This window comes from Poeciliopsis prolifica, unplaced genomic scaffold, assembly GCF_027474105.1.
Source record: "Poeciliopsis prolifica strain line A6 unplaced genomic scaffold, Auburn_PproV2 SCAFFOLD008, whole genome shotgun sequence".
NCBI classification, from domain to species: domain Eukaryota; kingdom Metazoa; phylum Chordata; class Actinopteri; order Cyprinodontiformes; family Poeciliidae; genus Poeciliopsis; species Poeciliopsis prolifica.
In genome coordinates this window covers 10,552,731-10,674,641 of record NW_026562383.1, presented here as the reverse complement: position 1 = coordinate 10,674,641, position 121,911 = coordinate 10,552,731, and the positions used below count along the sequence as shown (strand labels likewise).

Sequence of the window (121,911 nt, the reverse complement as noted above, 5' to 3'; positions counted from 1 at the left end):
TGCATTGCAGCAAAAAAAAAAAAAAAAAAAAAAACACACAATCCATGCTTCCAATAGATTAAAAGACTAATTAGAAAAGTTTAGATTGAGCTGAAAACTTACATACCGAATCATAACCTCAAATGACTTCAAAAATTATTTGAAATCAATGTTGAGATCTTATGTGGGAATATCCATACGTTCTATAACAACCTGTTTGTGTTTTATTAATCAAACTGATGTATTATTTGCTAAGGCACTATTACTTCAATCACCTATACCAGGGACTGAAACCTGTTTACGACCTCTGTGTGATCACAGTGACTCCCTATGGTGGCCCAGGTCAGCAGGGGATCCCAGATCAGTAACCCTGAGGGGACATGAATCATTCAAAGAAAAAGAAGTAACTATGAGGTAGGAGAGCTAAATACATAGTTTTGTAATGTGACAAAACAATGGAAGTGCAGATGCCCTCCTGCAGGGTTCTAAATCGTCTCATAACGTTTAAGTTTGTTTAAGGTTATTCATTGGCAGTTAATTACTAATTTAGTGTTTTTGTCACATAATTTTACATTTCCTAAAAATGTGTACAAAAGTAACAATGCAAACTGACTGGGCTCAAAGACTTATGATCAAGCTGATGTCTCCATTGTGCTGATTCCGAGTCACACAGTAGGCATTTATATCCACCCAGTGTTGTTCTAAGTGGAGACAGTGGTCTCCGTACTTAAAATCCATCCCTTTTAGGTCCCTCAAAAGAATTCCTTCTCTTGGTCAGTGAGTAATGCTGCTTAAATGGCACCATGACAAAAGGTTGAGAGGAAAAAAAGAAAGAAGGAAAGGAGGGGTGGCAGACTTCTACTTGGAGTAATATAGGGAACACTGTGTCTGGGGCAAAGGGGCTCATGTCATGGGGACTGTAGGGCTTAAAGTTAAAGATTACTTTGAAATCTGCATCCCCTACCATCAAACTCTCCTGGTACCTCCCCGCCCTTCCTCCTCCCTGCAGCCATCACTTCAGCTCCCAAAAAATAAAAAGCTGTCTCCACAGAAAAGGGGATGAGTGGAGAGTAGATCCTCTTTGATGACAGAGAAGGATCCTTTTGTTCCCTAATCCGCACAGAACCCCCCCTGGCACTCCTTTTTTCTCTCTCTCTGTAAGTCCAATTGGACATTAAGTGGCTTCAGTCAGGGGTTCAAAACATATTTGTTTACCCTTTATACAATAAATGACAAGAAGGAGCAGAATGAATCGCAAACTTTCTACTTTCAATGATTTAAATAATTTATTAGGCAGAACAATTAAAAAATTAAAAAATGAATGGCTCAGGGTGAGTCCCAGGTTACCGACCATTATTTTCTGTGCACAAATGTCAAGAATCGAACGGAGACAGTTGTGGGATACACATCTTCCTGCAACTTGGCTTAAGTGTGTGCAAAGTGTGTCGATGTGTCATTATCAGATTGGACACACATATTTCACAGGGGAGATGAAAGTCTTCCCTATACTTGTAACATCTGCCCTCTGTTGGTGTGCGACTCATCAGAACCTCAAAGACATCGCCCGAGGAAAGCGATTATCACCTCTCTGTACGCACTTTGACTCGTCATGTGATCACACACGTGTGTGTTTGAGTGTGTGTGTCTATGGGGTGTGTATTTTGCAGATGAGGGGATGTGGAGTAGAATGAGTGTGCAGTTGTCAAAATGTCCCTGAAAAGACATGTGGTCTAAAAAGCATGCAAAACCTCCGGAGTCAAGTGACGTGATCTTAATGTTTAAGGTTAAAAGTGTCAAACGAAGCTCATCTTGCAACTTCACTCAACGCCCTAAACATGACAAAGAAGATGTTCTGTCTGTAAAATGTATGGACATGGTCATTTTCCGATTCCAAATTGAAACAAATGGCATGATGAATCATATGAAGTATAAAATCTGGCTCCCTCTTGTGTGTGAAAAAATGTTTGCATGGAAAAAGGGGATTGGAACATTAACAAACTGTTAAAATGACTACAAGTGAATTTCTAAAGTCTTCCAAACAATTAATTTTCAGAAAAAACTTACCTCAAGCTATAGTTTAATGACAAATGATTATTAAAAGCACACCCACTGATTTTGTTGTTTTACTGTCCATATTGCTTGGCAAAACTGGGAACCAAACCCTGAAGAACCCTAATAGAATACAATCTCTGTAGATGGTGTGCATGTTCTACCAACTTAGTCACCCTGTTTCCCAAGGGAGTCTTCTTTTTTTAGTTAAAGATTGTATGTCTACTAACTGCAAATTATGTATAAAAAAAAATATATATATATATATATATATATATATATATATATATATATATATATATATATATATATATATATATATTATATATATATATATATATATATATTATGCATCATTTGTATATATGTTTTTTCTTCTATAAAAATGTTTTAAGTCAGGAAGTAATGTACCTAAGATAGGGCTGGACTGGAACCAATAAATGGGCCAGATATTTTTGCCCATGGTGGCCCACCACCATTTTTTAATATGGTACATGAAAGCACATGACCAACAAGAGAACATATGTGCAAGTTATGTTGTTTCAAAAATTAAAATTAAGTGCAGTCACCTACAAAGGAGAGCATAGACTTTGTAAGTAAAAAACGAAGTTGATACTATGTTTCACTGCTGAGTTTCATCTTGAGAGAGACGGTCAGTCTCACATTTCCTATCTTGAAGTGAAAGTAGATGTGAAAGAAACACCACTAGACATCTATTTTTAGTGCTTTATGGGATATAAAGCACTGAATTAATATACTATAATGTAGTTTATAGAGATACACAATTATGCCCATAGTAAAAACATAGTAGCACCTTAAAAAATAAAAATCTGTTTTATTTCTTTGGTTATCAAAGATAGATAAGTCCTCTATTTCGGTGATAGTAATATTACATGGTAATAACAAGTAAGTACAATAGAAACGCTACATATAATGTATTACTTTTTCTTTATCTTTCTCGCTGTATGAAATAGCTGAAAATATATTGCGCAGTGTTAACATTATATGGATATTTTTTTTACACACATTCTGATAGAATATCAAAATATGGATTAGCCTACCTGGTGAAAAACAGTTTGGAAACCTAAAGAACCGGACCTTGTTCACGAACTAATCGAAATGATCCGAATTCTTGAAAAGAACGGTGAATCCCAGCATTACAGAACTGCCAAGTAGTGACCGTGAGTAACCTCTGTGACGTTGCCGCTGCCCCAAGCACGCGCCACTTCCAAAACACCAATCACTATCGGAGAAACAGTGTGACGTCAAGCTAAAGCTTCCGGGCTGCTAGAGGTGGCCCGGTATTTCATAGATTTTGCTTCTTTATTACAATTTTATATCAAGCTTGCTGATATTTATTGTCGAAAAATCCAATGTTCATAGTTTATGCGAATATTTCTGTCGGAGCTGTCGTTACGAGGATACATATAACGAAGACGGTCCCGGAGCGGCTCGGGCATTGCGGTTGAGAAAAGAGGTGAGAATGTGTTTCGCTCCAAGCGCGTTGCAGATGTTGGGGAAGGACAGGACGATTGTTAGCCCCCGGGCTGCCCGAGAGCTCAATGCATCGCCTGGTTTATGAGATGATAAGTGTAGCTCGTTTGTTCCATTTTAAACAATGAAGCTGGTTTCAGTTCACCAGCAGCGGGCACGGCAGCCGCTCCAGCGTGTAGCAAGCCAGCTAATGAGTAGCTTACCTCGCGAGGAGAGCGAGTGTCCGCTAACTGCTAGTCTTAGTGAATTATAGCTAACCTTGTGGACATTTTGAGAGGCATATGCTGGCTAAAAGTAAAATAAATAAAGAAAACGTGAATTGTAAAATACAGTGCCGCTTGTTTGTATGAATGTATGTATAACAGCTAGCGACCTTTTGAAGGTAACGACACAGACATAAACAGTGGCGAGGCAGATAATTCATGTTAATTAGCAAGTTAAAGAGTGAAAGGCTCTCGTTATTTACTAGGAAAGTCAATAAACAAAAATAAAAATATAACCATTCGCTTATAGGCCTTTCATTTTGATGCGCTCACCTGTGCTGTCAAAAGTGCTGCCTGAACTGTATCGGTGCACTTGTCATATTGAACTCCGTATTACATAATAATCTCAACTATATTGGTGAAATGGCATGCAAGTGTGCACCGAAATACTACTCATTAAAGAGCCACTGATAAGTGGCTGATGTTACATCATACATTATAGTAAACTGTAACATCTGACCTCCTGATTCAGATTTGTTTTTCCCCTAAGTGCTATAACAATTGAAAGGGAAGAGGAAACATCTTCTGCAGCTGACTTTGATTTGTTTATTTCTGATAAATGCAAAAGCATTGAATTTGGAAGTGTACTTGCTGTTTTTCTCTGTACATAGCTGAACTGTACAGATCACTGTCAGATGAATTGGGACATCTATATTTTTCTGTGTAAACCAGAACATCATTTTTGGAGCGTGCCCTAATTTACAGAATGTCCTGTTTTATATCCTAAAAACTGAAACAACGGAGAAGTGAAATAAATCCATTGAATTACTAATGAAATGTTTTCTGTCATGCCATAGCCTGAAGCGTCAAGAAAAGCATCAAAGAAACCAGGACAAAAGTGTCCTCCCAATTGCACTGTATTTCACTATATTGCACATAATAATTCCTTATGTGCAATATTTTGTAGTCTTTTATGCTTACACATAATATTGTTCTTTGACACCAAAATGCTAACGCTCAGGAAGAATTGCGTGATCATTGTGGTGGTGGAAAAGTGGGAGAACAGTGAGGAAAATATTTGATCACAATTAATATCATCATTGCAAAACTCATGGATAATATTGGATTTGTATATGTTTTCACAATAAGTTACATTTATTTATTTAAATACGTGCAATCTCCCTGTACGTCATTGAATGCGTGCAGCACATTTGTTTTTCATTCAAAAAACTTTATTCCTATGTTCTTGCGCGTGACTTTGGATCACATCAAGTAGATTTCCAAAAAGGAACCGTTGTGTCTAAAGCAGAATACCTGATGAGTCACAGTAACCGTCCTTCTCCAAGGAACTGTCTTTATCTGAGAAAGAATGTTCTCTCTTTGTTGATGTGAAGCTAACATGGAAAAGGGTGTGTCTCCTTCCCCACCAACACCCTCAAAGTCAAACGTACAACACTTGCCACACATGTATTGCCAAGTCGAACCAACTGTGTTTAAGATTTTACTGCCTGGCCTGCGGATGCACTTTCACCCTCTTTGATTTTCCAAATCACAGTTGAGTTGTGTCAGTTGGCAGTGTTGCCTGAGATGCTGCAAAACAAGTGAAACATGTTTATCTTGAATGACTTTGAGGAAATAAATAATGTACAACATTAAGAAGTTTTATGCATTCTTTAAGAAACAGAGAACCAACTCTGTGGAAAGAAATAATGTTTTATAGATGTAAAACATTATGTAAAAAATGTAAAAATGCAAAAGATGAATTAATGAGGCACAAAGTTACACTGAAGATATGCTCTTTGCAAGCTCTTTGCAAAGATCAAAGAAGCAGAGAACTCCGCTTCTTTGCAGAAGCAAAGAGCACATCACAGGTACCAGTTTGGTTCTATCGTTCTAAAGGAATTTCAGCTACAGATGGTCGTTGGCCCACATCTTCAACCTGAAGTATTTCTTCATAGCACTGTGACGCTAGCGGACCGCCTGTCCTGACCCTGGTTCCTCTCCCTGTAAGCTGCAGCATGAGTCACCGCAGTCTTTTCTACCACAGCTAGGCCTCTCTAAGCATACACTTCAGATAGCTGAGCTGTGTCTGAGGAGATCCTAAGACTTTTGCTGTGTAGCCAAGGAAATTAGTGCAGTGTATGTTTCAGTAAATTATTCAAGACACTCGGAGAGGCTATTGTAAAGGGAGTCACTGCTTGTTCCAACTATCGTCTTCTGGATCATCTGCTTTTTGTCTGTTTAACCGACAAAGTGTGAAAGCAGGAACTGACTGAAAGATCGGAATTGTTTCTATTTCACATTGTAGTTACATTTTATTGCCTTTTCCATCTGTAAAACAAAGACAATAAATAAATTAATTCACCACTTTAAATGACAGAAAGTTGTTTCTTACTTGACCAATTAATTTGTTCATTAAAATAGTTCGAATCTTTTTGAGCTTGCAGGGAATTTTGGGAATTGCAGCTTCATACTTCTGCTGCAAGATGTTTCACTGTAAGCATTGCCAGACATTGGAGTGAAATAAAAAGTGCTGACTGAGAAGCAGCCTAAGAATAGGCAGACTTGGTTTTCATTCAAGCAGGGATTTACTTACCAGGATGCAGTTACTCATATTTACTGCAATCCAATCTATAAAAATGTGCTAGATTGATTTTTATCTCACAGAACACCTCTAAAATTTCATGTGTACCCTTTGCTTTGCAGGGTGCCTTGCTGCGTGAAGTACCTACCAGCTGGACTGGCAGCACTTCAGAATACTTTGTGCAGACCAGCTCAGTTTGTCATTGGCTAGAAGGGATCGACTTGTCTCCAGGACTGACTTCATTAAAAAAATGAAGTTGAAGGAGGATATAAACCCCCTGCTCCTGCAGGTTTTCCGGTCTGTCGTCTGGGTCTATTCCGTCATAACCTTCCTACCCTGGTACTTCTTTTCCGGGGCCGGAACCAATTTGGAGCGAGCGCGTCGGATTAAGGCCTGCTCTATCAGCGGTCGCCCAGCGGGACCTTATAGGGCCATCAATAGCCGAGAAAAGCTGGTGGCATTGGTGCAGCCGGGAGTCGACACACTGGACAAAATGTTTGAGTTTGCAGCGAGGAGGTTTCCAAACAGGGACTGCCTGGGCACCAGGGAGGTACTGAGTGAGGAGGATGAACTCCAGCCAAATGGGAAAGTGTTTAAAAAGGTGAGAGACTTACCTGCTGTTTTGAATATGACTAGGGAGGAAAGTTTTTCTAATGTATGATAATTTATCAACAGAGAAATTTTCAGAGTCTATCTTTCTAAACCTTTCACAACAACAACAATACAGTTTTTCTTTTTACAGTGAAAAAACACTCTGGAAGCAGTGAGTATGGGATTGCAAACGTAAATGTAGGAGCACACGTCATTGGAGTTTGGCAGCAATCAAAGAATGTTTCAAAACATCAGGGAAGAAATATTAGCTTCTGCTATGAACAAGCGGATTTTTTAAAAGATTTTAAAGTCAGAAGGGAACTAAAGTCTGGAGATCCTTTGGGTGACACAACAAACAAAGGTTTTGTTCTGCAGCACAATCATGATACATGTGCATTTGACAAGCACTTAGTAATGCCCCAACAAGACAAAGTCACCATTTGATTTTTATAAGCTGCCGAATACATGCAGTTAGTCACATTGTTCATTTTCTATATTTTACTTATAGACAAAAATTTATCCCAAGCTCTATTTAAAAAATGTAAAGCTGGTCCTGCATGTGCTAACATCCAGGCTTCATGCATCTGATCTGATACATTTTTACTTTTGCCCATTTTATTACATTTTCCTCCTTAGATAATATTTTATCATAATGAATGCAATCTAAACCAAGCGAACTCACACATAATCTAAACAGTTAATTAATAAAATTCATATATTTTGCATGGAAATGTTTTAGTCTCCATTACCCTTTCATTACCCTTGTGGAGTTGCAGTGAAATTGAAATAGGTCCTGTGCTTTTTTATTTTGATTTTAATAGCGCATTCCACATTCAGGGAATGTTGCTGGATATTGAAAAAAAAAACATTTTACACAAAAAAAATTGGTGCTTTTCTTAATTTATATTAGTTGCGCTGGAGATGTCATGTTAAACATGATTAAATGCCAGATCTGGGTGTCAAAACAAAACCAACTAAAATGCCAAAAATATACCAGTAACAGAAAAATATATTTCTTCATTACAGACAATTTGTTCTACGTTTAAATTAAATAATAGAATGATTATTGACACATTGTCATAAGTGGCTGCCTAAATGTTAGCTTTTGTATGTTAGAATGTGAGTAAAGCAAAAACAGCCAAAGCACAAGTTCTGATATTGAAGCTTCATCTTAGTTGGCAGCTAAATGACAAGAAATGCCCTATAGATGGCGCTAACCGACAGCATATAAGCGTTGAGGTCTGATTTGGATCAACATGCGTCTTTCTCAAATGCTGCTAATATTTAAATACATGATCTTTTTGGGGTTGGTTTTCTTTTGGTGTGTTTCTGGTGTTGAAATCATTAAACATTGCATCTTCACTATACACTTGAACACCAGCTGTTGAAGTGTTTGTTTTCATTCACTGTGCAATCTGCAGATGGTATGGATGCTCTGCATCTCAGTTTGTGTGTACTGTGTAATCCTGGTTGCCGAATGTAATCTTCATGTTTTCTGCAGGTGATTCTGGGGAACTATAACTGGCTCACTTATGAGGAAGCCTACAATGCAGCAAAGTGCTTTGGCAGTGGTCTGGCAGTTCTCAATCAGAAGCCTCACCATAACATCGCTGTTTTCTGTGAGACTAGAGCGGAGTGGGTCATAGCAGCACAGGCCTGCTTCATGTACAATTTCCCACGTAAGTGACTCACAGGCAGACTATGATATCTAGTGAGCAGACAATAAAAATAACCAGACTGAATGTAAATGACTTTCACAGTCGTGACACTGTACGCCACACTCGGGCCCAAAGCCATCGCTCATGGGCTGAATGAGACAGAGGTCACTCACATCATCACAAGCAAGGACTTACTTCAGAGCCGCCTTAAGGTACCATTTTTTCCTCTGTTAAGTAAATGTCATTATGCAATGTAAATATATAAATTTGCATCATTTGGTGTTTGATTCTAAATCGAGCTTTTCTTCCCAGGCCATTTTGTGCGATGTGCCGCGGCTCCAGTATATCATCGTCGTGGACGTTAAACCCACAAGCTGGTCAGACATGCCCAGAGGCATCACAGTCTACAACATGGAGGGTGTGAAGGAGCTGGGATCCAAGCCCGTTCAGAGTGAGTGCCTAGTTTTGATTGAAATGCTTTTAGTTTATCCAGGACACTGAAGCACACAGATGCAGCTCTCAATGCAAAGCCAGCTCCTGATATGTAATTAGAATGATGTGCCAGTGCATAAAAGAGTCATCAAATCACTTCTTACCAAACACTGCCTTGATGACAGTGGAGTAATGGGATAATAATCATAACGGTGCTCTGGCATCACTTCAGCTATATTTGAGAGAAAAATAATATGTATTTAGATGATTGAGGTAGTTTAAAATTTTGAGAACAAATTGGAGCAAAATCAAAGAGTTGTCCAAACATGAATCAGCTTAGTTTTAGCGTTTAGATTTTATTTTACTGTGTAACTTTTGCCTGTGATGTCACAGTGTAGCTAAACATGGGGCAGATTTGAGATTCTCATAATATGATAACCTTGAGTAAGAATGCAACATCACAAATGTTTTTACGAATTTTGATAATGCCTTCAAAAGTATGTGAAGAAAAATATTAGGTTTTGACTATTTCCAACTGTATTCAACCCTGAAGGTATTTTATATTTGTTTTAGGCAATATGTTGGTTCATGTTTGCTTTCTCTTTTTTAAATACCGACAGTATACCTGTCGTTTTTCAAACTGCTGCGATCATTAAGGAGAATGCAGGCTTTGCTTTTAAAAATTGTATTTAAGATTTATTGGAAGTGCTATCGGTTCTTAATTATTTATTTGAAAAGGGAGAACTTCTTTTTCTTTACTTGCAGCAGAATGGGTGGTGGCTATTTTGAATTGGATACATTTTTACCAACTTGCTTGAAGGACTTAAGAAATTACTAAGTGTTAAATTGAACCGATTTTCCATCTGCAACAATGTGCTTTTCTGAATGTACATTGGATAAGATAGCATTTGGTTTCTATTCGTAACAATTACTTATATGAGTCATAAATATCATACTATGCTGTAGCATCACTCCAGGAAACCTCAAAACTATTTTATTTCAAAGATATTGTAAATAAAAACAACTGCATAATATTCTTTAGATTGTTTTAATTTCAAAGAATTTCAAATTCGCCTCATAGTTCCTCTCCAACCATCCCTTTTCTGCTTTGCGATTGTAGTGGACCGCAGACAGCCAGAGTCCTCGGACATCGCTGTCATCATGTACACCAGTGGTTCCACTGGCATCCCCAAGGGTGTGATGATCTCCCATGGCAACCTCATCGCCGGCATCGCAGGCATGGCCGAGCGGATCCCCGACCTCAAGTATGCAGTTGACCGCCTTGTTTTTGACACTTCCCCTCTGATTTTTCTAGCCGTTAATTTCTTCAGAATGTCTTTCTCTTCATAACTGTGACTTTCCAAACATTTTTAGAGATGCTTATTTTTGTGGTGCTCTCTTCTCCTGTACATGTAGGTAGATGACAAGCCTTGTTTTTGTTATCTTGGCAGTGAGACTGACACCTACATTGGCTACCTACCACTGGCCCACGTTTTAGAGCTCAGCGCAGAGCTGGTTTGCATCTCCCACGGATGTCGCATCGGATATTCCTCTCCTCAGACTCTCGCCGACCAGGTCAGTGTGCAAATGGACAAACAGATCTTCTTGTCAGTCTGTTTCTAACACTATAATATGAGAACATGACTGCACAGATGCTAAACCCCCTTAGGATCCTGATCATTTAAAGCGCAGTGAGCTCTGAGGTTGTGATAGGTGACAGACTGCGATCTGAATGATAACAGTTCACCAGAGTTGTTTCATTTTCATAGTCCTCCAAGATCAAGAAGGGCAGTAAAGGGGATACCAGCGTGCTAAAACCGACTCTCATGGCATCTGTGCCAGTAAGTCCCGTTAATCTGTCATAAAGCCTATCAAAACAGACAAAATACTGTGTGCTCAGTCACATCTGAGTTGTCGTTTGATCTCTTCGCGTGCAGGAGATCATGGATCGAATTTACAAAAATGTCATGACCAAAGTGGACGAGATGAGTAAATTTCAGAAGACGCTCTTTGTGTTGGCTTATAATTACAAGATGGAGCAAATCTCCAAGGGGTACAGTACGCCTCTCTGTGACAGGTAATCCACATTACACCCACTTGTTGACACACAAAGCAGCTCACTGACTTGACATTTGATTCCCCTTTCACACTTCAGCACTCATTAAACTCTAGATCTTTCTGTCTAATCACAACTTAAACAAACTTCTGCATCCACTAATTCTTAGTGAAACAAAACTGTAGCGAGAGATATTAAAACTTATTGTGCTATGAAGTATTTTACAATTTTAAAAAATGCCTCTTTGTGTTGGTTTATCACATAAAGTTCCAATAAAATAAATACAATTTTGTTTTAGTGTTGTGACAAAATGTTCACCATCACCTCGCTGATCTCTTTTTTTCATCCTGCCCTGTAGAATAGTTTTCAACAAAGTACGGTCTCTGTTGGGAGGAAACACTCGAGTGCTACTTTCTGGTGGAGCTCCACTCTCTGCGGCAACGCAGCGCTTCATGAATGTCTGCATGTGCTGCCCGGTGGGACAGGGCTACGGCCTGACAGAGACATGTGGGGCTGGCACCATCAGTGAGAGTAAGGACGTCGGAAAATAGCGAATGAGGGTTTTCTCAATATACTTATGAATTTTAGATTCAAGTGTATTTGTTTTTTGTTTTTTTCCAGTGTGGGATTACAATACAGGACGGGTTGGCGCTCCACTGGTTTGCTCAGAGATCACTCTGAAGGACTGGGAAGAGGGTAAGGAAACTCATAGCAAAGCAACAAGTCCAGAGGTCATGTTGGAAATCACATCAGTGACAAGATTGGTGGTTTTTAGGTGGCTATCACAGCACTGACAAGCCCAACCCAAGGGGTGAAATTCTGATTGGAGGTCCAAATGTAACAATGGGTTACTACAAAAGTGAAGGCAGGAACCATGAAGACTTCTTCGTGGATGCGAACGGCCAAAGATGGTTCTGTACGGGGGACATTGGGGAATTCCATCCTGACGGATGCCTGAAGATTATCGGTAAACACGCAAACTGCTCTGTTTGCTCATACATTAAGAAAAGTTATGCCTCTCATCATCTCTTTGTGTTCTTCTTTTCTGCAGACCGTAAGAAAGACTTGGTGAAACTCCAGGCAGGCGAATATGTCTCTCTCGGAAAAGTAGAAGCGGTTTTGAAGAACTGCCCACTCGTAGACAATATCTGTGCCTACGCCAACAGGTATCTTCCTGCACCTGTTTCCTGCCTCCACTCCACTCTGTCAGAACATATTTGGTAAAAAAAAAAAAAACGTTCTATGATGTTTTTTGTTGTTGTTTCCAGTGAAGAGTCATATGTGATCAGCTTTGTGGTTCCCAACCACAAACATCTCATGGCTTTGGCGGAGCAGGTTCAGATAAAGGGCACGTGGGAAGAGCTCTGCAACAATCCCAAGATGGAGAAGGAGGTTCTCCGAGTCATTACTGAGGCGGCCGTCTCAGGTAGTTAGGAAAAGACCTAAAACTATGGAATTTATTCTGGGAAGAGAGAAAAGTGTGGGGAAAGCAATTACTTCTGTTTCCTGTCAGCATTGATTTTATGATTGCTCATATTTATATTATGTTATGGTGTACATCACAGTGGGTGATTAAAATGCTCTATAAATAAATTAGGGATGATATGATAATCTACATTTTTCTTACTAATCCATCAAAGTATCTGTGAACACAGAGTTACAGAAACAGATTGAGACCTTTGTAAATATCAGTCTGGAGAACTATAAAATTTCAACTCGTAAAATGTGTTGAAAACATAATTGATACCTAATGATAACTCTGTCTGCCAGGCCACAACTTTTAAATATGTTTGAATAGCTTTGAACTTCTGGCCATTAGTGTATTTTGTCAGACTGATCTGTGATTCTGCTCTCTTCCAATTAGGCAAACTGGAGAAGTTTGAGATTCCCAAAAAAATCCGCCTGAGTTCCGAGCCATGGACGCCGGAGACCGGCTTGGTCACTGACGCATTCAAATTGAAACGCAAGGAGCTCAAAACACACTACCAGGAGGACATTGAGAGGATGTATGGTGGGAAATAAGAGTAGATACACTCCACATGACCGTCTCACCAGGATTTCCATGGACGACCCTCACATAAATACAGACAGGCAGACTTGTTCGCCTCCTCTTCAGCTTCTCTGTCACCATCTTCGATCCAACGAGGAAGAAAAGTCTGGAGTCAGGTTCACATCTTTAGGTCGAGACCGAGAGGTCGATCCCACCAGCCCAACCCCCTGCGACGCACTAACAACGCCTCTTTCCACCGATCAAAAGCCCCATCTAGTTGCCATGGCGACCACATGAAGTCAGGCCTTTGCATGACTCAAAGTATGAAGAATGTCATGCCGGACGTTTGTACATCCGTGTCCCTCTCGCTTCTCTTCTCCCCGCCACGCTTTCTGGAACATTCCACCTCTACGGCTCGGTTTGCCAACATGCGGCGCAGGTATCCGGCAGGGACGTGCGATCCCTCGTAAGACATTCAGGTTGGAATATTTGCAGGGATCATTATTGTCTTCAATATTTTTTTTTTCTTTTGTGTGTTTCACAATGTTTCTTCTGTGTTTGGTTTGTCCGCATTGGAATCCAAGTGTGCGGTGAGTAACTGTTGCGAAGCCATGAGAGATTTTACATTAATACTTTGAAAAATATGTTTTCTTGTTACTTGTATTATTCAGATGGGTTTACTGTTTTTATATGCTTAAGTTGTGTTTTCTACCTGTTTATGCTCATTGCGTGTTTTCATTCCATTTTCAAGGTCATTTTCTCCTTTTTTTTTTTTTGTTGTCAAGAATCCCAAAGTTTTCTCATTTGAGTTCATGTTTACTCACTTGTCTCTTTCATTCCTGCTCCCAACTAATGCAGCATCAATGGGGAAAGATGTTCTTTGAGACAATGCATGGGTTGGGGTTTGCTCCAAAATGACCTGCCTCATCTGCCCCGAATTCCTCCAGTCATAATTAATGCACCATATGGATATACTCCAAGGGAACTTAGCTTACTGTAGAATGGTTTAAAGTAGATTTAGTCTTCTTTCTTTTTGGCTCAGTTGTATATCGATCTTATTAACCGCAACTCTTACTGTTACTTCTCTCAGTTTTTGAATAGAATAATGAAATACAAAAATGAATGTGCAATACCTATACTCAATGTTGAAGTATGTAAAAAGGAAGAAAATGCACAGCCGACAGCTTTTTTTTGTGTGCTGTATTCGACACTAAGCTTTGTTTTAGGGTGAAGGCTTTGTAGAGGATGGTAGAGAGACACTGATAGGGGAGTTTAGATGTAGCCTGTGCTGAAAATATTCATTACAACTGCATGATGGAAGGTGCACGACCGTACCAAAAAATAAAAAAAATCGCACTCCATTCAGGCCACTGAAGAAGAAATGCTTTATGAACACACTCCATGTTAGAGTACATAGGAAAGGCTCAAACTAAGATTTCTGTATATTTAGACTGGTTTGTGTGTATAATAACTGTATGTGTAATGTACATAAAAGGATTCTGTAACCTGCCATTTATTTGAATCCATGTAATATATAGCTCCAACGATAGGCGGTCAGATAGACGGTGATGTTTAATTAAGTACATATTACAAGTGACTTTCTTCCTTCAGTATTAAGTGTTAATAGACTGAAGATGAGAATGTTTGCTCTGTGCTGTAATGCGAGGAGGACAGTTTATCTGAATGCAATCTCTGCTTTCTGGTACTTAAAGCATCCTGCATCAATAAAGGTACAGTCAGGTAGTCTAGCTCCACCTCTTTTAGCTTGAAAAGGTTTAGATTGTAGGAACCTCACCCATGTCTTCCCTTTTTTGTTTTTTATATGAACATAAATTGCTCCTTCCTCTGCTCTCTGATGTTTCGGTGACGAGTCCCTTACTCTGCTGTTTGCTGCTTTTTTCTCTTTGCCCGGCTAGAGGTGGCTTGTTGCCTTCTGACAAAAAAAAAACAAAACAAACATGATATCTTCAGGGGTTCTTTCGAATGTGAAGCGCTCCACGCTTATTGTTGGTATCGTGCACACTCCGTGTGCCTGCCCTCACCGGCGAGGTGGAGGCAACAGATGGTGCAGAGACAAAATCTAATGTTTATTTTTGACTTGCTTTGTAAAAAGACTCAGAGGTCTTGAGGGGCTCTGATATCTAAACTGCATTAAATACTACCAATACCTGTACAGCCTGTAAAAGCCTCCTGTAAATGTGTTTAATGGTTTCTGTTATTGATCGGTTTTGAGGGTCCCCATTTCCTCTTTTTTTTGTGTGTGTGATGAAGCTGAAGCTGAGCTACTGCAAGTGTATCCTTTCTTATTTATTTGTGATTTGGCCTTGGAAATTATGTAATGGAAATAAAGAAGTTTGTATTGTTGATCCTTCTGTTCTGGGCGTGTTGAGCGTCAGAGCGATAAGCGACTTGATCGGAGTCACCCTGAAACTATAGTTTCTATGGTAACGCAGGCCAGTGTGCCTGTCTGAGTGAATGTGGTTGGTGGAAGGCGGCGCGGCGCGGCGCGGCGCCCCGACACACACAGAACACGCAGTTCCTGGAGTCGAAAATGTAGCGCTTGTAAACAACAAGATTTCTTTTTCTGTTTTCAGTGTTTGGTGACAGACCTGCGCTCCCACCTCATTTGTTGAGGGAAGAAGAGTTGATGTTACAAGAAAGCAGACTCACTTAATCTATCCCATAATTACGTCATTAAACTGCCAATTAGCAAAGAAACGTACATGTTTCTATTTCTTGGGACCAGACTAGATAATTAATAAACAAATCACAGATTTGTCTCAGAAAAAAAACAACAAATTAATAACTTATTTGAGTACTTCACAAAAGTAAACATGTTACAAAGATTCATCACACAAAGTCTCATACTTATAAAACTTTGTTCTATTAATCATGGCAATAATTATTACAATTATCAAAATCTGATGATTTGGTGTCTCTCCTCTCTTCCTCCATACAATATTCAATGGATTCTCTGAGGTTTGGTTCTGACCAGCTTCTGGTCCATTATGCACAATAATACCAGCTTCTGGTATCTCTGGCAATGTGTGCCAAGTCCTGCTGGAAAACTGAAACAACATCTTCACCAAGGTTGTGAGCAGAGCAAAGCAGGAAGTGCTATAAAATCTTCCAGCGGACGACTGCACTGACTCCGGACTTGAGGAACCCAGAGGACCAACAGGTAAGACTCCTCTGATGTCTCTGGATCAGGAATGCAACAGCCGTAGTTCATGTCTCAGCTACGTCTGTGTGACGTGGCTCTTGAAACACTGACTCCAGTAATAAATTTTAATCCCCCACATTCTCTTGACACAGCCTTTCTCTGAAGGCTGTAGTTATTTCCATTGCCTGTGTGCTATTTCCCGGTAAAATGTTTTCCTTCCACTCCACTTTAACTTGTTTGGATAGCGCTCTGTGAACAACCAGCTTCTCACACCAACAGCATTAAATAACAATGTTGTATTTTATTCAAGTAAGCTTACTGCTATTTTCAATTTCATTTTTCAATCGACGTGGTATTTTTTTTTGGCTCCATCTGTTATTTGAAATAAAAGGCAGTCTAGAAGACCACACAGTCGGGCAATCCTTCCCACTCTTCTCTGCCATTTCTTCCCTCCATTCATTTCCTCTGGGATGAGTGAGTGAGTGAGTCATAGGCATAATGCTCCCTTCATTAGTCCACTGATACTAATGCACACATGCACAGAGAAGACATGGCACAACAACAACACAGAGAAGCTGAAAGGGTGTCTTCCATATTGTTTGAATGAAGATTGTTTCTGTTTTTTGTATTCTTTCTGTCTTCCTTTTTTTTTCCACTGGCATGCTGTTCTGTCTTTCCCTCCCCCTCCTCCTGCTGCTTCGCTTGGCTCCCTCTTCCTGTCTACTTATGACTCAGAAGTGCGGAAAAAAAAAAAAAAAAAAAAAAAAAAAACTTGTATCTTTATGTTCTGCTCACACACACTCCTGGCCAGAGACATGTTGGCGTTTACCCAGGGATGAGCAGGGTTGACGCTGGACGGCTTCATAACTCTGGAGAGGTGGTGGGTGGTGCCCAGGAGAAGACGTGAGAATAATTGCATTTCAGAATGAAAAATGGCGGTAATGCAAGGATAGAGCTGAGATGTGGAAAGAGATGAAGATGATGTTTGAGGAAATATATATAGTTTGTAACCTTTCAAACATAACCACTCTTTATTTCCCAATGGATCCGTAAAAAAATCTGCTTGCATCCAAGGTTCTTAATTAGTTTTATTTTGTTTTATGCCACATATGTGCTGTTTTATATCTCCTTCTGTTTATATCTCCTATTTTGTAAGGCACTTTGGGATTTGTGTCCTATAACAGGATTTATATAAATAAAGTTTACTTGCTATGCGAGGTGTATAGGACTACATTTCCCTCTATTTGGACATGCACAACATCAGCATTCATTGTGTTTTGAGAGTGTTATCTCTAGTCCTTAAGGCCACTAATGCGTTAGGACTTCAAAGCTGCAGCTGAATAAGACTTCTGGAAGTCTTATTCAGTCAAGCTCCATTTTTGAGCACAGAGCAACATCTAAAAAACATATCAAGAAAATCAGCACAACAGCTGCGTGGCACAGTGGCAGTAATTGAACTCAGACTAACATCTTTCACCTGGAGGTCCATGCAAGGTCACAAGCCTACATGAATGGTATTGTATTTTTCACAAAAATGTGAAGAACAAATAGAGACACATTGAACATGGTAACTTTAAGAAGTTAAAACGTAACTCTAGACGTTAGTGAATAATTTATTGCAGGAAGAAAAGCACATGGAGTATCACTCAGACTCAGGATTTACTTCTCAAGAAGAAATCTTTACTGTAAGAAACAGATAAAATGCAAAATAGAAGACATGAAAATAACCAATTGAACACTTGCGCCCCACGAACAATGGCACCCTGGGCAGTGAGCCATGCTATCACCATTAGCAATGAAAGAAAAAAAAAGATGCGAATGACTCTACTTTCACTTTTGTATAAATAAGTTTTGTGTTTTTTAATTCATATTTTTCACCAAGTTGTTTTTGCACACACAAAATATGGATGCAGCATTTTCATGCTGTCACATTCTCTTCATGCATTATGTTCTTGTTCATTAAAACTGGTGGTCTTTGTTTTACCAGCTCATCCTTTGCTTTGATTGTGAAGTCAGTTGCAGTTGTCGGTTGAAATACTTCCAGTACTATACACCTGGATCATTTTCCACATTAAACTAGCTGGAGAAAACATTTGTGTCCTGTTTCTTTCTTCATGTTTACATTCCCCTTGATTTTTGATGGTTCATAATGAGGTAATAATGTGTAATTAAAATGAGATGTGTAAAACTTCTAAAAGACATTTTGTGTGTTGCTGTTGATACATTTTTTCTATACTTGATGCATTTCAGAGCTAAATCAAGAAAGTTACTTCACACATTTTGAATTACCTCCAGTGACTTTGATGCTCTTTTCCGGATGACAGTGTTTTTGACTTTCAGCTCTCCTGCTGATTCTGTTTTTTTGGGGGGTTTTTTGGTGTCTGTGTCGGTAATGTGTCAGTCCGACCTTTGGCTGCACCATGCCAGGCACTGGGCTCGGCTTCACGCAGCATGGATTTATCATGATGCAAAGGCCAAATTAGAGATAATAAAAAGTGTGAGGGCTGGTAATGAGCTGAGAGTTCTGGGGAGGGTAGGAGAGGGAAAAGCGGGGAGGCTGAGGGTGGCAAGGCACAGAGAGATAGGCAACTGATACGTCGGGGCGATGACTCACCGATGCTGGATATTTATAGCAACAGTCAGGAGGAGAGGAAGGAGGAAGGAAAGGGAAGGGAGGGGAAGGGAGGAACAGGGATGGAGGAATGAGGGGTCACTATGTTTCTTGGAGGCAGCTTCACAGCAAAGAGCAGTTTAAGAGAAACCAAAGAGATAAAAATGACAGAGAAAAGAAAGCGGTGGGAGGGACAAAACAGAAGAGAAGGGAAAGGAGCGGCGTAAGGGTTGGTGACCGCGACTGATGGAGAGATGAGAGGATTAACTGTGATGAAAAAGTGGGTGGGGAGGGGACAAAAATAGAAAGCCTGTTCAAAATTCACACATTAACTCAAATCATGTTTTGGCTCAGTGCGGTGACAACATCCTGTCAATGTGCTGCGGCAAAGACAGGATGTTGGCTTTTAGCTGAATAACAATGATAATATTAATATGAATAATAATAAAACTGTTTCTGGTATATTAGCATCCACACATATTGACTCATTCACGTTTAAAAGATAGAGAAAAAGCCCACGCCTCTGTGCAGCCTCTTATTGAGCGCATATGTACACAGTCTGCAGAGGAGGACAGGAAAAGGTGGCACTCTTTAATGAGCCTAAAACTCATTGCTGTTGCCAAGTCACTGCGCACTTCCAGAAATGTTCAGCCAATTAGTGAGGCAAAAACAGGCATCTTCCAAATATTTATGCTGTAAATAGGTGCTTTATTAGTGTGCACGAGGTTATTAAATGACACCAAACTTTCCTGTATTCCTCGGTCTTAACAACAGAGGGTTTCAGTTTCTGGTTCTTTAAGACTTCTTTATGTTTCTTTCTCGGCTCTGTTCATTGACTTCATCAATAAACACATTCTGCCCTGGTTTCTAGTGACGTCAGCCAGTGCGTCAAGCTGCATCCTTTTACCAGGGAGACTGATCAAATCAGTTCACGTGTGCTCACACACACACACACACACACACACACACACACACACACACACACATGCACGGGAACAAAGCGTCACTTAAAAGGATGAGGGACCATTCAAAGGATTCACAGCAAATAAAAAAAAAGAAAAGAAAAACAAAGCTCTTGATACGCTTAGTGTCTGGACTAGACTTTTATCATCAGTATCTTATGCGGCTCGCCTGCTGCATTTCATCCACTTATCCCTGGTTGCACAAGTATGAACAAATATGAATCAGCTGAGCAAAAACACACACACACACATACACACACACACGCCCACATAACAAACAAACATTTATTCCCATAAAAATAACTCAGTTATACAAGATGTAAAACCAATGGTGAGTCTGGGATCAGGAACTAATGCTTTATTAGCCTAATGGCTTTCAAACTCATTCTGGCATTTCTCCCTACAGGGAAATTTAATCACAATATTTATTTAGAGCCATTTGTCAAACAAATAAACTAAAAAGATTTTCATTCATTAAAAGAATTTTGTGTTTGATCATTTTTGCGACTTTTTTCCATGGATCTGTCGCAGTAATAATAACCGACTTGTGACGGATCATTTGCTGAGCTGCTACTCCATTTTTTTTGCATTTATTCATAGTCTCTCTTACAATTTTGTGTTTAGAGTTTTGCATTACCAGAAATTGCCTCTGTTAATTATCATTGAATTCAAATGACAATGGCTAACCAAAGCGACAGGGGTTAGAAAGCCAACTAGTTATGCAATCGTCTTATCATAAAAAAGATTAAGAAGTAACGGGGAAGAAGGGATTTAGCTTTGTGTTGAAACAACAGGGCTTGGATTGAAAAAGAACCAGGGAACAAAACATAACAATGGAGGTGTTCAATGAGTGACTAAAAATTCCCTGGCAGCTTCAGTGCAAAGCTGCAAAATTGTAGTCTGCTTTAAGGTTACCGATGCAAGCTCTACAAAACAAGACAAATGAGGATGTGAACCTCTCAAAATTGGAAACATTTGCAGTGCCTTAAAAGAAATATGTATAATTTCTGAAAATGTTCAAATTTTGGTACAACCCACAAACTTCAATGTGTTTTGTTGGTGTTTTATGTGGATCACTAACACCAACTAGTGAGTAGGTTTGAAGAGGAAGGAAACGAAATAACCACATTCAAAGTGGCTACAGCTGCAAGTTACCGGCTGTGCACGGCAGGAAATTGAACCTTTCAGTCAAATCAATGGAGAGCCTTGAAACAAGTCCTGCTGCATATTTTCAGTTGGTTTTGGTTGTAGACTTCGACTGGGCCATTTTAAAACATGAACATGCTTTGATCTAAAGACACTCAATTGTAAATCTGGCTGCATGTTTTGGGTTGTTCTTCAGTTCAATCTCAAATTATTTGCTTCTAACATGTTTGTTCCCCGCCCAATATTGTTCATCTTCTTATCAACTCTTACCAGTCTTCTTTTCCCTTCTAGTCAGATTAAAGTATTTTCCAAGTCTGCTACATGGCTTATGGTGAACCTTTCCTTCAGTAGCAGTTGTTTCTTACCCTCCAAGACTCTTGGCTGCTTTTTTGATTAATTCTCTCCTTGGGCAGCATGTCAGTTTATGTGCACAGCTTTACTTTGTAGATAAAATATTTAAGAGCTATGAATACTTTGGCCAGAAAAAAGCTTCTCTCGTTGGTAAATAAGAGTGAGGTAATAGCAAAAACTGCCGTTCATTCGCAGTTTTAAAGATTTTACATGTAAAGGATTTGACAGCTAATGGCTGACTGGAGAATGGCTGACTTTAGTTCCTGTATGAATTCTTCTTGCAACATGTTTGCATCAACTGGAGGCTGTATGTAGCACTACCAGGACAAACTAATGAAAGAAAATTACTATGTCCTACAATGTTGCATTTTGCCAATGCGATGTAGTAGGATATGCATCGCATGCACATGGAAAAATGCCACTATTTTTCTAAATTTTCTTGACAGAAGAAGTTTAACTTTTGCTCAACCCAATTAAAACAAAGATTTTAAGGACAGGTTTTATTCAAAATCGCAGGATACATCTCGCCAAAAATAACTCAGTGAAAAGCCTACAAGATGTGTTGTGAGAATTGGCATTGTGGGCAAAACAGAAAAACGCTACCATCTACCCCCCACAACCATCTTGCATACACACATATAGGGTGCACACACACACACACTACACATATCCTGTGTAGAGTGTGTGCCAAAAAGCTGGAGCGTGACTTGACTCAGAGAAAAAGAGGATTGCAGTAATAACTGCAGGGCAAACATTCCTGCGCACCATTTATGTTTTCATATCACTTTTAGTTGAGATCGAGTTGCCAACAAACTAGACAGAATTCCTGGAAGTAGAAAACTCTGGCCAGGAAATGTCTGGCACAGTGATCCCGTGAAATCAGTCACAGTTCTTCAGTGACGCTGATTGAATAAACAAGATTTAACTCGCTAGTTTTTAGAGCTCCTGGATTTATGAAGGGAAATAATGTTTTGCCAAACAGAGAAGCAGAATAAATTGACTTTTGAATATCAGTAAAAGGAAAATAATCGTTTGGTTATCTTAAACAAAAGACAAGCTGATTACTCTTAATAAAAAGTAATGAGAGCTCAGTAGCAGCAGTCTAATCTAATTATTAGACTTTGAATCCATTAGGCAGAACTTCAGCTGCATGGACCATGTCAAGTTTTGTAGTTCCTTCAGTCTACTCCTTTGTGCTGATGGCTCAGCCAACGCATAGTGGCTCTAATCTCTTCTGTCTTCACACCTGAACCCCCTTCCTCCTGAAGACAAGGACTATGCATTTGCCGCTGTAATTGGCACATTCAAAGGGAGGGGCTGGGTGGTAAAGAAAAGAAGAAAAAAAAGCAATGAGCACAAGCCTCCGGGGAAAGGGACTGGATTTATAAAAAGTGAAGACTCTAATGAAGGAGACAAGGACACCAACCTGGGGGAAGGAGATGAAAAGCTTTGAGGCGGCGTCACCATGGAGACATTGGCTGCAAGGAAGCCTTGACAACGGGTGTACCGAGCTTCATGCTCTCGTGGGTCGAAGAAGAGGTGAGATTGGTGGTGGGTGGCCTTCCTCCACCCCCCCGCCTCTCTGTCGCATGGCGATTCATTATTTTTAGCCTTTTGTATCTACATGACTTTCTGAAATGTTATTATATTTGCAGCCACATAAGTCAAGATGAAATGCTGGGACGAAATGCTGCAGTGTTTTCAACTCCTCAACTTCTGCATGACTCATTGGTCCTTGAGATGATTTCGAAGCTTCGAAGCCACACAGAGGAACAAATAGCACATGAGTGTGTTTGGATTGGATAAGCATCTGGTTTGACGCATGTCTTTTGTGTTTGTCCTCTTCCCCCCTAGAAAACATTGGCAGGTAGGCAAATAGAGGAGCATACTTGGTTTGCTGCAGATACACAGTGATCTGTGAGATATTATTTGATTTACTGATTAGTGGTTTAAGCATGTCAAGGATTAAACAAATGTGATGTTGGAAGAGAGAAAATTCAATCTTTCAAAACTGATATAAGCGATATAATTTAGTAAACAAGATGCAGAAAATACCTTTTGTACTTTTCTGTAAAACGTAATTGAACATTTGTTATAGGCTGATCACACCCACATTTTATACAATATGTCTTCTTCATAAAGCTTTACATTAATGGAGTGGAGGTTGCAGCATGTATTTGTTGCCCTTTGATGAATTTAGTTTCAGCAGAAAAAGAGCAAGAAAGAGAGAGCTTCAAAGGGAGGTGATGAAAGTCACAAAATCATTAAGACAGTGAGTGAACACCTTCCTTAATTAGCCCAATTTCCCATCTATTTTGCTGCAAAGTTCATTGATGAAGAGGAAGAAAGAACTACAGAGAAAAGGGATTCATTAGTACCAATTACCGAAAACCTTTTTTTTTTTCGGGAGTGAGGGAAGTGGTCTGCAACGATGCCCACAAACAGCTCATCTCAGGCCCCAGAGAGGAATCACATATTCATTTAGTGGATGTTGCACCACCAGGAGCCCACAGAGATATGATTTCAGAGAAATCTTATCCGTTACTCAGAATCCTTGATGCTCCCAGGAGGGTTAAATAACAAGCGTAGCAAATAAACACATGTATCTGAATGATGCCTATAGAGCCTCAGCAGATGTTTTACAGCTTGCCACCTCTCACGACTGATCCAAATCCAAGACGATGGCAGAAGTGTATCTAAAGAAAAAAAAAAAAAATGTACCAAAAAAAGAAACAGAAAAAAAAGTTGTACACCTGAGCTACTACATGGGAAATTATGTTAAGTTGGAAAAAATATATATATAAATAAAAAAAATCTATGTGCTTGTGTGTATTTATACTGTATAAACTGTTGGCTGTAAATGGACAACCTCGCTACTGACAGGCTTCAGCAAATGGAATATTCCACTCCATTATTGTTGTCACAGCTACCAATGTGTGGGAAACATCCGTCACAGTCACTCACACACATTTTCACTAGACGCAGTCATTATCTGTAAGCTATTTACATTTTACTGTGTGTGGGAAGGACAGACCTTGTTGTTCAGTAATACTGATGGGAGACACTGACCATAATCACTGTCTTAATGAAACCAAGAAAACGTCTCGATAATAATCATTTTGAAGTGATTGTAATTGTGGAGTGCGCCTCAGCATGAAGGCGATTTTTGAATGGAGTTGAATAAAAGCCAAAGGATTAATAAAATGGAATTATCCTATAAAGCTTAAGTGAAATACCACACCTTAATTGTCTGTCTCTCTCTACCAATTAACTCGATTACCCTCTCACACACACATTCACAGCTGAGTTGAACAACGGTACGCAGGATCGGGAAAATGGATTATTGTGCTTGTGAATGTCAAGAAGCTTTCTATAGCTCTTCATCCCAAGGGGGCAGGCAGGTAAAGGCACATTCAATTAAAAAAAAAGAAAGCTCCTCCAGCGATGTCCACGTCACCTTGGTCAAAATGTTGTGCTTTGTAATTGCTCCCGAGAAGGAAGCAGAGATATTAAACGAGCACTTTTCATTTTTACTTCTCCAGGTATGAAGAGGAACAGGGAAAGGATGGTGGAACTAGGCAGAGGCATGGCTGAAATGGAGGCACACTTATACAGTGGTAGAGTATAGTAATAGTGGGAATCAATTTAGAGGTTCTAATGGAGATTTGAGATCTGGAGTGACTTCAAGCAATTTTTCTGGGCTTGTGGATGCAATGATGATGCGCTCCACCCGATTCCCAGATAGAAATACATCCCTAACATCCCGTGATTTGGGTTTTGCAACTTGGATGGTTGGAAGTCCTTTGACCAATAAGTGAAATATTAGGGAATGCATCACAGCCAAGATAAGAATTGTCTAGGTTAAGTGTCCAAAAACAGTATTATTTGATCATTCTTGGTGCAAACTATCAAGATAATAACTATTTTTCTCCATTTTGAGATTACCAGGCACATTGTGCCATTTTACAACATAATCCAGGGTTAGTTGTCATATGAATGCTGTGTATATCAAACATAGCTTAAAAGAAATTTGACGCTTTTTCTAGCGTAGTGCATTACAAACAGTCATTAGTTGCACAGTTATTAGCAATCCCGCGGGCTCTCTAGTCACGTGTGACGTCATTCACACCTCGAAGCTCCGACTTCCGAGGAAACTTGAACACAACACAAGAAGTCAAACACTGGGCAAAACGAGCTATGATTACAAAAATAATGAATTTCTGAATATTTAATTACTAAAATCTGAAACACGATGTGCTTGCTTTAGCAGCATGAAACGAAACGTTATTTATTCTTTTCATTTTGAAAATCCATTTGCACCAACCACTGCTGTGGACTGCGGCTACAGAAGGTTAGGATGATGAAGCAAAGCGTTGGTGATCATCACAGATGTTCCGTGGAAGGTATCAAAAGAAGAAGGTGTCGATCACAGCTTTTGATCTCCGTAAACTATGTCACCGCCCATCCCCGACCTTTAATTGGCAGCCGGCCTGCTGTGGCCCCTTTATCTCGTGACCTGGCGGAATGCTGGGGTTTTGGCCCCCAGCCGACAGGAGGGTGTTTATCACCGTCAGCGCAGGGAGGAGGCGAGGAGGGGATGAAGAGCTGCCGAACTGCGACAGCAGCTCCGCGGCGCGTTGAGCCCTGTGAGTCATCGCTGGAGAAGTTAACTCTTGAAATGCCACGATGCAAGCCAGCGACAGAGGAGACTAAGTTACGTTTAATCAGAATCGCAAAAAAAGAGGAAAAATAAGTGTACAAAAAATCATAATGGAAGAGTAGCTACTATCAAAAAAAAAAAAAAGAAAAGATGAGTGAAACATTTATTTGTTAGGGGAATATTAACACAAACACCGACAAGAAGCAGAAATCCATGAAATATCTCTCCATCGTGGCATCTGTGGTGAGGTGCGACGCTGCAAACAAAACACGGGCTCTATTTTAGTTCAGCAGACTCGTTAGTCTGCCATATCATACACCTGAATCATTTATAAGGACTTTTTAGGATCAGCTTTTGCGTGTGTTGTTTGATGACGCGCTGGTCAGGTGGTGCCTCATATAACAGGAGGAGCTGTCCGAGTGCTGAAAACAGAAGCGAATCAGCACCGTTCCTGAGGAGATGCCATACACCTTCACTGCTGTCTGAGCTTTCTTACCAAAGGTAATAAAACCCTTTTTTTTTAATGTTTTGACCGTTATTAGTTTATATAAATATGCTTCCCGAATGCATTATGCGTGATAAGTTTCGTTCTTGGGGGCGTTTTCAAGTGAGACTTATCGATTCATCTTAGTATTGAAAACACGTTGTTGCTTACAGCCTATGAATATGATAAGTTTTATATTAGGTTTTATAGGAAGCCAACGGGTCTGAGTGTCAACGTAATGTTGAGGTTGCCCGTAACAACGCAGGGAGTGACTCATCCAGTGATGTACATGTAACGCGCTCAGCATCACATCAGCGTAACTCCCTGATGTGATCAACCTTGGATCAAAACAGTCCGGCTCACGCACTTTCGCCACAGAATGCGCTGAATTACCTCTTATAAAACACATCCTGGATCTGGTTCCTAATCCTGCTCCGGTTTCTTTTTGCAGGTGATACATTTGCCTATAATGCTGCATTTCCACCACAAGTTGCCCGCGGGGGGAGCCGTGGTCCTGCTCGCCTTCCTTCTCCAAGGATGCGCCGTGCAAGCTGCGTCTCTTCCCCGTCACTACAGGCTCCGGGGCGGGGAGAGTGAGGGGCCACCGGCTGCGTTTTCACCCAGCTCCGACTTGATCAAAGCCCTGGAGTACATCGAAAACCTGAAGCAGCGAAACGGCGGCCGACCCGAGCCCGCGGATTACGATGAGGTGGAAAAATTCAAGATTTTGCTTCAACTCGCCTCGCAACAGGATGAGGTTCCCGGGGACCGCCCGTCGAACCCCGGCATCCAGGGCCCGGACGTAACCGCTGGACAGCTGATGAAGGCGATGCTCCAGACTCTCCAGGACCAGGCCGGTAAAGATCCCAGGAGCGACCGCCGGACGCACAGGCACCGCACCAAAGATACTGAAGCACCTGAAAGTGCACCAGCAGACTATGGCAATTTCCCCAGACCCCACAAGAAGTATCCATTGATGTTTGAAGATGAAGAGAACACAGACGCAGCCAAGCGCGCAACAGAAGATCTGGACGAGCAGTACACCCCTCAGAGCCTGGCCAATCTGAGATCCATCTTCGACGAACTGGGGAGGATGGCCGCAGTCCCCAGCCAAAAGAGAGGTGTGTTCGGGGACGACGACGAAGAAGGGCAGGATGGGTTCACTCAGGAAATGGCCGGAGGAGAGAAGTGGGTCCCCGTGGAGGAGCGGGAGGAGACCGAGGAGATGGTGAACAGGAGCCACGAAGAGATGGACAGGGCGCTCAATGAACAGGAGGAAGCAGAGCGCGAGGAGATGCAACGCCGTGCCAACCCAAATCAGGAAGATGCTGACGATGACACTAAACTCGTAGATTACTACCTGTTGAAGGTCCTGGAGATGAGCGATCAGACGCAGAAGAGGGATCAGACCGGCGATCAGAGGAAGAGGCTGATCCGCCCCTCCATCGTGGATCCCCGGACAGTGAAAGAGCTGCTGGAGCTTTCCCTCAAGCTCCACGTTCCCCCTCAAGACCTCATCGACATGCTGCTCACGGAGGAGCTCAGGAAGCTCCACCGCGACCCCCAAACCTTAACTCGCTACACGGCCAGCCAGACCCCCAAAATAAGGTACTTCAGCCGCAGGCTCCCGCTGAAAAGCAAGCCTGCTCCCGAAGACATGGACAGAGAGGACTTTCTGGACATCATCGGGGTGGAGACCATCAGCAACGAATACCCCGTTGTGCAGAGACCCATAAAGACCCCCTCCTCCACAGACAGGATCTCAGCTGCGGCGAGCGCTGGCGCAGTCCCGGTTAAAATCCCGTCACCCTCCGGACGCCGAGAGAACCTGTTCCTGTCGGAACTCAACAAGATGCCCCTGAAGCGTCAGGCCGACGTCAACGACGAAGACGATGGCGACGGCGACGTAGAGGACGAGGTGACCACCTATCTTGCGGCCAAAATCCTGACAGAGTACCCCAACACCATCACCAAGCGGGACACCCAGGCGCAGCTGAAGGGACAGTTCCCCTACGAGCTGTACGAGCGCGCCATGAAGGACTACATGGGGCAAGCAGACACTGAGGCGCGGCCAGTTTCCAAGAGGGAAACCGAGGAGCAAACGGAGGAGAAGGCGAACCCCGGAGAGGTACAGGGGAAAGAGGAGGTGACGGCCAAGACCTCCGCTCCGCAAACGGCAAAGGAAGAGGCGGAGCGCCGTGAGATAAAAGCGGCCGGGATGTAATCTGATCCCCCTCCCCTGCAAGATGCATTATTATGAATATGTAGTATTTCTACTGTCTCAGAAATAACGTTTGGTGGACGTGATCTAGTTTACACATTTCTATTATATGAACTATAGCTGGTAATAATAATCACTAATGACAATTATATATATATCAATATAGTAACTTTAGAAGTAAAATATGAGTTTATCAATGACTGTCCCTACTTGCTGCAAGAACATCCTAGAAATATTCTGATACACCACAGGGAATTAAAGGTGCGGCCAGTGAGGCAGAGACCTCACCTGGAAGATGTGAGCTCTCAGTAATGATCAATCAAATCAGATAAAAAGTTGTGTGATGTTAAGTTTACATTTACTCGTGTTTGCAACGGCCCTACAGTTTAACCAACAGAGTAAAAGGTAAAAATGGCTAATTTTCATCTATGTAGAACCACTTATTAACACATGTGAATATAAATGTAAATTATTAGGTACAAATCTGAATGGGCCTTTAAAAGAAAAAATAAAGTCAAGCTTTACTTGAGAATAATTATTGTTTGTCAGGGCTGAGGGCGAGTGTTGTGACTCTTGACATATTCAGGGTTAGTGGATTTCATGTTATGGAGTAATTATTTCTAAGTCTAAATATCAGACCGTCGCCTGCCTTCTAACCCTTTCATACTGCAAAGCTCTGTGTTGTTGGCCTAACAGTGGTTGTGTTACGTATGCTCATTTTTAAACCATTTTGTACATGTTCAACAACGTGTGATCGATCACAGATGAATAAAGCATCAGATGTATTATTTTTCTTCTTGCTGAGTTCTGTTGCCTTATTGAGAAACGGCCACAAATCACAGTCTAAACAGTTTTGACAGATCACAAGACTTCAAATCTTTTCGTATCGAAATATACATTTTAATCGAAAATGTGCATTGTAAAAACTCACACCAACAGTCGCTCAATATATCAGCCAAAAATTTCAAATGTAAGGTTTAGAGATTACAAAATGTAAAAAATATTTTATAACTGGGCATTTTGCTAATGAAAACTTTTGAGTCAAATATCTCAGTAGTACACTTGAAAAAACATTTTTATAGAGTGAAAGTAAAAACAGCACACTTGGGGGAAAAAAAAAAATCTTTTTTTAAGAGTAAAAATGTCAATATATTAAAAGTATGATTTTTAATATGAATGAATCACAATTTTAATTATAGAAAGAAAAAAAAAAAAACCTTAGCATCTACTGTAATATTCAAATTCCTTACAAATGAGTTAAAAAAAAAAATCCTGCGCATTCCAAAGTTTTGGGAAAAAAATTGATAAAAGATTAAATGAAGAAACTTCATGACCCATTTACAGTACATCCAGGTTGTGGAGTCCTCCACGAAGTTCACATTCTCCTTTCTCAACAGTTAAAATGCAGGTTTGCTCATATACTCCTCCATGGTCTGAGAAAAAGGCACATCAGAGGTAAGAAGAGAATATCAGCTTTAAAAACAAAATACAAAAAAAAAAAAAAAACATGGCAAATTGTGCACTTATTTCTTAATATTCACAGACACACACCTACTCATCACCTGCAATTCAGTGCCAACACACAGCAGGTTAACTAACACAAGCACAGCATCTAACCTGTCTGTCCATATTCAAGGTCATCCAAACAGCTCCACATCATACCACTCACTGTGGTCATCCTGAAGCGATAATGGTCAAAATGAATAAAGGGAGGCTAAACTGAACATCATCCAACTCTAGATTAGAAGTGTTAGTCAGCCCTAGTCAGAAGCACAGGACAACACACCCAGCTGTATCACACAACCACGAGCACAGAGGAAGGCGTGGGAGCAGAAAGCACCAGGCAAACACTAAAGTTCACTCCAAATTCCAGCAGAATCTGCTTCTCCCTCGCAGTGACACTGGCTGAGGAAGAGGCAGATATGCACCCTGGAAAAGGAGGGGCAGGACAAACAGCAGCACAAGCACAATCTATAAAACAGGAGGGGCCACTAACATTGAGACAACTTTAAGCTATGAAGAAAACAAAGACACAATAGGGACTGAGCTGCACCTATTTATGGAACTCACTACCGAAAACTAACCACACTACATTCACTCAGTAAACTGACACTCTCATTTCAGAGCATAAAGTAGTATTTAAAAGAAGTGTTGTTGTAGAGAGAAATCTTCAAACACCCAGTTTTGTAGATTTGGATTACCCCACAACCACAACTTTAGAAAAAAAAATCAAATGAATACAGACATACATACAAGCACACGCACACACAACAGTTGTCTTAGTCTAAAAATGTGTCGCTATTGCTTTAAAAAATCACTGAGGCATGCAACAGAAGTTACATGCTCAGACAGTATTAGAATAAAAAAATGTCTCGTGTGTGTGCGTGTGCATTCATGTGTTCATGCATCTTACCTCTTGTAACATGTCTGAGGATTCAATGGCTCGATTCACAATCTGTTTAGAGGTTTCCTGGATCTCTCCTCCCATTAAAAACTCATCCAGGATAAAATAGGCTTTCTCAAAGTTGAAGATTATGTCCAACTCGCACACCTGAGAGAGCATATGAAGCCAGTTATTAAGGTTATCCAATCTGCACAGAACACATTGTTTATTACTTTTTATACTACATCACAGTAAAACGTAAAAAGTAAATACAGTGTCTGCCACATTATCTATTGACTCTTCCATTAAAGATGTTTAAACATCTTTTAGACAAGCTCATCTTTTATTGAAACATACTTTCAGATAGATTTCTGAAAATTCCAATATTTAACTTAAGAACATTTAGTGATTAGTTGGGGGGGATCCACAATATCAAACAATTGTTTTTAATTGCACAATTATTGGCTTCCCTTTCTTTTAACTTAAAATAATTGAAGTAAAATAATCAAATGTTTTTTATATAGGTTGGTCAGACTGTGTAGAAAATTGTAATTAGTAATCCATTACTTTTTATTTTTCAGATGTATAAAAGTGATGTGATACACATTTAGCCACCTGTCATGTTGTCATGGACCGTGCAGTGAGGGGGATGGTAAAAAAAAATCTCGAGATGAAAAGCAAGAAAGAACCCAAAACGCTCAGATTGTTCTCTCTGCTTGATTAAACCTTATGAAATTATGTATTGATAAAAGTAGTTGTCCAAAGTAGTGACAACAGGGATCCCAATAATTGTGACTGGTACTGTATAAACAGCTTAAAGAAAACTTAAAAAACAAACAAAAAATAAAAAAAGAAGGACATACATTGCCAAAGTATTTGTCCAGCAGCTCTACATAGCGGTGAATAATCTCCAGGGCTAAAAGCTCATTCTCCTCATGCTCCACGCCCAAACAGAAATATAAGCTCGCATACCTACAAAGAGAACAAAGGCATTTGTTAAGTGGTGATGGACAAACACATATTACACAACAAAGCTTCACTATCAGAGAGAAACTCTTAATGATCAACCCACTAAAACCACATCGACTAATTTGAGCTGCTTGAGCAGACATGAGAGAGCGGCTCACCTCTTATAAACAATCTTCAGGTCTTTCCACTGAATGAAGTTGCAGGTGCGCGGTTGCCTTGCTAAGACCATGGTTGTCATCTCCCTTATAATCTTCTTCTTCTCACGCTCTGATGTAGCCGCGTACCACTTCTGCAGACGCAGACGCCCTTGGCGACTGAAGAGCAGCAGGAAACGCATCTAACACAACAAAAGTCAGCAGGGAAAGAAAATGTCATGTCTGAACCACCAAAAGTGGAACCTAATGAAGCCGTGATAAGTTATTCATTCACTGTAATCAGTAGACAAGAGGAATGCATTGGCATGTTTCATTTATTAAGAAAAAACCTCCCAAAATTACAAATAATAGCTGTACCAATTTTCTTTATGCCGTGGACACTTTTCAGGCAACCTGCACTATATTACCAGGAGAGTTTCCTCAGCGTAAATGAGAACATTTGACAAACTTGTTCTTACATCTTCTAAAAAGCCATCAAAACTATGAAAAGTAAATGTACACTTGAAAAATAAATCTTTAGTTTTAACTGTGCTGTAGTGACTATATGTTCAAAAACGGATGCACTGTGGACTGTGGTTTATGTAGTCAAAATAGATCAAAAAGAGTTAAAATAAATGCAGTTCTCATTGCTTTTAATCCACAATTCATGGAAAACAAGTTATGAACTTGTATATTTGACTAAATAACGTCTAGCAACATCTTATTACGTAGAATCATTTCCTTAACACTATTTGTTTACTTGCAAGCCATGATTTTACAGCTGAAACGGCTCATATTTATACATTTGGTAAATGTAACTATTCTGACGAATGTATTGGAGATCACTTATTAATGAATTCTGCTGTCTATGCTGGTTTATACATGACTAAATGTTCATTTTGCATTAATGGATGCAAGGACGCGATTTGATGCTTTTCTGGCTCTAAATTTAAACATGTTTTCTGAAAACGACACCCAGACAAAATGAGTCGTCAGACAAATAACCTTGGCAATTCATTCATAGCAACTTACATAAGGGATGCTGCAACTAGGCGTCATAACAGCTTACTTCAACACCAATAATTTCTTGAGGAAAAATATTTATTTATTTATAACACATAATTTGAACAAATTTATCGTTTTCAGTTTCACAAATGTTTCAGTAAAAGTGACAGCTGTGTACAAAAGCCCCTGGCTGCAGTCAGCGGGGGTTAGAGTTGAGTTTTCTGTGGGCTCCTTGTAACGTCAGCTGTCAATTCACATCCACATCTGAGCAATAATTTTAATGATGAATAATTTAATGATGTAAGAATAAAAAAAAAGCATAAAACTATGACAAAATGACAGACTGATTTATGTATATAAAGTTTTCAATTGCACTTTGTTTTTCTGGCATGCAATAAATGTTTAGAGAAAAAAAAACTTTAAATGAGCTGATAGATTAATTTAATAAATCATTAGTGGAAGCTTTAATATAATAAATAATATGAAATCAATATTTTGAGAGTCAATCAAAACATAAGATGTATTAATTTAATTATTTACTTAATGGTAAACAAAGAAATTTAGGGTTGATAATCCACAATATACAAACAAATAACCAAGCTTGCTTGGAGCATTCAAAACAGATATTACTGATGCCCTTGTGGCTTGACTGGAGATGGGAAATCTGCATAGAGCCCCATAAAAAATAAATTATTAATAATAATAATAAAAACAACAACAAAAAACTTAACTTTGTCCTGAATAAGGACAAGGCTTTGTGGGGTGTTGCTTTCCACCCCACAAAGCAACACATGCAGACAATAGGAAAAAAAAAAAAGAATGAATTCAAAAAAGAGGACATACAAGTATTTCCAGTACTTAAAACTTGTCAGGAAATGAAATTAATCGAGCAGAAGGAAAATTAGCAGCATTTTTTTCTTAATGTACAACCACATAGTTTAACATGAAGCAGAAAAACTGCACGTTTCGTGAGTGTCCCTGTTCACAGCAGGCAAATTAATATGTAAAGCATTAAACTGCCATTAAGGGGAGGACACCTACAGGAAAGTGACCGAACCTGTTTTAAGGAATCCACCGGTAGAAGCAAACCAACACCTTACGTAGTTTTCAAAATTGGACTGAAACTCATTTGCTTCAATATAAGCAAATAGCGTTAAAAAAAAATTTGTTAGCCTGATGAAACAAACCCGCTACAGTGTTCAAGGAAGTGACTAGTCAGCGCTCCGCTGTTAGCCACCTGTTGTCAGGTGAGACAGGTGAATGGCCCAGCTGGCTGATTCCACTTTACAGCTACAGCCATGCGCACAAACTAGCTTTTAAAGTACTTACCATTTTTGAAGCTGGGCCAAGAGATACGAACACTATCAAAAGACAAGAAAGATATGCACTTTAACCCTCACAAAGGGTCAGACGGCCAGACTGAAAACATATCTACCCTCCACGAAGAGCAACCAGTGAGAAAAAAAATCCCTTTTAGCTCCGCCCTGCTGGCCTCCGGAGGAACGGCGCGTCGTCACAACTTACAAGCATCTGGATTGGTCACTGACAGACCTGTGTTACAGGGATCAGCGCACCCAGATGCGCGCTGCGTTACATGCAAACGAACGGACTGGTAAAAGTTTAACATATGACTGTTAGCTGGTCCGTTTCGATGTTATTGCGACTAATGATCGGTAGGGAGCAGCATATTGCTCCTGCCTCTGTTTCATGTGATGCCAATCCGTCTCAGTGATTGAGAAAGAAACAGGGGAACTGGTTGGTCCATTGCTCTGGGAATTGTTGTCCACTTCACATCATGTCTATTTACCGAAACGCCATATGGTTTTTGAATGGGATCCAGCAATACACAAGGTTAGTAGCTACAATATTACTTTGATGGTGATCTCAGATCTGGAAATGTAGGCTATATAAAAAGATGCTTTTTCACTAATGAACTGGGTGTTGCTTCAAATTGCAACGTTTTGAGTATTTAGATGTGTTTCGTGTCATAGCTTGTTCTGTTTTTGTAACTGTTGCCTGACACAGTCAAATCAAAGGTCTGATCACTGTGTGGCACAGATCACAACACAAACTGGTCTTTATGTCCAATCACAATAGATCTATTGACAGCTGGTGTGTCCAGAGGATGACACGTCTCTAAAACAGTGTTGGTTGTCAATCTTGTTTATGAACAAATGCAGCCACATCTTGATTCCTGTTTTCAAAAGTGACAGGCTTTAAAGTCCAACCACAGCAATACAGAAAGAGTCTTTAAAAGTTTTTAAATTGGTTGCTATTAGCTGTAGGGTTTATTAATGCTGATGTTACCGTGATTTCAAATCTGACTTCTGTTTTTGAAACAGTTTATTTTACCATTCTTCTATCCTGTCTGAAGTTGAGTATTAATGGAACTAAGCTTTAATAGGTTTAGAAGGTTTCCTGCACAACATCTGCTTGTTGCACAGGAGCCTTTCCTTTCTTGGCACTGTTGCAAATTTCTTCTGTTTCTTCTTTTTTTTATGTCACACTCACTAATTTCAGATCATTAAATATGTTTTAGATCAAGACCAAGATATTGGTAAGTAAATAGAAAATGTAACTTAAAAAAAAAGAATGATTTCATTAATAATTAATCTATTTCATTAAGCTATCAAAACAAAATGAAATAGTAGCCCATGTTTAACAGTAAATAATTCATCCAGGGCCATAAACTTAAAAAAAGGATAAAAATATACCTCTTTTGAGTTTCTTTTTTTATTTTAGACTTAATTATTTGAATATTTTCTTTACTTATTCCAAGTAGATTTATATAGTCCTCATATCCTACTGGATTTCTTTATAATTTGTCAGAAAAACAATTCTGTGCAGCCGAGTTTCTTTTCAGTTCTGCCGAGTGCTCTACTGCTGAACACATGATTGAATCGTTCACCTTTATCTCATTGTAATCAATATTCCTCTCACACAATAGATGATTAGTATGCTTATTATTATTGTTATTTATTTTTATTTTTTCAGGAAGGGATACGCAGCCGCTTCCAAAGACTTTGAGAAGAAGGATCTTGATGTTTCTGTCGTGGGGCGATCCTTCTTGATCACTGGAGCCAACAGTGGTATTGGCAAAGCAACAGCCATGGCTATAGCCAAGAAAGGTATCAGCTAAAGAGTTGCACTCTGTGTCACAATATAATAAGAATAATCATAGTTTATTTATAATGACCTTTATATTTTTAGATGTCAAAGGGCAGAGCCAAAAGCAATACAAGCAACTACAATGGGTAAAAGTAATTAAATAAATTAATAACTAAAAGAGATTAAAACCAATATCTAAGAAAGTTAACCAAAAATTTGCTAAAAAGAAATGTCATTTTTTTAAACACTCAGTGTATTGTGGTGCCCTCAGAGTGTCAGGGTGTGTCATAGATGAGGAGAGGCAGCAGAGAAGGCCCTATCCCCACCATGGTTCTCGGTTTGGTTTTGGGTATGTTGAGAAGGTTTGAGTGGGTGGAGCAGATGGAGGGAGTTGTGTTTTGTAGGTTAAGCAGTTCTTTGATCAAGGTGGGGGCATTTCCATAGATGTATTGCTGTGTGAGGAGGGAAATCTTGAATTCAGTCCTGGTGGAAATGGAAAACCAGTGGAGAAAGTGGAAGATGGAAGTCATATGGTTAGCTTTCTGCACTCTCATCAGGATCTGAGCTGTAAAATTGTATTTTGTTGTATATTGTTGTGCAGGAGGAACAGTCCACATGGTGTGCAGGAATAAAGACAAAGCAGAAGAAGCCAAGTCAGAGATTGTTTCTGAGTCTGGGAATATGGTGAGTGACTAAAATTTGAACATACCCTTACATCAAAATGCCAACATTAAAGATTAATTCTATATCTAGGGGGAAAAAAACTTACTCTGGTTGTTGTAGGAGGTATACATCCATGTCGTTGACATGTCCCAGACACGCAAAGTGTGGGAGTTTGCTGAGGCCTTCAAGAAAGAGCATCCATCGTTGAACGTCTTGGTATGGATCAATTATCTTTCTTATTCTTGGCCACATGGAGAATAATGGCACATCTTTTCTTGTTTTTCAATTTAAAAGTGTTGCTTTGTGTGTTTGATGTGATTCTTTTTTTAAAATAATGTGGTAGATAAACAATGCAGGCTGCATGATTCACAAGAGAGAGCTGAACGCAGAAGGCCTGGAGACAAACTTTGCCACCAACACCCTGGGTGAGAACTGATTCTCTGACAATTGACAGTCAGAGTGTGTCTTCCTGCAGCACTTCACTGTTCCAACTAACTTTATTTTCATTACTTTAGGGGTGTATGTTCTCACTCAGTCTCTCATACCACTTCTGCAGAAGAGCCAGGACCCACGAGTGGTACGACTTCATGCATAAATACTCACAAACAGAGGCTTCATCATCTCGATCATGTGGACTGCATAAAGCCACTTTTGTCTGTGCTTTAGTGGCTGTTGTCTAATCACACTGCTGTTGCTGTTCACTCTCTCGGTGGTTAGATCACTGTGTCCTCAGGGGGCATGCTGGTCCAGAATCTCAGATTTGATGATTTGCAGTCAGAGAAGGGCCACTTTGATGGTGTCATGGTCTATGCGCAAAACAAGGTAAGACAAGGAAATAATTTATACATAAGAAAGAGGGTATTCATAGCTGTTGAACTTTTTCACATTTTATTACATTACAGTTAATGGCCTCTATTTTGTTGGGATTTTATGTGATAAGCTAACATTGAGTTTCACAAAATTGTGACATTGAGAAGGAATGGATAGAGCAGATTTTTGCTGCTGTTGTTTGGGCTGTGTTCATGAATATATTCCTGGACTTTGGGCTTTTCAAACACATTAAAATGTTCTGTGATCTGTACAAGTGCACTGTTGCTGTGAAAGCATGTTTCAGGTTGTTGTTTCGAGTCCCCAGACTCAAGTCCTTTCTGGCATCTAACATATTTCCTTCCAGTATTTAGCTGCTTTCATCCATCGTCTTTTCAACTCCAACTAGCTCCCCTGTACATGGTGACTAAAAGGGTTCCCTCAGGATGATGCATGAAGCCCAATGCTCTCTTAGCTTTCTGGTACACATTTTGCATGTCAGTCAAAAGATGCAATTTAGATTCTTTTTCTGACCAGGGCAGCCTCCTCCAAATGATTATTTTATTCCTTACAGATCCATGGCATAGCAAACTGTGACTTCGTAAGACTTTATCAAATAAGAAAAACTGGAGGTTTCTTTTTTTCACTTTTCCATAAGAGGTTCTTATGGAAAAGAGGCTCTACTGGAGTTTCTCTTCCATAGAGGCTCCATGCAGCCTCAGTGAGTTAAGCAGTGAGTTATTGCTTAACGCACTGCTTACGTGAGTTAAGTCCTCCTTGCCTACACACTGTAAGTATAGGTGGACAGCTATTAATTTGTAGAGTTGCAGTTTAGCTGAACTCCTTTGATTTGCCAATGATTTTTATTATGGACATATCTGGTGTGCTCCTAAGGCGTCATGGTGGAAGCTTTGGTCGACTAAAGTTCCTCTTGAGAGAAAAAACCTAAAAGTTATTCTGAGAATATATTAGACACAGGTGGACCACATAAGTGACAGTAGTTGGTTGCAGATTTTATTTAAAGGCATCAAAAGAAGTGGGGGCTAAATATTAATGCATGACACATTTTTCAGATTACTATTTGTAAGAATAAGTAAAATAAATGAAGCATTTTCTTTCCAGCTCACAGTTTTGCAGAACTTTGTGTTTTATCACAAAAAAATCCAACAAATACTGAAGTCTGCTAGAAAAATGTATACAACCTTTAGATGTTTAATACGTTTTCATGGCGGTTGTATTTTGCTAAGCAGGAAGCTGTAAAGTCTAAGGTTGTACTAGAGAAATTTGAAGGAACGCAATAATATACTGTTTCTTTTTAGAGACAGCAGGTGGTGCTAACAGAACACTGGGCCAAAGCCAACCCTGTCATTCACTTTTCTGCCATGCATCCGGGCTGGGTTGACACACCAGGTACAGTCTCAATAGGGTGAACAAATGTCTGAAAAGGAGCTGTTTTTGATGGGTCATACACAGTTAACAAAGTGTATGATCCATCAAGTGATGTCGTTTAAAAGCAGAATATGTGTAGAAATGTTTTTTTTTCTTTCTTTTGTTTCCAGCTGTTTCTACAGCAATGCCTCAGTTTCATCAGATGATGGGGGACAGGCTGCGCAGTGTGGACGAAGGAGCTGACACGGTTGTGTGGTTAGCTCTGTCCAGAGCTGCTGCTAGAAAACGCAGTGGCCAGTTTTTCCAAGGTGAGATCAACAAAGTAAGGTAGTCTTTGTGGAGTTAGAAAAACAGTCAGTTTTCTCTTCAGTCCTCTTCGATGAGCACAAACATCACTCACTGTCGAGTCCTCTGACTGGCTGTTTTTGTTTCAGATCGTAAGCCCGTTCCCACGCACCTGCCCCTGGCTTGGACTCACAGTTCTGCTGAAGAGATTCAGAGTTTCATAACTCAGCTGGAGACTCTGGCCAGAGCTCTTCAGTCACAGCATGACGTAGATCTTAAAGGACATATGGACACTTCCGTACCTCAGTTTGTCTGACTCATGTTATGAAATGTGTCGGTGACTCAGAAATTAAAATTGTCACTGATTGAAAGAACATATTACATTTCAAATGTTGCAGGAAAATATTGCTCTGGCTTTTCCCCTGAAATAAAATTGAGCTCTGGTCACATTACTACAGTTGTGTATAATTTTAAATTAGGTTGGCATTCATAACATTAAAATGTATTCCCATGACTTGAAATAATTTCCAAATAGTTTTTGTTGACAAAATATAGGATAGTAGCCTACCAACTAGCAACTTGTTTTAGAAAACTGAAGACACCCCTCAGGGTGCTGGTTGATCTTTCTTTTTCTCGGCTTCAGCCGAGGCTTTAGCACAATGATCCATTCAAATAGTCTATAGTTTACATCAAGCATGGCTGCTTGGCTTTATGACAATGTTTATATTGTATTTAGTTTTTATTATGAGAAAAACTACAAGACGAGCAATATATACATCAAAATCATGTTAATACTTTCACATTCAATTCCCAATTTCCCTAAGAACCAGACAAAAACCCAAGTCATCCGCCAGTTTTCCCTTGAAAAACTTCCCTTTGTACACGTGCTGGCAACGGACTGTTCGTGCCCTTGGCTTGACGCTGACAACAGGAAACATGTTTTATATAGTTTGAGTGGGACACTGCTTCATTTCTTTCTTCAAAATTTAGAACATTTACTGACTTTTAATTGGTTGAGATAGTAGCAGGAGAAAGAGTGGCGTGGAGTTGGTTTCATTCATGTAGAAACTTTTTAGTTTCCAATATTGGAAGTCTCCAATATTTTTTAGTTTCCAATACATTGAAAATATGTTTAGGTAAATATGTTTAGTTTCATAGCAACAGAATTGCTGTTTAAATATAGATACTCCAAATAATAACTGGGACTTATTTCAAGGTGGAATAAAAATAAAATTTAAGAGACTGTGTGTTGCAGCATTCGAGGCTACTTCTTCTGTGTCAATAAAATGACTGATCAGATAAGGGTTAATTTAAAAAGGAAAATCACAGACTCAATGCTACAGCCCTCAAAGGAAGGTAAAAAGGAAAAGGCTGCTTAATTTTACTCAAATTAATTTGGCATCTGCTTAATGAATTTAATATTTCCACACCTCAGTTGCTCATTTTAAGGTCACTTCTGTTATCAAATGCAATATTATTATAAAATATACCAAAATTATTTCTAAGTTCAAGAGTAAAACAGCATTTTAAGTCTGAATAGAGACTAATATAGAAGATGAGCAACGCAATTCCATAACAAAGAATCCTAATTTTTATTTTCTAACAATCCACTTCTGCTGTTTTAATAATTTTATTAGCTTTATACAGTACTGAAACACAAAAAAAATAATAATGTGGTGCATTCACATTTTCCCACGGGATTCTTTGCAAGTTATGAACTCTACCAGGGTAAAACAGTGAAAATCTTGAAGCTGGATCCATCCATGAAAAAACTCACTGGGAATAGGAAGACCGAGCCCGATTTCAAAAGTCATCTAGAACATCTGATGGATTTTCTTTTTTTGTCTATTCCAAGTTTTTACGTTCCATGTACGAGGGCTTACTGTGTTTTTTTTTTTTGTTTCTTTTTTTTTTTTTGCACGAGTTGATGAATCAGGGTTCCAGTCGATGTCTGTAAAAGAAACTTACAGTCCATACGCAACAACAGTCCACAGAAAACATTCCAATCTTTACTCCCCAGCATTCATCTCCTACGCCACGTAGGTGTACACTTTGCGATCCTCTGGCGTCCGTGCCAAGTATTCTCTTTCTATCAGTCCTTCAATGCGCTTTTTGATTACCACAGGACTGGGAAGAAACCGTGCTCGGAGCTGCTGGGTCACCTGAAGACGCAGAGAGGCAAAAATGTTTGGCTTATGATTAAAGACTGCTCATTAAAATTCTATTTTTAATGACCTTGTGGAGATACTGAATAGCAAAAGTCATTGATAAAATAGTTTTATTAGATTAGCCAAGCTAATCTGTTATTGTTTTGCACTACAGTAAGACGAGGACTCCTCTCTCTTTGTCCTCACGATGTACTGATGAAGGTCAAATAATGAGTGCTCCATCTTCTAACAACCCTACATCACAAGTATTATTACATAGCATTTCAAATGGAACTACAATACTGGTGGTTTTCAAGTCAAAAGGGGGGAAAGAAAATCTGTGTGGTCCTCACCTCGGCTACCAGGACATTGTGCTGCATCTTCTTCCTCGACTTCATGATGCGGACGATGGCTGCCTCAATCTCATGCTTCCTGTCATCATCGACTTTCTGTCGTGTCTCCTTTCTTTCAGGATCCGATTCTCCTTGTTTAGCAGCAACTAGTAAGGTAGGTACCAGGTAAAGACAGAAGACTAACATAAGGAACTGGAAAAATGGTAACTCAAATGGTGACTGTGGCTGTATGGCGGAGTAGTCATCTTGCAATCGGAAGGTTGTAGTTCGATTCCAGCTTTCTCCTGCCACAGGCCCTTAACCCCAAATTGCCGACCGGTCTGTGTATCGGTGTATGAATGTGTGTGCGAATGGGTGAATGTGACTCTAGTGTAAAGCGCTTTGAGTGAAATGAAAATGCCAACCCCATTTACAATTTGTTGAGTAGATCTTGTGTAAGAAATCAGACAACTTATGGGGTATTTATCTGTTACTGAAAACTGAAAATGTTTATATTCTGCACTAAATGGGTAAGGAAGGCTATAAAAACAGATTACATACAATAAAATGGAAATAAAACAGCATAAATGAGGAAATTGCGCAAATTGTATGAATAAGGAACCAGTTCACAAAAAAAAAAAAAAGAAAAACAAAACCTGATGTAAGGTTGCAGCCATGCAGCCATTTAACCCACCTGTCTGGATTTTGACTCTGTGCAGCTTGGAGGTAAATTGATCATTGACTGTAAACACATGGCCATTTTCAATCTCTTTTGACTTTGGCTCTTTTGTTAGAACTCTTTGTGTAGGTTTTCCACAGGCTAAAGACTGCAACGCTCGCACCAGCTCTCTCTCTGGGATGTCTGTCTCCTGCTGGATCTCCTACAGAAGAGGATAAAGATGACGATTAATGTTTAAGAAAAGCCATGTGGACTGAAGCTTTGTCCTATTCAGTAACACGTACATTTCTATAAAATTGCAAACACTCATTCATGTCAAAATTGTTAATATCTAACAGATCCAAACAGAAATATGCTTTTGTATATGTAGCAGGAAGTTAATCAATCATTAAATTTACAGACTTGAAAGCAGATAACTATTTGGAAACTTTTACAAAGAAAAATTGTGAAGGATAAGCAGGTGAGTTATTGTATTACCAGATTACTGCAACTCTTTTGAAATGTTTATATATAAACAGTGATCGGGACACAAAAGTAGTCACAAAGAAAAAACAGTGATTCAGTGAAATGGTCACTCAAAATATTTTCATGCTCACAACTAGTGAATGCTGGCCTCTGTTGGATAAAATTGAAGAGCAACTTTTGTTCACATTCATAATAAGGTCAAATGGCTTTGACAGAAAGTGAAAGAAAACAATGGACTGTAATTTATTGTGTTAAGCACAAAGATAAGCCAGAGAGCACATCTTGACACCGACTTCTGCCTGTGAAATGCAGATCTTCTCTATCTGAGACAGGTGGTCATAATGTTATGACCAACTGTTTTAATTGGTGTCTAAAAACAGAAAAAAGAGAGCACAACATTCTCACCTCAAAAGTGCACTTTTCCCTGTTGTTGAAGAGCATGAGGATGGTCATCTGGAAAGTGGAGACCTGCAAGATGTGCTTTCGGGTGTTAGAACCTGTTACCTGTGCTCCACCGACACCGACCTCCGAACCATCCTCCTGCAGAGGAAATAGGAAAAGATAACAATTGAAATAAAAACATGAATCTACATCCAGTATCCACAACTCTACCCTTAAAATGGTTTAGCATTTAAATAGTTGGACCAAAGCTGGTACCTTTTTGATAGCTCCATAAAAGGTTGCATTTAGGTCTGCTCCACCCATGTGATGTTGTAGTGTGAGCTGCCTTCCACTGTGCTTAGCAAGGTAAAACCTATTAGATTCAGACAGGCAACATTCTCATTAGATGCTATGCAAATGAACATTTAGAGGTAATACCTTTCTCACCTTGCTGAATATCTTACCTTCTAAAGACTTCATATGCATCTCTAGGTGCAGGAGGGATGGTGCACTTGGGTGTTGCAGACTGTGTAGGCCAGTAACCCGTGGTCAGGACCCTTACTGTTAGGTCTACACCACTTAAAGAAGCCTGAAATCGATGTATAAAACTTCTCAGATTCCTTGACAATGATCTTTAGATGCATTTATTTAATCTAGGATTCACGTTTTAATTCTTTTATGTAATGAGAACCACGTAGTCTGGTGACCGTGCAAGAATTGCCCACATTGGTTTTGAATAAAAACACATACTCTTAAGTGTAGGCTTTGTGTTTTTAATATCTTACCGATATGCTTTGAATGTATTGCCTGAACTCATCCATAGTAGTGTTTGAGATGCTCATGTCTCTGAACATTCCTTCCAGTTTAGAGGTGAACTGACAGCCACATTCTGTCTGCAAGCGAGAGACGAGGACAACACTGAGCTACAACTGCAAACATACATGTAGAGTACATGGAATAAAAAAGGTGGATGTGGATTTGATATAGAGCGTCAACATGATCCTAATAGATACAGATACGAGTGCACATTAGCATATCAGAATGCTAATGTGCACTTTAAAAAGTTAATTTTGATAAATCAATTCAAAAAGGTTTAACACATAGGCAATAATAATGAAACACAGCAATATGTTTTAAGAGTCCTTTGATTATGATTATGACTCGGAACTAATAAAAAAGAACATTCTGTTTCTCTGGTTATCAAAATATTCCAAGCCATTAAAAATATGGATTTTTAACACAGAAAGGTCCTGTTGGATAACTGATGGATAATATTGGCTTATCAAATACAAAAAAGTAAAGACGGCTAACTCAATGCTAGCTCAACTACAAATATGACGAATGTTTATTACAAGCTTACGTTTAGGAAAACCTTCTTCTTGAGTGTGTTTGTCCTTTTTAATATACGAGCATCGTTAATGAGAATTTCTTTGAGTCGTTAGCCATAGTCATCAAAATTACAAAACAAAAACTACAAAAGACCTGAAATGTATCACTTAAGAGTTCATATTTCTGAATGGAACAACTAAAATAAATCGGGTTTACTGGGCAGGACCTGTACACCTCAGAAATCTTTCACCTTCAGTTTAGAGATCATGTTCTTCTCCGAATCATCCGAGACACTCTTGTTGCTGAGAAGCCGACGGCCCAGATGCTGCTTGTAGTATCTTTCGAAAACGTCCTTCTCCTGCATAAACCTGAACAACACCATGGCCTTGTCGAGAATAGACTCCACCTCCTGTTCTGTCAGCTGATTAAAATATAGATCAAACAAAATGTAAATTATGGCATGCCACAGAAAAAAAAAAAGTTTTTATTATAAAGTCACATACCCCTTTTACTCCCTTCTTGAGCTTATCGTCTATGAACAGTGATAAGTACTCTGGTGAGCGTGAGTTGAGGTTAAGAAAATACTCAAAGTCTCCAGCAATAGTTTGCTTAAAGAGTCTGTCATTGCTGAAAGACTCGAGGAGGAAATGATCAAATCGTGTTTTCAAGTCTAGCAGACCCTGTGGAGAAAGCGATAAACACAAAATGACATCTCGAATACAGCATGTATCTCTAATAATGTTGAGGTGAAGTCTTTAAATTCCAAGTAGTTTTGTGACAGAGTTCTGTCAGTGTACCTGAATGTAATCAACAGGGTTCTTGCCCTCTCCCTCTTCTGACACCAGAGCTTTGCCCTGTTCCCTCAAGTACGAGCTCATACACTCGCACATCGTTTTCAGGCCATTTGGTACTCGACTGAATAGCTTGTACATGCAAGCCAGATCTGAGAGTGAAACATGAAGCAAAAATAAAATAATAAGACAAAGGATATCGAGAATTCAATCAAAACAAAACCTATTATTAAACATATTTACCTTCCGTCTTTCCATTCTTGAGCATATGCACCAAGCCAGAATTCTCCATCTCCACAATAGTTTTCATGTGTTTTGAAATAAGCTCCCTTTCCACTACCTTAACGATTGGCTCTTCGGTTGACTTGTCTAAGCAGTGCATAACTCGCTCAATCTCTTCATTGATCCTAGCCTCGACCTTCTTTATGTAGACGCTGGCACTGTTTTCTGCCAGGAACTTTTGGCTCTCCATCTGAAAACATTAAAAATGAATGGGGCTGCAGATACGACGAACGAGTGCACAGAGGCATCAAGCGCAAACTCACCTGGAAGAATTCAGCTGACATGTCTAAGAAGGGGCATTCGAAGTCCTCCTCGTACACAGATCTACCGTCCAGTCCGAGAATCATCAGCATCTGGCAGGCGTTTCTGATGGCGCCCCTGCAGTTGGTGGTAGAAAGGAAACAAACAAAAACCTCGAGTTACATCAGACTTACTGATTCATTTAAAATATCTGGCTATGCGTCCGGTGACGCATAGCCACCGGACGCAGGAGCACAGGAGCTTACCTGTCTACAACTTCCCCCTTTCTTTCCCGCGCAATCATGTCCAGTAACGTCTGTCGTAGGTGGTCCCGAATGCAGCCGTAGCGTACCACCTGGTCCCTGAATATGATTAGGCCAAGGTTGTATACATTCTCCACGTTGTTTTGCTGAACATAAACCCTATCCTGAAAGAGAGTTAGAAAAAAAGAGACACAATGACTTTAACCAATTTTAATGTTACGCTTTAGCTTGTATTATAGCATGGATTTCCCACAGTATTCTTTTAAAAATAAATTATTGGAGGTCAATAAAAGCTCAATGAAAAGTTCAATGAAAAGTTCTGGCATTTTACCAGTTGTCATTTCAGAATATGACAATTGATAAAAGAAAAGAAAACCGAGTCCTTGTCAGTCAGTAGCGCACATATTTTGGTATATAAGGCACTATTTATCTAATGCCTTTCTTCTTCTGACTTTGAGGCAGGGTTTATATATCCAAACAGACCACATGACCTTTAATATTTAGTCCCAAAACATTCGGCTCATTTAGTTTGCTTCTGGAAAGTCTGATTATTTTATTAAGCAAGCTCAAGAGTTGTTTTCTTGCACTTAATCTAATATGTGAGGGATCTCAGAGAATGAGTAGGATTTTGCAGTGATGTACTTTTTTTAATGCTCTTATATATTAGTTAACACTTTGTGTGTGTATGCGAGATGCAAGAAAGTTCTGGTGTTTTAGTCAGCTGCAGCGCTTACTTTTTCATAATCTTTGCACCAAAAACAAAAAAACAAATGCAAAAAAAAATTGTTTAAAAATTCTATGTGGATATGACCTAAAATACAAACATACTGTGTAACATTCTCTGCAATTCAGGGTTTATTTAATCAGAAACAAGCATATGAATGTTCCAAATCTTCAATAGCTTTTAGGAGCAATTAAGTCCTTATTATTTTCTTGAATTTGCCTTTGACAGATTGTTAAGTAGGTAGTGCTATGATCTCTAATCTTGAAACCTGTTATGTTTCAGAACTGGCGAAGCTAGTTCTGAAACTAACAGTTTTCCATATTGTGATGCAAGGCCAGAGGAACTCTTTGTTTTAATTCCACTGAAATGAGTCATTATCATTTTCCTGCTTGCGTTTCTGATGAGCGGATGTCATTTTAGTTTTGAAGAAACTGAAAATTGCAGCACGGAAAAATGTTGGAGGAAGTTCATTAAGAATACCTAAGGCATTGTGTTCTTCGTTGTCATCTCGCTAGAAATCTACTTTACTTCCTTGACTGCCAACTTTAAGTGTTAATTGCTTGTTAAATGAAACACCATGATACAAACTGTCACATGCAGCTTCACTGCAACTACCAACTATGATTTAGTCAGTACAATTAGGTCAACATGAAACTCAAAATGTTTTCCTCAACAGTATTTCTGATAAATGCTTTGTTTAGTCGAGAGAATAACACATTGAATTTTTTTTATTAAAATGGATTATAAATACCTACATTTGATGTATACTTTTTAGTATAAGAGACAGTTATACCAGCATAAGGACATTATTTGTAGGTAAAGTGGAAAAAAATGCATTGTAAGATTTTGAGTTTTTACATTACAACAACCTTATGATCCATGGGCTTCAGACAATAAATATCAAACTTCATGGTTTTAATGAGGTTTTTTTTCACTGGTAATCTCTTACATAAAAGTTTTTGAAGGAAACCAAGACTGATCACAACAGATCTGGTCTTAAACAATCCTCTAAACAAGTTGATCAAAGTGTACCGCTTCTTTGAAGATGATGTAATCTTTTATAGACTTGATTTATGTTAATCTTAAGGCAGGTTTGGAATTATGAGCACAAAAATATATTTGACATAAAGATATGTCAAAGTGCTGCCAGTCAAAAACCAAAAAAAGCGTGAAGCAATAGGGCTCCAGTAGAGCCCTGTGATCTCCATACTGACTGGGCTATTGTTTTAGCCTACACTTGCGCTAATCTCAAGGGATCAATCACTCGAGCACAACCACACACACTTTTTGTTCTCGCTGTTGGCAAAGGTAATGCAAATGGTTCTGCCAGTTTTCCGATTAAACAAACATGCAAACAAAGCTTCATTGTTTTAGTTCACAAATAATTTAAGAACAGAGTTCCTACCATGTACATAAGGATGTCTCTGATCATAACCATAGCAGTTTGATGGTCATTCCAAGCCTGGTTCAGTGTTTGCAGAAAGTTATTGTTTAAGGAGTTTAGAACATCTTCCCGTACCTAAAAATAACACAAACAACCAAATCAAGTCACATCAAGCCAATTTATCTACGGTGGGACCAGTACAAATTAGATTTTTATGATTGTTGAAGAGAAAAGCCGTATCTTACTTTGTTGATGAGGTGCTCTGTGACCACTTCCCTTAGGCCCGTGTAGAGCTTCTCTCCGTGCTTGTGGAGCACCATGGTGTAGGCATTCCTGTAAAGCTCCTCAAAGCTCAGCCCGCTGTTGTTCTTCCTCTGAATCTCCTGGATGGCATTTTTCAGAAGGTCCCAGATGTTATTTACGTATTTCTCATCCATCGTCATCTGCGGGACACACAAAAAAAAATAATAATAATAATGAGAAGTTGTGGTTTGGAAACATCAACTGATTTATATTGGTAAATCGTATGAGATTAGCAATATGAGACTTTATTCTTTCAATGCCATTTCAAAAGATTAAACAATTTTCAAATATGTTACATTAAACATATGTCACAGTGTTGCCATTGATTTTATTCTAATTACATGCACTTCCTTGTCTAGTTAACTTCTCTAGGTCAAGTTGGTTTAATTAGATAAGCAATTATTCATACATAAAATACCAGAGTAAACTTCAACAATACCTGTTGTCTCATTTTTTCATCTATTTAAAGATGCATTTCTGTGCAAAGCAAGAAATCCTTTAATGTTAGAAGCATGTCAAATATTATTGCAGTACTTTTCCCATTTCAGCTTGGAAAGCTTGGACCAATGATCAGATGTTTATGCCAGCAACAAATAAGTCAAAAGCAGAAAAATATATTTGTGCAATAAATTAAAATAAAATCCTAAGAAAATAAAGCCACGTGCAAGGTTGATCACAACTTAATCACTGTTATTGACTAAATAAATTGGGAGGGTCATGTACATTTGAACAAAAGCAACACAACTATTGGGCTAAAGTAATATAAACAATATGGGGCATATAGGAGATCCGGGCAGTGCAGTGCACAAAAGAAAAAAAAAATTGAAACAAGCGTTTCCATGAGTAATGCTGACTTCATCTCTCATAGCATAGTTTCAACTCAGTGATGCCATTTTGTCCCTAATGTCATTAAATGAGTCATTTTGGAGTTAATAAAAGACTTAAACTGATTTTTGCAAGGGACACATTGGTCACCTCATGGAGAAAAAGTCACAACATTTCTACTTAAAAGCAAAGGCTTCATGACCGTTGTCGATTCCTGACCTTAGGAGCTTGCCCCCTTTTCTTTTTGCCCATTCCCTGTCTGACTATTGTCAAGGCCACTGGCCTTATAAGTTAGAAGGATATAACTTATAAAATAAAGTTTCATGAGACAAACTGTCTCTTTGTTTGTAGGGAGACTGCTCTTAGATAATATAGAAATATGTAAGAGTAATACTATATCATCAACAATGAAGCATAACTTTTGGTAGAAATTAGGTCACATGCAATAAACATTTATTCTAATCACTAAAAAGGGTGGATTTCTCAGAAATTATTTGAAAAATTATTTGAAACATTTTGAAAGATCTAGAAACAATTTAGGTGATCTTTTTATTTATTTTAAAGGTTTCAATGGAAATTTGAGGACATAAATTACCCCAGAAATGCAACCTTTCAAACAAAATCCCTGTCAACTTTTAGGCTCCATACAGGAACCATGCGTCATTGAAAACTTCTTTTAAGGCTCATTCAGATTAAATAGTTTATTTTGACAAACACTAATTTTTATCTCCACAGTTCAAATTTTTATCTCCACTTCAGAACTTAGGTTAGACATGCATATTCATGTTTCATTCTCAATAAAGAGCCACTAAGTTTCAAATGAATTCACTCGCATGAGCAAAAACCCTTATGCACACATTACATGGAAGCGTGAGCGGTTATTATAACGTAATGATACTGGTTGACAGACTGACAGAAACTTGGCAAACGTCAAGCCAGCTAACAGGCCCGCTACTAACGAGCTTATATTTGAAGTTTCTTCACACATGCTAGCATTAGCTCGTGACAAATAAACGGTAATAATTTCAAACCGATAACGAAAACAATGCTTCTGAACCAAAAATAATGAAAGCCTCTGTGCCTCAGAAATGATTTGTTCAGGCAGTTGTAGTTTCCCCCAGACAATGACGTCTATTTTTTCGTTTGAGATGCTAGTTAGCTGACAGCTACAAACACAGAGATCTTTCATTTCCAACGCCCTAGTTTTAAAATCAGCGTCCGTCTAATAATACTCACAGGAAAGGCTCGTATCCTCATCTTGGTGTCCTTCTTGGTGCCGCCTTTGAGGTTGGACATGATTACTTAGAGCGACTTTCGTTACTAAGTTGACTTAAAGACTACATGAAAGGCAGCTGCTGGTCTGCTTTCTGCACCCGGACAGAAAAAAGGACGCTTAATGGCCTCCCTTATGGGAATGCGGTCAGTATCTGCGTTCGTTACACTGTTGTCAGTCGCTTTCCTCAGAATGTTTCGGCTAATGTTTTAGCTTGTGTGCAGTGATGGCGGCCGAAGTGAATTGTCTTCTCCACTGCGCAATCCGGAAATCTCGCGAGAGTTGTAGAGTCACAAAAAACGACAGGTGCGTGCCACAGGTTGACTTTAATAGTTTGAACGACTCCCGCTCCCACTTAGTTTTTGAGGTTTATCGTTGTAAGTATTAAATGTTTTCCTGGTTTACAGTAAAACTCAATTTATTCAGAAGTAGCGTGACCAGAAAAATGCTCAATGTTGTCATTGGAACATAATGTTTATAGCTAATTAACAGCTAATAGCTAATTAACAGCAAGATTTTTTTTTAGTCTTTATACAATTATTCAGATCTATTAAGATGATTTAGACGCAATTAACCATGTACATGTATCATTATTTAAATCATACGTAATGCTTTCAGACCAACAGTTATCCAAAACTCTTGGAAACAATAACAATATAATCACATTTTTAGCCTATCTGCCATTGTTTTTCAGTTCCTCTGCTGCTCTCTAGTGTCCAGTAGTTCCAGCCTCATGTCTGTATTTTTTATCTATCAAGCAGAAAGATCTGCTTGGCTGAAATCTTCTGCTCACTGCCAGCTGAAACTGCTGCCTTTCATTCTACGGATATGTGGAGGTGACCCTGTGAGAGACCAATGAATAATAAAATTAAAACATATTGTATGTATAAAGCTTTTAGTAATGTGATATTGACAGCAGCCTTTCAAGGTTAGCAAACATATTTGCATAAAAACACAATTTAAACTCTAGTTGTTAGGTAAATTACACAACTAGATAAATAGGGATCTTTAGTCATGAGAAAAAGACGTCTGTACATGAAATTTAGTGGTGCAGTTTATGCCACAGTGCTATCTTCACCATTTTGGACGTATGTTGTGACTATAAACAGAACTCTTGCTCACCCATCCGACTGCCAAAAGAATCATAATATCAAGTTGCTTGTTTATTTGTGTTGTGTTGAACAGCACCGAACACACTACAAGTTCCTTCCATTCCGCAGAGTAGTGTGTAAGATGTTTGTCCGCCGATAGCAGCCCTCTCTGCAAATCATAGATAAACTCCATATGCTGCTGTTGACATTCAGACAGCCTACAGAACAGATAAGCATTGTGACTGAAGAAATAAAAACGCAGCTAAGTTTGAAAAACATAGTCAGAAATCAAATGCAAGAGATTTTTTTGCAGCACAAAGAGCAATACTAAAAACATGTACATGAAAAATGTGTTTGTATTTATTTTTCATCCATCCTGTCATATCTTAGATCTCCAGCAGGTGGTGTGTGCTGTACTGAGAGGCTAATACAATTACATCTAATGCAGTCAAGCTTCTCTCCAAGTGCAAGCACATGACACGTTTTCCATCAGCAGGGTAAGCCCAAAAGATAAAAGTATAAAGTTGCACATCTGAAAGCAGAGACACATTGATTTTTCCTCTTTTTTTCAGGCGATTAGAGAGGCAGAATTTAAGATGTTTCTGATTTCAGCTTCTTTCCTTGCTGCTACCTGCTTTGCAAACATGACACCAACAGGTCAGGACAAATGCATCAGTCTTCAGAATCCTGCGCTCATCATTTTAGCCAATATGCAGTTGTCCTGGTGCCAGCACTGCAAAACAGGACAAGTAATTTAATTTGCCATCACCACCAACCTTGAAAAAAGGAATGTAGGCTAGCAGAATCCCAATTGGGAGGTATAAAAAAAAAATTTGCTAGCGACTGAGGAAGAGGTTAGGTGGATCTGCATGTTGTATCACATCCAGGTGTCTCACCTCTGAAGATGTGGATTTGCTCTTTAGGTTTACGAGAATAAATTGGAAAATAAAATCCTTTGCTAAAGTATTGTTATCCCTTGAACTTTTTCTTAATTTTTTGAACTTCAACCTGCATCGTGCCATATATAATTTTATGGAACAGACCAAAGGCAGGTTGTGCATTAATGAGAAAGCTGCATATGTTGTCATGTATTTAATAGAAGTCAAAATCTGAAAGGAGGACGTACATTTTTTACTGTGTATGTGTTGCTTGGTCTTTGTCATTGAGCTCTGACAAACTTCTGAAACCTCTACTTTCATAGTAAGTTTCGATTACATGCAGGTATCAGAGTAAAAGAGCAATAATAAATGTAAACAAATTTTTTTTTTTCCATTTTAAAATCACGCACTGCTTTGTATTGTTCTACAACGTCGAAGCAAATTGAAAACACGATGAAGTTTTTTTGATTTGACAATTGATAAAAAATGTTGAGTTGAATCACTATTTCTTCAAAACACTGTAACATCTGTAACATCCATCCTCCATCCACCCATTTTTATACCCGCTGGCGATAAAAAAAACTGCTGGTGCCTTTCTCCAGAAGTTATTGGAGATCATAAAATAATACCGGTAAAGTTTGAAAAATAATATGCAAAGCTCTTACCTTTCTGCAAAAGTTTTCATCTGCGTGTGCTAAAACACACATACCATATTATAAGCATGCACAGTTAACTGTGAATGGGCCTTGAAAGAACCATTTCCCTGCGGCTAAAAACAATAGGCATTTCTACATTTTTTTTTTTTTTTTTTTACTAATGACACGTATGTTTATCAGTGTCAGGAAGTGTGTGACCACATATTTTAACTGTTTGTTTCAAAAGGCTTTGTGGCAATTTGAAAATAACGTATCTAAAAAAAGAGGCTTTAACATTATGCAACTGTGTCGCCATTTTGCCACACAGACTCTAAGACAGTGAAGATGTGGAATGAGGAGGTCTGATGAACCGTCTGACCTCTAAAGAAACACAAACGTTTTGGTATTTTGCAACACATTAGCAACATTCCCAGTCCGAGCCATCATCACCCAGAGTGAGCAAATGGAACAATGTCCTCTTCCAGCCATGTGAGGTGAAATGACTTGATTATAATTGGAGTCATGACTTGTTACCATATTGAGTTCACATCTTAAATTACCCTAATGGGTCACAGTTTAGTATTGGTCATAAAATCTAAATATAATGCTCAAGAGGCTAAGTTGTTTAACAGCACTGCGGTTATTGCTGCGCTTGCCCTGAAAGTACAACACATACAGACGAAAGGTTTTGTAGTTTTTTTGGTAAATAGTTCAATAATTTAGTTTAAGCTGTGTGAATTGATCTTGTAGCAAGCCAGTGTTTCAAATAGAAAGGTTTTATTTTACCAACTGTTTGCACAGTCTGTAATGATACAGCTCATAACCAGAGTCCTCCTTAACAGCCTCCACAGCGACACTATAATCATAGGCTGCATTTGTTTATCTTTTCCTCTTTTTTTCCATCACTCCACTCTTGCCATTCTTCGCATTCATGCCTATCTTTCTCTCCTCCTTCTCTCTGCCTCCCTACCGCCCTCTTCCTCTTGTGTTTATCTTAATTTCAGCTAGACCAATCCTGTGCTGTGCAGGACCCGCTACTGGAGAAAGTGTTTGTTGACTTTATGGCACAGACTTGCACAGCTCTGTAGGGGAGCAGACTGTTATTTATGGCTCAAGGCCTCATGTGATTGGCTGAGGAGGGATATAATTATGTGGGGAAATTTTAAGAATCACAATGGCTTCCATGTTGAAATGACTGGTTGCTAGGTTACTAAGTGAGGAAGATGTTTTTAAGTGATTTTGAAATACTGTTTTAGTTACTTACCATCAGCCCATTATAACAAAACTTCTTGGTGTCAAATAACCTCCTTAGCAGTCTATGGTATTATGGACTAAAAATGACCGATGCTAAGAAGCTAGCAGAGACTTTTTTTAGGAACTAATCTGGTCCCAAAGAGTCGAACAGTGCTGTCAGGTCACAGCAGGAAAGTTCTTGATTCAGCACAGAAATGTTGTACCCATTGGCTCCTGGTGTAGGATTTCTTTTCAAAATATACAGTATTTTTCATTATGCGTATCAGCCAGTCAGGCGTAGCTCTTAAAAATGGAATAATGGAAAAGCACAACATAATTGTTTAAAAAAAAAATCAAAATTCCAGTCTGAACAGTGACACAAGTAGATAACTTGTGTGTAGAAGTATGCATATCTTCCTGTCTAACAACAGTCTCTGGATTTTGCATTTGCTTCTGCTTCCGTATTATGCATGTTGGTTGTACAGGGACCTCTGACAGACAGACTAATGGGATTAATTTGAAACACTCTTCTGCTTTGGATGTTTTATACAAGTGAAGCAAAATCACAAACATGCATTTTTCAGCCTGCTACACATTGTGAGGAGGTACTTCACCACCCCAGTGTGGCTAATTCTGTTTTGTATTCCATACCATGACTCATGTGATCACTGTCTTCAATAATACATGTGCGGTCATATCACGAGAAAAAAAACTGCACAATCTGAGGGGAATTGGAGCTCAAAGAGTAATCCTCATCTAATCCTTTTATTTTGAATACATAGAATGCCACAGTTAATGGAGTGATGTGTCTATTATTTTCATAAATGCACTGACTAGCAGTAATGCCTTGCCCTTTTTGTACTACCATGTGTTGTCAGACATACATCAACAAACAGATTGTGCTCATCTGTTGTTTGTTTCTAAAGGAAATGCTTGGCGTGTCAGAGTCATTAACTATGATTCCTCCTTTCCTATGTATTGGCAGTGCAGACGTTTATGTAAGTAGATAATTGAAACATTTTAAGCAAAAAATAAAAGTACTATGTTTTGCATCAGTAGGTTATATGATGTGGAGTTACAGCTCTACTTTCGCCCTCTCTACATCTCTTTGTCACATGAACCTCAGCCAGATAACTTCTATGCCTGCAGCATATAGTTACAGTGAAGGTTGGTGTTATTAAAGATTATATTACAGTGTCAGGGCCCGGCTAAGTGGAGGGTGCAAGCTTGGACTCTCAGATAGGTTGCCTCTTCTCACCTAATTACCGGTGTGATTTTATTACAGGTTGTTCTGATTCTGGCTTGGGATAAGGCACTCGCAAATTAAGGTGAAATAAACTTGTCAAATTTTACTTGGTTTCAATTTGCTTCAGTTTATAACTTTTAGATAAAGGCAGTTATAGAAATTGCACATTCTCAAACAATTGTATCTCTTCACATTAAGATAAGAATGTAGTGGTACCACTTGTGGACCTAAGTTTCCAAAGAGGTTTTAAAAGGGAAGGGTCTCACTCTCACTCTCTCTCTCTCTCCCGCTCTGTCTCTGATGGCAGCTTGCAATGCTGGGAGGCTAAATAAGGCCCAATTTTACTGACTTCCAACCCTGAAGTCACAGCAGCCTTTCAGAGAGTGGGCGAGACTGCTGCTGCCGGGCGCTCTGCGGTAAGTTAAAGTTAAATATATGCTTAAAACTAAGAAAGGTTTTGTAATTTACAGTTGATTTGTCATTGTTGATGTATATAGTTCAAACTACAAAAATTAAATACATGGTACTGTTATGACAGTAGCAAATCTTTTTATTTATTTTACCATGTTGACCTTCAGGCTTAAAAATTGTGCTTTTTAAATTAAAGCTGATCTAAATGTTCATATTTCAAAACTCAAGAAGTGATTTTGTAATTTTTTTACTTCATGAAAACTTTCATTATGAGTTACAATTTGCACATTGTTGTAAAATAAAATTATTTTCTTTTATCAAGCAATATCTTTTTCTTTCAAATTGAAGTATTATGTACCACCTTACAAACAGTGGACAATTAATTAATTTATTTAAAAATATACTGTAGCAAAAGAAAAATAAATCAGACAGATCTTTTTCAGTTTTAGGTTAGTTAGAGTTACCAAAAGTTTTTAGATATTTTAAAGATTTTTTTTAATTTATTTTAGAACTATATCTGTAGAATTGATGAATTACTTTTTTAATATTAATTGTGTTTTTTGTGTCCCTCCACAAACTTCTCAGTACAGTTTTCTGGAGTTTTAGTTACACCAGTTCTGGATGAACTGGTGTAACTAAGTCAGCTTTATTGTTCACTAGCTCCTTTTTGAGCTATCTACAAATATTCAATGAGACTAAGCTCTGGGTTTTGAGATGACTATTCAAAAAATTTACTTTGTCATCTTTAAGCCACTTCGCAGCTAACTAATTCAGTGCTGTGCTTTGCCTCAGTGTCTGTTTGGAAGATCAATTTGTGCCCAAGCTGTAACATCCTGGCTAATGTTTTAAAATGTAGCTTCAATCTTTCCACATAAAGCTTTTTCATGATGCCATTTATTTTGTACAGGGTACAAGTTCTTCCTGTATTATCACACCCCCTCAAAATGACGCTATCACCCCTATAATTAACAGATGATGTCCTCAGGCCTGCCAGCTTTCACCTTTTCCTCCAAATAATCTCCTGATGGCCATTATTACCAAACACTTAAATTTTTGTGTTAGCAGACCACTAAAAATGTCTCCAGTGGTTTTAATACTTATAATTATTAAAAAAGGATCTTGAAAGGCTACTTGAAAGGCTACTGGATATTGTATAAATGGTTAAACTAGACTTGTTGAAAGTCCAAAATTCCATTCCCGTTCAATTCCAATTGTGTTTGCTTTAAGAGTCAATTTACTTTTTATTTGTTTGACATTTAGAATAGACATTAGGCAGTACTTTTGTGTATCATTTTTGCAAAGAAGAAGCCCAGTTTATTTAAAGATGGCTTAATGTAAAAGTAATGATTTTTATTTGGCCCAATTGAGCTGTTAAGCATATTCCTTCCTTTTGTTCCTTATCTGGAAGAGTATTTTGCTGATGAACTGCTTGCTTCCCACCTCCTACTCTCTCACTTATTTTTCCCACTTTGCTGTGCTGTCCTGTGTGATTGACCGTGTCTCTTTCTCTGCGCTGGCAGTTGGAGACAGGTGCTGAGTGCTGCTGAGTGTTGCTGCGTGTGTGGGCCCCAGAGGCCTGGTTCAACATTCCAGTGAAGGTTTGATAGACGTAGTCCTTCTGGGAGGAAAAGGAGTAAAGGAAATGCAGCACTGGTCTACGCAGATGAAGAACCGAAGGGGTAAGTGAAGCCCAGTAGAGTGCGTGTGTTTGTGGATGTTTGTGTGTGTGACTCAGCGACACCCTACAAGCCCTCCGAGTCCTAATGTATCATTTCGCTTTACAGCTTATCTCTCAAGCTGCAAACTGACCTAATGTCACATACTCTTCCTGTTTTAATGTGCTCTTAGAAGCATTTCTAAGCCTGCATAGACAGTCAGACTCCTTTTTATTTGTCACATACCTCGAAATATATGAATGTAGCTGTAAAAATATACTCTTACATTTTTAAAAATATTCACTTTTTTTGTTGACACGATGATGAAGTTGTTTGTGAAATCCACTGGTGTAAGTTAATGCAGCATAAATGTGTTGAAGAAAAGTCATAACCTGTGACTATAGAAGTCACATGATTGCACTTTGCACACTTTAATCGAAAGCTGTACTTCTTTGTCGCAGGTGCTTCTGTTAGGTCTTCTGAGTACGCATGTTAAAGGCGAAGAGTGCATGCACAGTTGTGCAAATGGAGGGAAAGAGGAAGTTATTAAAAAGGGGATCCTGAGAGAGGCGGGCAAAAATAACAAGGTGACCATATTTGGCATGAGTTCATAATGCAAGCAGAAGATGCAAATGAGATAAAGGAGCTGTTGTCATGGAGACTTGATGTTCCGCAGTGATGGCTTGCAGTAAACCTGACCACATTTGCGGTATGGCCGTTGCCAAGCAGACGGTACTATTATGAGAATGTGAGAGAGTTAGAGTGAGAGAAGTAGAGGAAGGAAGGAATGAAGATGTCAGTTCGTCCCACAATGCACTGCACCAGCATGACCTGCATTGAAGCGGCTTGGTCTGTCCCAGTGGCACGTCAGCGATAGACAGACACGCAGGTAAAACTTCTGTTTATAAATCTATCTGAAGCATTTATAGCCGTATACTGACTCGGTGTGCAACTATTCGTAAGAGTAGTTATTGTTTTGTTTTTTTTTTTTTTTTTGTTGTGCTTTAGTTACTTCCTATGAGACTTACAATACGAATGTAACGTAAACTAATTTAGCTGATTCTCAAATTCTTTTCTCCACTGTAAGTAGAATTTGTGTGTAAGGAGCATACAACGGTTATATTTTTTATCTCCTGACTGCATTCAGACAGAAAATGAGATAAAGTTCCAACGCAAAGGTGTTTCCATTTAGTTTTATTTTATCTCCAAGATAAGTATGTGCTCTGAAATACTTTGTTGTCAGATGGGGACAAAGCAGACTGCTATTTCCTTAGTCTCTATTTCAGATCTGACAGTTTGAACCAGTTTGAACTGCACCTGTTTCCCACCACTGTGTTAAAATGGAAAAAAAAAAAGTTTAGAAAAAACCGCAAAGTATGCAACAGGCACATGCTACCGCAATTCTACAAGAAGAAGTGCATTTGTTTAACTTTTACTTGTTATAAATAAAGAGAGAGAACTTTTGGTTTGGTCTCTGGGAAACATATTTTGCTGTCATTTTACAGCCTGTAAACGGGACCGTTTTAAATTCAACCCTAAGCTGTTTTCATTTGATTCTAAATCATTGTGCTCTTCCAGTTGTTGTGATGGTCTGTAATGTGATTGTAATGTGTACTTGGAGACCTTATGATGGATGAGCCTTCAGAGTTTGGCTCACATAAGCTCTGGGATGTCTCCTCAGACCAGTGAGAGTTCACATCTGCCAACCAAAGTCATTTACAGAGGACTGACAAATAGCTCAGCTCTGAGATGATATGAAAGCATAAGATGGAAAGTTGTGTTCATTAGGGGTGAGGTAAAATATGAGAGGACATGTGGAGGTAAAACTTGATGTGAGGACTTTTTTATTTGACTGAGACAAATGAGTCTCACATGAGAAGCTGTTGCTGCCAAGATTAAATTATAACTTCAATGGACCATCGAGATTTGTAGAGCTTCTTTATGACATTAGCTCAAGAATCCTCTCTTAGTTTTACTGTTTGATAATTATAAGCATGAAATTATAATTTTAAAAGATATAAATCCTAAATCAAATATTTGGACTCAACAAAACAGAGACAATTTCACCTTAATGCATTGTGGAGCTGATGTTGGTGGAGTTTATTTTTGCGATTTTCTAAGTCTAACAACATTTTACTTATGTGTTTAGGGGCTGAGTAGTTGGCTATTTCACTTTTCTTGCTGGCGGAATTCCCCTTTTAGTTTACCACTTACTCACTTCTTCCTGTTTTTGGTTGGTGATCATCGCTTGTGTGTGAACAGTTTTCTCAGATTCATTGTGTTTATTCATGCTGCTCTCACTGAGCTCCACAGAGAGGAGTAGTCACAACACCCTTCTGTCTGTAAGACAAGACATATGAAAAAAAAGATTAAACCATTTGGTTAATGTCATTTGGAGAAATATGTGGAAATTAGCATAGTTCAGATGTCTTTTTTTAGATTTGACTGAAACTTTTGCAGAACAAAGCCTGAAAATGTTGCGCGTCAGACTAAATGTGCAAACGTTTCGTGAATGCAAAATGTGTTTCAGTTGTCAGATCTATGTTTGGATTGGTAGGGAAATAAAACTGCATAAAGCAGACATTGAGGCTGCGTGGCTTTTTAAGACAGAGCTTTTTTCCATGTTTGCATTAAAGCTATTGCAATATGACCCACCAATGGCAGTATGATGCATAGTTCATAAATATATGAATAAGATAGCAAGGTGGAAGAGTGGAAGAAAGTTCAGAGGGAAGAACAGAGAGAGGGAGTAGCACACTGTCAACTGCAGCAGAAAAGGGGAAGTTCCACATCAGTGTTTGAGTTTCACAGGCACTTTAGAGCTAATGCTAGAATGTGTAAGAAAATCAGTCACTGTTTCAAATTATGGGTCAAGAAAAACTTGATGTTCAGATAATTTAAAACAGCATTCCAACCGGATTGCTCCATAATAGGAAGTAGTTCTTTCCAAAACTACAGACTAACAGCTGGTAATAGATAAAGGCACATAAAATCTAATCGCTTGTTTGAATTTTGCATAACAACGTATTTTGTGCTTTCTTACTGCATCAACATAATTCACTATTGAGTATAGTGAACTATAAGACATTGGCCCCTTCTGCTGACATAACTACAAATTAGCACCAAGGATTTAAAGAACTGATGTGTAAATTTGCGATGACTTATCACCATGTGTGGAAAGATGCAACATTGGATCTAGCTTGCTCAGACTAGTTAAAGGAGGACAAACAAACATTTGAGTTTCTTTACAAGACATACCAGGAAATAATGGGGTTGTGCAGTTGTATGTTCCTCATATGTACAGTAATATACATATAATAATATACCATTTTCTAGGAAAAAAGAGCGAGATTTACCATAGATTTTGGGTGTACAAAATGTAATGTCTTCAAAGAAAATGCCTTCACCTTTCAGTTAGAACTGAGGAAGCACTTCAAACAAAAGGTGCTTGTTCAGAACCTATTTAAAGGTTATCCTCTCATGACCAGATGTCCACAGACATCTTTTTTTAAAATTACTTTTAAAGGCTAGCTAATACTCATCTTTACTTAGTCCAAAGACATGACATATGGACTGTTTGTCTATCTGGCAGACCCGCTGCGAGTCAGTCTAAAAATGTTGGCTTGTCTACATATTCAACTCCCTGAACACCATTAAATCACATTTGGATATCAGCAGACATCTTTGAGTAAACACCCTTTCACCTTTCAACAATGTTTCCATGTTGTTTAGATGGAAGGCGACATAATCTTTTGTTGTTTGTTTTCTCGATAGGCATGGCTGGTTTGCATTGGCCTCCCAGAAAAACACCCTTTTAAAAGATTGTTAAAACAGTCATAAATAAAGTCATTTTGATGTTATTTAAGTTAATTCAGCTTTCATCCCAAACTGTTCTAAATTTTTACTAAATGAAGATACTATGAGAAATACATCCTACAAGTAAGATGTTTACTGTGTAATGTCTGTTTTTTCTAGAACATCACTTTCTCAAATTCTGAAATGTCCCCTAAGATATTTTTGGCTGCATGTGTTTTCTTGGTGAGCTCATTTTTAGGAACAACATAGAATTTCCTTTCTTTGTTAAAGGAAACATTTAGGAAAGCAGTTTTAATATTTCAAACAGAACTATATAAAAGTTATTTTCCTCTGATCACAATCGAGGAACATGAGGTTTCACAAGAGTATGAATGAAAAGAGTATCAGTAACAAAGCTCTGCTCCCAGTTTGAAATGTGGAAGGATCCCTTTTGGTGCCAGGGCCTCTTTCTCCTAAGCTACCGGATATTGCAGCATCATAGCTGAATTCAATTTTTAGAAGCTCCCCCCGACACAACAACTCTTCCCCGAATGCAAAGGTTGATGCACAGAAGCCTTGTGTCAACAGCCGAACAGGAGATTTTGTAGCTGTATATGTTTTCCCACTTTTACTTTGTTCTTTATTAAATTTCTGAACTGCAACAAACTTCCTCGATTTACTTTTTCTCCTCGATGTTACCTTAAATATACCATTGGTTGTATATCTAGAATATTACTACAGTGCAGGTTGTGTTTGACTGGTGTACTGTGTGATGCTGTCGCAATGTGAGACGGAGCTGAGGGTTGCATGCCACAGCAGAAAAGCAGCTCGAAGGAGAAAGAGGGGAGCGGGACAGAAGCCAGACCTATTCTGTCACACACTCCCTGTAAATCTTTCCATACTTGTTTCCTCCACACCCCTTATTCTTTTCATTCCACCCAGCTTCCATTTTCTACCCAACTTTCACATACTTTACTCGTAATCTAACCTCATGGCCGTGATGTATCGCTTTTGGATACCCCCATCTCATTGTCCGCAATCATTTTTTTTATGTTTATCTTGTTTCTTTATTTAATTTATTCTCTCATTCTTTTTTTTTTCTTGCCCGTTTCCTCTCTCCTTCCCCAGTTTCACTGGAAAGGCAAGGGCAATGCTGCTGTAAGTGAGCCAGTACTTCCTGGTGTTGTTTTAGGGAGGGTGGGGTGGGAGTGGGGGCGTGGCTGGCTTTCAGCATAGGTTAGACAGAGGGAGAGGGAACTGCAGGATCTGTATGCTCAGTGCAGTCACAGCTCCCTCCTCCTTCTCCTTCCTCCTCCGCCTCCTCCTCCTCCACAGCTGTTGCTACTGCCGCCCAGCGAGCAGCACTTCCCTGCAGCAGACAGACGATCCAGAGGCTGGGGGATCAGTAAAGACACAACCCAACCCGTCTCAGCACAGCTCGGCACAGCCCGGCTCAGACGCTCGAAGAGAGCCTGGGGAGGGGATACACTGCAACACATTCACACACACAAACACGCACACGCACGGGCGCGCGTGCAATCAGACACACACTCCTCCTCTCTCGCTCTCGTTTTCTCTCTCTCCCTCTCTCACTCTGGTGCTCCGTTCTGCGCTGCTCCTTCACTCATTCGCTGCTGATTCACTCACTCCCTCGCTTGCCTCTCCTCTGCCAGTCGCTCTGTCTTGCTGCGTTCTGCCTGCCTTCCCCCTGCCCGCCTGCCTGCCTGAGAATGGTCCAGCCGGTGCCTAAGGGTCTGCTGTCGCGGCCTGTCTGAATGCGCGCATAAACACACAGGGCCAGTCGACACACGGAAGCTCACGCACACAGAACTGGAGAGCAATGTGAGAGGTAAGAGCTGGGTTCACCACCCTCCACCCTGTCTTGTTGGTTTATCGAGATCTTTCCTCGTGTGCGAGCTTCAGGCTCCACTTTGCAAAGTAAGTCTCCATGGAGTGGAGCACATAGGTAGAGAGATAGAGATTCATTGCCTTTACAGTCTTCTGCTGCGAGTGGACTTCTATTTGTTGTAGCTTGTTTTATAGAAATGAGCACACACTCACTGAAAGACACATTCTTGGCTCAAATCACACAGTCACACAACAACTTCTTCCTGAGGGTAGCGCTGCTTTGCGAGAAAATATGCTGGTGAGAGACTTTGGAGGGCCGTGGTTTTTCCAGGAAGCAGTGGAGAGGATCAATCGATCGCCCACTCAGCTTCCATTCCCTCCATCTGACTCAACGTTGGACATGTTGGAATCCTGCAGGGCATGGTAAACATTGAGAATGGTAACGATCTCCAAAGCATTGCCCCCCGCCATCCCTTTCTTGCTGCGTCAGCCCAAAGGTGGAAAGCATGGCTTCATATCTTTGTGTGTTTTTAACATGCATGCTATGTGAGCCAAACTCCCGCCCCAGCATATGTAAATTACGTGTGACATGGGAGGCTACTGCTACCTTTTTTGGTGAGAGCTGTATTTCAGTACAGTAAAATGTTGCCAGGCATTTTTGGTCGCGGGAGAAGTGTGTGTTAGAGGGTGACTATCTGTTGGTGTGTGTGTGTTGGCAGGTTTGTCTGTCTGAGTGTTTTCATGCGTCTGACAGCAGGCAAGTAAAGAATAGGGAGGAAGAAAGTTTAAGAGGCAACGAGGGACAAATAGGAAGTCCATTCCATGGAGATAATTTAGTTGATGTTTCAACGGGAGAGAAAGTAAGTGAATTTACACATTTTTAATGCTTTGAAGTATTGTTTGAGGTTCTTGTGGTGCTTTTCTTTCTTTAAAGTGCAGGGTTTGTTTTAGCTTATCTCGTCAGTTTAAAAGTAGCAAAAGTGCTAATATTTTTGGGGAAATGGTTTGTTTCGTATCAGAGTTACAGTTATTTTAGGTATTTGATCCATTCACTTTGCATGTCCTCTTTCCGATTCCAAGAACACTCTGACCAATAGAAAATCATTAATTGTCGTACGCTAAAAAAATATAAGTAATGCAGGAGATGTGAACAATTTACACAGAATTGAACTCTGACCTCCATTCCTTTTCTCCCGTCTCGTTGTCTGATCTTCTCACTATCTCTGCCCTCCTCCCGTTTGCCCTGCTGGGTTTCTTCTTGATGGTGTGTCTGTGGTTGGGGAAAGGGAGAAGAATGTTGTTGTGACTGAGCTGGATTCATGGTTGCTAAAGTAGTAGCAGTGCAATTTGAATGTGTGTAGACGTGCTGACTAAAATGTAATATACTTTAAAGAGGAGTCTGTGGAAAAGCCCTTCCAGCAGGTAAACTTCTCGAGTCATTGCCTTGCTGTGATGTCAGAGCAACATGCTGCTGTTGTCAGTCTCTGGTTTAGATTGTTGTCTAGTGATGTATGTCACCTAAGATTTAACCTGCCCTAAAGACAAGATTATGTGCATGGGTGAGTCTGCACTGACAGGCTAAGCCTGTATTACATGAGGAATCATATACATGTTCCTATGATGTTATGACAACATTTTAACCCCATCTGAGTGACACTTTCCCACAGCTTTTGTTGGGTAAGTCACTCTCCACTTTGCACAATCCTGGCTAAGCTAATAATAATAATTGACTGGAACAGCTGTCAGAGGCAGGACACAACTCTGTTTTACTCCTATAATTACCATGTCTTTACTCTTACATGATACTTATCTAATTCTTCGCTTATCAAGAGTTAATAATTTTAGGAGAGATAGGCAAATCAAATATTTGAGAGCTTCACTTCACCCTCATTTACATCGCAAGTGTTTTTCAGGGAAGTCATTACTTAACACTGTAATATTACTTACAGTAAACTGTGCTTGCTTCAGACTGTTACAAATATCTTCTAACATAGGTCAATAAATCCATATTTAAAACATCCATTAGCCCAGCTAAAAATTATCCTATAAAAGTATAGCAAACCTTCCCATCAACAAAAACTGACTTTCTGGTTAAGAGTATATTTCGAGTATACTGAACTCCCATGAACTCGATGTGCTTTGTGCCCAATTATTTCCATTCATGTATGGATGCATGTATGTAAATAAATAAAGCAGCATTCAGAAAGCTGCTGGGTAAAAGATTATGAGATCAACCTGGTTTTTATATGATAGTACTTATTTCAGGTTATATTCAACAACAAAAAATGTCCCTCGAGATGACATTGGCATGAATTTCTGCTCTGTAAATACACCGAATTGACTAAATTGAATTAAATTAACTCTGAAGTGGAGCACTCATTAAAGAAGCTACTACTCTTCAACTCTCACTGATTTTTACTGCGTAAACTTATGAGACTTAATACATCTAATTGTGTCAGTTATCAGTCCTGCAACAGATGTCAGCAGTCATTATTTTCGCACTTGTGAAAGAAGAATAAAGAATATACCAGATGTACAGTAATGAGACATAAACCTACTTTAACATTTTTAATATGTACTTTCATTTATTGTGTACAATTATATTTATTTCATTTATCACCACAAATACCAAAAAAAAGTAAGTCTTCCAAAATAGCATACTTTAAGCATACCAATACTCAAACATACACAAAATTCAGAGGTTAGTTTGATTGCTAATACACAAGTTTAAAATGCACAAGACTCTGAGAAATGAAAATACTTATGACCATGCCTTTTTACTGTGGGCAGCGCATCAGCATAAACCAAATTAAGTGTTATATGTGTGTTTGTACTCGTTAAAATATATTTTACATAGAGATAGGCTATATATTTTTTTCTTTACTGACTTGTGAAGAATACAAAAAACATCAGAATGATAAACTTTGATAACTAAGAATATATTTACAGTTGTGAGTTTATCTGGAAGCTCACCCATGTCGTTTCTTTTCTAAAAGTGGCCCTCAAATATTTCCATTTTTAAGTACTACAAAACCATCTTTCTTTATCCTCCCCCTGCTCCATATAAACAGTTAAATAACTCTCAAACACAGCACTTTGAGCAGAGCATGGCGGGGCGGGATAGAGACAGGATTCATTCTCACAGTGGCAATTTTTCAACATCTTCTAGTCTGTTTTTTAGGCAAGGCAGATAGGCAATTATGACAATGGTGTTTAAAAATATGACCTTCTCTATAGTGTTGCAAAGTATTGTCACTCTGTCATGGGGATGGCAAGCCGAGCAGACCACAGCACAGACAACATAAACACTGTCTTGGCAAGCTCTTGGTCCATTACCATTTAGGCTTAGAGCGATATATAGCCTCCATTAAAATCTACCAACCCGTCGAGCACACGTCTGCAGAATCTCTCAGAGACAGCTGTTGATATCTGTTTTTGCAGGTCACAGTTATTCATACACATTGTTTATATTTCCAGTAACTACATAAACTGAATTTACCTTTGCTCATTTCTAGGCACACGCCTGTATGAGGTTCTAATGGCAACCTTAGATTGCTAACCTTGAGTTTAATGGTGTCACACTATTTGCACAAAAAAAAATTAAGTTGCCCAACAACCATCCACCAACAATAAGTTTTTATCTAAAACAGAAAAAGAGCAATTATTTATAATGCAGCTATAAGAGTTCTTATTACAGCTTTTAAAAAATGTCTACAGGCTGGGTTTACTATTTAGATTTTTATACTCGGATTTGTAAACTCTCCTCTAATTGTAGTGGTAATTTTAAAGTTTTTAAAACAGGAACTGTTGTCCCTGTTTGCTTTGCTTTTTAAATTTAAATTGTTAGAGCAGTATGGTGGAATATTATAGGTTTTTTAAAATCTTAATTATATTTTTAACCTTAATGTATCGGCTCATGCCTACTCAGTGTACTGTGTATTAACCTTGTTAATCTTAATAATTGCCCTAAATATTGAAGCAAAAAAAAAAAGAATAAAAACAATAAGTAGCTGAGCTACTTATTGTGCGAGGAGGCCATACATGGTTCCAATCACATATGTACACAAAGATACAGTGTTGTGCACAGATAGATATTCACCACATCTGAAGAATACTCTCTGTTAGGACAGACTGAGGTTTGTGTTTTGTTGCTAAGGTTTGCATTTCTGTATGGTGTCAGTGTGTCTGTGTGTGTGTGAGACTAGTTTTGTCTATGTATGCTAAACAAGAGATCTCATTGTCCCCAGCGGTTTGCACTAAGAGGAATCAATAGGCATTGTTTGTTTGGCATTCCTAGCTGGGGCTGCACTTTCAGAGTCAAATTATATATAATTGAAGGACAAAAACTTAGTAGACATAATAGTTAAGAAGACCTAAAAACTTGATAGAGATGACGATGACACAAGGAGCATGAAAATTAATGTCAATATCAAAATAAAAATAACAGGATGTCCTGTGGTTTTACTCACAACGGCATTGCCATACACACGAGTCGTGTATTTTTAAAATAAAAAAAAATAAAAATAGATATGAATAATCTGCTTGGTTTCATTTCAGGAAGTGTTTTTTTTTTTTTTTCGATAGTCATGGCTGGTTTGCATTGGCCTCCCAGGAACAAATGTTTGACTATAAATGAGCTGATATATGCACCAAAGTGTATGTGTGGATGTAAAGGTCAGCGAGGATGCTTTTTTTTCCGAGTACATGGTGCAGTGTGAGCACAAAGGCCAGTGGTGTTGCATTTCCCACTGCGTTGTGTTCTGTGATGACCTGCATCAGCAAACTGTCACCCTGACTCCACCTCTGTCAGAATGCTGAAACTACTCCATTTTACTGAAGAGCAGCAAACCAGAAGATGCTAATGCCTATCTCTTTGCTGCCTAGGTAAAAAAAATTAATAAAAAATCAGAAAGCTTCAGTGTGTTAGTAAATTAAATCAAGCACATATGATCACTACCTTACATTAATTTATTTTGTATTATTTAATGTCTGAACAAAGAGTAAAGTAGCGACGGTTTGCCCTCTTGTCTGTTATTTTCCATTAACAAGATTATTGAAAAAGTTCATGTAACTTAATGAGGAAGTTTGAACCATTTCTATGAAACTTACATTTTTCAAGACCTAAGCTGTCAAACTAAGTTAATGTACTATTAACTGCATTTAAAATGTGGGCCCTTTTTAATTTTGAGGAAGTTTAATCTGACAACCACACACTCTTTTTTTTGTTAAAATAACAGCAACACTTCAACATCTCCTTCATACTTTTGCAATACTTTGACAGCTTCATCTTTTTAATCAGTTGAGACACGTCTCCATTGCAAAACAGCCTTTTGTGCTGGAGAAAACCTCAGTGAATAATCACCAATCAAATCTCAAGCAGGCTTTGTGCTCAGTTTGTACTTTCTGTGAAAGCTGAGTGCTGTTGTTGTTGAGCCGATATGTTGCGCAGCCCATTATGAAGAGAAAGTAAAAGATGTGCAGACTTGTTTCTGATACTGCGTATGCCGTTAAGGCATTTGCCGGTGTCACATGACCGTTGAGCTGCTGCTGATGTGCTGATATCGAAGATGTACTTCTTCTTTTCGTCGCTATGCAATATTCGAACCACGTGTTCGAAAGGCCGATGGGAAGCGCACAGACTTTCTTGTTTGCTCTCTCGCGCCATCATGTTCCACCATTGTGACTGACCTTGCACCAGCCTGCAAGACCTTGGAGCCTAAGGGAGGGCTGCTGAGGATGCTGGAGGAGAGTTTATACCCAACAGTCACATTAATATATGGATGGAGCTTTGGCTCCTGTATGAATTCATCCTGAAACATAATGTGAATTTGATGGTTCAAGCCAATAACTTTTTTTAAAAAATGAATTCACTGGAGACAGTGAATTATATGGAGGACTGGAAATACTGACAGGAAAGGCCACTGAGATGAAGAAATCAATAGGGCAAGAATGCCTACATCTGGACATGATGGATCATAAGGAGAGCTCATTATCCCACTAGCACATTACCTTATTCTGCATTGTCACAGATATCCACTTGCCTGACTCAAACAGAAACCATGGAAACTGATTAAGACAGATCTCAGGGGGCGGCCGTTTTTCAAGCTTCGAGTCATTGCACTCTCTCGTTTTCTTAAAGACGGCCGCTGACGCCTTTCACTTGAGAAATCTTTATATAGAATCCTCCTTTCCAGCTCATTAATGGTGTCCAGCTGTGGCTATTGTTCAGAAAAAGGCTGCAGTGTGTTTTATGAAGTGTTTGCACCACGCAGTGCAACAGCATTAGTCTCATCAACACTATATGATGTTGAGCAGGTCCTGTAGACATAGCTGATCTTTAACAGAGATGAGGATGAAATTATGACAAACTAGGAGAGTTCATGGGAACCGAAATTCATGCAAACAAAATGATGGTATGCTGTGTGTTATATGTGACACCAGCCACCAGTCATCCTCTGAAAAACAAATAGTTGATAAAATATTAAAATAATTACTTTAAAGAATTGTTAAAATGACTAGAATCAGCCCTGTATGGAAGCTGTATTGTTTATGCAATGAACTTGTTCATGCACCTTGACAATTGAAGAAGCGCTTGTTTACAATTATGGTTCAGCTCCAAAGGTCATTTGAAGCAGTAATACTTCCTCAAGGTCATCCAAAGTAAAAAGGTATAATTTCTCTTCTGCTTCTCTCGGTCTGCTAACATATTGTCTCTGTTGCTGGATCATTCGGCTCTGATATAGCATGTTGTGATGTTGTTAACTAAGCAGGGGTTAGTTGTGTTACTGAAGGTCCATATACTTTTCTGGGAAATCCGATTTCTCTGCGCAGAGGGTGTGGTGAGTCAGGCTGCCGGTGTGATAAGAGCAGAACGGGCCCCTGGGAGCCCAATCATGTAAATGGTGAGCAAATTGGTGCACCAAAAAAAATGAAAAAAATAAACACTGCCTGGAAAAAAGAACTACAGTCAGAAAAATAAGCCTTCATTTTTTAAAAACTTTTAAAAAGTATCTTGCTGTAATAAGCATAATATGGAGACCAATGCAGGGATGTGATGTTGGCCCCGTAAGAATAATTTGACTGATCACCTGTTTATGAGAGAACCAGCAGTTATATAAATAATAAACAAAGTGATAATTTTCGCTCTGCGTCTGTGTTTTTCTCCAGCAGCAGTCAGGTCAGCCTCCTGTCTGCTCCTCCCCCTCTTGCTCTCACCTGGCCCTCAGCCCAGAATGTTGCTGCAACTCCGCTCGTTCTCATTGGTCCCCACTCTCACAAGACTTTACAAGAAAGGAAATGACTAAACTTTTCTCCCTCATGCCCTGCCTCAACTTCCCTTCCTGCTTTCACTCTTCCCTTTCTTTTCTTTCCTAAACCGCTTTAATCACTGACCGACCTTTGCTTGATGAGACTATAGGAGACACTGGATCCGATCTGGATCCACTGCATCTGATTTTTTTGTGTCAATCAGAAGAGGCGGAAGTCGTGAATAGCTGCTTTCTCCATTTTTTTTTTTTTTTTTGTTCTGTGTGAGTGCAGTGGCACGAAGGGCATGTGTGCATTTTTAGTGCACAGACTATGGTGAATGTTGTTTTTATTTTTAGCTGACATTGCTGCATTTCTGACATTTTTACATTTTCTTCATTACCACAGCTGCATAGTGTTGCAGCAGCATGATTCGAAAGGTGCAGCAGATTAGAAACTCCTCTGAAAGCTACAAGAGAGAGGAAAAATAAATATTTATTTTACATACACTATTAGACTAATCTGTCTGTCTCTTTTCCCCTTTCTCCTCAGAGGAAGTGCCTTCCCTGATGTCTGCTGCAGCTTTGACCTGCTTCTACAGCTGAAGCTCCATCCCCCCTCTCCCTCGCTCGCTCGCTTGCTGCCACAGTTTTAAGAATAAAAGGACAACGACCACACCCTTCCCCGTTGCTCCACCATCAGCATCCACTCCAACATCAGCCCTACTCACCAGACGACCCTCGCTGCTCACCACCAGCTGACCAGCCTTACCACTGCACCACCAGGCCCCACAAACAGCATTTCACCCACCTTGCCTTTCACCATCGCCTTCAGTCCCTTAAGGCCTCTGTTCAGCCCTCAGTGTCCTTAACCTTCCTGAAGCAGACTATACAGACTGTCACCTTTGTTGCCTGCTTCACTGCACCGACCAGAGGGCTCTCTCTTTGGGATGTTGCATAAGAGAGTAAGCAATAAACACAAACAGTGAGGAGGAACAGTTGGTAGGCTAAGACGTCTCTTGGATATCGGACCTTTTGCCAGATGCTGTTTGCATCGGGAAAATGACTCATTAACATCCACAGCAAACACTGTCCTGCAGCATTTCACCCAGGCGTACTATTCTGAATGTTTCATTTCAACTTATCACAAGCAGCAACGATACTAAGGAAGACATTCAAAACAAAGCAGAACAATTGTGGATTAAAACACTAGAAGTACTTTATCCACACTTGAACGTATCTTTGCTAGAAACACCTTTTGCCTGCGTTTTGCCATGGCCATGAACATAGCACACATCCGTGACACAAAGTGGCTCACACTGGAAGTATGCCGGGAATTTCAGAGGGGCACGTGCTCGCGCTCCGACCAGGAGTGCAAGTTTGCCCATCCGGCCAAGAGCTGCCAGGTGGACAACGGACGGGTGATTGCTTGCTTCGACTCCCTCAAGGTAAGAAAAACATAAGCCATGTCTCAGTCAGTGAGACAGATTACAGTTTAGTGGCTGAAAAGCTGTTGAGGAACTAGGGAGAGGTAAAAACTAGAAATAGCATGAATAGCATCAGGTTACTTCCTGTCCTCTTTTTTTGCCCTACCCCTTTCTGGTCATGTGAGTCAACTGTAATAAAAAGGACAAGGAACTAAATTAAACTGGCTTTTTTTTTTAAAGCAATATTATTTATAGTAATAGAACTTTCCGAACAAGCCACAATGTTTTGACCTCTGTAGATGGGCTATCTGATTACATTACATCAATACTGTAGCTTGAATTTTTATAAATGTGACATCCCACTAGAAATAAAAAAAACATTGCCACCATTTTGCTAAAAGGAATATAAACCCTTGCAGGCTGCCATGTAATTCTGTATGGCTAACATTAGTATTTCACATCTAGGTATCTAAAAGGACTGAAGCGATAGCATGATTCAAACCACTTCCTGTGTAAAGAACGAAGGGCGGCCACAGGGGGTTGGTGCGAGTATCTCATTCTGCTTGTTCATGTTTTTGAGCACAGTTGTAGGCTGTTTTGGAAAACTGAATGCAATCATTTCCCAAGTGGTAGCAAAATGAAAGTAAACACCTTTTTTTCTTAGTCCTTCTGTCACAAGCAATCTATCTGACAGAGCTCAAAATCTCAATTGAGAGGTTATTTTAAACCCAAAACCTAGAGGACAAGATAATGCTTGTGCTTTACTTAACTTTCTCTAAAAGATACTTCAGATCAAGTTAGAATTAATATGAGACTGAGTTGTTTAGAACTACGAGTTTATAACAAGATTTTGATAATCAGAAGGCAGAAGCAGAATTGTGCTCAAATTTATTCACAATTTGTCTCTCAGTGTGATTTGGTACATTTCATTTTCAGTGGATCTTTTGAAAATTTGTAGTGCTGGCTATCTGTCACACCGCTATTAACTGCCTCCATCAATTTGCAACCTTCCTCTTTGGTCAAATAAAGACAACCACATGATTCTACAAAAAAAGTGTTTATTTCAATCTCTTACATGGCTGCAGAGTTGCTGTTGTGTTACCAGAAACACACAGTGTGGGTGAAACTGTAGCAGCACCAATCAATCACCCAATTTTCTCTTATGAATAGTTCTGAGCCAATCTTAAAATGAGTCAAAACCAAGAACCTTTGCCATTTTAGTCTATAAACACATCAATCAATCACATCTGTGTTAACAAACTTTTTACTCATAGTTGGCCATTAAATTATTGATACCGGTATACCACAGTTTAAAACAATGTTTTAATTCAACCAGCATGTTTATACTGACTGGAAGTAAGAGTGCTCCAGCAAGAGTGCAGACTTGAAGCTGAAATTCCTTCATTTTCTTATGAATTGAAAACAAAACAATCACCTTTTAGTATAGTTTGTGGGGTATAAAAAGATCAAGCCTCAAAGAATATTGGAACCGAGTCCGGGGTAGGAAAAAGCCTGTTCAATGCATCGCTAAGTAAAAGGTTGTTACTGGCAAAAGAGATCAATAGATGTTAACGAGGACAAAAAAAATCCGAAATGAATCTGGTGAAGTATAATTAGTACAAAAAACTGACACAGTTAATTTCCGATTATTTTGAGGTCACATTTTGAGGTCACATATTCTCATCTATTTTGAAGTACAGATCATAATTTGAAATGAGCAGCTGTGTGCCTGATTGAACATTGCAGAATGGACTAGTGTATTTGTTTAAACTCGTTTTCAGTGCACATGTCTTGCTCTCTTTTTTTAACCATTTGTCCGATTTTTTTTCTGGAAAAACCAGAGCTGGTCTATTAAAAAAACAGTTTAGGAAAAAGCTGATTGAGCAAAAAAAATTTTAAACAGCATAAGAGAACAATAAAAAATATGAAATGAAGCCTGTTGTTTATTCAAACTTCTAAAACAAAAATACACAGACACATCTGCATTGCACCGCTTTGGGTTTTCTGTCGCATGGACCCACAAACACATTCACTGACAGAGTGAGTTGTCCTACTTTAATTTACTGTTGAAATAGGGCAAACTCTCCAATGAGCGCTGTTACAACAGGCCATATTGCTCTCCTTTACTTGTCTCGCACTCACATCAGTGCATCCTCTTGGACGTGTGCACAAGCTCCTGGCCCATGAGAGCGGATCGACCTTCTTCTTGAGAAGTATATAATTAGAACAGGTCTCACATGATCACCAGTGCATTGCTGAGCAGGTCACACCCAAACCGAGTCATTTCCCCAACATCCACTCTCTATCTCTTTTTAGCCTGCGTTTCGTGTGTTGCACGTGCACGCAGGCATGCACAGAGATAACGCACACGTTCTGCGCACGCAATCATTCTCTTACACAGGCATAAAATAAAGTTTTAATTTTTCATGGCAACATGCTTGTGGCATTCATGTCATTGCATTTGGATCATGTAACGTCCTCCGTCAAACATACCACAGCATTTGAGCGTGCAGATATGCATGCTTGTGTCTGTATGTGTGTTCTTCTGGCCTTAGACTTGGCCTTAACTTGGTGCTGCGCGGACAGCTCAGCTATGTTGAAACGGTAAATATTTAGAGAGGGATAATGGCAGCCTGGACTCCTGGATTTTAATTTGGCTTTGTAACTTTGTTAGTTGATGATTAACCGACTGATCAGATTGGGTGGGCAGAATATGCTGATTTGGGATCTGTGTAAACAACAGGCTCATAGTTAAAACTGGAAGAAGCCATATGCCTTATTCTGTATAGATAAAGGGCTTAAAGTAGATGCTTCACATTATTTCAGTGAAGGAAGCCTAGTTTTTTGTTGTTGTTTATTTCTTGTAATCATATCTGCAGAATCATGGAAGTGAATGGATGCCTCATTAGTTCAAATTAAATTGAGTGTGCCATAACTCATCCCCCTCTCAGCTATGATTGAACTTGTTGTTGCTTGTTTTCATACTTGACGGGCTTCTTCTTGATATCCCCACTCAGTTTGTTGTTTTTTTTTGTCCTCTTCTCGTCACACCCATCCAGAGCACGGCTCACATTATCCCTCGCAAACATCTTGTTACCTCAACAGCCTCAAGCACATATGTATATACATATTTGAACACAAAAACCTGTGTGGCAAGTGTTTAGCAGTGTGGAGTGACAATACGTCTGATATTAGCTCATGAGCATTAGCAGCTCATTTTGTTTGTACGTCCTTTTTGCGGTCACAAAAATGAGAGGTTAAAATCCACCATGTACAACGGTCTGAATGCGCTTTGATGCATGATAGACTTTGTTCCCTGTCTAACTGACACGCCCACGGTGGTCACTTCTTAGTTTTGAGAAAAAGAGGTCAAATACTTGTTCATGCATATGCTATGTTTGTGTTGCAGCTGTGGTCCTTGCACTTCTGCATTGTTCTAAGTCAACATTCTATTTTAATAACTTCATCTGCAGTCCAAGCAATAAGCAACTGGATAGATTAGGCATTTTTCTTCCTCGGGCATTTTCTGCTAAGAAAATCCTGGAGCTCACACTGACTTTTTAAACTTTTCTTTAAATACATTTGGAGTTAACATAAAAGGACCATCTGAAAGACGTGTACCCGTGAATTTGAGTGAATTTGCCTGATGCTGCTGAGCACCTGAGTAAAAAAATAATAATGATAAAGATGTTGATAAAATGTTTTTGTTGTTGTTTTTTTTAAAATATATTTTAAAAATCCACTCTTTTGTTAGGGTTTTTTTTTTTTTTGTGGGGAAAAGCCAAGCAAATGCAAACTACAGCAGCACAGTAAAGATGTTTAAAAAGTCCTAAGTAGGTATGCAATTTATTGAATTAAAAAGGTGAAAATGTGCTGCAGTTAGTAAGTGTTGCACTTTGTTGCTATCCTGCTATCATTTATAAATGGTGGCAAGTTAAATTAGATTTACATTGAATCTTGTAATAGTTCAACTTATTTTAACATTTTTATCATCACTTTGATAAATAGTATTTGGTTGAAAAGCTATTTTCTTTCAGCCATGAACTTACTAATAAATAAACATACATTTGCACTACCAGAAGACAGTGCTAAATGAAAAGATATAGATGTAGATATAGATATAGATGTATCTCCTATTTATCTCATTTTAGTAAATGTCATATGGATTTTATTTTTTTACATGAACTCAGAATAAAACTGGAATTTTTCAAAAATATTTAGCATACTTTTTAAGGTTTACCAACATCATAAAGTCTGCTGGTGCAGCAGGGTTTGGTAGCAAAGTTGTATGAATCAGTAAAATGGAAGATAAGTCAACACCGATTGATACAGCAAGAAAAAGAGTTGATAAAGGAAACCGCTCATGACACAAAGAAATAAACATTGTATTTATTTAGATTTTCACCAGATTTACTGTGACGCATTGTTAGAGATTGGAGAGTCTATTTGTAGTCAAATGAATACCACATATCTTCATTCTTACACAGCCTTTCTGATAGGAGCATCATAGTAGCGACTGCTGACTGCATCAAGAAGGTTACTATAGTTGATGTGATGTTTTCCAGACACATGTTGGGGAAATATGATCTGTTCCTGCTTCTAACAAATCTCACTACAGTCCCCCCCCTCTCTGTAAAATCAACACTATGTGTGCACTGTATGTGAAAACCAGAGGGTTATGAGTTTGAGGAGGTATTGTGTGTTTGACACTGCTGTCAGACACTGTTTACTGCGTTGACAGCCAAACTGTTCACAACCATATGCAGGGTACTGTTTTTATGCCAGAATAGATGTGTTCCTTATTGATTGCATAGTTGGTTCGGATAGTAAAAGGCTTAAAATATTGAATTGGCTAAGGTTTTTTTTTTTTGTATTACCTGAGGGAAACATTTAGAATAAAAAGCCTTTGTCATACAAACAGCAAGTTGTGTTGAGTTGAATGGTGTTAAACTTTAGTCTGAAGGTTGATGTAAGCCTGCAATTCAGACTGTGCTTTCTGGATGCATTAGCTGTCAAAACAGGGAATCTTCAACTTAATTAATGGAACAACTTAGAGTGCATTCACAATTAATAATTTTGCTTTTTCATTTAATTTGATTTAAGCCATCCAGAAGATCCGGCTTTTACATGAAGGAAATGGCTCTTATTGCTGTGGTTTTTGTCTCACTCTCTTCCTTCCTCTCTTGCTGAAGAAAATGATCAAAATGATACTGAAAATGATAGATAAAAGTGTCATAACTTTTTTTTTTAGTACATTAGCTCTTATAAGTCATCTGTTCTAATATTTACTGAAACATACCAACATCTTCTCAGTTGCAAGCTTGGTTGGATTTCTATTTGCAGCCTCCACACACACACAAAAGCACACAGTCTAAACCACACAGCACTATTCTTTGCGGTGCTGGTTTTAAGGCGTGCGTACATCCTTGTCACATCAGCATGGCTTTGCATCTTGTCTGTGAGCTTATGTGACGGAAGATCAGCGACAACAGTCTTTTCTTTTCAGTGTCAGCCGTCGCTGTCGCTCTGTCACACTGGGCCCATTATAACGCCACTGATACAATAATCACTTTACTACAAGCCCTGCTTCTGGCTCTTTAGCTCAGCTAGAACACACACCAGACAACCCCAGATAGCGCTCCAGACTGTTGAGGTTTATCTTTGACGATTAAAGAAGAATAACCAGATCAGTGCATAAATGTCAGCAGAAAATAATATTGAGGATAAAATATGTCCCTGATTTTATACATTTATAACACTTTTAGGTTTGTTTTGCACCAGCAGATTTATTTCTAGAAATCTCTCTTCAATAGCTAGATGTCCATGAGAATCTTTTTTGATGAGTTGTTTTCTTTGTTCAAGCTTTAGAAATGTATCTTCTTTTGGGCCCCGTAAGCCGTCCACATTTGCTCCATCAAAGGGTGTCGAAAGTCGCGCCTGCTTAGCCTGTTTGATCAACCTTAACTCCTTTTTTGCCACATTTACACATAAAACCAAAGCCGGCTGAAGGTTTTACGAGGTCCTGCTGAATTTAGTTTGAGAGTCCACTTCTGGCCACCGCAGCACAACTAAGCTCCTGTTTATATTGTTCCTGCATATATTTTGTTTTATTTTTTAGCTTTTATATTACTGTATTTCTGGACTCTGCATTTAACACACACTCGAGTGAGGAAGGCAAAGTCTAGTTTATTGTCGTGCTCTCATACAACCATAGTAACAATATTATAGCATAAAAATACTTTGTTTCTACTAATTTGTTTACGGTTTTAAATGTTTTACCACCTCAGACACAAGCAGCAGTAACAGTCGCCATATATGCATAATTTCCAAGCTATGACGGTGTTTCTCTTTGTATGTATACAACTGGGGCATTCGTCATTTTGTCCTCTCTGTATCCAAACATTCTTGGGAACCCCGTTCTGCAGGAGGCACAAAGTAGTTTGAAAGTTTGCTTATACCTCCGGCTCGCACTCTATAAATATTTACACGCGAGTCTTTTCATCAATCTTTCTCTTTTGAGCCATGCTTAAACATTGCTCAGATATTAGACAGTGCCATCTTTTTTATGCCTTTTCCACAAAATTATGCTTGGGGTTGGATGTATACGTGCATTTGTAGTTTAAAACATGCCTACATTCATCAATTAAGCTTCATGAGAATAATTGTTTGCATGTTTTGCATTGAATGTTGGATTTAAATTCAAACTTAATTTTCTAGTGTCGCTCTGAGACACACAGTAAGGTATGCTTTTTATGTTGCTCTAAATTCAACAGTTGAGAACTGTTGCTCTTTGTCGTCTCTAATCCTGAAAGACAAATTGCTATGAATGTATTGACTAATGTCCTTTAAAGCTTAAAGTAGTTTTTTTGTGTAATAAAACTAAACAAAAAAATAATTCAACTTCAAACATTTTGTGGTATTTTTATTTAAAACACTACATTTTCACTAATTTCCCACCAACCGAAAGAAACCTAACATAAAAAAAATCTGATGTAACATACAAGGCATTTGTTAGAGCAGAATTTACAAGCATTGACTGTGTAATTGTGAGCACTAAATGTTTTATTTTACTTGAAATGAGATGAGATGAGATTTCAACAAAAGAAAAACTCCAAGCCAGGATGAAGAAAATTCCACATTTTATGCTTTTTCCTTGAGAGGATTAAACATATCACTTTAACAGTATCACATCTTCAACTGACCCAGCAAATGACTTGCCAATATCTATTCAATTAACATTTACTTCACTGTGAAAAACATTTACTTACCATTAATCGGTAAAGTGTTCATCCTCGGCTTTTAACCAGGAATGTTTTCACAGATGCAGGGAAGTGAAGGTCAGACGCTAAAATTTACCTGTAAACTAAATGCGTAGATTGTCGGTAAAGCAAAAATTGCTAAATTACTAAGCATGCATTTAGTAACCTTGTAAATTTCTGGGGGGATGGGGGGGGGTTATGTGCTCCTTTTTAGAGCTGACTGCAACTTTCTGCTGCTTTCTTAACAGTTCTTTCATTACATCTTACCCAACATGCGAACAGATATCCTACTAGTCAGCTCTGCTATTTTCTTCCCATTAGACAAGCGAGACATGAGCTCGAGGGCACAGCTATTCACTTTAGCCGCAACTCTCTTAACACCTTTGTGGCGAGCCTCTCCCTCTTACCAGCTGTTAGGGCCATCAGTCACAAGTTTCTCCAGCCCCTCTCTGTTGTGAAGCATAGATATTAAAAAGAACAAAGATACACCGGAGTCAACTTAATAATAGCTCAGCTGATAATGTCTGAGAAGTCTATTGTTCAACAACAGTGGGAAAAATTTAACTGTCCCTTTTATTGGCCAGAGCGTCATCTTAATGTGCAATCTTCACATAATGACCAATATCTTTGATTTATGATGTAGAGCAAGAACTTTGATAAGTGAAACATGACTGAATTAATCCTCAGGCTTTTTATTATTGCCAGTCAAGATGTCGGTTTTGAGTTGAAACAGGGCAGGTCTAATTGTTAAATGTGATTTGTTTTGTGTGACCTTCATTAAATCCAGTTGTGCTTATATTTCACTGAAGATGTCAATTTCTATAAAACAGAATGTATATTAAAGGTGAATTCCTTTTAGTAATTCAGCTGATGTTACCTAACCGTTCCTCCAGACTCTGACTATTTAATTATTTGAATCTGAAAAGGTCCCAACTCACTGTTCTAGCAATTATTAAAACATTAATCCTTCAGTTGTGTCCTGTGAATGTGATTGTTTTCCCTGTTGATAATAGAACTTTCAATAGCACACTTTCCTTCCACTAAACTTTCAAATAAAAATGTCTGGATACAGCACTCTGGAGACAGCCAACTTCCTTAGCGGTGACCTTCTGTATTTCACTCTTCTTATGATGGGTTCAATGTCTGCTGGACAACCGTCAAGTCAGTATTCTCCCTACGATTGTGTAGGACATAGCATAGAAAAACCTTTAAAATACATGAGCTTCACATTTTGAACTGCATTACTAAATCAGTGAACTTCTCAGTGATATTTATTGACATTATTATGTACTTAAATTACTCTAATTATAAAGCAACTATATATCATTAGTGGAATTCAGTTTATTTTGTTTTACTGTTTTCTTTACATTTATGTAATGTAGTCTGGTCTACAGAGTTTAGTTTCTGTGTAAAAATTATAACAGTGAATCATTGCAAAATCATCATAAATTTCAAAGGAATTTTATTATGAAAGAATATGACACTAAAGCACAGGAAAGAATTTGGAGGCATCCTCCTTGTTTCGCTGCCAAACCCCACGGAGATAAGCGCACAGAAACAGGATTAGACCAGTTGACAGTGGGATTAGAGTTGTGGATAGGATTAAAGTCTGTGAGATGAGATTAGCATAATGCATACCAGATTAAATCTGTTATTGCTGCAAACTAAATTAGTCATGAGTCTTGGTGTCACGGAGGTACGAGGAGAAAGGAGCCTTTTGTTGGCGATGGCGGAGGGGGGAAGACGGGTCACCCTGGAAGCAAGAAGAGGAAGAGTTTTAAGCTGGAATGCTGTCATATGCTGCTCCCATTTTGCTTTTGTCCATTCAGTTACAAGTCTGTCCTGAAGAAGAATATAGCTCTGTCTTTTCAGCGACAACAGAGTCATCGTTGACTCTTGGCCACTGCCAGAACCTTATAGGATTTCTGCACAGTGACTCTTCTATTTAACTCCCACTGAGAAGCAGCGCTCAGAGATTATTAACTGAACCTTCTGGGATTTGCTACTCATACTCACATATTAAGCATTGGGAGTTTTTTTTTTTTTTCTTTATGAAACGCTATTTGCTCAGATCCATATCTGCGTTATTGCACTGCCTTTTCACATAATGAAAAGTAAGAAACTAACCTTGTTAGCACTCAGAGGAGAAAAAGGGGCACAAAAATCAACAGTGTGTAGAGAGGAAGTTGTGTAAAAGGAGTCACATGAAAGTGTTTTGATGTAGAAAGAGGTAACACATAGGGAGGGGAAGGGGAAGCATATCAGCAGAAAGACAGAGAGGTCTAAGTTTGGACCCAGGGCTCCAGTGTATATGACATCTGACCTGGAGCATTTCTGAGAACCAACACACTTTCAAGTGTGAATAACTCATTGCTCTGCATATCTATGTGGTTACGGCTGTAACACATTTGCATTTGTCCTCAATTTCCAGTTCGCATCACATAATTTTTCACCTAGGTTTTTTTTTTGTCTTAAACTATGTATACTAAACACTTTAAAATGTGTTTAGTAGCCACATGTACTGCAGTACATGTGGCTCTTTTTCTGATAAGTACACCATCCTTTTAACTGTGGTGTTGTATAAGAGAGGGTGATAATGTGCCATCGTGGACATATTTGAGCTATTATCATAGATTAACACTCCCTCGCATCTCCGTAACGCCACAAGCCCCAGCACATGCAGTGACATCAACTCCCTGACCACAGAACGCCAACATGATTCAGTGTGTGCGTCGCAACCCCGCAGGGAAGTAATCATTAGGGTATAGATGTGTGCCTGTGGTCCAATAAAGAATTACAGAGTTTTGCATTGAAATTTAAATTGTTCTAAACTTTATTCAATTTGATAAGAAAGATTATTTTTTATAAATGTTCTGCTCATTCAACCAGTTCTAGGCTACTGGGGGATCTGCACATACAACATGCAGATTGATTTGATATATTTATATTCGTACGTGCACGGGAGACAAAGAGACCAACCGCTGGGCCGGTTCCTTTGAGTCTCCGCCACTCTCCGGCAGAACAAAGCTTCTTTCAACGTGTGTGTGTGAAGAGTAGGGCTTTCATCTCTGTGTATGTTTGGACAGAAGACGGTGGAACGCAGGCCGCAGAACAGTGTAGCTTCTCATCCCAACAGCAGCCGAATACCATCATACCACAACACTGGTATGATGGAGATACATGAGGTAGATTCACATAATACCCTTGGCAGCTGTTTGTGTAAAGGTTTGTGAACAATTTATTTTGAAGTAGATGGTTTTGAAAATATCAAATAAGTCACATAAATAAGTCAAAACCCATTTCACTTTCTGCATAAGTATAAAATATTAATGGATTAGACAAGCCTGGAATTAAGAGGGAAAATTTGGTGGCTGAAATATTAGGTAATATTTCCATCATTCAGTGTCTAATTTGTTTTCTTCATAGAATGGAAAAGTTGTTGTTTTTAAGAAAGTCTCTAAACCTAGGAAAGTTTAAAGACTCTAAACTCTATACTGTTAAACTTTAATCTCTGAACAGCTTTTAAAAACCTTTTTACGGTACATCGTCTAAAAAGGTTCATAACACTTTCAACGGCTCCAAGTCCTTTAGAGTTTAGAGCCTCTAAACTGCTGGAAAAACAATTGGGAAAGCAATAAACTGATCAAATATTTCTCGTTCCCATCTGCTGCTGCACACTGCCAGTCAACTGGCTGAAAGAAAATGTGTAGGTGCAGAGGAAAATAAATATGAGCCCTCTGTATTTGCAATACTCTTAAAAAAAGAACAATAAAAAGGGATAATATAGTGCATGTTTGCTTGAGTTTGCATCAAAGTAGCAATAAATAAATACTATTATAACTGCAATATCTCAGATAGTTAGCAATAAAACAGTTTTCTATAAGATAATGTCACTTTGTTGGATTGGATGGGGACACACTTTTGTTTTAATGTTTTGTGTAAACATGTCCATACTGTTAAACTTGTAGCACAAGATGTCTGTAGCAACCCACAACTGGTTTAGATTTACCCCAAAACTAACCAGTAATTCTTGACATTAGATATTTTGCTGGGTTAATTTGCTGTGTACAATGTGGGCAAAGAACACAATAATGACCACAACCTGTTGATACTCCGAACACTCACAGGCCAATACCAGGGAAAAGAAAATCTGAAAAATGTCTTCCATATATAGGAGCTCCATTCAGATCATTCATCATCATTTAAACACTAATTATAGATTTCAAGTCAACGCTTAAGGTTTATTGCATTTATCTTATATGGCATTTTACTTGAGCATGTGTATTTTATAAATTTTGCTGCATGCTTCATCGCCTCCTAAAAAGAATGGGATTGAGCCACACCCTGCATTCTTTACACATTGCTTCACTGTTTGTTTAATTCCCACATACTTACAAAACCAGGGTGTGTGTCTGTGGGTGAGAGGCAGCGAGTTAGAGGGGAGCGCAATCAGGGCGGGACGTGTTTTTACAACTTATCATGAAACAGTCAGCCCAGTAGCCGCTGGGATTATTGTTCCCAGTTTGGCCTGCGTGGATATCGGCGGGTCTGATCTCAACAGGAGAAGCTCAGACATCCATAGACAACACAAAAACATGACCCGGAGTGAACCCGAAGAAGAAAAGGATCTCCCTTGATCTTAAGAAAACGTTAGCTACTCGTGCATGTTTGCTTTATTTTTTTAATATTAAATGCTCACAACCTGAATTCACTCTTGGGAATCAGCTCACGATGTTTGTGAATCATTCGGAAAGTATGTCATTGTAAGCATAAACATCCAGTATAAATCATATTATTCACTCCTTACATCCCCATTATTGCCACCAATTTCCTCAAAGCATCCCCAGGCTTTAAGTCTGGCTGCACTACACATTTCAAGCATTTCATTTGCATTATTACATTTAAATTGCATCAGCATCACAAGATAATATTCTCTTTTCGGTTTTGCATCTCATAGTGCAGTCAGTCGGTGCATAGAAATATTGAAGATGACACCTCAATCATTTGTTTTCATTGAGAGTGACCTTTTTCATTTCTGGCGTGGACATGGAACAAATTGGGCTGGTGTACAGACACACAGATGCATTTGAACTAATTATGGCTGCAAGGCGAGTAGCGATTTCTTCTCTGACTGTCTCTGTCTGCCAGTGATCAGGCAGCCTGCTCCGTTGCTGTGGACACCATCTGTAGCTACTCCTCAAGGCCGCTGATGTCACCATAACACACACAAACACGGCAGCGTCTTCCTTTCGTCTCAGTCCGCATCACTTTCCTGCGCTTGACAGCCCCCCCTTTTTTAATCACTCGTTCATCTGCAACTTCTAAGATTTCCCTAACGCAGCCTCGCCCCGGCTCACAGGGTTGCCGTGACTCTCGCTTTCTCGCATTCTCGTCACAGTCAGACTGGCGTTTCCTATTCTGAGCCCAGACTTACTTATTCAAAATGGCTACCCGTTCTGGTAGCAGGCATTTTCTTTGAACATCTCGACTAGGTCAGGTCTGGTTACTTAGAATCTTTTTTTGTTGTTGTTTTACTCATTCACATACGCTGCTCCAGTTGCCAAGCCTGCCAGTCAGCGGTCGAGGTCATGTGGGGTGAGCGCAACATGATCTTTTATGTCTTTCCAGCCCCCCCACCGCATCAACCCCCTCCACACACCACATTGAAATCACACCCACACTTTCCACCCCTCTCCGCCTATCATTTTTATGCTTTGGACTACCTGCTTTAAACTCTTTTTTTTTTTTTCTTTCTCCTTTTTCGTGCTCATGCACAGATCTTCTGCCACAGATTTGCACATCTCAGCATGTGGCTTGTCGTAAAATTACATTTACTTGAGCACCGAAAGGACTGTTATGGAGTAATAAAAACATTTCATATTACTCTTCAAAAAAAAAAAAGGCTGGGTATTTCAAATTAAATTAGGTGTTTTCTTGTTTCATGAAAATACAAGAGAATATCACTGGTCTTTGTTCAATATATAAATACAAATATTTATATCAATTTTTTAGTGGTATGATAGACCTTCTGAAAGTGATGGATACTGCAAAGTGAATAGAAAATGACTTTCAAAAAACAGTTATGCATTGCATATGAAGCAATGCGTAACAAATATATATATATATAGATAATATCATTACGCGGTGTTATATATGTATCTATAACACCGTGTAATGGTAAGCACCATACGAGGGTGAAACATTGTGGTGGCATTATCATGCCGTGGCGATCCTTTTCTCAAGCAGAGACAGCAAAGTTGGTTGGATTTTATAGGGAAGGTGAATTAAGGTAAATTCGGAGCAACCCTGAAAGAAAACCTGTTGAAGACTGAAAAACACTTGAGATCTGGACCTTCCAGCAGAATACCAGCCCTTAGGGTACAACCAGTGCTACAGTGGAGCAAAGCATATTTGTGTGTTAGCAAGTCCAGGCTTAATTGCAACTGTGAAAAATATTTCAAAACTGGTGTTCGCAAGTGCTCCCCATCCAATCCAACAAAGCTGAAACTATTTTGCAAGAAAAAATTTGAATAAATTTCACACTGTAGGTGTGGAGGCAAACACAAAAAGACTTGCAGCTATAAATGTAGAAACAGGTGGTTCTTCAAAGTACTGACACAGGAGGGTAAACAAACCTTGCAACAGTATTTTTTACCTGTGAATATTTTAAAGTATTTACTTCCTTTTCACAGTTGTGCGTTACTCTGTGTTTATCTACCACACATATAACATTTGTTTATTGTACATTAAAGTATGTGGCTGTGACATGACAAAATAGTTTGAACAGTATGGATACTTTTGGACAAAAACTTTGTCTGTGTTTATCAGTACATTTTTTTTCATTTTCTTACTTTTCTTTCATTTTCTTTCGTTCTTGCAACATGGGAAGTTACTTATGAGTTAAATTGTACTAGCTGTACATTTCCCTGCAGCTAGTTTTAGTTCTTCAGGCACATTTTTTATTTAGTACAGTAGGAGGGAAGGCTGTCTAAATATTAAAGCATCAAGAATTTTTTTTTCTCTTTATGTGGTCTGCTTTGTGCATTAGTCTGACATTTTTGGCATTTATTCAGAGCTCAAGAATGTAAACAGTTTTTGAACCAGATTTTGCGCTAGAATGGTACGTGACAGGTGCCATCATTTTCCACTTCCTAGAAGATTTTATCAGGAAACAACCCACATCAAGCTGTAATTTATAATCCAAGCAGTGCAGAAGATCACAAGGACTGTATATAGAGGTCCATAAATCCAAGTCCATGAATTCTTAATTGGTGTCAGCCTGCCATTAGCTGCACTTGCCGCAATATCCTTAAAAGGAAATCCAGGAGACGGCAGCTTTAAGCAAACAGAAAAAAAATAAAACCCCTTAAAAACACTTTAACCGTTTTACAGCCACCCTGTTTTGCCTCAATATTGGTTCTTGTTTATCCTCCCGCCTCCACACCTGTCTGCTGCTCCAGTGTCAGTGAAAGTAAAAGAAGACTGAAGAGTGGGGTATAGTCACGTCAACGTGTAGAGATAAATCCCAGCTCTGTCAGCAAGAGATAGGTGCCACAAGCCTGCCACTGGCCTGAAAGTAAACACACGCCTTTAATACATCGTGGACTTTGTTGTGTGTGTTTTTGTGCATATTGGACACTGGTCACACGAGCATTACTTCCAAAAGAATGAGCTCTTGAGTGCACAAAAACATAAACATGTATGCATCCTTGGGACTTCTGGCTGCAATTCTAGAAACTGAAAGTATAGAATGATATTTGCTACAGAAAGCAGAATGTGATCTCTGTCCTAAATAATTAGCCAGAAGCTTTGATGCGTTGACCTCTGCATGACTCCTAGGATAATGTAGATGGGTCATATGAGCACATGAGTATTTTTGGTGTCACTTAGACATGTTGTGTGCCTAAACGAGATGTCTGGAGAAAACAGCACTGTACATCAGTCATGACCCCTTGAGGCTGTTGCACACATGCTCACATGTCCCAGCTGGGACCGACAGAAATAGCACGCTGTTAACAATTAGTGACAGTCTGAATGTTTCTTGAATGTAACAGTATGTCATTGACCAGATGTAATTTGTTTGAAATTGTGTAATGTCTTTTTCTCTTTTTTTTTAACTAATGATAAATGCAGCAGACCTAGAAATATATAGGATTTGTGATGTTCACATAAAATATGGGCTGTTGTGGGTCCTGAAAGATCTGCTAACAGGTACAGCAGATAAAAGTTTATCATATTTATCATTATCATTTTGGATAAAACGTCTGCTGTGTTTAAATACATCTAAATACAGCCGGGACTCATTAGAAAATTTATTTTTTCCCCGTATTTTTGTTTCGCATCTTTGTCACTTCCTTAGGAACTTTGCACTTGTTGTCGACGCAGGTAATTCGACCATACCTGCATCACCCATGAGTGATACTAAATGTTGACACTTCTATTGTTTGGCGTCGCAGGGCCGTTGTTCCAGGGAGAACTGCAAGTACCTGCACCCTCCTCCCCATCTAAAGACCCAGCTGGAGATCAATGGCAGGAACAATCTGATTCAGCAGAAGAATATGGCCATGCTTGCCCAGCAGATGCAGCTTGCCAATGCTATGATGCCCGGCACGCAGCTACCCCCTATGGTAAGAGGATGACACGAGTATGAAATACACCAAAGCGACTGTACAGTGAAGCTGTACTGACATGGAAGAAAAATAAAATACGATTTTCAATAATTTTTACAAATAAAAATCCAAAAAGATGGCATTCATTTGAATTTAGCAACACTGCGACACAACTTTGTTGACTTCTGAAGCCAACAACAGAAGCCAAAGAAGATAACACTGAATTGTATTTCGGGGTATCAGTTTTAAAGATGCAAAAAAGAACAAATGAATGTTAAACTTTTCATATTTAATGATTTTTTTTTTTTTTTTTTTCAAAATGCTAAAACCATGGATCATTTACTTCCATTTATTGTTGGCTACTTTGTGTTAGTCTTCCACATCAAATCTCAATCAAACATAGTCAATTAAACAATGACGTGGGATGCTGATGTTTGTGTTTTTAAAGTGACAAATTGTGAAAAAGTTCAAATATAAACCTCTTTCATAAGGCATTTCACGTAACTTCATCTCTCTTCAGCTTTTTTTGTCATGAGTTTATAAATTTTCTCAAACAGAAAGCTTGTGAATGCAAACATTTTATCCATTCTCACAATCAGTTTTTTTTTTTGGTTTTGTTCCTGCTCCAGCCCATGTTTTCAGTGACACCAGGCCTGGCAACCAACGCCAGCGCAGCAGCAGCTGCTGCCGCTGCAGCCTTTAATCCCTACCTGAGCCCTGTGTCTCCGAGCCTGATGCCTCCGGAGATCCTGCCCAGCACCCCTGTGCTCATGGCCTCCAGCCCCACCGTCAGCCAAGTTCCCAATGCCGCTGCTGCTGCAGCCCAGAAACTGCTGAGAACAGACAGGCTTGAGGTAACAGACAAAACAATGGGTGCAATCTATTTATTTCTCAGCATTTTTGTTTTCAAGCGAAAATGCTTCTTTTAGAAGGCAATGTACTGTATTCCAGTAAGACATTAACTTTAATCAAATATACTTTATGCAATGGGTAAATCTGAACATCACAGGTTTAATAGAAGATAAAAACACAAAAAATGGGACTTTTTCTACTCAAAGGCCAAAGTCACAGGAGAAGTTGTGCTTCATGTCCCTGCTGCTGTTGTCTTCAGGTTTCAACAGAGGGAATTCTGATTTCTGTGGAAATTGCTTTTGGTTGAATAGAAAGCACCGTCAGCTACCAGTAACTGCAAAACGTCAGCAAAGAACAGACTCTTATCATTTAGCAAATAAAAAACACAGAAAATACTCTATAATCTGTCATTATTGCAGTTAAAAAATCTTCACTATTGCACTTGCAGATTCGACAAATTTATACCTCTCAATCTTGTTTATATATTAATTAGAAGAAAAAGTATGCACAGCAACATATCAACTCAATTCAGATTAGGTACTAAAAGAAGGTTTTAGCTCTTATTTTAAAGAAAGTGCTGCCCTCTACTGTGTCAGAGGTAAACTTGAGAAGCTTCTGAAGATTAAATTGTGGATATCGTATTTGTTCATACTGGAAAAATGTTTACCTTTCATAACAAACTGCATTAAGCCACAAAGCATGCTGCTTACACAAAGTCTGCTTCCCACTTGTTTAACTTTTTAAAGACAACATTTACCTTAAAACTCTTTAAAGTAAACCCAGTTTTGCCTCAATATTTTTGCCTCAATCTTACTTCACCTCTGCTTTAAGCAAGTGTAGCCATCAGTAATGTAACAAAGAAAAATAACATTAGAAAATTGGTAGATTTTAAATTACAATAAACTTTCCAAAAAATAAAATTTTAAGACCAAATATCTTTAAAAATGTAATACAGTTTTAAAGCTGAACACTAGCACATACCACTAAGTGTTCAAACTACTAAATGGGTTCCCAATAATATTTTAAATTTTTATTAACAAATAAAATGATTTTTTTTTTTACACATTTAACCAAATAGAAATATTTTAAATAGAGATTTTGCATAATTCTGTTTATTAGAATCCATTATTAAGGAGAGAAAGGTGTGTCTATCCTGCGCAATACACAATTTAAAAGTACTATTTATTACTGATTTTTTATAGCTACAAATCAATACCAAAGCAACAGTAAATAAATGTAATAATTACCATTATTAGTTTAATAATCAATATGTTAAATACTTTTAGTAGCAGTAGGTGTTATTAATTCAAAGACAAGCATTTAGATCAAGTCGTACATATTTGTTGTTTTAACTTTTAATTAACTGCTTCACAATGTTTTGATTTGGATTTGGATACTATTTAATTATTCTCCTTCTGACTCATTTAGGTGTGTCGAGAGTACCAGAGGGGAAACTGTGCTCGGGGTGAGGGCGAGTGCCGCTTCGCTCACCCTGCAGACAGCACCATGATCGACACCAATGACAACACCGTCACTGTGTGCATGGACTACATCAAGGGTCGGTGCACCAGGGAAAAGTGCAAGTACTTTCATCCCCCGGCCCACCTGCAGGCCAAAATTAAGGCCACCCAGCATCAGGTGAACCAGGCCACGGCTGCCGCGGCCATGGTGAGCGATCTCTTTTAGTAAGGTTGCACTCCTTTAAATCCGGACAAGACAGAGAGAGAAGTTTTATATTTACAGCAAGTCTAGCTGTGTTAAGATACAGTACCTGCAAAGTTATTCACCTTCATGTTTGAACATGTCTCGCCTTCCTAATTGGTTGTTGTGTAACATTTTCAGTTCTGCTTTTGCCAGGTCAGATATTAAAAGGTCTGCATGTTGGTGTGGGTAAAATCTGCTCTGTGCTGGATGACATGAAGAAGGATAAGACAACAGTGTACTGTAACCAGGACTACTGTCATGTCAAGCTTTTATTTTTTCTTCCTCATTTGTCAAACCGTTTGTTTGGTTCCTTGTTCATCTCATCTCAGACCACGAGCAGAGAGTCCAGTTCCTTTTCTGTCTGTCTCTCTCTGCCTGGCCTCCTTTATGACTCCATTGTTCCTGTTGTTCCTATCTACAACTTCTCTTCCTCTTGATATTATTTGAAACCATTCATTATGCCTTCTGTCTTTTCCTGCTGTAACGGTGCAGTGAATAGTAGCAGCCACACGTCCTGTTTACCTCCGTGTGGTTTTAGTGGTACAGCAACACAGAGAACATGGGAGTGAATCAGTACAATGTCAACTTGATCATGATAGTGAAACAGGGAAATGTGAATTACACCTCTGTACAATTTGCTGTTTATTTGCTGAGGCTCTTTTCAAATGATGGTTGAATAATTTTCTGTTTTCATTTATTCCTGTGTCAAAATAACCACTGTAGTCCGGTAGTTATCATCTCTCTGATGATGATTTAACTGTTGAGTAGTAGAGCTAATGTCCACACTGTGCATGCCTTAGCCCTGTTATCCCCTTTGTATATTGCATTCCAATGATTTGTTTTTTTATTTTTGTTTTTTCTCACCTATACCCAAACTGCACTGCTGCCCCCATGATGCACCTCTGCTTGCTGGTTTATGTTAATGCGCTTGAACCCCATTGGCCCATTGCCATCATGTGCTCGCTGCCTGCTAATTAAGACTCAGTCGGCTGTCAAATCACTGAAGCGACCCCTCGACGCAACCTTTGACCTGGTACTATGACCTTTCACCTTTTAGCTTGGCACGCATGTGGCTTTGTTGTGCAGCAGTGTTTTAACCAAAGATACTTAGCTTTTTGTTTTTTTGTTTAACAATGTTCGTCTCAGTGCAGTGTGTGTTCTTCTTCTTCTTGTTACTCTATAACTGCTGCTTGTGATACAATGACTGTGGCCCGTTAGAGTTCAAACGGTTTGTGTGAAATTTGCAAAAACACAAATTCAGTGTTGCAGATTGTGATAAAGAGTCACAGTCATTTCATCGCCTGCAGCCCATCTAACAAAAGTTAGCGAGGGCGAGGGACGTAGAGCTTCTATTAAAATGGCATGGCTTCAGTCTTGTGTCTAAATGTTAGTGTCAATCTAATGTGTGCATGTCTGTGCTGCTAGAGCATGGGAAATGGATCTGGGTTGGGGCTAGGCTAACCAAACAGGAGTGATCCCACATTAACAGGTTAGTTGTAACAAATGATAGTTCACTCAAATCTTGATCTTGACACTAACCATCAGAAGTCAAGAATGGCCTAATGCCAAGACATGTAGAGAGTTACGCTTGCAATTTTTTTTTCTTGGCTTTAAACCATTTTTGATATATGTTTTTTTTCTGAGTGAACCATCACTTAAACATGGCTTACACAGTTTATCATGGAGCTAGCAGTGCAGCCTCCCTTTCTCTGTGCTTACTACCTGTTCCACCTTGTTAGCAGCCTCATTGTTTTAATGGTTAATGCTTGCTTTATTAGTCAGCCTTATGTGTGTAAAGTTAATAATAAAGTCTTTTTATTAATATATAAATGCCTGTCAGCTCATAGCTCCAGTAGGCATCATGCTCCTGCTTGTGTAGTATTTGTGTCAGACTGCTGCTTGCTTGCTAATAATGATATGATATTGTAATAGTTGTACACACAAAGATGTTGTGGCTCTGTTTCTCTGATGTTCTCTAACGGTTTTATCTTGTTTTCTTCCCTGTCTTTGCCTCTTTCTAACACACCTTCTCTAAATTCCACACACCTCTCTTTCTGTCTATCTCTGCCTCTCTTTTGTTTTTATTTATTTTCCTGTTCACTGTCCTCCCTCCACGTGGATGGGCAGGGCATCACCCCTAGTGTCATGGCTCCCCTCCCAAAGCGGGCGGCTCTGGAGAAGGCCAACGGGGCCACAGCCATGTTTAACACTGGCATGCTTCAGTACCAACAAGCCCTGGCCAGCATGCAGTTTCAGCAGCAAGCTGCTTTCCTCCCATCAGGTATGGCTCCAAAAGCAATCAGCCAGTGGATGGTGGATCAATCTAACATGGCTTCTTTGCTTGGCTGGGGTTTGGCAGGGTGATAGATTGCAACACAGCTCAGTTTGGTCATACACAGTTCAACTATTTCATCAGACAGGAGGAAATTACAGAACTGAGTAAACAACAACTTCCACTTTGAACCAACATAGATTCATACATTGTAAAAGTTTTTGTAGCACTTGATTTTTTTTTCCACTTTTGTCACCTTAGAACGATATACTTCAACAATATATATAGATATAGATATATATATCTATATCTATATATATAGATATATTCTTCAGTTCTTCAGATATATATATATATATATATTATATATATAAATATATATATATATATATATATATATATATATATATATATATATATATATATATATATATATACATATATATATATATATATACATATATATATCTATATATTTACTTTTTTGCGTATGGGGAGTAATGATTAATGAAGTGGAACAAAAACTAATGCAAGGCTTTCAGCACATTATAAATAAAAATATGATTAAGGTTTGATGCAGTCTTCATATTTGGTGGTAAAATAGATATCTAAAGGTTGCAGGACAGTAGCTGTCAGGCAATAGAGTTGAGAACCTTTCCCTAAACGCACCATCTCTATCACAAAAGTGGCTGTAACATGCTGAGGGGAATACAAATGCAAGCTAAACCTTGCAATATAAATATTGTTGTAATGTGACAAAATGTTTTAAAGATCAATAGAAATGTAAATTTGTACAAGTTACTGCTTGTGTCTTGTATTGCAGTTTAAGAGGAAGGACCTAAATGCATGCTTTATGTTTTGTATGGCACTGCAAGACCCTGATGAATTAAGATGGGATTTTAATCTCTTTCTTCTGACTAATTACGTTAATTAAACTGAATGTCTATCTGTAGAATTTAGTGTAACAGTTTTAACTAAATACAAAATGAACAACCATAAAATATATCAGACTGTTTAATAGACCGTGGGATGGGGTCAAACCGTGGTTCTCGGACTTTGCTTTGGGCTCATTGCTGGAATGTGTATTTGATGTTCAATGATTATAATGATTATCTTCCTATTATGCTTAGCAAATTACAAACTCTTACACTACCCTGCAAAAAAAAAGTCTCAGTCACCTCTGCACCTTCTCCAGTCACTGATGTCTGTGTTTGAGAAATATTAACTTTTTCTCCCACGTTATCTCTCCCTTCCATCTAACGAATCTTGTGATGGGCTGTTTTGATTTCTCTTCCCTACCCAATCCACTTCCTGTTGCACTGCATGATGGGCAGGCTCAATATTGTGCATGACACCTGCAGCCAGTGTTGGTAGGTTCCAGCTTTTCCTTCTTCAGTTGTTTTTTTGTTGTTGTTGTTGTTGTTTTTTTCCTTTTCTGTAACCTGGTGTCTTTGAGTCACTGGTCATCAAAATCAAATTGCCAATAAAAATTATTTGTTAGAATTAGAGCTCAATGTTGATTTTGGTGACCCCGGAGTCGCTGTTTTAGCTGAGTAAAGATGTGAGTTCGCACCTGAAACTTAAGTGCACAAAATGAAAGAGGAATGGTGTGAAACAGAATTTTGTTTATCAGGTGAATTCAGTAGTGGTAAAACTGACCTTGCTTTGTTAGTTCCCCTCATAAACTGCTTGAACAGTCGACTTCGTGCTTGTTAAGAACCTTTTTTGGCCGTTCTAACTTGATTGACCCACTTTTTATACCTAAAGAATACTAAGGGAGTTCAATTATAACTGGCCCCTTCATCTCCTCTGCTGTAGTTACTTTATTATTAAACATCATGAAACAATCAATTTTAGGTGAACTTTTAAAGTTAGGTGGGCTAAGAAAATAAAGCACAATTGAATCACTTCAATTGTAATATGCATTCAAGTCTTGGCAGAGAGAAGTCAGGGGAACTAGTTTAATCGAATCCCACTTGGGCCCAGCCCTACCTCTTTCCCCCCGCTCACATTTTCCTTCTTTTTATTTGTCTGGTTTGTATGTGGCTCCTCTGCTCCTCTGTGTATTTATGCTTACATGATTTTCCCTCCAAAACAAAAGTTCCCATGATGCACGGTGGTACTCCAGCCACTGTGTCTGCAGCCACCACATCTGCCACAAGCGTTCCCTTCGCAACTGCCTCCACCAATCAGGTTTGCACCTCTACCACCTTCTATCTATCTATCTATCTATCTATCTATCTATCTATCTATCTATCTATCTATCTATCTATCTATCTATCTATCTATCTATCTATCTATCTATCTATCTATCTATCTATCTATCTATCTATCTATCTATCTATCTATCTATCTATCTATCTATCTATCTATCTATCTATCTATCTATCTATCTATCTATCTATCTGTGCACATTGATAGAGTTGGAATGCTTGTGTCTTATAATGGGTGGGTTGGGTAGAAAGCAGTACTCCCTCTTGTTGGCCTACACTTGTCCAACATGCCATATTTAATGTCTTAACACATTATGACAAAGCATTTCTTTTGGCTATATTAGTTAACTATAAGCATAATCATTTTTTTCTTTAAAGTATCTGATGTGTATTTATTCTGTGTCCTCATTGTAACCTTGATTTTTGTCCTTTCCACCTTTGAGGACTCTTCCTTATCAAAGTTGACTACCAACGAATACATGCAATTGGTATGTATGAGGTAGTTGTCTTTTTTTTTCATCTGTTTAATTTTTGTTTTTCTACATTTTTGAGAGCCTTTTTGCACAGCTTGTGCAACAGTCGCTGTATGTGCCCCCCTGGTGCTTGGCTTACTTTTGTTTTTTGTTCTTTTTAGCAGCCGCTTCCAGCACATAAAGCAAAGCTGTACCATTATCTTTGTGTTTAAACGCTGGACTATTTATTCCCCCGCCCCTTTTTTTTTTTTTTTTTTTTTTTTTTTTAGTTAAAAAGCAGTATTTGCAATGTTGCAACATTCTGATTGAAATTTTGCTAGAGGTGAATAATACAGAATAAAAGTTTTTGGCAAAAGAATTAAGAATCAGCCAAAATGTCATGCATTATTACATGTTTTCCACATCTGATTGAGGTGTGAAGGTCAACAACATGGAGGACTTAGATTTGCATGGGGAAAGCCACCTAACTGAGAGCTTCCCATCCAACCCTCCCTCATCTCACACTTCCTTTAAGTCACCCTTCTCCCCTCCTGCTGGTGTGTCTTGATTGAACTATTTGTCCTCAGTTTGACAAACTTGCATCGATTGTGCCCCCGAATGTAGCAATAAGCTTGTCCTGTCTTCTTAACTTTGTCTCCTTTCAGCAGCGAGCTCATCTTATAGAGAGAGGATGTGGTTACATTGCGCTGATCTGTTTTTTTACAGGCCAATGCTCACTCTGTGTGTTTTCGATTTGACATGCTTCATATGATCTCTGTTTTCTGTCACCAGATTCCAATAATATCTGCAGATCACCTGAGTAGTCACAAGTACTTGACTCAAATGTAGTTCCTCTTAAGAACAGTGAGTTTCTATTTCAGTGCTTCTATTCTGTCTATTCATTGCAGGACTATAGGCTTTATTGTGTGACTCGCTTTAGCTCTGGTTTCAACTCTATGGCCGTAGAGTATCGGTTAATGCAGTGTTTTACCGTAGTATTCCTACTCTTTGGGATGTTCCACTTTAAGGTCCCATCACAACCACAAACTCCAGTGCATTTTATTTGGATTTTATGTGATAGACAGTCACAAATTGCATGTTTGCGAACTGGAAGAATGATGATTTACTCTGACAACTTTTAACAAAGTCATGTGCACAAATTGCCTCCACATTACATGTAATCACTAAATAGAGTCCACAGGTATCACTATAAATGGTGAGGGAGAAAGTTGTGGATTTTCAAAACTTTGAAGTACACTGTTCAGTCTACTTTCAAAAAAAGAAGAGTGCAGCCCACACTAACGAGAACATTCAATAGGATAGAAGTCAATGCGAACTGAGTGAGTCTTCATGGAAAAGTACCAAGAAATAACACATAGGACATCCTGGATGAAGCCCGGTTGGACTTGTAATAAGGGATTTAGTCAGATTCATTTTTTTAATCAAAATTAAACTTTTTGATCTAAACTACTTGCAGCTTTAATTAGAACAAAATGAGGTTCTATCAAATGCTGACTAATGGGAGCTGATTACTCATACTTGTCACCTTTTTGTTATTCGTAAGATAAACATTAAAAACCATGACTTGCTTTCCTTCCACTTTGCATTTAAGCAACACTGTGGGTTTTTTTTTTAGCACATACAATTTCAGTAAAATACACTGACGTTTTTGGTAGTAGGGTGACAAAATGCTAAAAAGTTGAAGTGGCATAAAAACCTTTGCAGGACACTCCATTTACTCGATTCCCTAAACGTTCTTAAGTGACATCCATCCTCTCTTACAGATCAAATGAATGTGTGCTGGCACCGTCCAAGCCAAAAGAGTTAAGCCTTTATATACATAACCTTCAGAATGTCAAGCAATGGGACAAGGAGGGTCAGCCATCTCTTAGCCTGTCCACAATGAGGGACTCGTCACATGTGTCAAGGGTACAACACACGATCTGTGCCATCTTCCCACATATCAATATCCAGAAGAATTTGCCGTCAGAATCGACGTCCAGCCGAGAAGAAGAGGATGAGTTGGTGGAAACAGTCGCGTAACACCTCTGTGTCTAACTGAATCATACCACTCAGTTTGCTCTACTTGTTATCATAACTGCATGCACAGAAGGTTAAAGGCATTGTTGCTACATGACAACATCTAGTGCTGGTACGTTAACAGACCAAGAGTTTTTCTTCCTCTTTATTGTTTCTTTTTTTCTGCTTTATTTTTAATCAATAGCCATATTTCATAGTTTACAAGTGGAATGCAAATATGCACCTTGAATTTAATTGAAATCTGAAAGGCACAATGATATTATCATTTCTCTCTCTCTCTCTCTCTGCCAAATGCATTGGGCGTGTACAGTATTGTGTTTTACGGCTACTAGTGAAACTAGATGTTGAAATGAGGGTCTTGGACATATGAATGTTCTGGGTAAACCAACATACCTGTGTACCTTGAAAGCACAGCCAGGCTAGCTTTTCTCACCTTGTCATGTGCCATCAGGGCCATACAGCTAAAACCAGAGTGTTATCTCAGCAGTGTTATTTGTTTACCGAAGGTAAAACTTTTGTATGGCTCTTTTTGTATTGTTTTCTTTTAGAATCTCCATTCTGAGTGTTTTTTATTATTGTTATTATTATTGTTATTATTTTAATCTTCTTTTTTTTAGATTTCATTAGGTTTGAAAGTGGGGTTTAATTTTTTGTTTTGTTTTTTTTTAATCAAATGTGGAGAGTGTTTTTCTAAAAATCTGTCATGCCTCCTTTAACGAACCAGTTTTATTTGTCAGGATAATTTGTTAATCAAGTCCGTCGACTCTAAAGCCTGGGGAAGTAGAGGGAGTAGCTTTAATTAGTGTTGTGTTACTTTATTCCATCCTTTTTTAACAGGAGCAGCTCTAAGAACGTGTCTCCAAGAAGCACTTTTGAGCCACTTTTAAAAACAACAGGCCCAAAGGTTTTGTAGGTCATTGAAAACCATTCGTGCACTTCAGTTTTTTGGTTCACTCTGTTTCGGTTTCTCATTTTTACTATAGAGTGCTACTTGCATTTCAAGAAAAATATGAAGCTTTTGTTGATCTCACTATGAAACCAAAGCACAGATTTGCTCTTAAGTCTTACTCACATCTAAATTGAGGATTAAACAGATAAGGAAATATGTTAATTATCTTTCCTCCATGTGCTTGTCGTGTGATTATTTCCCTCTTAGGTCTTCACAGAAACGTGTGCTGTGTTTTTACCAATGTTATGTACCTAACAAAGCCTTAGATCACAATTTATGGGTCTGTACCCAATCAAATGTCCTTTCAATCACCATGCAGGTAACAAAAAAAAAAAACACCAATGAGTTTTATACTTCACATAAGCCGCTTTTGATCTTTTTTTGTTGTTGTTTGTCTCTCTTTCTGAAACAATTACTCTCCTAAATTTTATTGAATTTATGTGTTATGTACTACTTAAGAATTTGAATCTATTTGAGGTATGTAGTTTTAGATCTTTTCTCTTTTTTTTGCCTTACTATATTATTACTTGACAACATTCATATAGCCGTTGTAGATGTTAAGATAGTATGACATTCATAACTTTTTCAAACCATATAGAGGATAATGTGTTTAAATATTCACTTCATTCATATAGCTGGATGTCTTTCTCATTTGTTGTTGTATTTGTCAATTAATTTTATTGATGAGAAACTTTTTGATACAAGGAATGAGATGATTGTCGGAAAAGTTCCGATTTTCCTTGTAACATGTCAATGTCATGTTTGAAAATACTATATTGTATTGAGAAAAAAAAAGTGGATTGTCCATGTTTGAGAGGAAAAAAATATTTTCTACTGTATCCATTTCAAAGAGATATGTAGTTTTGTTTGAATATTAAGTTTGCCCTGAATGTCAGGCCAAAACGAGCAGTGAGACTGATGTTGATGTTTGTTGAGATTTGGAGTGAGGAAAGCCGAGACTTTTGCCCCCCGCTGGGGAAGAGTCGGACATGCTGCAGATAATGAGTTCTAACCTAAGGGACGAAGGTTAACTTTTTGCACTTCTGTATATAGTAAAATGAACAGAGAAAAAAAACCGTGTATCATAATGAGATATTATTTTGAATAAAAAGAAAACAGATCTATAATTATAAGGAATTTTGTTAGATTAATTTAAAATTCTTAAATCAGAAGACCAGCTAAAATTCGCTTGCAAAGAAGGGCACTAGTTTCTTGGCCAATGCATTCAGAGAAAGCTATGCGCTTATTTTATAGGTGGCTCGTAATGCCAGGGAATGTTGCAGGGGAGTGGATTTCCCCGTGTCATGCTAACTCTATGCCTCTGATATGATGACATATCCATTAAGGTCCATATACTCATTTACTGGACAAGCAGTGTCCCATGGTACAGTAGACACATGAATCTAAAAAATAAATAAAAAATATATATCTTCTATTATAGTTTGAATTGATTGCATGTAAACAAAAGAACCTGTGTAGATATATAAGGACAGATGGCACTTTGAGATCCACAAAACCTAAAAAAATCAAAATAAAAAATATTTTTTGTTCTTTTGTTTCTGAAATTATACATACCGTAGATAACATCTACAGTGTGGAGAAATAATACTTTTAAAAACAAGTCATCTTACACAAGTATTTCCAAACAAACAAGTTATTTAAAAAAAAAAAAAAGAAAAGAAAACATGTTAGTACTTGTCCACCTCAGATATGTTCAGATAGAGAATTACAGTCCCCACTAACTCACAAGCAGTTGTTCCTGCTTTTCTTAGCTGTGCACTCAGCAGGCGAAGGCTCATCATACCAAATGCATATTTGGCAAATTCCTCTTTAAAATGAATGTAAAAGTCAGTGTCAATATGTTTCTAACTTGAGGCTGCTTTGTATAGTCGCTACATAACCAAAGCACCATTTTCTCAAAGAAATAAAATAAAATACAAGACTTTTCCAAGTCTTCTGGCTGCAACCAAGGTCTTTCTTCTTCCCTGCTGGGTGCACATGTTCGCTTTTGACTGCTTTTTACTTGTAAGCGCAGACACATGTTATGTATTTGCTAACAGCTGTCACATGATGATGTACTATTCTGTCTCCAGATTTGTTTATGCTCATTTTATTGTTGCCATATTTGACTCTTGCTGTATGGATGAAAACAACAACAAAAAAATCTGAATAAAACTATTTGATTTGCTCATGCAACTTTGTGTTTTTGATTTTGGAGGTTAATTTAGGTCATGGTACATAGAGATGGAGGCTTTAAGATTCTATATATATATATATATATATATATATATATATATATATATATATATATATATATATATATATAAAATATATATATATATATATATATATATATATATATATATATATATATATATATATACATATATATGTTTGAAATTTGTTGGTCACTCCTGTGGTAGTACTTCCACTGTACATTGTGTTAAGAATGACTCAAATTAGCATTTTTTTTTCTCATACTCTGATTATTAACTTAGTTTAAACCTTTATTTTAGGTCAGTTAGGATTATCAAAGATATCTGGATTTTAGTAATTCACAGAATAATAAGAGTGAATATAAAATACATATTGTTCAATAATGTTTTTGAACTTACGTTTACACCAGTATTACTATATGTAGTATAGTCATTTAAGAAAGCTTGGCTTGGTGTCATAGCTTTACAAGCTTCTGACAGTTTAACTTGACAACATCTGTTAAACGGAGGCTGACCTGATGACCTCAGGCATGCAGGTTTCTTGTGTGTTATTATGTAAAAATCTATTAAAAAAAATTCACTCAAAATGAAGTAAAATTGGTTGGGTCCAATTTCCAGATGCATGAAGGACTTGCCTTCATCTGTTGAAAAAATTATAGGGAAGTATTGGGACCATGGAAACGTCAAGCCATGACGTTGATCAGGAAAGAAAAGGGTTCTGTGTCTTGAAGATTAAAATGTTTTCGGTGATAAATTAGCGTGAAGGTATTAAGAAAACGTTATTCTCGACTGATTTTTTTTTTTTTTTTTCTGAGGTGGGTTAAAAGACTACTCAGCGAGGAAAACATCCTTATTTCAAAAGCAAAAGAAAATGTCAGATTAGGATTTACAGATGCAGTCAGATACAAAGTATCTCAATGTCTGGAGATACCAGCAACCATGTAATATAGAGGCTCTTCTTGAGAAATGACTGCATAAGAAAAATACATTATGTGGAAATATTAAGGCTAAATTTCATCAGCCTGGAAGCTAAAAGCTTGGGCATGAATGGATTTTCCAACCTCTACCAAATACTAATCAAATGTCTGTAAACTCAAATATGCTAAAGAAATTCTCAAAAAGAAAAGACAAGAAACTGAAATTATCTTGGGATTTAATAAATAGAAATAATTTTAGTAATTCTAAGTGGCTGAGAGCATAAAAGTTTAGAGAAATACTGTTTTGTAGATATATCAAGCTGGATTTGATGTCATTTACTGATAGATCGTTCAAATGATATCAGTATTGTTTATGAACAATAACAAGCACTGTTTCAAATTGGACATGATCCATGCACATGTCCAATTTAAATTTAAAATAACATTTTCATTTTCACCAACATGTTTCTTCCATCTAGTGAACTACTCTCACACTTGAATCTGATAAAGAGCATATAAAGGGAGCTGATAATCAGGGTGATGGCAAGGTGACCTTTCAACCTAATAACGACTTTACCATCGATAATTGAGTGAAGTTTGACATGCCAAAAAATCAGACTGCTGTTGCTTTGTCGTTGTTTAGTTGTCTTGTAGAAGCGGCTGCCTCTTCCCGTCTCAGAAACAAAAACTTTTTAGAATACAAAAACATCTTCAATTTACATCTACATGCGGCGTGGACGAAGACTTTTGAGCCGAGTTCTCGCCACGCGGAACCAGACATTCGAAATTGATTATCGACTAAATGACTGACAGGCCTCATTAGTTCCCACGCGTCAAATGCGTGGTGGGCTTAGACTGTCCGACCATCAGACCCGCTGCTGCGGCTGAAGGAAGGGAGGAAGGAACAGGGTGCCCGGGTGACGGCTCCTTTAAGAAAACGGAACTGAGCCTCGGCATTTTTTTTTTTTTTTTTTGACGTGCTGAGGATGTGGGCAGGAAACGCCATGCAAGAACAGAGACGCGATCACACTTTTTCCCCGCACCGTTGCACAACACGGCGCAGTCAAAATGCGCTTTAATTCCCCACGCTGATGTCCAGGGACGGTCGCTCTCCTCGGATCGGCTCCCCAGCGGCCCTCACCGCGCTGCCACAGCCTCGCAGGATTCGCCGGCGTGCGATTTCGACGGCCACCCAAGCGACGAGGGGAGCAGCCTTCGCAGCCGCAGCCTTCGCAGCCTTCGCAGCCTGCTCGATTCGAAAACATCGGGGCTGGTGAGCGAGACAGACCGAGGGAGCGAGAGGAGGCTTCGCCGAGGGGGAAAAAAAAAGGAGGTGTCTTGGTTTTCCTCTTCTCCCCCGTCTGCCCCCCTCCCCTCCTTTAACCATGAGGGAGTACAAAGTGGTCGTTCTGGGCTCGGGCGGAGTCGGTAAATCGGCGCTGACGGTCCAATTCGTGACGGGCTCCTTCATCGAGAAGTACGACCCCACGATCGAGGATTTCTACCGGAAGGAGATCGAGGTGGACTCGTCCCCGTCGGTGCTGGAGATCCTGGACACGGCCGGGACCGAGCAGTTCGCCTCCATGCGGGACCTGTACATCAAGAACGGCCAGGGCTTCATCCTGGTCTACAGCCTGGTGAACCAGCAGAGCTTCCAGGACATCAAGCCCATGAGGGACCAGATCATCCGGGTGAAGCGGTACGAGAGGGTGCCCATGATCCTGGTGGGGAACAAGGTGGACCTGGAGGGGGAGCGGGAGGTGTCTTCCGGGGAAGGCAAGGCGCTGGCCCAGGACTGGAGCTGCCCCTTCATGGAGACCTCGGCCAAAAATAAAATCTCGGTGGACGAGCTGTTCGCGGAGATCGTGAGACAGATGAACTACTCCAGCGTTCCCAGGAGAGGCCACCAGTGCTGCTCGTGCGTCCTGCTCTGAAGGAGCCGCAGAGTCGCGCAGAAACCTGGGGCTGAGCTGAGAGCTTCAAAAAAAAAAGTTGACCTGCAGGCTTTCTTCTTTCTTTCTTTTTTTTTTTCTAAAAGTTTCCTAACTCCTCACACTGTTGTCTTATTGTTGCACAAGAACAAAAAAAAAATCGACAACAGTCTATTATGTATCATAGTCTGGAAAGTGTTTACATGACAAAAGTACTTGAATGTTTTGGGACTTTTTTGTTTTGTTGTTTTTCTTTTCTAGCTTTGTATTTGACACTTCTCTGGAAAATGTGCCTCGGTGGGAATGTCTAATTGTGAAACCTAAGAGTCATGTGTTTTCAGGCCTGTTTTTTTTCTCTCTCTCATAATCCTCTCCTGTTTTTTTGTTTTTTTTCTTCTCAGCTGTACTGTTATTTTTTTCTGGGCCGGGTTCTTCTGTCTTGGAGATTAATGGTGATGGTGACGATGGGTTGACTTATGCCAGATCTCCCTCCGTAGAGAAGCAGAGATTGCTCGCCTTTTCTTCCTTTTTTTTTTTTTTTTACATTTTTTATTTTGCTTAAGAGAGCTCGGAAAGAATTTTAAAAAGTCACCACTCCAGCCTTGCACGGCTCGCTCCAACACGAACTGTCAAGTTGAACACAAGAGGCGCAGACCCACCGCCCACTCAGACACCACATCTGAAGTCGAGTCAAGCCAATACATTCTTGTTTTTTTTGTTTTTTTTCTTTCTCCCTCCTCCTTTAGCTCGTCAGCAGGTTTGGTGATTTGTTATTTTCTTATCTGAAACTTGCACCCAGCTGACTGTGTTCCTCCTCGGTGTGCACAAACAAGGACCTTGGTGCATTTCTGTCGCTGCATGGGGGAAACACTGCGACCCCATGTCAAGTGCCTTCCCTGCTTTAAAAAAAACAAAACAAAACAAAAAAACTCCTGTGACTGTGCCAACTGATGAGCCCTTACTTCCTCTGCAGTGCGTCTTAATGGCAATCAGAACTGTTTTTTTTTTCTTTTTAAAACAGGTTTTTAACCTGCACTCTGGTTTTTATTCGGTGTCTAAGTGAAATAATAATAATAATAATAATAATGAAAAGAAAGCTATTTTGCAGCCTGGATGCTGAGCTTGTAAGCAGACATCAAATTCAGGCGGTTTCCAGAGGTACTAGTCCGTAAAGAACAAGCGGGATAACCTGCTGGGATCTCGGTTCAGTGAATGGCAAGCCATGTTTGTATCTATGATGTAGATTTCTTTTTTTTTTTTTTCTAAACAAAAAAAAAGTGACATTTTTGACTTACTGTAATTGTATTTCTGCTTTTGGCTGATATTTTCTGGCCATCCACCTGTCGGTTTGAGAGACTTGGAATACAGAACACATTTTACGTAACAGTGTGTGGTGTGTGTGTGTCTCGCCTCATTTAACCGTGTCCCGCCCAGCGTCGTTCCTCGAGGGGCTGCCGTTCTCCGACCTTTGGATGCATCCCGACCCCAGCGCACCTGAATGGCACGGCCGAGTTGCTTTCACACGCAGGTAATGAGTCCTGCTAATGATCTAATTATGTGGTGCAGATCAGTTGAGGCAGAGACTCATCTGAATGTTGCAGGACACCTGGCCCTCGAGGACTGCAGGTTGACACCTGTGTCATGAAATGCTGACACTCCTGTGATCCAGTTGCAGGTCTTTGGTCACACTCCCATCTGCATATTATGCTCTTCATCAATTCGGCTCCTTTAACAGATTTGTGCTGTAATTTCAGGTGTTTACACAATACTACTTTTCTAAATACTTAAAAAAAAAAAAAAACAGCAAATTTCCAATATGAAGTGAATGAGGCTACCTTTGGAACCCTTTTAAACATTTTGTGCTCCATACTTTAAAAAAAATATTAAACGAAGCAGGTCACAATAGTTATCACATTTAACAATAAAAAATGTCAAAATGTAGATGAATTTGATCAGTATTTTTCAATTGATCCCCAAAAGGGGAGAACTTCCTGCTATCCTCTATATAGACAACAAAAAATTTGTTTATTTCTCATTACAAGTAGTTGTACCATTTGCAGCTTATAAAATCATCAACAAATTGAAGCATTGATTTTATTATAGCTAGTTGAGGAGCATAATGCTCTGATCTCATCTTATTGTTCCTTTATTTGCTGTTGGATTTCAAACTTATATGCTGGTCAAAGCAGCTGTGGCAAATTTTCAATATTTAAATTAAATATTTAATTAAAAATGACAAAGAAAAATCGGCCAGGTTAAGCCCAATTGATGCAGGATGCTGTTTGGCCACTTGTTAATTTTATAAAATAGTTTAAAACTTGCCCACTGGTATGGAAATATTTACTTGAAGCATTTTTTTTTCTTTTACAGATTGTTCATATTAACTTCTTGATACAAATGTTTGAAATAATGCTTTTAAAGAACCGTCTATATTTTGTCCCGGTTCAGTCTGTTAAGCTTTAAGAAAGCGAAAATGAAGATTCATGGTCACAGCTGAACTATTTTTTCGCTTTATTTACATTGAGTAGATGAACAGGCTTTTCGCCACTGGTTAGATTCAGGTCAGGATGACATCCAGCATGTTTTAAAAAACATCTTTGTCCACTTGTTTGGTTAGTGCCTTTGATTCCCTGTCAGAGCTGCCTGCCCTTCTCCCCACCATATGTTTTCTTGGCTGGGAAGCGGGGAACAGAGAGGGCTTTTTATGCCCTGAGCCAAGTTCAGCCAGCCGTTCATGCTGCTGAGCGGCGCTCCAACCAGTCGTCCCTCGGCTAGCGCAGTTAGCTGCTGCTACAAGTGTCCCTCCAGCTGCAGGGCTGCCCAAGCTTTGTAGAAACACATTTCATGGTCGTGATTTTACAAAGTCTAGAGACATACTATTGGGGACTGTCTCTATCAGGATTGCTCATCTAGAAACTGAAAATTCAGTCCATGTTGCAGAACAGTTCAAGCTTAATCAGACTGAATGTAGAGTAACTATGCAAGAAATGTAATTTTTGAGTTTTGCTGCATATTTTTAGTTGAATTTAGATCTGGACTTTGACTGAACCGTTCTAAAAAATGAGATAAGCATCGTGGCACTAGCTCACGATGCTGCCACCTCCATTGTCACAATGGGAGCTGTGCATTGAGAATGACCATTTGACCAGTGCACTTTCCTCTTTAGATCTTCAGAGACCACTACATGACTTGTGTCAAACTTTAAACTTTTTTTCCAACAATGTCTTTTTTTCTTGCCACTCTTCCACAAACGATCATGTTGTCTTGTCAACAGATTCTCACTATGTCATCAACAGACATCTTAACACAATCTGTTGATCTTGATAATATTTAGGGAGGCACATGTTAAAAATGTCAGGTCTATATAGATTTTCCTTCACTCAGGTAACTTGTTTAAGTTAAAGAGGTAAGGGGGGGAAAATGTAATTGTTTTCTTTTACCCTTTTAAATCAGTTGCATTCTTCCTGTGAAGCTCTGACAGAAACGTAATACTAAAGAAATGATTTTCTACTGGCTATAGACTGTCTCACGTTAACCACCAGCACTGATAACAAATTATTCTTTGGCATTACCAGAGAAAGTGGTGGAGTCAGCTTCTCATTTTAGTTATAAAAATGATCTGAGGAAGTTCTGTCTGTGTTCTATGCATTGTGTGGCATTACGTAATACCTATCTCGAGCTGTCAATTTGCTATTTTACTTCTTCTTATTGTTTAGATTTATGCAGTCTCACAAAAACAGTGCCTGACACAATGTACTTCTCCACAGCAAAAACAAGTTGTGACACTTGCCTTAGTTGGAAACACAGGCTTGCTAAATTGCACAACAAGCACAAGTCCTAGTTTTCTTACTCATGGAAGAAAAACTCTTGCATCAGGTTTGAATCTTCGCCTTTTTAAAACATACGTATTTTTAAGTGCATTTGTCTACCCTAGTAGCTGGAGATATGCCTGAAATCCAATACCATTTTTTGCTTACAGTAGAATATGAAGCAGAACATTAGGGCTAAAAGCACATTTCCATTCAGTTTATTCTTTGCAGCATTTACATTTTGAACATATAGAGTCGCCCTGCCTGCGATCTGTGCCATATCAGCATTTCACTGCCTGCAAACCCATCAGCCACAGCTTGCTAATATGTTATGCTTTGAAGCACACAGAGGAAAGGAAGGGTGGATGTTAGGGCACTTCCTGTGTAAATGCACCTCAGATCTTCAAAATGTTGAAACAGATAAACGGTTCTTCTCTATCATGCACTGTCACAGCCTGTCCTCCCTTGGATCAACGCGACACAGGATGTGATCTCACTATTGTTCTGACAAATGTGTCCTGCAGTCGTTTTCAGTTTGAGAACAAATATTTGATTCAGACGGAAATGAAAGGACATTGAGATATGAAAAGATTTCACACATTTGAGTGAAGTGCCCACAGATAGTCCATGTGATCAGAACTGAGCAGCGACGACAACTGGATCATGTGGTGGTAATTTACAATAAGTCTGGTTAACCATGAGCTGTTTGCACAGACAGAGAGAAACCATGAAACTCAGTGAGATGATGTAATCCGTCTCTAAACCACTTCCAAAAATTACTGTCAAACCACAAAATCACATGCAGGAGAGAACAAAGTCTTCTGCTGGAAATGGGCCTCTATACACCTATGTAGATATTGCACCAAAAACCAGCCATTTTTAGCTAGAATATTCATTTACCACATTAGCAATGTATAGAGTGTATTTCTTTAAAGTTAGAACTGGTTTAGAGTTATTTTCATTGAAAAGTACAGTGCTTTTAGTGACATTTCAATGTGACCCCAAACTTTTGAACGGTGTGTATATATATATATATATATATATATATATATATATATATATATATATATATATATATATATATATATATATATATATATATATATACATAAAACATGCTTTATTGGTTTGCAACATTTCGGCAGGAAAATGACTTGTCTTTGGTTAATATTTAAATAAATTTGTCATTTGAAACACTGAAGTGTGACAAATATGAAAAAAAAATCAGGAATGGGAGCAAACAATTTTTAACACCACTGTAAATCAATAAAATCAAAGTTTACATGAAGTGTCCAAGAATTGGAATAGTTTAACTAAGAAACCTTTAATCAGGTTTCTTAGTTAACCTGAAGTTTTCAAACTTGGAAGTTTGTAAAAATTTCCTAGTTTTTACAAACTAGAAAGTGACCTAGTTTATAAAACTAGGCCACTAGTTTTATAGTGGCCTAGTTTTATAGTTTATAAACCATAAAATTAAGGTTTTATGGTTTATAAAACTACATCACTAGTATGACTAGTATGTAGAACTAGTGGCCTAGTTCATATAAGCTAGGAGTGGCCCAGTTTATACAAACTAGACCACTTGTATGCATGGTATCAGGGGTGTCAAACTCCAGTCCTCAAGGGCCGATGTCCTACATCCTTTAGATGATATTTTAGTTGAATAGAGGAATAGAACTTGGTGACTTCCTGTTCATGGAGAAACAAGTTCAGGAGGCCCAGACATTCCTCTTCATGGTAGTAATCTCCAGTTCACTCTGGAGGATCCCAAGATCTTTGCCTCCGTTTGCCAGAGGGTCTCCACTCTGATGGGATTTGTCTGGAAATCACCAAAGATAGGAACCCAGAAGGCATTCTTAATGTCTGAACTACCTCAGTTGACTTCATTGGATGTGGAGGATGAACTTTGTGAGGTCCTTCTCTGGCCCAACTTAATTTCTTTTTGTCATGAGCTACATTACTATTTAAGATCATTGAATGAGAAAAACATACTGTCCTTTGCATAAAATGTCAATTGACTTATGACAAAAAGATCATTTTTACTCCAAATTATCAAAGAAATCAATCGCAGTATCGGAAGATTTAGAAATATGTAACAAGGGATATCATAGTGCATCTATGAAGGAGAGTAAATTAATAAAATTTTGCAAGAGTTGGAAAAGTTTAACTTAAGAAGCCTTTGACTAGGAAGAAGCAAAGAAACTAGGGCACTTCCTTGTTTACCTTGTGTGTATATATACAAGTGAGGAGAACTGATGCAGCAAAGACACCTACACAGAAATAGTTCAAGATGAAGATTTCTGTGGCCACACTAACTTTCTTTTTCTTGTTTTCGCATGTGGTTGAAACCACAGCTCAGCCAGAAGAGGTCAGCGACGGCGATGATGGCATTGTTCAATCACCTGGAGGCCAAGACTGTTCCGTAGCTGAAAGCCAGAAAAACTGTTGCCAACTTTTTGTCAGCTTAAGAGAACTAGAAACCAAACTTAGAGACACTCAGAGAAAGATTGAGGTCCTGGAGTCACACGTTCAAGGTAAGAACTGCAAATTTGGAGTTTTAACTTTTGTACATTTTATCATGTGAAGATTAAATAAACTTTATAATGAACACTTGTTTTTATGCTTCTTCTTAAGGCAACAAAGTAGCATTTGGCGCATCCATAAGTGCAGGTGAAAATATTGGACCTTTTAATACCGAAACCATACTGGTCTACAAAAAGATCTACATGAACACAGGATCGTTCAACCCGGGAACAGGTAAACTTATCATAGCAATATGTTTTGCTGTGCTTATGGATTCAATTAATGCGTACAAATATTGTTGAGAGTTTGACATTTAGTTTTGTACTTGAAGAGGTTAACATAAGATTGTGTGTCACGTAAAATAGTAGGATTATGTTAAGGAGGACCTAAATGTAGATCAGGCTGAAGATACAACTTTTACAAAAGGTAAAATACATTTTAGTAGAAGAAAACCTTGTATGAAAAGAAATACATTTATAAAAGCTGGAAAAAGAGATAGAAGGTCTACAAAAAAAATCAAGTTACTATGCTAAAAACAGAGGAAGAAAAGAAATCTGAAAATTTTATGAAGAAGAACAATTTTCTGACAGAGGCCACTGTTATTTCTTTTCAAAAGCTACATAGAGTTGAAAAAGGGAAAAAGATCAACAGTTACTATGCTACATTAAAGCTGATCACATTCACAACATAAGGTTTTTTTTAAAAAATCAAATTAAAAGTAAAAATGTTGAGGCATTTTTACTATGAACTTTCAGAATAATATATGATATTATGTCATCATTAAGGCATAAAACTTAAATGTTTCTTTCATTGCATATGTGTTGACATAAATGACGTACACCACCAATTGAAAAATGCATTATCAAGTGCTCTCTAGTTAGGTTACTTGTTGATAAAAGAGTAACGAGAGAAAGCTTTTCAGTTTCAGTTAGACCATTTCATGACTTCTGCTTAAATACATACAGTTTTTTTTATGGGGTTCAGAGATTTTAAGTCAAAAGATCACAAAAGATCACCATAAACATTACTTTGATCATCCACAGGTATTTTTACAGCTCCTGTCAGAGGAGTCTATTACTTCAGCTTCTCTGGACATAATATATCAACTCGATCAATGGGCCTGGGACTGATGAAGAACGGACAGCAGATGGTCAGTGTCTACAACCATGCTGCTGGAAATCGTTATGAGACAGCAACCAATGGGATGACTCTGCAGCTTGAAGTTGGAGATCAGGTTTACATGAGACTGAGGCAAAACACCTGGATTTATGACAATTCAAATGATCATAGTACCTTCATTGGTCATTTATTATTTCCTCTGTAAGGGCTGTGAACGATTAACATCTTTTATTAAAACTAAAAGGGCAAAAGTGAATTAGAGTTCGTTTTCAGTAATGTTTAGTAAAAATACTTCTTGTTAGAGGCATATTTTAGAACAAAATTAGAATCAATTTATATTGTGTCTTAAATGTGACAAACTATTCAAAACACCTGGATTTCAATAATGGATGTGATCATAGCAACTTTATTGGCCATTTATTATTCCCTCTGTAAAGGTTGTGAACAATTATCACATTTTTATAATAACTCAAAATGCTCAAGGTAAAGACAAAAAAAAAAATGATGATTTCAGTTGTAATGCTTAAATTTTATCTGGAGGCAGATTTTAGAGAAAACTTAATCTGTGTATGTTTTAAATGTGAGATAAAATGTGATATATGCATGTTTGAGTCAATTCAGAATCATCCTTGACCTATTAAATTATTGGTAATAATTAAATGTTTAGCTTTCAAATTAAATACTCAAAGTCTTTTAAAAAAACCCTGTCTAATTTTGGGAGGAAATCTATTTGATGCTTTTATTCTGATTGTTTTGAATGAAACAAACAGAATATTTCTTCATTTTCTTTTGAAGAAATAAAAAATAAAAAGTATTTGAAACATTTGAATGACTAATAATTCCGAATTACAAAAGAGCCATACCAGTAAAATTGGAAAATGCATATTAATCAGAGTTGCTCACTCAGCCATGTTCATTAGTATTTCAGCACAGAACCAAACAAATACTGAAGCAGATAGCATGTAACAAGTAGAAAGAAGTGGGCCAAAAGTTGGACAAATGGAGTGATAGCTCAATAAATAGAAAGATTCAATGTTTATAACCTAAGTTTCCATTTTCTGGCGTGAATCATACATGGTAATTGGGGACAAGAAGAAGAATAAACACAGACAGTTTATTCTTTTCACCTGTGCATTGCACTTGATTCCTTAGATTTGTTTTTTTTCTGCTCTTGTTAGGTTCAGGTTTTTCCCTTTATTTAACCTTATGAGCTCCCTTACTTCTGCTCTGTTCATCTTTTACCTTCTCTCTGTGTCTGTCAGCCCTCCACTTCTCAGCTGTTTTACATCTACTAATTTACCCCTGCATGCACTCTTCCTCAGCTGTTCTCTCTTCTCCCCAAATGAGTTCATCTGGTTCCGAGTCATAAGTCCCTCCAGACTAAAAGTCACATTCATTTAGAAACTGTCAAACATGAGGGGGACCTCGTCCATGTTGATGATATGGTCCGGTGACACTTTGTGTTTTGTGACTTTTCAAGAAACTCACAGACACTTTTAACTTTGGCTTGAAAATCTGCTGGCAGTTTCTGATGCACCGATGACTTTGTCCTAAATCAGAACGGTTGTACACACTCACCATCTTCATTTGAAATAAGATTGGCTGAACATACAAATATTCATTTATTCTTTTTTATTCTTATTTTATTAAGTTTAGGTTTTGCAGCTCTGAAACAAAAATTGAGTATGAATTAAGGCAAAAGTCACTGTGGATTGGAGAGTTTGCTGACCCCCTTGACTTGGGAACTGTTTAAATATTATTCATCAACCAGATTTATTCTCTGAAATGGTCAACCTCATGAATGCTACAAAGGGAAAAGATAAATCATTGCAAATTAGGAAATTTGTCAGACAATAAAAACAGTCTTTTCGAGGTTTTATCCATTTATTTTGTGGTTGCTCTGCAAAAAGCTGACAGATAAGACAATATGTGCATTTGATTATTTTGTCACAAATACTAAAACATGACAAGTATATCCATTCGTAAGAAAGTTAAAATTACATCGAGGGATTTGTATTTTCCTGTTGTTTTTCCCCTTGCATTTCGGCCTGCAGACGAATGTGGATGAATCACTCTGGTCTTAGAGAGAGCAGTGAAGAAAAGACCTCACATTTCAGAATAGAATAAACGCTCTGCCTCCGCACTGATCGCTGAGTAGGAGGAAACACAGACAGACACTGAGGTGTTCTCAGCTCCCCCTACATGCATCAACATCTCGTCTATATTTTCAGTCTCTGGACTTGTAGACTTAGACCTTTCAATGAATGACGGCTACAGCTGAAAAGTTTATTATTATTATTTTTTTTTTATGTCAGGGCTTATATTAAAACAACAGTTATCATTTGCTGTCAGAAGGTATTTGACCCTTGAAGACTGCAGCCTTTTCTTTTCATTTTGGACCTTATCTCTCTTCTTTGTCCACAAGAGGGCAGGCTTATGCAGCTAAGAGTCAACAAGGGTTGTAGATATGAGACAAATTTAGATTCTTGATCTTTTTTTTTTTTTGACAAACTGTAATATATTACTCTAAAATTGACAACTGAAGCAATTTCAATTTCTTACTTGTGTTCAGCTTAAACAAACCAAATATTTTTATTTTTCCTTTTGTGTTTAACATTATCATTAAAAAATAAAATCTAAATCATGTAATTTGTAATACATTTTGTGAAATATGTCTGAACTTACAAAGTGATAAAACTGATTCCTTTAATGATAAAGGGAAAAAAAAACACAGATACTGTGCGAAGAACAGTTTAAAATTTGTATTATTGTAGTTTCCCAATCGGAAGACAAACCAATTCTGTCATCTTATGATTGTGAGAAATTGCCTAGACTAAAATTAGGTGAGTTGCACACCTTAATTAATCGAACACACAAAGTTTTTTAACCTGGCAATTACAAAACAGACCACCAGCTACACCTTAAAACTAATACAGTTAATCCTACATCAGTATAAACTGCATGATTGCTGACACTTTCGTGTGCAGGACTCATAAAGATACGATTGTTTGCTCTGTAAGTTTAAAAACCAATGTATCCACAACTACTTGAACAGATGGTTCATTCAATTATTTTTCACTTTTGCCAGTAGAGGCTGTCTTTCATACATTACGGTAAGACAAAACAGACACGAGACTGTTAGGTCCTGAGAACTGATACCCTTATAATTCTTGTCATAACACCAAATAAGTAGCAAAAAATAATGCCACATAATATAATTCTACAATAAACGCTAAAAGAACTAGCTCTGTACCAAGTTGAGAAGATTCAACAGTGGCCAAGTAAAGGTGGTATTAACATATGCAAACCAACGTCTTGTTGCAGTAGAAGAATGTGAAGAGGAAATAAAGTCTCAAATTATGGGAACAACATACTAACCTGGATTCCATTGCTGCTTCTTGAGCTGAAAACAAAGCATCATCAGATTACACAGGGAGAAACCTGTGCTAAAAATACATTATGCAGACATGAAGTTGAAAAGTTGGCCTGTCCTGTTATTCCTGTCTGTGATCACAACAGATAAATGGAACAAGTCTATTAAAATGTTGTCACCTTGTGACATTAATTATCTGGAGTGCAGAGGGTAAAGCCCATAACCCTAATCCTAGCCATAAAAGATTTAATCATGGAGAGCACTAATCAGAGGCCCATGGTGACTCTGGAGACTCTGCAGAGATCCACAGCTCAGGTGGGGGAATCTGAGCCTATTAGTGCGTTGCGTAAGTGTAGTCCTTATAGAGACTTGGCAAAAGCAAAGCTTTTCCACCAAAATGCAAAGTGCTATGTATGGTGGAGAACTAACACTGCACATCATCATGCCCTCTCCTAAATATGGTGGTGGCAGCATTATGCTCTGAGGATGCTTCTCTTCAGCAGGGACAGGGAAGCTGGTCAGAGTTGGTGGGAAGGTGGATGGAGCCAAATACGGGAAAATCTTGGAAGAAAACTTTCTGGAGTCTGACAGTGACTTGAGACTGTGGCAGAGGATCACCTTCCAGCAGGACAATGACCCAAAACATAAAGCCAAGGCTACACTGCAATGGTTTAAAACAAAACATATTCATGGGTTTGAAAGTTCAGACCTGAGTAAAAAAATAATAATTATGTAAATCTATGAGAAGAAGTAGTGTACAGAGATAATTTGACAAGGTTCAAAAGTAACAGGATGGTGTTACGGAACAGATGGAAGCCAGAATCTTGTTGCATTAGAAGAATGTGAAGAGGAAATAAAGTCTCAATTTATGGAAATAACCCACTGAACTGATTGTCGTAACTGATGTTTGAGCACCAGGAAGACACACCCCTGCCTGAACGCTAAGAGATGAAATATGCTGCAGCAGGTTTGCTAGACTAGATTATTGACAGGACAGCAGGTTTTATGCAAAGCAGCTGAAGAAATAGACATGTTATTTTTGTGTTTTCGTTTCAATTTGCATTTGCTTTATGATTATACCTTTGTTTCATGAATTCTTCTGCATGTTTGCTGTTTTCTGAACCTACTATCAAAAAGATGAACTTTTTCTAACAACTGATGTGGTAATAAATCTAATCCTGACTGTAATGATTAGTATTTAGCAACAAAAACACCTTAACAAAAAATCAAACATGATTCTGTGGATGATCCTTTCTTTCCTGTCTTTCAAAGCTTTTGGTGATTGAATCTTTAAATTAATACATCAATTTGTCCGTTACTTTGTTACACTGTCAGAACTATCTGCTTCAGTATTGCTTTTCTAAAGTAACATTATGATTATGGCTGACCTCAATAAGACTGAGCAACTCTGATTAATTTACATATCATCAGTTCATATTATTTGTGTGCTTCCTTATTTTTTTTTCCATTTTTCTTTAATTGTGTTGTTGACTTAATAAATCAAATCAAATTGTATTTGTATATCATAATGTAATAATTAAACAAAAATAATATTGATCAAACTGACAGAGGCTTTTTATGTTTCTGAATCATTTGTCACCCATGCTGTGCAAATGTTTTTTTCTTGAGTTTTTCATGTTTTGAAGACTTTTTTAATAGCTTTTGGGCAATTTAGAAAATTATGTTTTCACATCCTTGTTTAAAACTGAATAAAAACCTTAGAGGAGCTTCACCACAAACTGATTTTGAAAGAATGAAACAAGTTCGTGCAATGAAAAAAATAGTGTTTTATTAGGATTTTAATTGGTCAAATATGAATATGATTGTAGATTTGTTTTAATTACATATATCAGAACACCACATTTGAGATATACCTCACAAAGCTTCTAATTTTATCCTGATTTCTGTCCCCACCAGTAAGTATTACCACTAAAAATGATCACTGAAATAAAATCTATTACATGTGCAAGTTAGCTTTATTCTTTTTGCAGGAACCTTACAAAGGAAATAATAAATGACCAATGAAAGTACTATGATCATTTAAATTGTCAAAAATCCAGGTGTTTTGTATCAGTCTCATGTAAACCTGATCTCCAACTTCAAGCTGCAGAGTCATCCCATTGGTTGCCGTCTCATAACGATTTCCAGCAGCATGGTTGTAGACAGTGACCATCTGCTGTCCATTCTTCATCAGTTGCAGGCCCATTGATTGAGTTGATATATTATGTCCAGAGAAGCTGAAGTAATAGACTCCTTTGACAGGAGCTGTAAAAATACCTGTGAATGATCAAAGTGAAGTTTATGGTGATCTTTGTCAGTTTTTGGCTAATCAAGAAGTTTTAATGGTCTTATTTTCAATAAGACAAAATGGTGAGGTTTAAAACATTGTTAATGCGATTTTGGCTTTCAGTGTTAAAATACTGGGCCGTGCAATGTACCAGAACCCAGACTATGCAGTAAGATGTATGACCAACCTCATAAAAAAAAACTTTTCAGTTAACTTTATAATGTAATGATGATATAATATTGGATACTATTTTAAAAGATTTAGTTAAAATTGTTCTTATGTTTTCATCTTTTTGTATTGTAAATGCAATCATAATCCTTAATCTGTTTAAAGATTATGAAACCACATGTAACTTTCCACATACCACACACAGATTCTATTTTGTTAGTATGTTATACTAACATTTTAGTATGCATTGCTAAAATTGTTAATAATTTTAGTGTAGCATACTTTCTTAACCGCTTCAGTTTTTCCCTGTCCATTTGTTTTTATTTTTTTTCCATTTTGAATCTCCTGCAACTCAAATGTAATTTATTGTTTTTATTTTAGGTTCTACCTAACATAATTACACTAATGTACATGAAAAGCAATAATTTATTTTACCTCTTCAAGTACAGCAAAATAATTCAAACTCTCAGTATTTGTAAATACTAATTTAAATGATAAGCATAATCAAATATATCACTGTGAGAGGTTTACCTGTTCCTGGGTTGAATGATCCTGTATTGAAGAAAACTTTTTTGTAGACCAGTATGATGTGGGTATTAAAAGGTCCAATATTTCCGCCTGTACTTATCGATGCTCCAAATGCTATCTTGTTGCCTTAGGAAACATGAAAATAAATGTTCATTATAATGTTAATTTATTGGCTATCTAGTAAAAATTCTGAAAGAAGAAACTCCAAATCTGCTGCTCTTACCTTGAACTTGTGACTTCAGGGCCTCCATCTCTGTCTGGGTGTCTTTAAGTTTGGTTTCTAGCTCTCTTAGGATGACAAAAAGTTGTTCAATGGTTTTCTGGCCGTGGTCTTTGTCACCAAATGACTGAATGGTGTCATTATCCCTGTCTCCTGTTGGCTGAGCTGTGATTTCAGCCACACATGCATAGAGGAAAAAGAAAGTAAAGGTCGCCACAGAAATCTTCATCTTGAACTGTTCCTGCTTGCAGGTGTCTCTACTGTGTAGCTCTGCTGACAATTGCATTTATACAATTCAAACAAGGAAGTGGCCCATGTTTTTTTTTTTTTTTTTTTTAAACATTCTTAATAAAATCTTTATTCAGAACAAGAAACAATCTAAAAAAAAAAAAAAGAAAAACGCCAAGACACAGTCCAACACATAGAAACAGCCATGTCTCCTAATGATTCCAATAACATCTACATAATATAGCAAATTAAAAAAAATGTGTGCACAGAAGGTATAAACAGATGGAGTTCCTGTTTAAAAATAAACTATATCAGCTTAGATTTGCCAGTGCCTTAAAAAAAGTAAAAATAATTCTAATATTATACTCAACTGTTTTACTTTCAGATACATATCCATATAAAACAATTTGAAGAGTTTTTGTTCATAGACTTTATGGTTAGGAATCTATGAAGAGATTCCCATAAGATACACTGCCTGGCCAAAAAAAAGTCGCCACCTGGATTTAACTAAGCAAATAAGTACAAGCCTCCTATTGGATAATTACTGCATAGGCGATTATCTTTCAGCTGGCAACAAGTTATTTAACCCCAGCTGATGCAATGAGTAACTCCTCATTTCTTAAACAACCATGGCAAAAGACACATCCTGTGGTCGTGGAAAAGACGTTAGTCTGTTCAAGAAGGGTCAAATCATTGGCATGCATCAAGCAGAGAAAACATCTAAGGAGATTGTATAAACTACTAGAATTGGGTTAAGAACTGTCCAATGCATCATTAAAAACTGGAAGGATGGTGGGGAACCATCGTCTTCCAGGAAGAAATGTGGTCGGAAAAAAATCCTGAATGCTCGTTGTCGGCGATTACTTAAACGTTTGGTCAAATCAAATCAAAGAAAAACAACAGCAGAACTCAGGAGTATGTTTAATTGTGAACGCAAAAGCATTTCCACACGCACAATGCGAAGGGAACTCAAGGGGTTGTGTTTGAACAGCTGTGTAGCTGTAAGAAAACCTCTAATCAGTAAGGCTAACCAGAAAAAAAGGCTTCAATTTGCTAGGGAGCATAAAGATTGGACTCTGGAGGAATGGAAGAGGGTCATGTGGTCTGATGAGTTCAGATTTACCCTGTTCCAGAGTGATGGGCGCATCAGGGTAAGAAGACAGGCAGGTGAAGTGATGCACCCATCATGCCTAGTTCCTATTGTACAAGCCTGGGGGGGGCAGTGCTATGATCTGGGATTGCTGCAGTTGGTCAGGTCTAGGTTCAGCAACATTGTGTGCCCAAAGAATGAGGTCAGCTGACTACCTTAATATACTGAATGACCAGGTTATTCCATCAATGGATTTTTTCTTCCCAAATGGAACGGGCATATTCCAAGATGACAATGCCAGGATTCATCGGGCTCAAATTGTGAAAGAGTGGTTCAGGGAGCATGAGACATCTTTTTTACACATGGATTGGCCACCACAGAGTCCAGACCTTAACCCCATTGAGAATCTTTGGGATGTGCTGGAGAGGGCTTTGCGCAGTGGTCAGACTCTCCCATCATCAATGCAAGATCTTGGTGAAAAATTAATGTAACACTGGATGGAAATAAATCTTGTGACACTGCAGAAGATTATTGAAACAATGCCACAGCGAACGCGGGTTGTAATCAAAGCTAAAGGCAGTCCAACAAAATATTAGAGTGTGACCATTTTTTGGTGGCAACTTTTTTTTTGGGCCAGGCAGTGCATCTGATAAAAACAGATGTTTGTTTTTTCAGGTTCATATAGCAATCAACACAATCAGTTTTAAATCTGTGTCTTATAAACTACTTTGAAAAAATTATATAATGTAGTGGTGTGAAATTAATTTCTTTACATTTTGGAGGGAGAGAAAATCCCAGATATTTTTTCATTTTATTTGATTTTTCTTTTCATAATTCTTCATAAATGTCCTTCCTGATCAAACCAGATTGTTTAAGCTAAATCTTTAAAAAGTTATTGCTACAATTTTTGTGCAGTAAATCTAATTCATTGTAATTCAATGTAATTTAGCTCTTGATTTAGTTTAATAAATGTTATTTTTAAGATGAACAAATGCATTTGCTGTCTTTTTTGTTATTTTGTTACAGTCACTTTTTGCACAATTTATATTATATTTCTTAATAAAATGTATTTATATTTATACAAATTGCTATTATCAGCCATTAAATGAGTGACGGCCAGGAAGGTGAGAGTAAACCAAATCTCATGTTTACTTTCAAGAACAGATTGGAGACATTTTTAATTTTAAACCCCCATTATTTCAAAATCTATTGCTTTCATTTTTCTATCTTTGTTATTTTTAACTGCTTCTTCTGTTTTGATATAGAGATGTTAATTTGTAGAGATAAGGTTAAACTTTATTGAGTTCCTCAAAAACATTTGGAGGATTTGATAAGAATGTGGTAAATAAACTTTGATAAGGTCCCCACTGAGTAGAGAGTTGAGTAAAACTACTGGATTTAAAAACATGGATTGCTTTCATTCTGCATACACTTAAGGTTATAATGATAAACATTTCTCACAGACTACTGCACAGTCCACGGCAATGAAAAGTGTCGCTATTTTTGTCCATAGTCCGTCCATCCATCCATCCATCCATTTTCTAACACCACTGTCCCTAATGGGGTCAGAAGGGCCGCTGTGCCTATCTCCAGCGAACGTTTCGGGCGAGAGGACAGGTCGCCAGTCTGTCGTCTGTCGTGATCGGGTCAAACGCCAGCGCAGTCTTGTGATGTAATGAGGATAAGTCAAAATGTAAATGCAGTTTTGGAGGAAGACGTCATGGAGCGATAGCCATCATCCGACGGTGGTTCTGATGAAGGATTGCAACCCTGTTTTGTTGAGCCATACAGTTCAGAAAGCAGTAATGAATTCAACATTTCTGGGGAAAAAGGGTTAGACAATGAAGTGTTGGAGGTGGATAATCATCACCTCCACATGAATGAATGGAGGTGTAGTTGTTATAACATAAACAGATCTATACTAAAATAACCAGGTCTGAGCCTGAAACTATTTTTATCTATCAGACGTTTTACAGAACTTAAATAAACAAAATATTGTTTAAGTCAAAGTGTTACAGAGAAAGTCAGCTATCAAGTGTAATTATGCTCAACATTGAAGGATATTTTTATTTTTTCTTGCATTTCTGCCTGCAGTCAAGTGCGGATGAATCACTCTGGTCTTGGAGAGAGCAGTGAAGAAAAGGCTTCACATTTCAGGGACCAGAATAGAATAAACGCTCTGCCTCCGCACTGATCGCTGAGTAGGAGGACAGAGACAGACACTGAGATTCTCTCAAATTCCCCTAAATTCATCGACACTTCATCTCCATTTCCACAGCCTGAACTTCACCTGTGAGTCACTGACAGTGGCAGCAAGGCCTTATCACTGAGTTACTAAACTTTAATATTCATAATTGTTTGGGAGGATGTATTTGTATTTGAGCGTTTCATGTATGAATGTAGGTTTGGTTTAGAATAATTAAGATTTACATTGCTTGATTTTCAGATATTGAAACTCTGATTATTTTGCTTGCTTTTCCTTCTCTGCCCACAAGAGGGCAGGCATGTGCATCCGAGGCTCAGTAAAGATTAAAGTTCCCATCTGCGTATCTGTTCCAGGAGGTTTTTCCTGGAGCCAATATCACCGCTGCTGCCTTTCCATTGCATTTACAGGAGCAAAACAAAATAATCAGGTGGAATGGCCCAATTTTTAAAGTAGTGTGTTTACATTATCAGGAACTTTTGGATGGAGATTTAGTGAGTGAGAGGTATAATTTCAACATTTGAATTAAGTTATTCACAAGAAGAAACTGTATAAATAAAAAAAATATTTCTGGTATCAGAAATGCCCCTTTTGCTTGTTAACTGTCTCAGACTTTGGCTTAATCTGTTTATGTATTTCCTCATGTTTTCCCACTAATAAAAATCGGCATTTAAATGAATTTTGTTTAAAC

General features: G+C 38.5%; 9 protein-coding genes and 1 long non-coding RNA gene across 31 annotated transcripts; 7 read left to right on the top strand and 3 right to left on the bottom strand.

The window, feature by feature from the left end:
- Positions 1-3,297: 3,297 nt before the first annotated feature.
- acsl3b (acyl-CoA synthetase long chain family member 3b) lies at positions 3,298-15,400 on the top strand. The gene is made up of 15 exons (XM_055033528.1): positions 3,298-3,505; positions 6,432-6,910; positions 8,402-8,579; positions 8,661-8,770; positions 8,871-9,009; positions 10,111-10,255; positions 10,442-10,565; positions 10,760-10,831; positions 10,928-11,067; positions 11,405-11,577; positions 11,668-11,742; positions 11,822-12,013; positions 12,098-12,212; positions 12,315-12,472; positions 12,911-15,400. Exons 2-15 carry the CDS (start codon positions 6,560-6,562, stop codon positions 13,066-13,068), a joined length of 2,130 nt encoding a protein of 709 aa, XP_054889503.1. The 5' UTR covers positions 3,298-3,505; positions 6,432-6,559; the 3' UTR covers positions 13,069-15,400.
- A 10,928-nt stretch (positions 15,401-26,328) lies between these two features.
- On the top strand, positions 26,329-29,427 carry scg2b (secretogranin II b). The gene is made up of 2 exons (XM_055033533.1): positions 26,329-26,430; positions 26,865-29,427. Exon 2 carries the CDS (start codon positions 26,883-26,885, stop codon positions 28,635-28,637), a length of 1,755 nt encoding a protein of 584 aa, XP_054889508.1. The 5' UTR covers positions 26,329-26,430; positions 26,865-26,882; the 3' UTR covers positions 28,638-29,427.
- Positions 29,428-29,512: 85 nt separating this feature from the next.
- Positions 29,513-34,586, bottom strand: ap1s3b (adaptor related protein complex 1 subunit sigma 3b). 2 transcript variants are annotated; one of them, XM_055033534.1, is made up of 6 exons: positions 34,455-34,586; positions 32,145-32,323; positions 31,881-31,989; positions 31,048-31,185; positions 30,252-30,313; positions 29,513-30,067 (listed from the first exon to the last, which is right to left on the bottom strand). In XM_055033534.1, the coding sequence occupies exons 1-5, from the start codon at positions 34,455-34,457 to the stop codon at positions 30,272-30,274; spliced, it is 471 nt and encodes a 156-aa protein (XP_054889509.1). In that variant the 5' UTR covers positions 34,458-34,586; the 3' UTR covers positions 29,513-30,067; positions 30,252-30,271. The 2 variants fall into 2 exon arrangements, with proteins under 2 accessions (XP_054889509.1, XP_054889510.1); XM_055033535.1 differs by lacking the exon at positions 30,252-30,313.
- A 130-nt stretch (positions 34,587-34,716) lies between these two features.
- On the top strand, positions 34,717-39,829 carry LOC129362206 (dehydrogenase/reductase SDR family member 12-like). 3 transcript variants are annotated; one of them, XM_055033635.1, is made up of 11 exons: positions 34,717-34,976; positions 35,665-35,682; positions 36,120-36,253; positions 36,835-36,917; positions 37,017-37,112; positions 37,240-37,321; positions 37,412-37,473; positions 37,614-37,718; positions 39,023-39,113; positions 39,263-39,400; positions 39,527-39,829. In XM_055033635.1, the coding sequence occupies exons 1-11, from the start codon at positions 34,921-34,923 to the stop codon at positions 39,691-39,693; spliced, it is 1,032 nt and encodes a 343-aa protein (XP_054889610.1). In that variant the 5' UTR covers positions 34,717-34,920; the 3' UTR covers positions 39,694-39,829. The 3 variants fall into 3 exon arrangements, with proteins under 3 accessions (XP_054889610.1, XP_054889612.1, XP_054889611.1); XM_055033637.1 differs by lacking the exon at positions 35,665-35,682 and adding an exon at positions 36,336-36,379 and having other exon boundaries at positions 34,718-34,976; XM_055033636.1 differs by lacking the exons at positions 34,717-34,976; positions 35,665-35,682; positions 36,120-36,253 and adding an exon at positions 36,386-36,582.
- Positions 39,830-40,950: 1,121 nt separating this feature from the next.
- On the bottom strand, positions 40,951-51,048 carry LOC129362204 (cullin-3-like). Its single transcript, XM_055033615.1, has 16 exons — positions 50,759-51,048; positions 48,640-48,837; positions 48,416-48,529; positions 46,290-46,450; positions 46,047-46,161; positions 45,745-45,973; positions 45,508-45,653; positions 45,214-45,390; positions 44,961-45,131; positions 44,167-44,274; positions 43,846-43,970; positions 43,658-43,754; positions 43,406-43,540; positions 42,551-42,737; positions 41,878-42,023; positions 40,951-41,539 (listed from the first exon to the last, which is right to left on the bottom strand). Exons 1-16 carry the CDS (start codon positions 50,816-50,818, stop codon positions 41,408-41,410), a joined length of 2,301 nt encoding a protein of 766 aa, XP_054889590.1. The 5' UTR covers positions 50,819-51,048; the 3' UTR covers positions 40,951-41,407.
- A 53-nt stretch (positions 51,049-51,101) lies between these two features.
- LOC129362207 (uncharacterized) lies at positions 51,102-52,852 on the top strand. The gene is made up of 4 exons (XR_008606200.1): positions 51,102-51,172; positions 51,554-51,631; positions 52,277-52,383; positions 52,459-52,852. It is a non-coding gene; the product is annotated as an uncharacterized LOC129362207 (long non-coding RNA).
- Positions 52,853-56,189: 3,337 nt separating this feature from the next.
- On the top strand, positions 56,190-100,804 carry mbnl1 (muscleblind-like splicing regulator 1). 19 transcript variants are annotated; one of them, XM_055033620.1, is made up of 13 exons: positions 56,190-56,294; positions 57,810-57,968; positions 71,385-72,279; positions 87,974-88,144; positions 88,756-88,980; positions 90,407-90,646; positions 91,662-91,715; positions 92,810-92,963; positions 94,289-94,324; positions 95,056-95,147; positions 95,611-95,655; positions 96,412-96,483; positions 97,404-100,804. In XM_055033620.1, exons 3-12 carry the CDS (start codon positions 72,106-72,108, stop codon positions 96,466-96,468), a joined length of 1,248 nt encoding a protein of 415 aa, XP_054889595.1. In that variant the 5' UTR covers positions 56,190-56,294; positions 57,810-57,968; positions 71,385-72,105; the 3' UTR covers positions 96,469-96,483; positions 97,404-100,804. The 19 variants fall into 19 exon arrangements, 17 of the variants coding, with proteins under 17 accessions (XP_054889595.1, XP_054889592.1, XP_054889596.1 ...); XM_055033621.1 differs by lacking the exons at positions 56,190-56,294; positions 57,810-57,968 and adding exons at positions 62,975-63,588; positions 63,833-64,010; XM_055033617.1 differs by lacking the exons at positions 56,190-56,294; positions 57,810-57,968 and adding an exon at positions 58,466-58,833.
- A 1,899-nt stretch (positions 100,805-102,703) lies between these two features.
- LOC129362242 (ras-related protein Rap-2b-like) lies at positions 102,704-105,061 on the top strand. The gene has a single exon (XM_055033680.1). It carries the CDS (start codon positions 103,127-103,129, stop codon positions 103,673-103,675), a length of 549 nt encoding a protein of 182 aa, XP_054889655.1. The 5' UTR covers positions 102,704-103,126; the 3' UTR covers positions 103,676-105,061.
- A 4,710-nt stretch (positions 105,062-109,771) lies between these two features.
- On the top strand, positions 109,772-111,528 carry LOC129362276 (cerebellin-4-like). The gene is made up of 3 exons (XM_055033726.1): positions 109,772-110,015; positions 110,116-110,238; positions 111,048-111,528. Exons 1-3 carry the CDS (start codon positions 109,772-109,774, stop codon positions 111,326-111,328), a joined length of 648 nt encoding a protein of 215 aa, XP_054889701.1. The 3' UTR covers positions 111,329-111,528.
- A 4,735-nt stretch (positions 111,529-116,263) lies between these two features.
- Positions 116,264-117,961, bottom strand: LOC129362082 (complement C1q-like protein 2). Its single transcript, XM_055033419.1, has 3 exons — positions 117,703-117,961; positions 117,483-117,605; positions 116,264-116,773 (listed from the first exon to the last, which is right to left on the bottom strand). Exons 1-3 carry the CDS (start codon positions 117,926-117,928, stop codon positions 116,493-116,495), a joined length of 630 nt encoding a protein of 209 aa, XP_054889394.1. The 5' UTR covers positions 117,929-117,961; the 3' UTR covers positions 116,264-116,492.
- Between the last annotated feature and the right edge of the window lie 3,950 nt (positions 117,962-121,911).

Bases quoted from the DNA above. Each gene is read 5' to 3' on its own strand.
- acsl3b (XM_055033528.1), top strand. From the start codon at position 6,560: ATGAAGTTGAAGGAGGATATAAACCCCCTGCTCCTGCAGGTTTTCCGG. The intron at 10,566-10,759 runs GTCAGTGTGCAA...TCATTTTCATAG, and splicing joins CTCAGACTCTCGCCGACCAG to TCCTCCAAGATCAAGAAGGG. The intron at 11,068-11,404 runs GTAATCCACATT...CCTGCCCTGTAG, and splicing joins AGTACGCCTCTCTGTGACAG to AATAGTTTTCAACAAAGTAC.
- scg2b (XM_055033533.1), top strand. From the start codon at position 26,883: ATGCTGCATTTCCACCACAAGTTGCCCGCGGGGGGAGCCGTGGTCCTG.
- ap1s3b (XM_055033534.1), bottom strand. The intron at 31,990-32,144 runs GTGAGCCGCTCT...TTCTCTTTGTAG, and splicing joins CTGAAGATTGTTTATAAGAG to GTATGCGAGCTTATATTTCT. The intron at 30,314-31,047 runs GTAAGATGCATG...TTATCGCTTCAG, and splicing joins CCTCAGACATGTTACAAGAG to GATGACCACAGTGAGTGGTA.
- LOC129362206 (XM_055033635.1), top strand. From the start codon at position 34,921: ATGTCTATTTACCGAAACGCCATATGGTTTTTGAATGGGATCCAGCAA. The intron at 37,322-37,411 runs GTGAGAACTGAT...TCATTACTTTAG, and splicing joins CTTTGCCACCAACACCCTGG to GGGTGTATGTTCTCACTCAG. The intron at 39,401-39,526 runs GTGAGATCAACA...TTTTTGTTTCAG, and splicing joins CAGTGGCCAGTTTTTCCAAG to ATCGTAAGCCCGTTCCCACG.
- LOC129362204 (XM_055033615.1), bottom strand. From the start codon at position 50,818: ATGTCCAACCTCAAAGGCGGCACCAAGAAGGACACCAAGATGAGGATA. The intron at 45,974-46,046 runs GTGAGTTTGCGC...TAATGTTTTCAG, and splicing joins TGTCAGCTGAATTCTTCCAG to ATGGAGAGCCAAAAGTTCCT. The intron at 43,755-43,845 runs GTAAGATATTCA...TGAATCTAATAG, and splicing joins GCATATGAAGTCTTTAGAAG to GTTTTACCTTGCTAAGCACA.
- mbnl1 (XM_055033620.1), top strand. From the start codon at position 72,106: ATGGCCATGAACATAGCACACATCCGTGACACAAAGTGGCTCACACTG. The intron at 90,647-91,661 runs GTGAGCGATCTC...CTGCTAATTAAG, and splicing joins CCACGGCTGCCGCGGCCATG to ACTCAGTCGGCTGTCAAATC. The intron at 94,325-95,055 runs GTAGGTTCCAGC...CCAAAACAAAAG, and splicing joins GACACCTGCAGCCAGTGTTG to TTCCCATGATGCACGGTGGT.
- LOC129362242 (XM_055033680.1), top strand. From the start codon at position 103,127: ATGAGGGAGTACAAAGTGGTCGTTCTGGGCTCGGGCGGAGTCGGTAAA.
- LOC129362276 (XM_055033726.1), top strand. From the start codon at position 109,772: ATGAAGATTTCTGTGGCCACACTAACTTTCTTTTTCTTGTTTTCGCAT. The intron at 110,016-110,115 runs GTAAGAACTGCA...CTTCTTCTTAAG, and splicing joins CCTGGAGTCACACGTTCAAG to GCAACAAAGTAGCATTTGGC. The intron at 110,239-111,047 runs GTAAACTTATCA...GATCATCCACAG, and splicing joins ATCGTTCAACCCGGGAACAG to GTATTTTTACAGCTCCTGTC.
- LOC129362082 (XM_055033419.1), bottom strand. From the start codon at position 117,928: ATGAAGATTTCTGTGGCGACCTTTACTTTCTTTTTCCTCTATGCATGT. The intron at 117,606-117,702 runs GTAAGAGCAGCA...ATGTTTCCTAAG, and splicing joins CCTGAAGTCACAAGTTCAAG to GCAACAAGATAGCATTTGGA. The intron at 116,774-117,482 runs GTAAACCTCTCA...GATCATTCACAG, and splicing joins ATCATTCAACCCAGGAACAG to GTATTTTTACAGCTCCTGTC.